The 144,179-nt window shown below is 46.6% G+C and overlaps 1 protein-coding gene and 1 long non-coding RNA gene across 3 annotated transcripts; one reads left to right on the top strand and one right to left on the bottom strand.

Moving 5' to 3' along the window:
- Positions 1-49,269: 49,269 nt before the first annotated feature.
- LOC144124656 (venom metalloproteinase antarease-like TtrivMP_A) lies at positions 49,270-127,830 on the bottom strand. Of its 2 annotated transcripts, none has more exons than XM_077657466.1 (13): positions 127,653-127,830; positions 124,191-124,363; positions 114,148-114,240; positions 113,819-113,957; positions 113,544-113,698; positions 97,769-97,840; positions 97,577-97,704; positions 97,450-97,502; positions 71,075-71,183; positions 69,948-70,115; positions 61,184-61,319; positions 50,397-50,543; positions 49,270-49,668 (listed from the first exon to the last, which is right to left on the bottom strand). In XM_077657466.1, exons 1-13 carry the CDS (start codon positions 127,741-127,743, stop codon positions 49,480-49,482), a joined length of 1,653 nt encoding a protein of 550 aa, XP_077513592.1. In that variant the 5' UTR covers positions 127,744-127,830; the 3' UTR covers positions 49,270-49,479. The 2 variants fall into 2 exon arrangements, with proteins under 2 accessions (XP_077513592.1, XP_077513593.1); XM_077657467.1 differs by having other exon boundaries at positions 49,274-49,668; positions 113,631-113,698; positions 127,653-127,798.
- On the top strand, positions 101,592-104,442 carry LOC144124657 (uncharacterized). The gene is made up of 3 exons (XR_013313248.1): positions 101,592-102,079; positions 102,830-102,923; positions 104,182-104,442. It is a non-coding gene; the product is annotated as an uncharacterized LOC144124657 (long non-coding RNA).
- Positions 127,831-144,179: the final 16,349 nt, after the last annotated feature.

The following is a 144,179-nucleotide window of genomic DNA, read 5'->3' as shown; positions in this document are numbered from 1 at the left end:
ACCTTGGCATTCTTTGCAGAGACTGCACAGAGGAAAGAAAAAAGAACCAGAAAGCGCCGTCTTATCCTGGTTTCAGTCAGTGCCGAGTGCTGTCAGATAACAAAACAAAAACTCGTGAAATAATTGAAACCCATAAAATCCATAGATTCAAAGATGAATGCGTAAGCGTTGCCTCAATAGCTCTGTCTGATAAAGAACTACGTTTCCTTAATGAGAATCGAAAAACGTGCACAGCTGGTCTTGTGCCACTGTAGACCTGTGCTCAGGAATTGTCATTATCGGCAATCTATTTTGTGTATCTGTCTTTTCATTTGAGATTGGTTGCCAGTGTATTTAAATAGTGGAAATCGCCTCAATAAAACCAGTTGTAAGTTACCGCCGTGTCTGTGCACTTGTCTCGTCCTTTGTTCCCTTCGCTGCTGAAAAACAATGTCACACAAACTTGATAAGCTCCAAGCTTCTACAGTCTTCAGCAGTGATGATGTCGACGAATACAGCATCCTTCTCTGCCTCGGAGAGCAAATCTGCGCTCACTGATGCCCGCGTGTTCTTCTAGTCTTGTGTGAGGTAGTGCGGCACAAGTCTGGCATTCAGCTTTCGTTTCCCCAAGTTCTTACGCAAAATTTGGTGGCATGTTGTCTTACAAATGTAGAGAGCATATGGTAGCATGCAGGCTCTAATGGTGATATCTTGCTGTGCGATTTCCCTGACCCAAGCGACGTCGTTTTCATTCCGTGAGGTTGAAGGGCGACGCTGCTTTGTGTCGTCTTCCACCGACATTCTCCCCGAAACGAACCCTTTGTGCCACTCGAAAACTCGCTCCCGATAATGTCTCTTAGCCGTAAGGGTCACGAACGAGCACATATGTCTTTGTGGCTGTCTCCCCAAGCTTCACACTGAATTTTATGTTTACACGTTGTTTGAGGTGGACGTCCATCTCTCCACATTCACTCGCAGTAGAATGCGCAGACGACTAGTGAAAAAGTATTTTTCTTCATGTTGTTCTATCTAGCGGCTGCCACAACAATTAACATAACTCAGGTTATCCCGAAAAGATGGCGCTACACATACGCGGCCACATTTGTTTTGTTGAAATCATTTCTAGAAAAGAAAATAAATCAGTCTTGTAATTTTACGGTCAGAGGTTGTACATCTGCGTTGCGTTCGTGCCGCTGCACTCGCATTAGAGCACTCGTGAGCTTAACAACGCGTGTTGCTGAAAGTTTCATAATTAACCGGTGCAGTAATCAGTCATGTGGTGTGCGGGGTAAGCAGCAGTGGTAGAGCTGCTCGGTCATGTAGAACAGCGACGCAGCCGTGATTACAACGAACGTGCTGGTGACGGATCTGTATTACGGCTATGCGTCGCTTTCTTGGCGGACTTCTTACTCTAATACCCTTTGCAGTGGTTGAGACGTCACACGGCGAGAATTCATTTGCTTTTCTGCAATCGACGTAAGGCCTTGATCATCGCTAATACCAGGAAGGAGATGATGACTGGTCATTAGAAATATAATATATGGGTTGATTTGCTATTGTGTGGGCAGTTTAACTTCTATGATGTTTATTTACTGCATTTGTAGGCGTCAGGCGTGTAGCGAATGGTCAGAGAGTACATATATTTAATGACAAGCTAACCTTAAGCACGACATAAACAGCTGACGGGATGCGAAAAGAATATGCAGCACAGAGAAGGGGCTCAAGACTGTGTTATAGTTGAATAAATAAATAAGGGAAGGTTCTGGGGTGCCTGTGGTGGGTGGCTGAGCGTTGAATCGTTAAAGCATGTGCGTCATATTCTCACAGAGTTCTGAACAATGCTCTATCGCTGAGCGCTTGCTTACTGACCGGACACCGCCACGCTAGCGCCAGGCAGGTTCAAGGCCTCCGCTCGACGTTATTAACTAAGCACTCTCGTTTATTAGCAGAAAACTCTACTTCCAAGAAGTGCCTACAACAATCGAAGCAGTCGTATCGGCAGCTGCACTTTCTCGCATCTGACATTCGCTGCGTTGTCCCAAGCTGTGAGTTGAAAACTCAAATACATGCATGATGTAAAATTACAGGACGAAATTACGAGGAAAAACTACATGCTGTAGCGAAAGATACCGCAAGAAGAAGAAATTTGTATCGCTTTAAATTCATTCTCTCATTCATTATTTTCTGAGGTAAATATCGCACGTATCCACCAATTGAGTCCACAGGTAAAAACAGTGAAAATAAACTAGCGTCAATAAAATATCATTAATTGTAATGCCACCCGCATGGCTATTTTGGTTTGGCAGGCTTTTCGTTGGGCGGCCCTCGCCGTTCAGTTCTTGAACGCTATACACGTGGCAGTTTTTAAACCAGGCGTCCCCCCTCAAGGCAATATCGGTGGATGACGACAGTCGAAAGGACCTTTGATAGCATTATAACCGTAAAAAACAATCACCCGGACCTTATGAAGCGCCTTGCTCAACTGCCCGACGGTTGCTTCCAAAGGAGTCCGGCCGCGCCGGCCCACCCAAGCAATCTAGCGCCCGCATTGGTGGCGCTGAATGCTCGCTCCAGCGGCACCCCTTGGCCATTGCAGGTGGGTTATAGTATCTTGGGTTGAAGTACTGAATGTACAAGCAGTCTGGCCATCTCCATCCGGTCTCCTCTATTACAAAATCTAAAGAGTTTTATCAACTGCAACATATTCGCTGCTGCTTTATTACAGCGACAGCTGTTAAGCGCCTGCTTCTGGATTTCGCGTCGTAGTAGTAGTATGTCACAGTCTCCGGCGTAACCAGTAGGTGCGTTGACATGAAAGTCACTCAGAGAGTTACCGTGCAAGCAGCAAGGTATGACGTCAGCAGACAGATGCTAAACTGGCGGGCGGCTACCGCAGGAACCAACCAGAAGCTGGTTACCGTGGAAGTTGGAGGGTATCGGGAGAGCGGAGGAATCCATAACCGGGAAATGGTTGCTGTTGAAGGAGGAGGGTATGGCCCGAACGTAAGAGGGCACAAACGATAGTTACTCTGGAAGGACAAGGCGAGTTAACATGGAAGGAAGGTTTCTGGCGAGAGCGTAGCAAGGCATAACTGGAGGGTGGTTACCACGGTAACCAACCGCAAGGTAGTTTGTGTGGAAGAACGAGGGTGCAGCGAGAGCGTTGGAAGGCGCAGCCGGCGGATGGTTCGCCCGGGAACCGTCCGGAAGGTTGTTACCGCGGAAGGGGGACTACGTGCCGAGAGTGAAGGAACGTCCACCCGGAGGATGGTTACCCTTGAGGCGGCAGCTCATAAGGAGAGCATAAGGCGGCAGCGGTCGGTGGTTGACGCAAAGTCCACCCTGAAGGTAGTTCGGTAGGAAGGAGGAGGACGGTTATTTGGTTATTTATTTATATTTTCAACATACCGCTGAAAGCCCTCCTTCGAGGTTATTACATAGTGGGGTTAGTGTAAAAACATATACAAGGAACATCATTAACTAGCAAAGAAACACTAAACAAGCTATCTAGAAAGTGGGAAAAAACTAGTAAGCAACACCGAGTAAATAAAGAAGCAAGCGATAAAATACAAAATAATACAAAATATATGTTTAAAGAAATGATTATGCATAACGTAAATGAAAAATACTGCAGTATACATATTAGGCACGAACAGAACAGGAGTTATCGTGAAAGTACAGCAACTGAAAAAAACATTAAATAATTTTGAAAATTTCAAACATTTCAAATGCCAACATTGCTGCGGATCAGAGCAACAATCGTGGAGGCGTTAGATTCAATGGCTATCTGCGCTGCTAAATTATTCCAATCTATGGTAGGGCGTGGTATGATTGACTTCACAAATGCACATGAACGACACGCGATGAGTTTAACTTTGCGCGTATGGTCGAGCCGCGAAAAGAAGGCTGTTGGTGGTTGGAAAAATTCGTGGTGAAGCGAAGGATGGTGATACGGTTTATGGAAAAGTGCTAGTCGTGATAGTTTACGGCGGTAAGACAAGTCTTCTAACTCGGCACGATTTTTTAATACAGTGACGCTGCTAGTAAGTGAGTAGTCTGAAAAAAAAAATAAAACGTTCAGCACGGTTCTGCAAGGACTCAATGTTAGCTATGCGATAGGCTGGATCAGGATCCCCAGAAGGCTGACGCATTTCGGTGTTCGGTCGAATGAGTGTGATGAACGCGAGTTTTTTCAGGTGCAGGGAAGACAGTGTGAGGTTATGTTTTAGTATGCCGAGTGAGCGGTTGGCGCATGCTAAAGTTAGATTAATGTGGTTAAGCCATGTTAGGTCTGATTTAAGGTGAACTCCGAGGTACTCGTAAGTAGTTGTAGGTTCGATATAATTTTTATTTAGCAAATGTGGGCATGCAAGAACTGCGAGTGAAACACAAAAGTTTAGTTTTATATGTAATAATTGGCATAAGCCAACATGTGCACCATGTGACAACTGCATCCTGGTCTGTTTGCAAACCTTGTTGGCCAGTGAGAGAAAAATTATTAGGGTATATTGTGCAGTCATCCGCAAAGAGCTAAACTCAAGAAGACACACCGTTAGGTAAATCCTTATTATACAATAAAAAGAGGAGGGGACGAAGAACGCTGCCCTGTGATACCCCAGAAGTGACTTAAGAATAAGTGGAATTGTAGTTGTTAATGGGGGTAGTCTGAAGTGTAACATTGAGTAAGTCCGCAATCCAAGTAGTAACAGCGGGGTGAATATTCGACTTATTTAGATCGAGCATAACCCTGAGATGAGAAACACGATTAAATTCTTTCGAGAAATTGAGAAAAATGGCATCAATTTGACAGCCAGCATCGATGGATGAATGCATCGCCTCCTCGTATGGAAGGAGGGGAGTATGGCGTGAGCGTGGGAACGCAAACCCAAATTCGGGTTATGACGTAAACGGTTAGGAAGGTGTTCACCGGGAAGGGAAAGGGTACAGCGAAGAGGTGAGGGTAAGGCGAGACGGTAGGAATGCGTACCACGGTAGCCATTCGGTACGTGGTTACCGTGGAAGGAGGGAGGAGAGTATGGCGAGAGCAGATGAATGTAGCAGGGTTTATCTGCGCCAGCTGCTGCGAAATGCGCTGCCCGAAGGGAGAATTACCTTCGGTGCTGCGCTTGTACAGTAGCCGACTGGAAAGGAGAGGTAGACGAGAAGCGACTCTGCGGAAAATTCAACATAGGGCCCTAGAACTACACAGATATGAGGGCGCTCTCATATTCAGTACCTGAACATATCGTAAAGTATAAATACCATAACAGCTGTCACAGAATCTCACCTTAGCATGTGCTAACTTTTTTTGTGCTATGGATGATTGTGTTCCTTTCCTAACTCAGGCATTCTTGCCGAAGGACCCTCAGCTCATCTATACCTAGTTTTCAGTCTCCATAGTCCATCCATAGTTTTCAGTCTTGAGCGTGAATCCTGTGTCTTCCAATCTCTTGCTGCCATTATTGTTAGCTACTTGAATGCAGCTGGACTTCTGTAGCGACCTTTTCGGGCCCGCCTGGCTGATGTACACCCGCAGCATTTTTCAGGCTTCTTGTACATGAAGGCTCTGCGTCTCAGTTTGTTTATGAGTGGACCATATTCTCATATAATCTGCGTAAATCATGAACAGCATATGTGGTATTTCTCTTAATTTTCAAGCCAATGATATTGCAGTTTCATCAAATAGTATATAGGCGAAAAAAGGCTTTTGGCGTTCCGCTATTTGAAGTGTAGCTAGCGATTTGTTCTTTATTAGGCCGAATAGATAACGCGATTTCCTTATGCAGTTTGTGTACAACTTTCGCAATCTGCAAGACAATGCACAAATCCTTTGCGTTCTCATGTATCTTCAAGGGCGAACCGATATCACATGCTTCCGGCGCGTACGTACCTATCGCGTGCGAACAAGGTGGCTGTGACGCGACACATGTATGGTGTCTTCAGCCAGTATAACCAATCCTGTTTCCGTGCCTAGGTTTTGACGCCTAGATTTTGCCGGAAACGAATTTTGTAGGGGATGGTTTCTGTGCTCAGATTTAAGCCACCATGGTGAGCGCGTGGCAACCACGTTGTAATAAAGGTTACAAATTGTGGGCAATCATGACATGGACATCAATGATTACATGTTGGTGGAAGGTAATGCAGCCTGTGCTATCAGGACGACGGCTAAGTGCTTCCAGCCTTTTGGAATTTCCCTCTTTGCCATACCTTATTTATCACAACCGAAAGGGCATTAATAGCTTCTCCTTCCAAGTTATTCAAGACTTCGTACTAATTGAGGTCGTGTCCCAGCGTTGTTTTTGGCATACTTCTATACCAGCTTACAGCTGTAATGGATCAAACAGAAAAGTTGTTGCCGTCTTGGCCACCGCGCCATTTGTCGACGGTATGTTGGGAGAGCGCTCATCATTTGGGAGGAAAAGGACTGCTGCCTGGTCTGCACAATAGGCACGCAATCCTTTGTTGTCAACTGTAAGGCAAGCAGGATGCTTTCGACGGCATCTTTAATCTGCCGCCCATTTTTCATGCGTCTGAAGCTACTTCAGAAAGCTGTGTTATCCGTTTTTGTGCCAGAACTACTGCATCAGTCAGTCAACGTCTAATGTGACAGTTGCTTTCGATGACAGCATGCCTGAGCTCTCAGTTGGTTGACTGCTTTCTTTAAATTTTCTCAGGGGGCTGAGTACCTGCATCTCCGCTTGTTTACTACGCGCCCATAGGTATGGTAGGTGGAGGTTGGTAGTTGGCTGATCCTCGTTTCCTGTTGTGCTGACGACGTTATCTTTGAAACCAGCTTGTAATGTTGACACTATTGTATCTGGGCTTAAGGCTTGGGTCCAAATATGCAGCCGAACGCCACAACGGTATTTTAAGGAGACATTTTTTCGAATGTTCTTCATATTCGCTCTAGTGAAAGCTATGTTTATAGGGGTGCGGTCACTACCCCATGCATCTAATTCTGCCTTCCATTTCGTTCCAACGGGGCGCTTCCAGCATGTCAAATCTGGAGAGCGCATTTGTGTTGCAGGCAGCGTTGCGACACCGTGTTGATTTATTAGTGCGGACTGCATGTCTTTTAAAAAAGCGTTAATCTTATCCCAATTTTGGAGTCATGGTCGTATTCCCAAGCCATGCGCGAAGCGTTTAAGTCCAGGTTTTCTGGGTTAAAGAATAGGTCTTCTGGGCTACGTTAGACGTAAGTGTTAAACCCATCCAAGATCGATTATAATGCTTCTTCTCGGGCACTAATTCGAAAAACCAATTTTCGCAGAGAGTGGACTAAGCAAGTGTCCAAACAGTAGTCACAATTGTTGCGAGGATCGAGATAATTCCGGAGCTCTCCACAACGATACTTTAATTTTTCTTCTCCTTAACCTTCGTCGCTTCTCTCGTAGCATGGTTGAGGTGTCCACCGAGAAGCGAGACAGTTGGTGTGCCCTTCTCTTCCCTCACAAGAAATTTCCGGGAAAGTGCATTACGCAAGATCTGTCGTGACAATTGCATAACCTACGCCCAATTCCCCCTTCCCCAACTGCTCCCATTATTGCTCCCTGTACCCACCTACACAGATGCTGAGCAGAATGCATTCGCTAGGGCTCTCATGGCCCTAATGCGAGTGAAGTGTCATAAACGCACCAGACATCCCCTAAGCGTACATAGGGCTACTAAACATTCCGACTGGCTCAACATTTCGCATCACCTCAGATGTCACTGGAACTCGCATTACCATCACTGTAAACGTCGAGTCGATTTCTCTCTGCGTAAATATTTTGAACCGAAAAGCTTCATTATGCGGGTCAGAGCCGAACTTCGCGTGAGCCGAACTGGGGAGTTATGCGCATGCGCGAAAACGAATGACGTCACGCGCCGCGCAGGTAGTCGCTCCTCGCCGCTGCCGCAGCCGTCGCCGCCGCCAACTCCGTGGCCTGACCTTTCGGCGCAGCCGCGCGCTTCTGCACATGTGCGTCATGTGCATGCGCAAGGAGGCTATATAATGCGCTTTCCAGAGAATAGGCGCACGCACTCGACAAGAAAGGGGAGGAGAGTGCGGCTGCTGCTACACTATGCATAAAAGCTGAGAAACTAAATTCGTCCGAGCCAGGTGTACTCGCTTGGGAGTGTGCTGCACAACAGCGAAAAAATGATAAAGCCAAAGCTAAACGTGCAGCCGAAACGCCTGAACAACGGGAAATACGCCTTGCTAAACGACGTCGGAAAGAAGCCGAAAAGCGTACCTTGGCGAGGAAACAAGAGAGTCAGAAGACGAAAATCCCAAGACTCGCCGTTACAACGACCACGTGGTACGACTTAGTGAAAGTGCGAGTGCGACTAGGGTGTTCCACTCTCGACGTCTTCCTATGTATACAATACCAGCAAAGCTACGAAGCATGACCATGACGTCAAACCTAGCATAACTGAAGCTTTTCGCTTGTATATCTAGGCTTAACCACAGCTAAGCCACTGCCTAATTTTTTGCTGCGATTTTTCATTCACTAATGTTACCAACACATCCGACGTTTTTATTGCTTGGGCATTACACTGTTACACGTAGATGGAATTGCTGAGGTTAGTTCTTAAAAACTTGCAAATAATATTTTCACACTTTGGCTATTGCATGCGACGTCACCTTTTGCTGAGAACCGGTCAGTGCTGTAAAGTATAAAGGAAAGTTATGCACTATATGACTAAAGGTAGAGCAAACTTGAAACGTGATTTTAATGTCAAATAGCTCTGAAACCAGGCCTCGTGATTACAATGTGTCGCAGTTACATAAGCTTGATCCTTTCGATATTGTGATTAGAATAATTTGTCGTCGAAGCCCTGACTACTAAGTGGCGCATGGCGAGGTCAGCTGGTGTTGCGGTAGTCGTCAGAGAAGATTGCTTAATTCGACAGTGTATGAAAGCTCGCAACCTCTGTACAGAGTGCTGTGGAGATAATCAAGATAAAAGATGAAAAGCCTGGACAGAGTGTCGATCGCGCTTGGAACACATTTATGACGCTAGCTTTTTTCGTTTCCCATTAGTCTGTCCATAGCTATGATGCGACAATGACAGCCATACAAAACAATTCTTTAAAAAAGCAATTTTGAATAGGAAAGTGTTAATCAGAAACATTTTCACTATATTTCAAGATTTCGCTACAACAATCAATATATCCGCACTTCTCCTGTCGGCAGGCTTGATTTTTTTTTGCTATGAGCGCTTCTGCTATCATAAAAAGCGTTACTCATTGGTTTTCTGCGGCAGTCTTAACTGCTGGACTCGAGCGATCGACTACATATCCAAATAATTCACCATTACTTTCAATATTTCTATCCCGGTACCTTACGGTTTTCCAATATTCAAATTTGTGTCCAAGAATGTTAAAAATATTGGTGCCTTCTGCAGCTACTGTGAATACGCCTATTTGGAAATCTTCTTCTAAGCTTATATAATTTGGCAGTTTCTTAAGAAATGAGCATAACAAAATTGCGAGGGTAGAAACTGCTGACAATACGCCGAGTCTATGCTTGATGGAGAGCGCCGATGAAACCTCCGGTTCAGACCAGCGTAAATGAAATTCCTGAGCTCAAATTTTGCCAGCCATTTTCATGTTCTTTTAATCAGCACGTCGAAAACAAGAATAACTGTCTAGCTTTCCTTGTCCATAAAGAAACGCATATTCGCTAAAAGAATTCGAGCGATGCAGAAACTGACCAACATTTCTGGCGGTGATTTACAAAAAATTAATAATTGACGTAGCGGAGGAAAAGTTATGAAGATGGATCGAATGCATAGTGTCAACGCATAATCAATTCAAAACTAGTTTTTAACGATGCGAATGATTAGCGATGCGAATGATCTCATCGCTCTGCCACACATCTGCTTGCTAGACGCTGTGACCTGAAGAAAATTTATGCGTTGCTAAAGTGAAATGCCTGAAACTGGCAGAGGCGATGTACATTACAAGACGTTGGGCAAAGAAGGAACGTTTCATTCGTGAAGCAGTCCTTGCAGAAAATAACTGAGCACTCTTCAGGAACTATTTTCAGCATATACTTGGTTTCAAAACAGACCATGTGTCCGTTTCGTCTAATGTAATGAGTTTGTTTTGAAATGAACGTGAAGATTCAACTACGTGAGTGGTGTAATCCAACCAAATGATGAAATGTTAGCGATAAATATCCAGGCTGTTTGTGTTAAGGTAAGTATGCAATCTACAATACGAAGTAGGAGTAGGTAAGTTTTGTGCACCGTTAACGGTCCGTAGATGATGACAGCTGTGCTCCTGTGGCACCTAAAGCGAAAGTTTAGGTACTTGTTCTCCGGCGGGACGATCTTGATAGCATATGTAGCCAACTATTCGATTTTAGCTTTTACAGCTTTCTTCGTACGGCACCATTTCAGCTTTGCGAACGACCTTGAATTTCACGGTTACTTTTCCAAAAGTTTGTTGAACCGCAGAAGCGTTCACCATAAGACAATAGTGCTCAAAAAGCCGCCGCGGTGGCTGAGCGGTTATGGCGCTCGGCTGCCGACCCGAAAGACGCAGGTTCGATCCCGGCCGCGGCGGTCGAATTTCGATGGAGGCGAAATTCTAGAGGCCCGTGTACTGTGCGATGTCAGTGCACGTTAAAGAACCCAAGGTGGTCGAAATTTCCGGAGCCCTTCTCTACGCCGTCTCGCATAGCCTGAATTGCTTCGGGACGTTAAACCCTCACAAACCAAACTAAACCAATAGTGCTCAAAACGACCCTATTGCCCTAAAAGCAGGTCAGAGAAAGATACCTTCTTTCTGTTGAAGCATATTAAAAGGCGTGTTTCTTACCTAGTGTGCTATTGCTGACTGTCCCCTTGATAAGCTTCGGAAGAGCCCTATCTCATGGTAACAAGATTTTTGTCGCGTACAGCGTAAAGTGGGTGGACTGCTTTCATACAGTGGCCTGTGTCAACAGCCAAATGATGTAGACACCCGATGTCATGGGGAATGTCCTGATGATTGGTGTCCGTCAGCAGGTTGGAGAGGATCTGAAGGGATGCTTTTGAGTACGTAAACATAACCCATCAGCCGGGGGTTCGGCGCAGGATATAAGAAGTAGCACATTTAATGCCGTGAAGCTCAGCTATCGTAAAGGATATCTTCCGCTGCAGCCGGTAAGAAAGGACATGGCTCGTCGAGGGCACATAAAAGCCACCGGAAAGAGTTTCTTGAGCAGTTCAACCGTCGGTGAAGATGTGGGTATTCTTCGGCTAAGTAGGCTAAAGTAGCTTGCAAAAGCTTTGCCTGTGGCATGCGGCTCTTTGCATTGACACCTAGAATAAACTTCTCCTTTAAAGGCAAAAGTGTTCAGTGATAAAGGACAGAGTTAGTAGTTTCTGAGCCTGACTAATAGTAGGCAAGGGCAGGAGCCGCACATCTTGGCCGAAGCCAGAGTTACAGTTAGTTAGGCGGACACGGTGTACGAAGCGCTTCTTTCCTTGTATGACATGGCGGAGGTGGGTACGCACAGTTTCCTGGGCGGCAGTAACATCTAGCAGGAGAAAACCTGCTTCCGCCACTGTTCCAGATGCAGAGGATCCCTTTGGCAGGCCAAGCCATGTGCGATGGCAATTGTTCACCGCACCCTCCAGAATCTTCTTGCTTCTTTGAGATAACCTTCTAAGCACCGGTAGCCAGTATCGCAAGGTTCCTTCAACATAGGTTTTCCACATAGCATAACCATTGATCGGAAGTTGCTGCCCCCAACGTGTTCTCGCTATCAGCCTGAAAACTTGCGATGCTGCACTGATCCTCTCGAGGAGTTTTTTGATCTCATGTGACCACGAGAGATTACTTTCTATCACAACACCTAGGAATCGCTGAGATCATACATTAAACTAGTGACCGTGTACTTAGGAGGAGCGGATATCAATTCATCGCTTCTCTTATAAAAGCCATGCAACATTCTTTTCTGGCCACAAACGAAGACCTCGGGGGGCCAGGCTCATTTCTTAGGGATACTCATTTCGGCTTCCGAGAAACCAAGTGATGCATTCGCAGATAATTCGCACCATAAGCTTACCTACGCAGCTGAGTAGAGCGATGGGCCGCAAGGATGTGTAGCTTGTTGGCTGCTAGTAAGGTTTCAAAGGAGGCACAATTTTCGCCAGCTTTCATTCTGTGGGAACCTTGCCAATCATTCAAGAAAAATTTTATTATTTTAGTAATAGAAAGCGGGAGTTTTGGGGTAGCTTTGTGATGGCGTCGAAGGTCACTTCATCATGACCAGGAGGCGTGCGCCTTTTTGATTCCGCAATAGCTTTGGGTAGCTCTTCAGTTGTGAAACGAAGGTCCAACGCTTGCACTGCAGCCTGTAGGATGCCTGACTGACCATCTGCGGAGAGTGTAGAAGGCCCTGACCACGCTGACAGTAATCTGCAGTATCCTTCTGAGACTTATATTAGAAACTTTCTTGCGGAGAGAGTGCAGCGAAGGGGTGAACCAGGTGTAGTGCTGTACGCATACCTCTAAAGAGCCGTCAAAGTTTGGCTACTGTTTGGCGCACATCAAGCATAGAGAAAAATTCAGGTCTTCTTTGCCCGCTGAGTTTATCCAGGTAGCGCCGATTGTGACTTGTGCCCGCTTGCAGGCGCGAAGGTGGCCTTGCCAATGTTGTTTTCTACGCAAAGCTTTCATTTCAGCTCACCGAAGAATTGCGCATAGCCTTTGAACTACCTCTTGATTTCAATGTTGCCTATCATTTATAGATGTAATTCGTGTACTTTCTCTAAAGCAATGAGCCATTGTCGGTACTATTTCCTCATCCCATGTTCCTGCAGTCATTGCTATGCTTGCAGTGTCCTTGCATGCATACGTGTCTGTATATTTCATAACGATTTTCTTTGGCGCCATACTGCGCGCGGATAGATGATATGAGGACTGCGCAATGGTCAATTCCACGTATATCCCAATCGGTGCACCAGGCAAAGTTGTGGGCAACTGAACATGTTAAAAGGTCACGTCGATGCTGCTAGCAGGCGTCCGGCCTCGCAGGTAGGTTATGCTGCCATCCTTTAGCGGCTCAATTGAATGTGTCGAGAGAAGTTCTGCAAGCTTGGCGCCTCGGCCACATGTATGTGAGCTTCCCTAAATTTCATTGTGAGCATTGACGTCTCCACAAATAGAATGCGGAGAGGGCGTCCTTCCTACCAAGTTTTCAAGCCTGAGAGCGTCAAATGGTTTGCCTGGCCCAAACCATACAACAATAAAAATGCCCACTTGTCAGCCAATAAGCGTTTCGGCGCAAACGTATTGGTTGTCTTTGTGACGCCGGACATCAGCCAAGAAGGCCGGCATATCTTTGCCAAAGCCTATTCATAATAAACGTAAGATTATAGCTTAAGGCATGGGCGTAGAAAAGAATCCGACAGGATGAACGCTGAACATGAACTGAATTTTTAATTCGACAGAGTATACATATATACATATGGGGAGGGAGATGCGTGCGCAACACCGGAAAAAAACTCAAAAATCAAGACATCATTCTAAAACATGTGGCAGACTATTTTCAAGAATTAGAACTTTTTTTGCGACAACGCCAGACAAGAACTTTGTCCAGTTGCGAAGGTCTGGCAAAAAAATAAAGACTGAAGCGGTGAAAATCTGGGAAGAAATGAATCTCATCATACTCCAGAAATCAGTCAGAGTAACTAAAGTGGAGGCTATACTCACCAGAAAGGTGTGCGGTTCAGAGCTACAGTTTCCGAAAAAGAGGCTTGGCAAGGTATGATTTCCCAGTTCTGCAGAGACACTTAGCTTTGGTTGAAATTGAAGACGGTTTTCGTGTCACAAACTGAAAAATGTCATTGATTGTGTGGCGATGCAAGGTGATGCCGTAAAAGTTAACGATGTCTTCTCAGTAGATTTTGAAGAGCTCTTTTATTTTAGTTCTCAGGCAGAGCTCATTGATGCAGCTAAAAAGGATTGAAATTTGGGGAGCGGTGAGGTTTCAGAATGCCTGCAGGGTCTCTGTATAAAATTTTGTTGCCTTGGTTAGGTTTTACCTTTCCTTCCCTCTTTTTCATTTTTAACGACAAGTTGTTTGCTCAAAAGAACAGTTTTTGCATATGTTCTTGCATAGTTCCATTACACAGTGAAATCTTTTTAGTTCAATTTGGCAAGCGTGTAGAAGCGTGCCTTCTAGAAGCAGCGTCCTTTCTTGTTTTAGATATGTTGATGACTTTATTATTTATGTAGCTGTCCGTAACGAAGGTGAAAAACCAGAGGTTGCTTAAAATGTTCTAGAAACTTTTTTCTGTTTGTTCGGTTGGAATTGCCGTTCAACGTGTGCCTCCAGTTTCTCGATATATTCCTGTAATTTGTAAAGGGAAAATTTTTTGGATGTACCGCCCGCTCACAAAAAAAGAAAATTTAGGTTTGGATTCGGCCCATTTAAAAATTAATAAACGCGGAATGGTAAAAACATGCCTTAACGGTGCTCCTGAAAGTTCGGGCCAACATAAAAAGGCGGAAAGCATACATCTACAAGTGGTGCGCAGGACCAGGCCAGGTTTCTCTTGAGAAACTGGCTGCGGTGCCAGGATGCTTGGTTAAAGAAATAAGGACATTTGGGCGCTCTTTCAAGACAGCCAAAAATGGCGGCAAAAGAGTGAGCCATACAGCCATACGTTAAGTGAACCATCTATCACATCGGCTGAAGAACATCGGAGGGAATTGCGGAGTGGATGTTTTGTTCACCGCCCCGCACAAGCTTGTACGCATGTGCAAAGCAGTAAACAAAGAGAAGAAGCTAGCCTGTTCTATTAGTCACGAATGCAAGTTTTTGGATTGCGCCGCAAACATTGTTTTCCCCACACCATTGTCCTGCGGGAAGTGCTGCGGCGGGCAGTCGGGACGACGTCTCGACGACCGATTGAGGGAGCATTGCGCATTGGTTTATTCAATAGCGGAGGGGGGGGGGGGGGGGGAGACATTCTTGCAAAACACTGCAAGCATTGCAGGTGCAACCCGGCTATGGATGGCACGTTTGTAGTAGGCATAGATGCACGAGGCTACAACGTGATATATGCAAGGCCTTCCACATTCAAAACGAAGAACAAAGGTGAAAAATGTGTCAGCAAACCGTCTCTGGCCCTCTCGCAGAAAGAAGTTCCAAACCTTGAATTCTTTTCTATGTCCACGTCTTAAGCGCTAGTCATACGTTGATTATGAATTACAATCAACTAGCCAAGAACTCTGCTTTGAAAGCCTATTAACAATCTGCTCACCTCACCTGGCCATTGTCAATGGTGAAATTGGGATCTGCGCAGTCTAAAATTTGCCTCTAGGGGCGATTCAGAGATGGCTATAACAGGGAAGTCGTACGTTCGCACAAGCTGCTGGAAATCGGAATGTTTCAAGCCTAAACTGTGAGCTTTCCACTGGAAAATGGTGCATGTGAGAAAGATGTTGTGTATGGTCAGCTGTGATGAAGCTGTTGCTGCTGAAGCCATCATAACTGATGTCTTGTGTAACACCCCTGAGGAGCGTAGGAGGCCGACACCAACGGCTCCATTGCAAGGACACTATTTACTTCCGGGAGAGCTCGTCACGAGGGGTTGGCGCGGATAATAATAGCCATGATGGCCGCAAACAGCATAGGAATCAGTAGCCATGTGATGTCTTCATCAGTGCTTCGGTTTTCCTGCTTGTCCTGTCGGGTTGCGCCGCATTAGGCTGAGAGCGAGAGTGGCCGTTTGTCGGGGCTTGTGCCGAACACTCCCATAGCGTTGAAGTAGGCGGTGTACCGGTGTGCTGCCAAGTTTTTATTTTTATTTTTTGCTGCTGTTGCTGCTGCATTTGTGTTTCCAGCCCTCTTGAATTGTTGTGATGATGCATCTTGGTTTACGTCTGGCATATTTGTGAAAACCATCTGAGTGATAGGCGATGGTTCACATCATTTGGGCGGTTTCCCTTGAACGTGCTCCATACTGCGTGCAAGTCTAGCAGCTTTCTTTTCAATGCACCCTCCGTGTGCAGTAGGGTGTGAACCATTACAGTTGGAGCACTCACGTTGTGATCACGAAGCACATTCCTTGTGCGAATGGGGTCCAGAACAGACTTTGCAGCAAATAGGGCCTGTACAAAGTCAAGATATGGCCATGCCTCTGACATTTCTAGCATTGTGTTGCGGCCCCAACATGTTGATTTACAGGGTAAACGCAGATTCCAAGTGTTACGGTTTTAGGCAGTGGTAAACCCTTTGCGAATTCCAAGGTAACTGATCTACGATGTACCTTCCTGACCTTGCCACCGTCTTCAGGAATGTGAGCGGTGAGCCTACTTGCTGAGGCGACGCCTTGGTCACGAAGGTATTCTTGTAGGCCTTCGTTCGAGTAAGTTAGTGGGACATCTTAAATTTTTCCATAAGTAGCCATGTATGTGTAAGGAACGCGGGCCTGCAGAGCTACGCCAGCCTGTTTAGTGACGGCAAGCAGGCGGTTCGCGTCGTGTAGTGTTGAAACTATAACGATGAGGATTCTATCCGTGCTGATTCAATGGCTAAGAAGTTTTTCATCATTTTGCTCACAGCGCAACAAAAACGGGACACGAGACGAAAGACTTACACAAAAAACAATTACTATCAACTGTTTTTTTTATTGAATTAGCCCATGTGTTTATCGCTGTGTCGGAACAGGATGCGCGTGTTCTTGTTTCGCTGTGAGCAAAAGGATGAATACTTACCGTCTCGCCCATATCTCTGCCTTGCTGCGAACTTTTTCTTGGGCAGACGGTACAGCCGCCGACGTTATGATATTGGGGTTCACTTTCCATAAGCTTCCTCCTTCCATGGTAGGGTTGACGTCTACAGGAACACGAGCAGCTCTGTTTTTCTTGTAGGATACAACCGTGAAGGATGCCTGGTCTATCTCCTCTGTGTTATCGCCCAAGGGCTCGCAGGTGGCTTGTTCTTCTCGCAGTCTCTTCTTTGGTGGGCCTCAGCCTGTGGTCACAGAGGCCACCAGAGCAGCGGCTGCCACTTCGTGGATCAGTGCAGCATGAAGCGCAACCGGCGGAGATGCTCAGCGTCGGAGCCGGTACGCACCGAGCGCCCAGAGGATGGCTTGACGGGCTTCTCCCGGTGAGCAGGGAACCCCAGGTCATCGCACGGCGAATACACTAATCTGAAAATATCTAAGAATACTCAGACTGAGATGAAACGATGAAAACTAAGGGCTGGGCTACGATAGCCGGTCCGAAAATTGCCGTCTTCCTGTAACAGCTAAAGGGAACATCGCTAAAAGGTGCTTTATTTATAGTGAACGTGAATTGTTAATGCCGGCGCTTAAACACGGCTGAGATGGCAAGATGAACGTGTTTAGATACCGGGAAAGTTAAGACGGGTGGCCCTTCCCTGCGTCGTTCTCTTTCCGTCCCTCGCGTTCATTTGGGAAAATTTTCACCAGAAAAGTTTCGTCAAGTCCAGTATTGCGCGTCAGACTGAGGGTGTCGATATGGAGCTAAACTGCCGTGCTTCCATGATCGGCGTGAATTAATCAATAAAACTGGAGCTTCAAGTCGACGTATTCATTAGGATCTTATTTTCTAAGAGCACAGCAAGTACTACCATCTTCCTAGTTTTATAATGGCAATAACTGGAGTGTGTTAGAGGGCAAAACCGGCTCATTTATCTCGTTTGCAAAGATGGGCACGCAGTTTCGGCGCAATCAATACCACAGCACTGTCTGCAACCTCATTTAAACAGAAAGTGAGAACCAATCGAAGTTATCCTGTGTCGAATGATTACCATCCACTAATGATAATTAATATAATGTGAGCTCAGTGCACGCCGCCGTCGTCTTCAATAAATAGAACTTGTAGCGTCCACGTACGCTGCAACGCGCTCACGTTCAGTTCGGTGCTCAGAGCAGGTGCCTTGGTAGCTGCTACGCAGTACAGCTGAAGGTGAAAAGAAAGTGGAGCGGCGAGTGCCCGGGGTGTAAGCCAGCCACGTCATTCAGACTGGCGACCTCAAAAGTATTGTCTCGAAAGGCGAGTGAGCTCTCGGTCTCCTGAAAAACGTCAGCAATAAGAAATTTGGTATGCGCAGAGACACTTTTTTATTTCTTTATAATACGCCCGTAAGGTCAATTTTAGAGTTCAAGTGCGTTCTGTACTTCGGTTCTACTACGTACAAAATTCAACCTCTGGAGCTTTTGAAGTGGCGCACTGTTAGGATTTGCCTGGGTTCGCAAAATAAGTAGCAAATTTTATCCGCTTTACTCGCTTAAAGCTTGTCACAGTGAGCACCTTGTTACGGGGACTAGAGCATATGCCTAGAGTGCCTCCTCCCTCCTTTTCCGCACCCGGGTTTGTTTCTAGATAAATATCAGCCGCGGTACAAACTGCTACATTTACTGTTTACAGAGTACCTGTTGTCTAGAATTGCAGTCTCGCTTAGGTCGGCGCAATGCCTTACCAACGTGCAGGCTGCTCCTACTCTTTGCTCTCACCACATGGTGCCGCGATATGCAAAGGACGTGACTACCAATGTGCTAAGTGGTCTCCTAGAAGAATATCTAGCCGCCGCTGTGGCTGAGTGGTTATGGCGCTCGGTTTCTGGCCCGAAAGTCGCGGGTTCGATCCCGGCCGCGGCGGTCGAATTTCGATGGAGGCGAAATTCTAGAGGCCCGTGTACTGTGCGATATCAGTGCACGTTAAAGAACCCCAGATGGTCGAAATTCCCGGAGCCCTTCACTAGGGCGTCTCTCATAGCCTGAGTCGCATTGGGACGTTAAACGTCCATAAACCAAACCAAACCAGAAGAATATATGTTCCAACATCCGAGCCGCGCAGCCTCTTTCACAGATGCCTCTCAACATACCAATAAAGCAACACTAGGTGTTTATTTTTCCGTACTAGATTGGAGATATTCTCTCCAGGTCCCAGATTATACGCCAGTTTTTGCTGATGAATTTTTCGCTATTTGTTTGGCCTTTCAAAAAGGTGCGTGCTATATTTATGATGTAATCATTCTCTCGGACTGCCTCTCTAACGCCCCACAGCGTCCGAGAGCGTGCGTCTTCAGAACCTGCTCACCGGCGAAGAGCATGAAGATTGCCGCCCCTCCCAGCTGCTCATTAGGATGGGGCAGCTCCTGGAAGAAAGCAACTTCGACTCCGACGGTGCGTTGATGAGGGAGCTTTTCCTGCAGCGCTTGCCGCAGTCCACCACCCTCGTCCTGGATGATGCAGGGTGCTTTCGCCTCGATCGCCTCGCGAAATCAGCTGATCTAGTCCACGAAGTGCATTCTCCTTCCGTCGCCGCCCTCAATTCCACACCAAAGTCATCTACAGTATTCCGGTTAGAAGCCCGGATCGACCAAGTCGCCTCTTCTCTCGACGCCCTGCGGACGTTCTCACAGGGCCAGCGCGGTTCCTCCCATCTTCCTGGATGCCATTCTTACTCGAGATGGCTACGCTCGCGCGGGTCTCCCATCTCACCCATGTGCTGGTATCATCCCACTTTCCAGCACCTTGCCAGCTGGTGCACATCCCATGCAACGGGTCGGAAAACGCGATGCAAGATCACTGACGTTTGCCATGTGTCCTCTCCTGTCAACTCAGCCGCCTTTTCTTAGTCCTGGACCGTATTTGCGGCCTGCACTTCCTGAGCATACTGCCGTCAGCGTACTGCTGTCAGCATATTGCCGTCAGCATACTGCCGTCAGCGTACTGCCGGCCAACAAGACTGACCGCACTTCTAAATTTCATTTCATTTCCTTTTATTACCTTAAATGCCCCAAAGGAGGGGTGTAACATGAGGGGTGGCAACAATTAAAAGCACAGATTGACAATAACAAGAAAGGTTTTACATTTTCAGCGAAAAGACTTGGGCAAGTGATGATTGCAACGTTGTTTGGAAGACCGTTCCAGTCTGCGGCTGCACGAGGAAAGAAGGAATTAGAAAAAGTGACGGGCAACTTTTAGGTGATGGCTGGTGCGATGAGATGAGTGCTGGGGGAAGAATATAAGGTGCGATGTGCATAGGGCTGTGGAAGAATTTGTGAAGCAAAGACAGGCTGGCAATGCGACGGCGGAGCGATAAGGATGATAATCCGGATGCTGCTTTTAAGGAGGAAACGCTGATGTCATATGAGTACGATGAATGAATCAAGCGAGCAGCGCGGTATTGAACAGATTCGAGGGTATTGGTGAGGTAAGCTTCATGAGGATTACAAATGGGCGATGCAAAGTGTAGTAAGGACCTAACGAATGGTTTGTAAGCTAATAACTTTACATGTGGGGAGCATGGTAAAGATGGCGCTAGAGGAAACCTAGCGCCTCGTTTGCTGACGATATTATCTTAGTAACATGCAAGCTCAAAGAAACATTGCTAGAAATTGTTATGCCTAGGTACTTGTATGACTGAACTAGCTGTACGGGAACTTCTGATATTTCGTAAGAGGAAATTGCAGGATTACGGCGGCGGCTGTTGGACAAAAGATTGCATTTACGTGGGTCAAGTTCCATTAGCCACTTATTACACCACTCCTGAACAGCATTGAGATCATTTTGAAGAGAAGATTGGTCAGCGGTGGTGAGAATAGCACGATAAATTACACAGTCGTCGGCGAACACGCGTATATTAGATGTTACGTTTGGAGACAGATCATTATTGTATATGAGAAACAGTAGTGGGCCAAGCACAGATCCCTGTGGAACGCACGACATTACTAAGAGTGAGTTAGAGTTCTTATTGTTAACGGAGACAGACTGCGAACGATTAGTTAAAAACTCTTCGATCCACTTCAAAATATGAGGTGAAAATTTAATTGGGAAAGTTTTATCAGCAGGCGTTTATGAGGTACTTTATCAAGGGCTTTCGCAAAATTTAAAAATACATTGTCAGTCTGTACATTACAATCAAGGTTAGCATGCATATCATGAATGAACGTAGCAAGCTGGGTCTCGCAAGAATAACCACGGCGAAACCAGTGCTGAGCCGGTTGAAAAAAGTCGTTCGAATCAAGGAATGCCATGATAAGGGTATAGATTACGGGTTCCATGATTTTGCGGGGAATACTAGTTAGAGTTGGGACGGTAATTAAGCGGCAAGTTCTTGTTACCTGATTTGTAGACTGGAACGACCTTCCCAATTTTCCAGTCTATGGGCAGTAGACCTGTGAAGAGTGACTGTGCGAATAACAAGCACAACAGAGATAAATGCATATCTTTGGTATTAATCTGTATTTTAGCGTTGATATTGTCAGTTCCTGCCGAGGATGAAAGTGTAATGTTTTCAATTCGTGACAAAATTCCTGCTGAAGAAAATGTAAGAGAAGGCATAGTATCTTGAATAACTGGGGCGTTTGGATAAAATGTCGGATCTGTTTCATTAGTAAACACGGAAGAAAAGGCTGCGTTGAACATGTTGGCGCATTCTGTTTCGCATACAGTTGCACCCGAACCATCGGTGAGAGAAATAGCGCATGTGTGCTGAGGGTTAATGACTTGCCAGAACCTACGGGGGTTAGTTTACAACATTTTAGGCAGATCGGAGTTGAAAAAGGTGCGCTTGGCTTCTTGAATACTTGATAAGTACGTTTTTTGGCTGCGTAATAATTGTTCCAAGCGTTCTGACTAGGAAGCAACTTGGCCGATCGGAAAACACGCTTCTTTTTATTTTCAAGGTGTTTGAGTGTATTTGTGATCCATGGGTTTTGAGGGTTAGTTCGTGTAATTATGTTCGGAATAAACCTGTCGACCAATCCGTCGATTTTCCTCTTAAACAAGGACCAGTTATCATGAATGGATCTTTTATGAAAGTTCGATTGAAACCCTGGCAAAAATGCGTGAAGTCCATTATTTATTGCTGTATAGTTTCCTTCATCGTATAATCGGATAGTTCTTTTAGTTGTTTCACGTAAGGTTGGCTTAATCGTGAAGCCAGCATGTACGACGTGATGATCGCTGACGCCAGGTAGATGCCTGATGGAATGAACGCATTCAGGGTTATCCGTTAATAATAGATCTAGAATATTAGCGCAGTCTTCGGTTACACGAGTCGTCTAGGATACAATTTGAATGAGGTCAAAATTAAGGCAAACGTCTAGAAATTCATTAGCATCCTTATTACCTGTAGCGGTTAGATTATTCCAGTCGATATTCGGAAAATTGAAGTCTCCGAATAGGAGAGTGCATGTGTTAGGGTGTTTAGCTTTAATTTCATTGAATGCATTATTAGGTTTTGGAGGGAAATCTGGGCTGTTAGAAGGCCTGTAGGAAACGCCGATCACAACTCATTTAGGTGAAGCGTGGCAAAAAACCCATATTATTTCTATATCTGATGAAAGGTTAATGGCTGAGCATGATAGGTCTCGAGCGGTGGCAATCAGTACCCCTCCTCCCCTTCGATCTGGGCGATCTTTGCGAAAAACACAGAAATTGGGCAAGTCGGCAAGCACTTAACTATCGGAAATCATCGCTTTCTGTCAACGTTTCTGTCAAGACTAGTATGTTACTGGCAGATGAAGTGACGATATGGGAAACAATGTCACGCTTTGAAATAAAACATCGCACGTTAGTAAAGATTGCTTACAATGAAAGGGCTTCTTGGTGCACATGTCTAGAATGATCTGTCGACAGGAGCTGGGATGGTTGCTATTTTACGTCTTTGACTGTTTCTGATGATTCATCGAATATGTAGCGTTAAGGACCAATATTTAATGTTTTGAAGCGCAGAGAGAACCTATCGGATACCGATTTGGCAAAGGCTACAAGATGTTTGCGGGCGTTACGAACAGGAAGGGAGAAGTCTTCGCCAATACTGTAGTTGGTGCCTTTCAGCTTATTGCCTAAGGAAAGGATGCTTTCTTTAGTTTTCGATGAGGTGAATTTAACGATGATTGGCCTGGTGGGATCAGTAGAGTGGCGGCCGAGGCGGTGAGCACGCTCGATCAGATTGGGTTCAATGGCAAATCCTAGTTGAGTGGAGCAAAGGCGAATGACTGTTTCTTCCGAGTCTGCATACGTTTCAGTGGGGTTAGTGTCAGGAATATTGTAAAATATGAGATTGTTATGGCGAGACCGATTTTCTGCATCGTCCATACGTGTTCCTAGTTGGTCGACCTTGCAGGTAAGTTCTGTCTTCAGGGCGTCGATTTCATAATGGAGAGTAGAAAGTGCGGCGTAGTGTGATTCTAGAGTGTCCATGCGCTTGTTTAAGTCGCTCAAGGTTGTTTCGGTAGTTTTCAGTTGGTGTTTAATGTCCTACAGATCAGAAATTAATGTAGCTTGTCCGGTAGTTACTTTCAGGAGCTCGGAAAGTATGCTGTCGTAACGGTCGGGGTCTGGGTTAGTTTCAACATCGCCTGACAATAGCAAAAAAAAACACGTGAACACTCGGCAGCAATACTAAAGCAGCACACAGGCCTCGGCAGCTGTATTAAAAAGTAGTTACTGGTTTTTTTAGCAAATAGGGAAAACTTATTACTAACTTGCATTGTGAAAAGTAGCGGATTAGTAGCCTGCCCTGATGCACAGCTTCCGAGCCCACAGAGTGGCGACGATGACAGCAGGGGCTTTATATGGCTGATAGATTTATCAGATGATGTTCTTGGTGATGGGACTGACCACTGATGGTCAAAGATAACATCCTCTGGCGAGGATGACAGTAGGCGATGGAACAGCAACGGTGATGGGACAGGCGGATGAAAAAGGCCTTTTTGAAGGAACTTCGGGGCGGTGGTCAAAACAGATGTAAAGGAGGCAGACGGTACTGCGGCGAAAAGCAGTTGCACAGCGAACGCAAACACCTGCATTATGAAAAGTAGCGGTTTAGTAGCCTGAGCCCATGTACAGCTTCCGAGCCCACAGAGCGGCGGCTGTGACAGCAGGGGCTTTATATGGCTGATAGAATTATCAGATGACGTTCTTGCTGATGGACTGACCACTGATGGTCCAAAATGACGTCCTCTGGCGACGATGATGGTAGGCGGTGGGGCAGCAACGGTGATGGGGCAGGCAGATGAAAAATGCCTTTTTCAACGAACTTCGGAGCGGTGGCCAAACAGATGTACAGGAGGCAGACCGTACAGCGGCGAAAAGCAGTTGCACAGCGAAGGCAAACACCTGCATTATGAAAAGTAGCGGTTTAGTAGCCTGAGCTCATGCAAAGCTACCGAGCCCACAGAGCGGCGGCGATGACAGCAGGGGCTTTATATGGCTGATAGAATTATCAGATGATGTTGTTGGTGATGGACTGACCACTGATGGCCCAAAATGACGTCCTCTGGCGACGATGATGGTAGGCGGTGGGGCAGCAACGGTGATGGGGCAGGCGGATGAAAAAGGCCTTTTTCAAGGAACTTCGGGGCGGCGGTCAAAACTGCTGAACAGGAGGCAGACGGTAGAGCGGCGAAAAGCAGTTGCGCAGCGAAGGCAAACACCTGCATTGTGAAAAGTAGCGGCTAGTAGCCTGCTCTGATGCACAGCTACCGAGCCCACAGGTCCTCAGTGCTGGACCTCCTCTCAGTGCGGCGAACTCTTCCTCTCACGCATAGTATACGGTCCCTCACTCTCGAGCCTGGCGCGTGGTGCGCTTTCCGATGGCTCTTCATCGCAACCGTCGCCTATCAGCCCATCCTTGGCTCCGACTTTGGGAATTCAGCATGCGCCGTCATCGCCGCATCGACAGCAAGCCGCGCCTTTGCATTGCTGACATTATGTCGGCTGTCCCTCTTACTAACATCCGCACGGCGATTCCAGTACATCCGTGCTCTTAAGTTCGGGATGCCTTTCCTGATGTCACGAGGCCCCGCTATATAAACCAGCCACCCAGGCACAGCTTAACCAACCATATTCTTACGCGTGGTCCACCCGTCGCAGCACGACCACGCTGTCTCTTCGGTGAGCGTCTGGTGATTGCTAAAGGAAATTCGAGCCCATGGTCCAGCTTGGTATAATACGCCTTTCGTCCAGCACGTGGGTCTCATTACTCTATCTGGTGCCCTAGAAAGAACCAAGAAACTGGCAGCCGTGCGGAGAGTATCGGGCGCTCAACGCTAGCACGGACCACGATAGCTATGCTCTTCCCCACATCAAAGATTTTACCACCAACGTGAAAGGATGCAAGATCTTTACCAAAGTGGACTTTGTAAAGACGCATCATGAAATCCCCGTAGAGCCTACCAGCACACCGAAGACTGCCATCACTACACCTTTCAGCCTGTTTGAATACGTGCTATGCGATTTGGGCTCGGCAACGCAGCTTAGACGTTTGAACGATTTATGCCCATGTGACACGCGCACTACCGCCTGTATTTAGCCACATTGATGACATCCTCGTCTCGAGTCGCACACCGCGAGATCACAAGCGTCACCTCCACGAGGTCTTTCATCGCTTCAACAATTCGGTCTGGTAGTCAACGCCCAAAAATGTGTCTTCGGGTCTCCCGAGCTCGAGTTTCTAAGATAGCGCATCTCGACGTTGGGAACTGATCCATTCCTTTCCGACGTCAAGGCTGTAAAATACTTCCCAGTACCCACTACCCTGCGTAAGATACGAGAGGTCCTAGGCCTCGTGAATTGATTGCTCATGGCACTTTATTCAGCACTCCAGCGATCTTCTACACCCCCTGACCGACATTCTTCGCACAACCAACAAATCCTCATCGGCGATTTCCTGGCTATCCGAGGCTCAATCTGCTTTCACGGCTGCTAAAAAAGCCGTTGCTGATTCGGTCCTTCTCATTCCCTTGAGGACTGACGTGCCCACTCACTTGTTGGTGGATGCTTTGAACGTGGCCATTGGCGCTGTCCTCCAGCATCAATTAAATTCTGAGTGCACCCACTGGGTTCCTTCTCTCGGCAGCAACAACCTGGTGAGACCCGCTACAGTGTTTTTTGGCGTGAGCTCCCTTAGCGGAAACTAATTACGTTTGTAATATACTTAGGAATATTTACAATGTATTTTAAACGTATTTTTATTCATTAATTCACTAAAATATGCCGGAATAAGTTCATGAAATTTTATAATTGGTATTCAAAACGTAATCTTAAAATTTGCTAAAAATACGTCACTTAAAGCATGCTTCGAGCACGTTTCAAATACGTGAAAAAATATGAATGCGGTTTTAGCATCTTGTCAGTATATTAAAAGTGTACTTTCGTAAATATGAAATTATTGCATTCGAAGTATACGTCGCTGAAATCATTTTTCGAGCACGTTTCACATGCGTGAAGAATTATGAATGCGGTTTTAGCATCTCGTCTATTTATAAAAAGTGTACTTCCGTAAACATGAAATAATGCATTCGAAGAATACCTCAATAAAGCATGTTTCGAGCACGTTTCAAATACCTGAAAAAATATGAATGCGGTTTCAGCATGTTGCCAATGTATTAAAATTGTTCTTTCGTAAATATGAAATTAATGCATTCGAAGTATCCGTCACTTAAAACATGCTTCGAGAACTTTACAAGCACGTGAAAAATATGAATGCGGCTTTATCATCTTGTCAATGTTTTAAAAGTGTACTTTGGTAAATATCATATTAATTCATTCGAAGTATCCGTCAATTAAAGCATGTTTTGAGCACGTTTCTAACACGTTAAAAAATATGAGTGCGGTTTTAGCATCTTGTCAATGTATTAAAAGTGTACCTCCGTAAGTATTAAATTAACTCGTCTCAAGTATACTTCAGTTCCAACAAGCGGGAAGCCGTTTTAAACAGATTTGAAGCACGCTGTTAGCTGCCGTGGAAAAATCTAGTGCTCGAAATCGCGTTTCGGGAAATGGCCTTTGCATGTTGGCAATGTATTGAAAATATACTTTTGCAAATACGACATTAATTCGTTCAAAGTACATTTGAAATCTAACGAATGAGCTGTACGCATGAACGTATTTGCAGCACACTTCAAGCTGCCGTTGAACCGTTAGTGCTCGAAATCGCGTTTCGGGAAATGAAATGTTGGCAATGCATTTAAAGTGTACTTTCGTAAATACGAAAATAATTCGTGCGTAAAATACTTCAAATCTAACAAATAGGTAGTCCGCGTCAGCATGTTTTCAGGACACTTCAACTTGCCGCGGAACAACCTAGTGCACGAAATAACGTTTCCGGGAACAGTGAAAACTCTCCCTTTTCGTCCATTCGTTTATGTTAACTTCTAGAAAGGCAATCACCACTTATTTAAATTAAGCGTGGACAGCGTGATAGCATTGTAGCGGCAAGGGCGGCATGAGCGCCTCCGGGCCCGAGCCTTCCAGCGAAAACGACCCGGACTGGCAAGGCCAACCGGCTCCCATAGACGCTCATGTATTTGTTGGTTGACAGTTCGACTCCTGACCGATACCTGACGCAAGTTACGACTAACAGTTCTGTTCTAGATAGACCGTAGATTTGAACGCGACCCCTCGGAAGCTAGTGCGACACAAATTGGGGGCCCACAGTCTGCGCAAAAATCACCTGACCGGGCAAGATAATGCGTCTCCTCTCAAGGGGTATTCGGGTTGTCGGAGCACTTCCTGTTTGCTGACGTCACTTTCCGCGTGCAATGTACTGCGTGGCGACATCCGTTCAGGTCCTGTCACGTGACTTTGCAGTGGCATAGACTTCTTGATGACAACGCGTTTTCTCTCGGATTATCTGTCTCCTGATGTTTATAACCAGTTCTGTCATTACTTCTGCAGTTAACAACATTGATCAGTACTATACGACTAGGACACCTTTTGTAAGCAGAGCAGAAGTGAATATATTTTTAATGTAATAATTGCATATTTTAGTGCATTTTTAATGTAATTTATGTATTTAATGCATATTTTATCATATATTTAATGAATTTATTGCATTTTTATTATATTTAATTTATCATAAATATACTAAGCAGACACAAAATGTATTTTTGATGCATTCCTAAGAATGTTCAAAATATTACTCCTAGCATACTTAGAAAGCATTCATATTGCAATTGAAGCATATGGACAAAAATGCAAAATAAATACGAAATAATAAATGTGTTCGAAATGAATTTTGAGCACAGCCTTTCTTCGCTAAGGGCTGCTTGCCATCTACTTCACCATTCAGCACTTCCGACATTTCTTGAAGGGTTAGCAAGTTGACGCTCTGGTGGATCATAAGCCTTTGCCATATGTATTCCGCATGAACTCGAAGTAAGTCGCCCGAGAACTCTGGCACCCGGTCTGTATATCGGAGCTCACAACGGATACCCGCCACATCAATGGCACCGACAACGAGACAGCTGACGCTGTTTCACGCATCATCTTAGTTTTCACTTTTCCCTCAGCTGCAATCCCTGCATGGCAGCATCTGAGCCAAGCAGCGCCTCGAGAACGTTACCCAGTGGTATGTCTGGCCAAGTATTAAAACTGATGTTCGCCATCAGTGCGTGCTTGCTTCGCTTGCCAGACAGCCAAAGTTACACGACACACCCTTACTCCCAGCCAGTCGTTCCTGGCACTTCGCTGTCGATTTGACCACATATATATTGCCTTGGTTGGACCGCTTCGTCCCTCACACGCGTGCCGGTGCATTCTGACAATGATTTACCGCTTCACCCGTTGTCCCGACACCGTGTCCATTCCGGACATCACTAAGGAAACTGTCAATAATAATAATAATAATAATAATAATAATAATAATAATAATAATAATAATAATAATAATAATAATAATAATAATAATAATAATTCCTTTTTGGGAAAGGAAATGGCGCAGTACCTGTCATATATCGTTGGACACCTGAACTGTGCCGTATGGGAGGGGATAAAGGAGAGAGTTAAAGAAAAAAGGAAGAAAGAGGTGCCGTAGTGGAGGGCTCCGGAATAATTTTGACCACCTGGGGATCTGTAACGTGCACTGACATCGCACCGCACACGGGCGCCTTAGCGTTTTGCCTCCATAAAAACGCAGCCGCCGCAGTCGGGTTCCAACCCGGGAACTCCGGATCAGTAGCCAAGCGCACTAACCACTGAGCCACCGCGACGGGTAAGGAAACTGTTGCCAAAGCGGGTTTCAGCATGGGTGTCCCACCTCGGCTGTCCTAGCATTGTTACAACGGATCGCGGCCTCCAATTTGGCTGAACATTCTTCACTTCTCTGAACCACCTGCTTGGCACTAAGCACTGCTGTACCGCAGCACACCATCCCTGTGCCAACGACATGGTTGAGCGGCTCCATCAGCAACTCAAGGCTGTCTTCACTGCGCTCCTGGACCTACAGCACTAGGCCTATTTGGTGCTCCTTGGCATATTCGCCGTTCTACGTCGCGACCTTGGCTGTTCAGCAGCCGAACTCGTTTTCAGTGCACCCCGGCGGCTTTCCCGAGACTTGTTCGTTCCATCAGCTCTCTTGCCATCGCCTGTGCAGTACCTCCAACGCTTGCAGGAGAGCATTCGACATCTGCGCCCGGCCCCGCTGGTGTCTTCGACACATGTTTTACTCCGCCGAGACGCTGCAAAGTTTCCTCTTACATCACCCGTATCTCGTCCTCCACCAGACGCCCAAGTACGCGACTATCGTCCTGAACGGTCGCTAGGAGGTGGTCTCGTCGGACCGCATCAAACCGGCCTACATCGAGACGCCCGTCATGGAGCTCCCCTCACAAGTTTTCGGCAGATCCGCCCATCCTTTCATAGCCAAGACAATGTCATCTATCCCTCGTCGGCATGTCCATTTCGCCGTTCCGTCTATAGACAGGGAACCGGTAGCGCCCACAAGCATCGCAAAGCGGAGACGCTCAGTTCGCCACACCAAGCTTTTGCCTTGGTACAAGCTACGCAGTTCGGCAAAAGATGAAAATAAAGTGGAGTGGTGCGTGCCCAAGGCGCAAGCTCGGCACGTGCAGTTCAGTCTTTGAAGCCTCTAGTTTGCACATCTACTTTTGGAGCTCTCCTGCAAACCTGCGATTTCCCTAACAAACTTTTATGTGGAAGTGAACCTAAAGATCTAAAAATAATAATATTGGTCTTACCGGCTATTTCTGCATAAAAGTGCAGCTACATCGACATTTTTTCCCGCTGATACCTTACCGTAGGCTACATGGCTATTCACTTCCATATGGTTATCACGGATTCCTCAGCGTTCCTAACATTACGAGTTTAAATTGAGTGGAGAGGGGGGGGCGAAATGTTCAATTGATATGTAAATTCCTCTGCAGTCACTGCGTCTTTTGCTGACGAACAAACGTAAACATATGAATAAAGACTGGTAAAAACGATTTTTCCTAAGGGCAGAAGTATGATAGAATGGTCCTCAGTATCCTTTTAACACAAAGACTTCTGTTATTCCACAGTGTTGGACCGGTGTTGGTTTGAACTAATTTTCTCTAACCGCTTCCATAATGCAATGCTGAAACTTCAACACCTTCGCCTAAGCATCAACTTCGACACCACAAAAGCTTTCGCAGCGCCTGAGTGCGTTCGACCAGTTTCTTAACTGAAGAATATTAAATGTTTTCTTACGCACGGCTAAAAAACTTCTGAAATGATGTAGGTACGACTGCCGAGCAGCACTCGAGAATACACGGCCTAAAGTTCCCAATACAGATACTGCTAAGCCAAATCGTATATGTGTGAGGTGCACAAAAGATCCTCGGAGGATTTGTAAACGCAGTCGGAAAGCTGCGTCGGAAAGCGGAGCGCTGCGCGTGCCAGCCCAGCGATGCGCGTGTGCGCGTTCGAAGAGCGTGTGTGAGGCGACGGCGACAAAGAGCGTGGCAAGCACGAGGAGCGGAGAGCTGACGTGTCAGAAAACCGAGGTGTAAAGGAAGACAACGCTGCGGAGATCGGGTCATTCAATCGAGGAGGTGGCAGCTGTCGGACTTTGGGCCCGTGCTGCCTTAAATCTCCCTTGCATCACCGACGCAAGCCTCCGGCTTTGGGTACAAGCGTGGAGGTGGCGGCCGATAGATTGAGGATCCATGCTGCCTAGTGAAACCCTTGGATATCCTGCTTTAAGCCTCTGGCGTTTCTGGCCGCCGCCGACGAGATCTGGCTATGATTCTTCTGCTGCTGCCAAGTTCGGGCTGTTGACGGGAGACCACCGGCATCTCCCTGTGCTCCTGTCCGCTCCTACTACCACCGGGCTACCTTCCGCCGTTTCCTTCGACGCAAGACTAGCGTCACGTCACACTACATCCAGCCGCGTCCGCCCTGCCAGCAAGGCATCCCCGCTTCACATGGGAAACACAGTACCTGGTCAACTCTTTTCTTTATTTTGTAGTGTTGTACGTGTGTTGAGTGTGTGTTTTTCTTGCTTTCGTTTCCGTTTCTTAATGTCCCCTTTCCTTTATATTATATGTGCGGCTTCGTTTTGTTTTGTTTGATCCCTTTGTTCTCTTGTCCGAACCTGAACGCGATAGCGTTCCCCTTCGAAAAGTCTGGGAGCGCTTCCGATTCGCGAAAATTGGCGTCCGCGCGACAGGACGAAGCCGTTTTGTTCCTTTCCTGGTGATTCGAAAAAAGAAATGATGGCAACACTAAAGGATTTGGTCGAGTTGCGTGAACTACGCCGAGCTGCGCACGTGCGTGGCTGCCGAGCAAGAGAGGGAACGTGCAGCACGTGCTGCCAAACGTGAGCATGCCAAGGCGCAAGCAGAGGAAGAAGAGCGCGGACTGCAGCTCCAATTAAGGCTCGCAGAAGCTGGTGAGGGTACTCGAGAACCTGCAGCAGGGCCCTCAGCAGCAGTTAGCCCACACAAATTGATCCCGCCTTTCGACGATAGCAGGAACGACTTCGATGCATACCTGAAGCGTTTTGAGCGTATCGAAGAAGAGCACAGCTGGCCCAAAGAAAAATGGGCTACAGCACTGAATATGCCTTTGACTGGGGAGGCTCTCCATGTGTTCGGTCGACTGTGCCCAACAGAATAAATGGATTATGATAAGGCAAAACTAGCCTTTTTCAACATTTCCGGTTTACAGCACAAGGTTATCGCAAAAGGATTCGTGAGTATAAGCCGCTTGATAAAGAAACAGACAAGCAATACGCAGCACGCTTGCTCTGCCTTTTTGATCGATGGGCCGAGATGTCAGGAACGGCCACAACGTACAATGATTTACGTGAGTTGGTGGTGCCCGAACAGTTCATGAGGAACAATCATAGTCTTCTGGCGAGTTTCCTTCGAGAAAGAGACCGCAAGACGCTGGACTAAACGGCTGAGGCAGCAGACAACTTTCTAGAGGCCCAGCGGCAAAGAAACTTGTCTTAGTTCAAAGAATCATTAGAGGTGGGAATCCTGAGAGAGAAGGATGTTCCATCAATTATGCAGTTAGGAATGTGCCTCATTTGTAACCGACCTGGACATAAGGCCGCCGACTCTCGGTCTAAGCCAAAACAGCTTTATTTTGTTTATTGTCAAAAAACAGGGCGTGGTGCAAGTTCCTGCTTTTAAGGAAGCACGAAAGCCAGAAGCAATCGTCCTGTTGTATTTAGCCAGAGAGTGTTGCGCCTGAAACTGCCTCCACAACCGCAGATAGGCTTGAACCAGCTGAGGATGAGCTGGTGGTCGGACTTGTCTGCAAAAAGCCTGCAGACGCTCAACACATGCGTGTCCTAGAGGGAGACCTCCGAGGGCTTCCCGTATATGTTTTACGGGACACGGGGAGGTATACAGTGGTGGTGCGGAGAGCCCTAGTTCTTCACTCAGCTCTTACTGGTTCGAGATCTACGGTGTTCCTTGTTGATGGCAGTAGTCTGGAAGTTCCCGAGGCGGAAGTCTATATCGCTTCCCCGTATTTTACAGGCACGGCCCTGGTAAAGTGCTTGAAGACATCATTGTACGATGTCATAATTGGAAATATACCAGATGCCCGTGAGCCGTCAAATTCAGGTATTATTTTGAAGAAATTGGAGTGTGTTGCTAAATGATGTCCTGACATAGTCAATGACGAGGTTGCCAGTGAAAATGGTGAGGTCGAGGGTCCAAAAGTGGTGTTGGCTGGAAAGGAAGGGAAAATACTGCTTAAAACGTTGGTCCCATGAGGTTCACCAACAAAATGCTAGAAAGAGAGCATAGAGACGATGAGTCACAGAAGGCGTGTTGGGCGAAAGTAAGAAAGGTGTTCCATGGCCAGCACGGCACTTCGTACTCGTACTCTGTTGAGAATGGTTTACAGTACCGCCTCTGTCATCTCGCTTCCGGCAGAGAGGTTCCACAGGTAGTACTTCGAAACTCTTGTAGATGACAGGTGCTAAGCCTTGCCCACGATAATCCGTTCGCGGGGCATAAGGGCAATAAGAAGGCTACAAATCAAATTCTGGAAGAATTGTACTGACCGGGAGTGCAGGAGGAGATTAAGAGGTGTGTCAGGTCGTGCGACACTTGCCGAAGGACGTGCCAGAAAGGCAAAGTAGGGAGGGCTCCGTTGGGACGCATGCCTCTTATCGACACTCTATTTGATCGGGTGCTGTCGATATGGTCGGTCCGCTGTCGCCCACATCGGTGAAAGGGAATATAAATATTCTCACTTTCGTCGATTTCGCCGCGCGGTATCCCGACGCCGTTGCTCTGCCAAAGATAAATTCAGCGACTGTGGGAGATGGTCCGGTGGAGATGTTTTCACGAATAGGTTTTCCGAGCGAGATCCTTTGCTACCAGGGCTCCTGTTTCACTTCCAAAATGATAAGAGAGCTCAATTATCTCTTGGCGCTGAAACATCGCAGCACGGCTCCTTACCACCCAATGTGCAATGGGTTGGTACAGAAATTTAACAGCGCACTCAAGCAGATGCTGCACAAGTTCAGTCAGGAGCAGCGCAAAATAGGGGATAGTTATATCGCTCAGCTTCTCGTCGCATACAGATAACTGCCGTAGGCGTGTCTGGGGTTTTCTCCATTTGAGTTAATATTTAGACGTCACGTGCGAGGACGGCTCGCAGTTCTCAGAGAGCTCTGGACCACTGCAGAGCTGGGAGAAGACACGAAGACGACATATGGTTACGTTCCCGATCTAAGAAAACGTCTCGAGCAAACTGTGAGTGCGGCACATCAAAATTTGTTGCGTGTCCAGCGGTCTCAAAAGAAATACTATGACAGGAGCAGCAAGAAGCGGCATTTAAGGGTTGGAGACCGTGCCCTCATTGTTTTGCCGAACAGCCACAATAAACTGGTAATGCAATGGGAAGGTCCATTTATGGTTTGTGGATTATTGGATCGACTTGGCCACTTTAAAGGGACACTGAGGAGAAATTGAAGTTGGCTTGTATCGATAGAATAGTAGCTCCTGATCACAAAAACACCACTCTTACTGAAAACAAAGCTCTTGTAATGTAGAAAATAGCGAGAACCAAAATACAGGTGTCGCCGCCACAGGCCAATCTCGCAAGTATAAGCGTGATGAGTTCCTAGGACAAGAGGCGCCACCTTGGAGGAATTTTCCTTACTTCATCTCTGAGGCTGCCAAAAGAAGGTTGCGCACCGCACCGCTAGCAGTCAGAAATCACGGAGTCTGCGTTTACGTCACGTATCACGTCACTCCGTTCTGAGACGTCCTAAGAGTTGCCGTGGCGTCATAAGAGTTCCCTGAGTTTGAATCAGAGCGGCGGGAAAAACTTTTTCATCTTCGAATCCAAATTGCTTTGAAATAAATGCATCTTTCGCGCCCGGACAAGCGGCAACAAAGCCATGAAATGCCGAACTATCAGATTTTGCTAACAAAAAAAAAATCATAGAGTTCTCCTCAGTGTCCCTTTAAAGAAGCTATTCCACATCAATATGCTGGAAAGATACGAAGGGCGTGCGTACCAAGAGACCGCGCAGGCGTTATCTTTCGTTGTAATCGAAGAAGGTGACTCACAAGAACAACTGCCTACCCTTAGCGCGGACCACAGTAAAGGAATTGAAGACGCGTGCAGATGTCCACCAAGGTCGATGGCGACAAACAGAAAGCGATTCGGAGCTTAGTTGACACGTGTGGAGACATATTTTCCGAGATTCCCGGGAAGACTAATCTATTGGAGTGTCAACTCAGGCTCTCGAATTGTGAAGTCGTGACAACACCGCAGTACCAGGTGCCTTTTGCCATGAAGCACGTCGTTGAATATGAGATACACGAGATGATCACACTAGGGGTCATTTAAAATTCGAGATCTCTATATAATTCCCTCCTCGTTCTGACTAAAAAGAAAGACAACACCTATCGGACTTGCATGGACTTTCGGCGCATCAATGTTGTTCTTTTGTCTGATGCGGAGCTCATTCCAAGAACAGACGTAATATTTACCGAGGTTGGAACGAAGGTGTACTTTTCGAAATTTGACCTTGCAGAAGGCTACTGGCAAGTACCCTTGGAGGAAGCCTCCAGATCGAAAGCAGCGTTCTCTACCCAATCCGGTCACTATCAGTTTATTTATATGTCCTTCTGCATTAAGAAAGCATCGGCTATCTTTACGCGCCTGATGCGCATTCTTTTACAAGGTATGAGAATGTCGTTCATTACATCGACGATGTTCTCGTAGTGACCTCTACCTGGGAAGAACATCTTAGGACTTTATTTATTTATTTATTTATTTATTTAGTCCTCAAATGCTCCTTCGACATGGGTTTTACATGAGGGCTGGGCGGCTTCACACACGATTTCAAGGGTGGGTGGCTTCACGAAAAAAAATTTGCAATGGCTGTCCTGAAATTTGTCGCACTGGAGTGGTGAACCGCTTCTTAAGGCAGGTCATTCAAGTTTTTCGCTGTTTGTCGAAAAAACGAGTGAAGGTGCGATGATGCGGACGCGTTTGGTGGGTATACAGACATGGAATGACTGGTCCGGGATGCATGGCGGTGAGCGGGAGGTATAACGCTGTTATCAATTGGAAAATGATAGAACTTATGGTAGAGAACGAGCCTGGCTATTTTACGTCGAGTTTCTAGATTGCGAAGATTAGCATTAGATTTTAGAGCTTTGACATTAGTATAGGAAGTAAAGTCATTAAAGAAACCAAGGTGCCCGATTTCGGGTAGATTTAATGGAGTTAGAAAGATTTGTTTAATGAAGGTCAAAAACTGAGCATGCATATTCTAGCTCGGGCTTTATAATGGTTTTTTAAGCAAGGGTTTTTACGGAAGCGGAGCAGAATTTAAGATTTCGTCTTAGAAAGCCGAGAGTGTGGTTAGCTTTGTTAGAAATTTTCGCTATGTGATGGGACCATGAAAGATTCTGTGTTAAAATAAGACCTAGATATTTATAAGATGTCACAGAGGATATTGCTGTGCTACCAAAAACATCCGTGGGCCTTACGTGAGAACTGCGGCGGTGAAAAGTAATTAATGACGTTTTTCTGACATTAAAAGACATTAAAGAAGTTTTACACCATTTTTCTACTGTTTGTAAGTCGCGTTGAAGAATGAGGGCATCTGAACAATAGTTAATCGGTCGGTATATAACACAGCCATCAGCAAACAGACGGATGTTAGAAGATATATCGTTAGGAAGGTCATTGATGTAGATTAAGAAGAACAGTGGGCCGAGAACGGAGCCCTGAGGTACACCAGAAATCACAGGAGAGAGCGGAGACGAATGGTTATTGGCGAAAACGAACTGATGACGGCCGATTAAAAAACTACGTAATCAGTTATATATTAGAGGATGAAGATTTAGGCGTGAAAGTTTCAAGAAGAGTCGATTATGAGGAACCTCGTCAACAGTTTTCTCGAAGTATAAAAACAGTCAGTCTAGAGGTATGCTGAAGTCTAGGCGGTAGCTGATGTCATTGATGAAAATTCCAAGTTGTGTATCGCAAGATAAATTCTTAAGGTAGCCATGCTGACAGGAATGGAAAAATTTACATATAAGAAAAATCAGGATTTGGCTAAAAATGATATGCTCCATCAACTTAGAACAAACGCTAGTAATGGCAATTGGCCGGTAGTCAAGACATGATGATGATGATCCTTTTTTTAGGAACTGGAATGACCTTACCTGTTATCCAATCCAGCGGCACCACTCCAGAAGAGACTGTTGAAAAATGTACGACAGGATGACTGGTAATTATATTGGTGTTTTTGAGTACTTTGGCGTTGATGTCAACTCCAGCAGATGAGGTTAGCTTCAGTGATTCGATTAATTTGCAAATGCTGTGAGGTTCAAAAGTGATGTCTGGCATGCGAGAATTTTAAAGGTTAGGAAAACAAGAGAGATTGCATCGGGTTCTTTGGTGAAAACTGAAAAAAAAAAACGCAGAGTTTAGAGTGGTCTTAGGTCTTGCCGGACACTATCGCAATTTCATCCCTCCAGTTCTCCAGAACTCCAGAACTCCAGTTCTCAGTAAGCACTTTGTGCCTTGCAGGGATGCTTCCTAGGTCACCGTAGGCGCCGCTCTCCTGCAGGAGCATGATGGAGTCCTTCACCCGGTATCATATGCGAGTCGACAGTTGTTACCTCGCGAATCTCGCTACTCAACGATTTTACGCGAGTGTTTGGCGATAGTCTTGGCTGTTTAGAAATTCCACATATTTTTGTACAGGACGTCCTTCATCATTCATAGTTACCACCAACCTTTGCAATATTTGACAAAGGCAAAGCACTTGAACAGCAGGGTACTGCGTTAGAGCTTAACATTACATGATTACACCTTTCGCGTAGAGTACATCAAGGGCTCCGAAAACGCAGGCACCAATTGCATGATTCGTTTGTAAATTACCCGAGGGTGATGCCCAATGTACAGTGCTACTATCCCGTGTGTTCGCGATGGTTACCTGTGCAAATGTAGTGTAGGAGTGTCTAAGGGTTGTTTTGTTAATTTTCTTCGTTTTCCAGTTATCGGCAGTTCAGTGTGTAAAGTTTAACCTTTTTTGGTACAGACGTGTGCAAAGTGTGTGTAGAATCATTTGTAAGGTTTCAATATTTTCTCTTGTGCTAGACGTATAATGTGTGGAGGGTGCGTCACTACGTACCTCCATGTGTAACGGTGCAAAGTTCCTTCGATGCCTTCAACGGCGTCTAACTTCTCCGTTTACCACGTGAAATTAGTGTTGTGTGCACCACCACCAGTTTTTTCTATGTGGGAAAAAATTTTCGATGGGGGGGAGGCATATGTGAGGTCCAGAAAAGATCCTCGGAGAATTTGTGAACGCGGTGCGTCGGACAGTGGAGCGCTGCGCGTGCAGGCCCAGCGTTGTGCGTGTGCCGTGCGAAGAGTATGTGCGACGCGACGGCGACAAAGAGCGTGGCGAGCACGAGGAGCGGAGAGCTGACATGTCAGAAAACCGAGGTGTAAAGGAAGACAACGCAGTGGAGATCGGGTCATTCAAGCGAGGAGGAGGCAGCCCTCGGACTTTGGGTCCGTGCTGCAGCGGAACTCGCTTGGATCACCGACGCAAGCATCTTGCGTTGGTTGCAAGCGTGGAGGTAGCGGCCGATAGATTGAGGGTCCATGCTGCCTAAATACACCCTTGGATAGCCTGCTTTAAGCCTCTGGCGTTTCTGGCCGCCGCCGACGAGATCTGGCTATGATTCTTCTGCTGCTGCCAAGTTCGGGCTGTTGACGGGAGACCACCGGCATCTCCCTGTGTTCCTGTCCGCTCCTACTACCACCGGGCTACCTTCCGCCGTTTCCTTCGACGCAAGACTAGCGTCACGTCGCACTACATCCAGCCGCGTCCACCCTGCCAGCAAGGCATCCCCGCTTCGCATGGGAAACTCAGTACCTGGTCAACTCTTTTCTTTATTTTGTAGTGTTGTACGTGTGTTGAGTGTGTGTTTTTCTTGCTTTCGTTTCCGTTTCATATTGTCCCTTTTCCTTTATATTATATGTACGGCTTCGTTTTGTTTTGTTTGATCCCTTTGTTCTCTTGTCCGAACCTGAACCTCTGGCGTTTTTGGCCGCCGCCGACGGGATCTGGCTACGATTCTCCTGCTGCTACCAAGTTCATCGGGCTGTCGACGGGAGACCACCGGCGTCTCCCTGTGTTCCTCTCCACTCCTACTGCCACCGGGCTCCCTTCCGCCGCTTCCTTCGACGCAAGACCACCGGCGAGTCGCACTACATCCACCCGCGTCCTCCTTGTCAGCAAGGCATCCTCGCTTCGCCTGGGACGCTCAGTACTTGGTGAACTCTTTCCTTTATTTTGTAGTGTACGCATATTGAGTGTGTGTTTTTCCTTTTTTTTGTTTTCGTTTCTTATTGGCCTTTTTCCTTTAAATTATAAATACGGCTTCGCTTTGTTTTCTTTGATCTCTTGTTCGAACCAGCTCGCGATAGCGTTCCCCTTCGGAAAGTCGGCGACGCGCTACCTACCAATTACTGACAATATGACATTAATTCCGTGCTCAAGGCCACACTGTTAAAAATAAAACACCTTTAAAGGAGTTTTCAGGAGTCTATAAATCGCACCCTTGCACCCGGCCCAGAAGGGAGTCTTGTGTTTTCATACACCTTTCACGCGGGGTGTTTCGCGAAAGAACCAGCCCGAAAAAGACAAGTGACCTAAAGGTGTACCCACCGCGGTGGCTCAGTGGTTAGGGCGCTCGGCTACTGATCCGGAGATCCCGCGTTCGAACCCGACCACAGCGGCTGCGTTTTTATGGAGGAAAAACGCTAAGGCGCCCGTGTGCTGTGCGATGACAGTGCACGTTAAACATCCCCACGTGGTCGAAATTATTCCGGACGCCTCTACTACGGCACCTCTTCCATTCTTCTTTCACTCCCTCTTTTATCCCTTCCCTTACGGTGCGGTTCAGGTGTCCGCTGATATATGAGACAGATACTGAACCATTTCCTTTCCCCAAAAACCAATTATTATTATTATCGCCTAAAGGTGTTGGGGCGACTCACAGGCAATTACCGCCGAGCCATCGGCGCTTTAGCGCTTCTTACACCCGTGCACCCTTCAGAAAAAATGCATGCAATGGGTTCATAACTTGTTCTCACTTTTATTGTTTTTCTTACGCGTTCTTTTAAATTTACCATTACAATGCTTACATAATGTAATATACCTGCATTACTGAAGCTCTTCATAGCAGTAGACAGGCTGTGGGTGAACGAAAAACATTAATAGACACGCAAATCACAATACTGTAGAAATTTGGAAAATGTTTATTATCAGAACAATGACATCCACAAAGCACAAAAAGCTCTGCCAATGAATTCTTTACTGCCATCCAAGGAACGACTGCAACATGCCTGCTTTATTGGTGTTATGGTGCTGCAAAAATAAGATTAAATTGCTGTTACTTCTACATCCTAATTTTTTTCGGAGGAAACGATCAAAAATTCGTGCCTGTACATCATTAAAAACCAGTTCAGAAAGGTTTGGACTGTGATACTAACTACCAGAAATAGCTTGTATGCAAACATAAGGTAGCTTATGCTGAACATCTATAATCTTGAGAGTACGGCAGTTGTAGAGTGAACCACAGTGGTGAGCCTGCTGAGTAGTCATCCTCCCTCGACGAACAGGTTCTCAGCCACCTCGGGATTTCCCTTACAGAATGGCATGCATGTTGCGAGTCTGCATTTTACACAAAAACAGTAAAACATGTCGCATCAATTTACATTGCTAAATGATCCTTATAAAATGCCAACATACTCTCATGAATGATGTGTGATATTATGCATGCTAAAGCTAACAGAGAGAATAAATTCTGCCCACACAGCGAGCAAGCGCCAGCTGTTATTCTCTAAACCACTCAAGGGAGGTCATTGTGGTTTCACAGAAAATAGTTCTAAACGGCATTATAAAAACAATGTTTGAGCTAGAAAGCTACCTGTTAGGAAACGGAGTGAAGGTGGTCAGGCCATGCAAATAATTTTGCATGAATTGCTACAATCTAGTGCAAACCACTGGCCTTGCTGGAGAGTGAACGGACTATAAAAGGCCCAAAACACCAAGAAAACAGACGAAAATATAGCACACATAAAAAAACTTTACAATCACACTAACGACAACTTAGGTGCAACATTGACTGGGACAGAAGAAAATATAGTATCTGTGTGAAAGACAGCGATGCAACCTCTTCTATGACAGTGATACACTTCAACGCTACACAGAGCATGTATTCATTATTATACCAAGTATGTGACATCTTGAAAGGCAGGCAACGACGCCAAGTTAACATATCTTTCATGTGTGCAGCAAGTAAACTCAAAAGCCATTAAGAAAAAATTGCACGAGGTCACTAAACTACTTCACAGAAAGCAACCAGGCCATTTGGTGCATGAATCTTGGCAAAACCGCGCAGGGTAACAGGACACCAAGATGACACATATACAGCACTGTAAACAAGTGAGGAATTTATTACTTTGCTCGCAATAAATACAGCAAGCATCGTCCAAAATATCGAGAACGAATATCATGGAATCATCATTTTGCGATACCTGTCGTGATTATTTACCCATATACTATCATAGATTATATCCGTGACTAAGTTATATATCCAGTCAATTTCTGTTTTCATTAACATTAGCAATAATGTGCTTACGCAGGTTGAGGAATTCGTATATATGATGCACACCTCATAAATCTCACGCATGAGCTATCGATCATATTTCCTCAGAACTTCACAACGTTCGAAGCGCGGAGTGCATTCACTGTACCACGCGTATCATGCTTGTTTGCTGCCATATTTTGTCTGTGTTGCCGAAATGCTCCATTAGACGAATGTTCACACGCCGGCCTTTTTTCCCAACATATGATGCTCTGCATGACAAAGGGATTTTGTAAACCAAGTCACTGTCGCATGCTGTAAATTTGTCTCTATGCTCCTTTTTACACCGGGCTGTCTTTGAAGCACCTTTTCTGGGTGCGTAGCATACTAAGTTCACAGCAGCCTCCCGACCGCTTTTTTTAGCGCGTGGCTGATACCGTATACCGTCCACATATGGCATGACAGCAAACTACCATTCTTCTTTCTGAAGCCACGTTGGAGTAGATCGGCAAATTTCTTTCATTACCTTGAAGCCAAGGCTTAGATAAGGTCATCTGGAAAACTAGCTTCACATAACCGAGTCAGTAGGGCCTCGACACTTTCCTGTTGATGTTCGATACACGATTTGTTTAGGGCATTTTTCATTTCGTCCGTAGCCATAGCATTTTTTTTTTCGACTGTGCAAGAGAACACAAGCGCATATGGGCCTCTCCAATGTACAGTCATACGTCGAGAAACTGAAATTACCTCCACTGGCACTTCCTTGGTCAGCTCAAAATTGGCAAGAACTTCGGAGGTCTTAAAGATGTCAGCAATCTCCTCGTGTTGCCCTTGGTTAGCTTGTGGATTACTAGGATGTCGTACACAAATCGGAATGTCGTTATCATATTCGTGGCACAAAAAGCTTCAATCAGTTGGCAATCCTGACAGGCAGGTCAGCAGAAGGCCACTCAGAATTGGTGCAAGGCAGGAACCGGTGCATACTCCTTGCCACTGAACCTACAGATCATCATTAAAGTTTACATAGGTAGAACGCAACTAGATGGTTAACAATTCCAGGAATCCATCCGCATGAACTCCGCATCGGTTCTGAAATGATATTGCTCACATGGAATCGATGCCTTTCTTACCATCTCAAACAAGGCGGTATGTGGCAGCATGTAAGTCCTTGATTACAATAGAGTAGACACTTCTGGGCAGCTGTTCGAGATGAATGCAGATATTTCAGGCTTCTTTGCCAGGGAAAGGTCTTCAATTGTGAGCAAGGAGAGCAGTTCTTGCAGATACCGCCCTAAGGGTTGCTGCCACGATTCTTGTTCAGAAACTATTACACCAAAAGGCCAGTTATCCTTGCGTGTTTCTGCCGTAAATTTAAGAAGGCATAGGCCCTCACCCTTTTTCACATCAAGCCCAAGTTTGGCCAAGTTGTTGGCTTCACACGAGTTTTTGGGCTTCGTACTTCAATGTTTGGCAGTTGACCTTCTTTTGCAGCTTGCAGAATTTCTTTGCAATAGCTTCATTTGTTTTCGCAGGAAATAGCTGAAATTAGTATGCAGCACGCCCAGCAAAGGTGCTTCAAAGCCAGCCCCATGTAAGGCGAAGCACAGACAAATTCACAGTATGCGATGCGACAGTGGCTTAGTGCACAAGATCCCACTGTCATGAGGAGCGTCATATGTTGGGAAATAACGGTGTGTCAACATATATCTAATGGAACATGTCGGCAACACAGGCGGGACATGGCAGCATGGTAGCAAGACATTTGTCCGACTATGAGTGCATTCCACAATTTCGAGAATATAAAATTCTGAGGAAATATAATCAATAGCTCACCCGTGAGATATACCAGACGCACATCATACATAAGAATTGTTCAACCTGCGTAAGCACATCATCAGTAATGTTAAAAAATGAAATTGACAATCTGGATAAATAATCACAAAAGACGTGATAAAATAACCGTTCTATTACATTCCTCCTCTGCGTTCTGGATGATGCTTCCTTTATTTATTTTGAGCAAAGCAATAAATTCATCAGTTGTTAGCCAGCGTAGTATCTGTGTCCTGCCTGTGTCCTCTTACCGAGCATAATGTTGCGCCAATACTAAGATACTGTCAGACATTCTTAAAAGATAAAGTCTAGATCTGGAAAACAACCAGAAAGGGTTCCAAGCAGATGTTTGCTTTTTGCGCCCGCTCTTGAAGAAATACATACAAATAAATGTGTGCATTTGGAGATGCCAAATGCCAGCTGCGGCATCACAATGTCCACAACAAACAAGTCAGGCAAATTTTTTTGCTCCAGGAATTCTGGTTCCCTTTCTTTAAAGCATACATATGTCATTGGGTCATTTCATGCCAACTGATGCAGACTAAGTACTGAACCATCTTCGATTTCTTTAAAAAAATAATGCCTTATTGCATTACGATGACCAACAATAGCCCAGCCTCTTTTTGTCCGAATAATTTTATTTGTATTGTGGCCGCCATCTCACGTTTCTCAATGGTAGCCGAACCTAGCCTTGCAAAAAATTTGTAAAAAACATTCTCACTCATGGCTATGAAACTTTTTTTTTATATAAATGAAAAGTATTGCACTTCTATATGCAGTAAATTGAACTAATTTTGTTGTAAAGAAAACATGGAAGACGATACAAAAGATGAAATGGTAAATCAAAATTTATGTTCTCACAGCAGTTATTCCAACTAATTTTCTGAGCTGTCCACAAGGCGATAAAAATGTTTCAGAGAGCAAAAAGCATAAGGCATGTGAGCAAAGGAATTCTAAAATTGATAAACTTTGCTTTTTGAGACATTCAGCAGTCTATTCCATAATGAGGTGATCCTAATTAATTTATGAAAGATAGAAAGTTTAAAGTTTAACAATTCTTTTGAATGGCATTTAATTCTAGAAGTTTAATCGGCGCATTTCTGTTTTAAGTGAGAAAACAATTTTACAAGCTGAGTCCCTGCTTTCAACATCCGACATTTCTCCGTGCCTTCTCACTGCAGCACATTTTGCTTTCCGCGATTGCAAATATACACAAAACCAGCACTCTACTGCCCGAATACAATAGCTTGCCGGGCTTCAATGCCGCCAGGTTGGGCAATACAGAAACCTGCTGAAAGGTGCATTTACAAAAAGTAAAAATGAAGTGGCCGGATGGCATAACTGCCATTCTTCCTCAACACAAACAGTACTGAGGCGGGAAGCACATTTTGTGGTCTGACAAATCAGAGTTAACAACCTCTGCTACTATGAAAACGATTTTAATTTTCCACTGGAATGGACTTTTTCACCACGTCACATGCTAAGAGTGCTCGTGACTGCGCTGGATGAACTGTGAGGCCCTTGGCAGCAATAGAAAGTATTCACAAGAAGTACAATAGTAAAATCCTGACCCTCTATGAGCAGTTTACATGGGAGAACAAAACGATCAAGTGTGTTCTAGCTCTCTGGGTGCTCCAACAAATGTTTGAAGAAAACAAAGGTGAACTCATTAGGCTGTTTACAAGAGCACTACCATTAAGAGGAATACTCAAAATTCACCATATCGAGCCTTTATCTCTCCCTCAATTTTGCATGCAGGACTTACATCATGCTCGAGTTGAAAGTGACAAAATGTGAATGAACATGGTAGCGGACCTTTCAAAACCAAAATATGAGAAGCCCCCACCTGAAGCACCGTGCACCGAGCAATGCTGGGGTTGAACGCAGGGACAAAAATTCCAAATTTATTTTCTCGCTTAAAACAAAAATTGTTCGAATTAAAGTTTCAGAAATAAATCTCAATGCCATTAGAAAACAAATGAAGACCACGCAACCTTGCAACAGATGGCTGAATGTGCCTAAAAAAGAATTTTTTTGCTGACATTCCAAACATTTTTTTTCGTCTCTCAAACATTTTTATCAGTTTCTTTGTCTTTTGTTGTTGTTGTGTTCAGTTTTATGGCACATAAGGAACTGAGGCCATCATGCGCCAAGCAGAAGGTACAGGAAAATTTTTTGTTCACTATTATAGAAATGCAAAAATCATCCACACACTTAGCACTTATTCGTTTAATGCAGAGTTTCAGAAAACTATGTTCAAAAACACACAAATAACCCTGCGCTGTCTACAAACTAGCTGGGATGTACAATGAAATGAGGGCATGGTTAGGCTATGTATCCTGTTTCATGATGCCGCTTGATGAAAAAAAAGAAGGAATAGTGGCCCAAAAAAGAACCAAACATACAACATAAAAAAGCTTGCTGAAAAACTTAAACGCACCTTTGCTACTATACTGGTCATGAATATTTTCCAGTGGCAACAAAGTGAAAGCTGTGGGCTCCCATGTGGATGTGGATGTTTTCCCCTGCAATACATTTAATACCATCACGATTGCAGACAGCCAAAATTTACTAATTAGGTCACTCAGGACACACAATGAACTTTTGAGAACTTAAAATAGCAAGCTAAATATACCTAGCTTGACAGCGCATGATTCCTTAACTGGGAGCCGTTCTAAAAACAATTAAAAACAAATTTAGATGGCAGCGTCAACAAATCGAAAAGCGGCGTGATGCACAAAACGACCGGCAGCCAGCGCCTCTGCAGCAGACAAAACTGAAAGTTTATCTCAGACATCACGCTTACGCAATGCATTTTGCGCAGAGATACGGTACAGTCTCTCTGCACAGCTGCAAAAATTGCTACGCACGAATAAACCGTAGGGCAAGGCAATTGACGAAATAGCGTTAAACGGCTTTAAATTTGACAGAACACACATACTTGAGCTCTTAAGCAGCATGCGGCAGTACTCTGAAGCTATCGCTTCGTCAAAACAAAAACAGCTGTGTGCACAATGATTCTCGACGAACTCTGTTCAGCGCTGCTTCTCTTCCTAAGATACAAAGAAAGAGCGGCCGGTCGCACTGCAGATCTCGGAACTTAGGTACTTAGAAACGGCAAGCCCCGAGACCACTCTTCCATAACATATCCTTTGTAAAAAGGGAACCAGCATGGATGAAGAATTAGGATTGCTTACCATTCGAGGCAGGTGCGTGGTAGTGCTGCGCTGCTCAACGTCTCCACATCACGGCAACGCTCGTCTTTTTCACTAACGCCGACTACACGACAACGATGGCTACATTGCAAATACAATCTGGCGCATGAACACGCGCACATATTAACTTTGTCCGTGCTTTCGGAGTTCAAATCTTTAAAATGTCAGCGAGCGCCGCCCTTTCTGCCAATCTAGAACAAAGAAACACATTCGGCAGACCGGCGGCTTCTCTCCTGATACGTCATATACGGTACTCGTACAACAGTGAACGTACCTATGCACTTTCCCAGTTATATATCCACACTAAAAACGCAACAGGACGCATTACGGTACCTCGAAAAACGCGGTTGGAAACGTATTCTCGCCAAGCGCCGAAGCGCGCACAACACGACACCACGACGCCATGACGAACAGGCTGAAAAAAAAAAAACAGTCAACAAAGGCTCGACGGTACCACTGCCCGTCTACCGGCAGAAATTCAGTTTCGCTTTCAGTTTTCACTTACAATGTGCACGGGAGCTGGTATGCGTTCGCAGCATCGAAGCAAGATACACAGCGAATGCTAAGAGCTGCCAGTTATGGAAAATAAGAGGTGAATAAACATGATATATTTCCTCGGATTAGGAAGTTACCATGAATTGGTCCCCTTGCCATTTTTTTTTTTACTTTCACTCCAGCGGCTGCATTTCGATGCTAGCAAAAGGTATATAAAAAATTCTAGCCTATATTGTCGTCGAAGAAGGGGGGAGCATGAAATGTATGGCAGGCAAAGCATAGCACATTCTAGGACGGCCCCCTCCTGAACAGATATCCCGGAATGCTCCAGAAGAAGTTGGGTCGTTGCCTTCGGGTGGGGTTCCTTCACTAGTTCGACGTATTCGGTGGCAGTGCTGTTGACACGGGACAGGTGTAGTGCGGTGGTACGGCAGCGTTCGTGCGAACACGCGTAACATGGATCTGTGGCATGCACTCAATGACGGTGTTAGGAACTCTTTCATGGATGCGTCACGTCTGCTTGCTGTTTACCGCAAGCCGGTGCGCACGCGCCGTCTCAGCCTACAGTCTGCACGCGCGTCGTCCTGGCTCTGCGGCTTTCGAGCGAAGAGAGCACTCGGAAGAAGCGCTGCGCATGTAACCCGAACAACCTGCGAAGGCCCGCACAGGGTCAGTGGCAGGGCATTCGTGGTGAGGCGGTTCAGAGAGGCGGGGGAGGGACTGAAGGGTGCCGTGGTATATGTTGTATAGGCATAATGCCCTAGGTCGGCCGCATTACTCTTCATAAAATTAAATGAATCAACAAAACGCAGCGGTGATTGAGAGCAACACATACCGAAGAGAGGGCAGAATGCGGACTGCAAGGTCCGACCGAAACCACCGAAACGCTCGGCAGATGTTTCTGCGGTCCAGTAGACCTTAGGCTCCCCTTGGTGCCCTCACGGCCCGCACAGCGCGTCTCCACTCTCAGAGCGCCGGTTCCGAATTCAGCGGGCGGACGGAAATGTTCGCTTCAGGTTCTAGCAGCTCTAGCTCATGTTCTCTGCCGGTGCGCTGCGGCGCATAGACGATGTTCGCGAGTTTGCCCAGAACAGGAGATTAATCATTGAATGCCTAAAACGCTCGTGTGTTGTGCAATGCAAGTGCGCGTTAAAGGACCCCGGATTGCCGAAAATAGTTATGGATCTTTCCACTACAGCGTCTCCGATAGCCCAGGTTTAGCTTTCGGACTTAAAACGCCGCATACCACAGCATTTACTTTTTATGCGGTGCAAAGGCACCTCCTGCTACTCGTTCAGTCTTAGGGAACAACGTACGTGGAGCCCAAATAAAATTTTTGTTTTCCCCACTTTGCACATGGAGTTTCTCAAGCTCTTCTGGGGACCTAACTAACTTCAGGTCTCCCCAGTGTACTTTCTCTCAGTTGACACAGTGGTTGCTTCATGAAATAGCTAATTCTGGTCCTGTTTCTTGTGCATGATTTGGTGTGGAAAGCAGAATGATTTGGTGCAGACAGCACTCCGACTGAAACATATTGCCGAAAGATGTCAACGTAATGATTTCTCTATTCACTACGATGTAGTCGTAACTGCTTTGCCTTGATTTGGATTCAGTACAGGAGCACGTTATTATCAAAACAACCAATGAGCCCCGGCATTCACGGCATAGGTATTATTCCAGCAATTTTATTGTCATTTGTAATAAATTCAATCACTCACGTTTATGTAGGCTGCAGTTAAACCAAATTTTTCTTGCCGCTGCATGTATGCTCTCGGCTGCGAATGATTTAATCCATGCCTAAAAGTGCAATCCTAATGGCGCATACTATCGGCACCATTAGCGCAAAATTGTACTCCTCTCATAATTAGTTAAGTTTGATCGCCATGTGCAATGATGCCTTACCAATCGTGTCGATGCGTTAGTAAAACATGGATAAAATGCCGAACATGCATGTTGCAGCTTCACATGTGCATGTGATGTTGTCACAGGAACTACACTAACATATTTTGTTCCGTAAAGCAGATAGGCTAGGGCTATATTTTCTGTATTTTTAATTTTTTTTCCTCATTTAGTCGGACATGCAGCCCTGAGGTGAAGCCAGCTTTACATTTCTGAAAGGAGCAACCTTGCACCTCGACGGCACTACCAGCAGTGTTAGGGCCACATGCACCCGTTCATGCAAACTTCCAAAATTCTTGGGTGCAGGATGAGAGCATGTGTATCGAAAACTCCTAATTTTTCCTGGGTAAGGATGTGCATGGATTTATATTCAATTTAGAGGTGTGAAATTTTTTGTAGGGCATTCTAGAGGAAGTATTACGTCGAATGTTTGTTTATCTCGTTTTATTTATTTCAGTTAAGACAAAGACTGAGCAAAAGCGAGACACAAGACAAAGATTGCAAGAGATGCGCAAAGACCTTCTAACGTTTTCTGTTTTGTTTTTAAATCTCGTTTTCTGCTAACTCGTGCACTTCACTGTACTAGATGCCACGGTTCACTTCTCTGTTTTACGGTTAAGCAAATGTAGAGAGAGTGCCCTCTTCAGTGTAATCTCGCGAAGTATATATACAAATGGCTTAATGCATCGTCAGTGCCTTGGTGATCGCCAGTGACTTGTACCACTATTTATACAATCCTTGAAACCCCATCCATGCGGGGTTTTTGACGACTGGTGCTTTAGGGCAGTCACAATGACATTTTTCTGTAGTGGCAGCCGTTGTTGTTGTAGGTCGCTGTGTCGATGGCTTATGCGGCCTCGTTGCAACTGAGCCATCAACAGGCCTATTCTGGCAGATACCTCGGATGCAGACCTGGCAACGAGATGCGAGCGTCAGTGTTCACTTACAGAGAAAAACAGTGACCTTACCTACTGCTTAGTCAAGGGCGCTACTGCAAGATTTTACCTTCACCTCCTATAATGGTAATATTAAAAATGCATAACTGATTATAATTGCCATCGTGGCCATGTAATCAATGCTAAATTGAAATTGACTACTTATAACATCAACCTGAAGTAGGAACTGATTATTCTTACTGTCGTATACATGTCATCAGGTTTAAGTTAAGTTATATGCAAAAATAAGCTTCTGATGCTTAGATAATGGTACAGGTAGCAAATTTTTAGGCTAATATATTTCTAATTTTTCAAACGTTCCTAAAGTCAACGCTACCTAACTAAAATAAAATCAGTATTGGAGCATTGCAACAATATGTTCAGCTGGCGAAGTACGTATTTAAAAGAACTGTAGGTCTTCATCAAGCAGGTATAAGGACGATTTTAGCAAACCTTAAACATTAAATGCGTCAGCACAATTTCCTTATCATGTAATGTTTGATCCAATATTTTTAAGAGCATCGTGATGTGGTCCTCGTGCGCTTGATATGTTTTATTTTTTCAATCGAAATTGACTGTTCTCTAGCCTTTACGACTAGAATGGCACATGAGCAGTACATTACTAAAAAGTCACCGCGCGAATAAGAAATAAGAGCTGCATAAATCTTTCTTCCGTAGTATAATAATACGTAGCTTCCTCTTTACCTTGCCTTCGCCACAGTACATGTAATCCAAGGCGTTATGCAGCTGGTAGTAATAAACGGAGTAGTGATATAAAACGCCGTTATAGTAATATGGCTGGTACACTGGATACTGGCATTTCAGCTTGCATTGTTGAAGAGTAGGTGACTTCTGCAAAACAAAAACACAGACGCTTTTTGCCGAATATGTAGTGAACGCGAATTATGCTTCTCACAGCCATTACGGTATAAATGTGTGTCCCACCAATTACTAAGAGTGCAACATGGACCATTTTTTTATTGCAGTTGCGAGTGCACTGCCTAACTAGCACGTATTTTCTTTTTTGCTTCTGTTTTGCTAATACATACTCGTACTTATCTGTTATTCATGCGTAAGCTCCTTTTGTCCGTAAATTCCCGAGACTGCCTCTATTAAAAAATGCGCTTAACATTGAAGCCATTTGTGCAGCATTCCTTTTAAATAGTCTCCATTGCAGTCTATACACAGCTTTAAACGGCTCTTGAGGTCTTGGAAACAGTTAGAAAACGCATCTTTTGGCAGGGCTGTCAGCTCTTTTGTCGTGGCCTCTTGAATGGGGTCCACGCTCTCTATCTAGCGACCTTTTATGGCTCTGTTCACAAGAGGAAACAGGAAACAATAGCATGGGGAGAGGTCAGGCGAGTATGGCAGGTGGGGAAGCACAGCAATGCTCTGCTTGGCGAGAAATTTTGTCACGCTGAGAGCAGTGTGTGGCCTTGCGTTATCGTGCAGAAGGCTCCATTGTCCAGATGCCCATAAGTCAGGGCGACAGCGTCGAAGTGCATCACGCATGTGTACGCGCATATAAAACTTCTGATTCACCATCTGCCCTCGTGGGACGAACGCGTGGTGTATGACACCTCTGCTATTGAAAAAAACTATCAGCATTGTCTTTTTTTGGTCTTCTGTCGCCGCACCTCTCTCGACGCCGGAGAGCTTGTGGACCGCCATTCGGCTCTCTGCCTCTTTGTTTGAGGATCGTATTGAAAACACCGTGTTTCTTCTGCAGCAATGTTGCTATCGACGAATGCCGCATCCTTCGCTGCCTCGGCGACAAAATCAGCGCTCACTGATGCCCGTGTGTCCTTCTTGTCCTGTGTTAGGTAAGGCGGCACAAGTCTGGCATTCAGCTTTCGTTTCCCCAAGTTATCACGCAAAATTTGGTGGCATGTTGTCTTCCTAATGTCGAGAGCATATTTACCTCATCCGAACAACGTTGTTTTAATTCCGCGAGGTTGAAGGGCGCCCCTGCCTTGTGTCGTCTTCCACCGACGTTCTCCTTGAAACGAAGATCTTGTTCAACATGAAACCTTGCGCCCGCGATAACGCCTCGTTTTCATAATCGTCATGAAGGAGCTCATACGTCTGTTTAGCTGTCTTGCTAAGCTTCACACAGAATTTTATGTTTACACGCTGTTCGAGGTGGACGTCCATCTCTTCATACTCACTCACAGCAGAATGCGCAGACGACTAGTGACAACTTATTTTCTACATGTAGGGCCATGTAATGGCTGCCACAGTAATTAACATGAAATGCACAGATTAGCCGGAAAAGATGGCGCTACACATACGCATCATTATTTGTTTTGGGGAATCGTTTCTAGCGAATAAAAGAAATCAGACTCGAAACTGTACGGACAAAGGTTGTATTAATTGTACCTATGCCATATTGCATACGTAATTACGTCTAATACGCTCGTGCATATATAGTGCTTGTTTATATAAAGAAAGTGTAAGAATGTAACGTAGTACACTTGCGAAGACAGGGGACACTTCCAATCCCCCTCAAGGGCTTCAGTGGGTTAACGCCCAAATATGCAGAATTGACCATTCTCTACTTAACAGTCATAGATCGCGGCGAGTCCTCGAACCACTACCCGCGCAGTGGCACCTGGTTAAGCGATGGGCCACTGCAGTGGGAACTAGGTCTTTTCAGCACAGCCAAAGTCAGAGATTGTGCGATCCATGTCGCTCTTCCCGAGGAATCTTTCCAGACCAAAACAAGACACGCACACTCGGGGTTTGTGAATCTAGAGTAGTGCTTTGGCACTAATATTTAGTTTAAACAAGCTTTGTGCATAATCTATTTGAAAGCCTTGCAAACAATCATTCCTTGACGTTTACTGAGTGTTTCGCCTCACCGGCAGGATAAAAATTGCCAGTTTCGGAAGGAAAGCACTGCGTCGCATCGCAAACACGCTACATGCAAGGCGCCAGAGCCGAAACCTCACCGCCGAATAGGAACTCGGCTTGCGTACTGCTGCCGGGGGCTAGTGCGCCGCTGCTTTTCTGCGCTGAACGCGGCGAAGTGACAGCTGTTCTTTCAATATTGCCGCCAATGCTCACTTCATTTCTTTAAAACGCCACATTCGCCCAATCTCGATCACGGCTGCGTTAACGAATTAAGAGCTCCTGTTGTAGACCGCAAGCCCATATGCATGCGGCATTTTTTTCATATTTCGTACGCTTTCTTTTCAACGTAGAAATAAAAGTCATTAACAGCACACGTAAAAGTAAAACATATTGAATAAGAGGTTTCTTGCCAAGCTCTGCATTTTGGCGGCGCAATTTTCGCCAGAACCGAAGCACATAAACAGTAATTTTTAAAAAAATTTTTTTGGGTGTTTCTTTAAACAAAGTGCAAACATACTAAGAGTAACTACATGCAATTTAACAACATGGTAGAAGGCACCTGCACCTATCTAGCCTCAGTTTATTTCTCTTCTTTGATTAAGCATAGCTGGAACACCTGCGTGTCGGGTATTTCAAATTGTTTGATACAGATTTTTCTTCTAAAAGGCGCGAAACACACGTGGATACAGGCTCTGCAGGCAGATTCCCTAGAAAAGTGGACGTTACAATCTTGATGGAGTGCAAATTAAAAACGATTATCTCCCTCCGGTTAACTGAAAAAAAAAAGCTGGGCAAATTGGTTCAACTTTAACATGCTCTAACAATGCGAAAGACGGCAGACCAAGAAAATGGTAAGGCAACATAGCGTTCGTTTGAATTTCCGCTACGTGGTCCTGCCTCTTTATTGGTTTGTCGCCTTTCGCTCTGTTAGTGCATGGCCCCTTTCTTATCTTTTGTTAAGAGGGAAATATTCGTCGTCAGAAAGCTAGACCAGCTAGCTTCTCAAGTAAGCCCTCTTTTGAAAATTTCTTAACTGGCAGGGTAGTTGACAAAATTGAACTTAAAATTAATGCTTTCAAACACTCGGTAAGCTCGCTTCTGCAGCCTGAATTGCCGTCGCTGCACGTAGCGTCATGCCAGAAACAATGTCAGAATTTTCAGTTCTACATTTAAAACATATGAGATGCATAAGTCTTTAGAAAATAAGCAATTGAGTGGTGGCATTTGTTCAATGTGTAGTGGTGGAATGCGAAGCTAAACAGTTTTCAGAAGTGTTTGTTTCACTGTCGATATCTCAGAACACAAATCTTTCCCGACTTTTAAAAATCGAGTTCACCTTCGATGTGCACGGCCTTCAATCTTGCAATAGTTTTACAGGAAGTTCTCCACAAACATTTGTGCAGCGCAGAGAGGTACTATACGACCTAGTGCTTCGCGAAAGCTCGTGCACACCCTTTCAGCGTCGTCGTCTTCAAGAGCACCGATAGTCACTTCGTTGTCAGCGGGTATGGTAACGCTATCCCCGCGGAGATGTCAACCTCCTGGTGAATACAAGGCAGACGAGGTGCAATGGGAACGGTATGGCTTAAGGCAGGCGACTTGCACTATTTCGAAGGAGGTGTAGAGGTCCAGGTCTTGGGGTGGAGTGATGCAATCTCGTAGATCACGTCGTTCGTTTGGCGTAAAACACGGGAAGGGCGCGCGTAACGAAGCAGACCATTTTTGCACAAGCTTACACGACTGGATGGGAGCCAGAGAAGGACGAAGAAGCCGAGAGGATAGTGCAGATCTCGGTGGGTATTGTCGTAGTATCGTTTTTGGGACCCTTGAGAGGCAACACTCAATGACGCGCGAACTGGTGGGCGGTGTCGGCTCGGAATATGGCATCACGAGCATAAGTAGTGACGAAGTCGCCGGCGCCGGAGAGTAAAGTATAGGTCTCGTTAAAACAGAAAATAGAAGGGCGGGTACCCAGCTGTATCATGCATAAAAGAGTTCTAAGCGAATGTCACAAATGATAGTTTAAGGTCCCAATCGCGATTATCATTAGAAACATACATAAAAAGATTGTCAGTGAGCGTGTGATTGGGACATTCCGTAAGACCATTCGTCTGAGCGTGATAAGCCATGCTGAATTGGTGTCCAACTGAGCACGAACGAAGGATTTCGTTATACCACTCTGGAGAGGAACCACCTGTTACAATCTGTGAGCAGTTGTAGGAGGCACCATGGTACAGTAAGAGATCGTCCAGAAGAAGTCAGCCACGTCACTAGCGCAGCTGGTGGGGAAGGCGCGCGTGATAGATGACCGTGTGGCACAGTCGGTGGAGACGGCGATGCATTTGCTCCCCAAGCTGAACACCGGAAAGGGCTCAAGCAAGTCAAGGTGAACACGCGAAAATGACTAAGCTGCGATGGCAATTGTCTGCAAGTGTCCGGGAGGCAGAACCGAGGGCTTCTCTCGGCGTTGACAGTGCTCGCACCCGGCCACATAGTGTTGGTCGGAGCGGTAGAGGCGAAACCAAAAAAAAAAAACGCCGACGAACGCGGGCGTTCGTCGGCTGGTCACCAAGATCACCAGCCGTCGGAGCATCATGCAATTGTATGAGGATTGCGGAACGCAGGTGTTGAGGGACGACAAACAAGAGCTCAGTGCCAAACAAGTAAAGGCAGAATTTCTGTGCGAGTGAAAGCGGAATGTGCAATTTCGTGACCATTTAGAGGAAAGCAAATGATTGAAGCATAATTATCATCATCACCCTGAGTACGCCCACTGCAGGACAAATGCCTCTGTCATGTCTTTCTAATTAACTCTGTCCTTTGCCAGCGGCACCCACGGTATGCCCGCACGCAAACTTGTTGGTCTCATCCTCCCAACTAAATTTCTGCCGCCCTCTGCTCCGCTTGCCTTCTCTTGGAATCCACTCCGTTACCCTTAAGGACCAGCGGTTATCTTGCCTTCGCGTTACATGCACTGCCCAAGCCCATTTCGTCCTTTTGATTTAGACTAGGATGTCATTAACCAGCTTTTGATCCCTCACCCACTCTGCCCACTTCCGGTCTCTTAACGTTACACCTGTCATTTTTCTTTCCATGGCTCGCTGCGTTGTCCTTAACTTAAGCTGAGCCCTTTTCGTTAGCCTCCACGTTTCTGCCCTGTAGGTGAGTACCGGTGAGATACAGCTGTTGTACACTTTTATCCTAAAGGATATTGGTAAACTGCCGTTCATGATCTGAGAGAGCGTGCCATATGTGCTCCATCTCATTTTATCCTTCTAGTTATTTCCCTCTCAAGATCCGTATCAGCTGTTACTCATCATCATAATCATCAGTATTAGCGGTAAACGGTCACAGTAAGTCTGGGATGAATGTGCAATGCCTGCCCCCCCCCTTGAAATCTTTAGCTTTGCCTTAAAGAATCTCTGAAATCTTTCCTTCGCATTACAATCCATGCTCATGCCCATGTCGTTTTATTGATAATAGAGATTTTTATATCTTTTGGTCATAACTGAGCATATAACGCAGTGAAATTTGGTTATTGCTTATTTCTTTTCTCAAATAAAGAATAAATTTAGCGACAAATTCTTTCTATCGCTTGAACCACGCCGTAACAGAAGGAATAAAGGAGTTTTCGATGGAGGTGAACCGTTAACGCGCCCGTGTGCTGTGCGATGTCATTGCACGATAAAGATCCCAAGGTAGTCGAAATTATTCCGAAGCCCTCCACTGCGGCACCTCTTTCTTCCTTTCTTCTTTCACTCCCTCCTATATCCCTTTCCTTACGGCGCGGTTCAGGTGCGCACTCCGAAGTCAAAGATATGGCACACAAAGGCACACGTCAGGGAGGTTTTATTTCTCCCCTGCTTTCAACATTGCTATGCTGAGACTATCGCGTGCACCACATGCACTTCCAAATGTAGCCTTTACCATATACGCGGATGATATAACTATATGGGCCACAAAGGGCTGCCTGGGCAAAAAAAAAAGCCGCCCTAAAATCAGCAGCCAGAATCGTCGAGGACTTCGCCTAACAAAGCGGCCTCATCTGTGCCCCAGAGAAGTCGGAGGTCATACGAGTACATGGCCCGAGATACGACCCTCCAGGTCCCATCAACCTCCCGATCGAGAGTCAAGCCATCAGAGAAGTTAATCTGATCCACATTCTTAATCTTTGGATACAGAGCAACCTCCGGGTTACCCGCACCATCCAGACTCTAAAAACCACAGCAAACCAGATAGCTCGCATGATCAGCGGCATTACCAAGCATCCCCACGGAATGTGAGAAGAAGCTGTTCGGCTGGTGCAAGCACTGGTACTTAGCCGAATCACATACGGACTACCCTTTCACACGCTAACAAAGGGAGAGGAGCAGCAAGTTGCACCATCATAAGGGGTGGACAAGACGACCCTTAAACTTCCTAAAAAACACATCAACGGAGCGTCTAACAATACTAGGAATCTTGAACACTGTTGCGGAACTAACAGAAGCTATCCGAGCATCTCGAATAGTAAGACTTCAGACCACCCATGCTGGACGAGCTACCCTATGCCGAGCAGGTACAGTTTCGACACATCCGCGCACTAGATGCTCAATCCTCGCTAGAAAAACAGCACAGAAAATGCATCAGTCTGGTCCCGTTGCCGAAACATATGCGTAAAGACGTTCACACAGGCACACGACGAGCGCTAGTAGCCTACTTACACCGACACCTAGCCAATTCCCCAAACGTGGTTGATGTTGACGCCGCAGCGTACCCGGACCATGACAAGTACGCAGTGACCGCAGTATACCACCGCTTCTCCACTCGATTCACTGCTTCTGTAAAAGCCGAAACACCAGCGGCCGCGGAGACCACCGCCGGGGCCATTGCCATTAGGCATTACGAGTCCCAAGGCCAAAGCGCTCCTGTGATTACAGACTCGCAACACGCGTGTCGAAACTTCCTTAGAGGCCGAGTTCCAGAGCACGTCAGTCGGCTCATGGGCACTACACCCCTCACCAAGCACCACCAGATCACCTGGACCCCAGGCCACGAGTGACGGGAGGGAAATGAGAGGGCACATGCTCTATCTCGAAGCATCATCAACCGGTTGGGGCCACATCCCACCCATCAAAACCGTGCCCCCTTTTACCCCTCTACCTTCTAGTTATAACGAAGGCCTCGAGTTTCAGCGTCTTCAAAGAAGACAACTCCCTCGACCTCATTGGAAATTAGACACCCCAGATGCCGTCTCTTGGCGACAGTTACAGACGAACACATTTCCAAACCTCCATAGACTATATCTCACGCACCCAACATTATACTCCGACACCTGTCCATGGTGCCAGGCCTGCCCTACCCTCTTCCACATATCGTGGGGATGTGAGGCAAAACCAAACAATCTAAAGACGGAAAACATGTCTTTTGAGCGGTGGGAGGCGCTGCTGACCAGCGATAACCTGGAGGACCATCGTTTCCTCAGTTAAGAGGTTCGAAAGGCAGCTCAAGTCAGTGAAGCCCTGGAATGAGGGCCCCACCCATAAGCTCGCCCAAATTCCCTTCACTTTAATTAAGTTTTCCTCTTCCTACTCCTCTGAAGGGTTTGAAAGATACTGCGCCGTTTCCTTTCCCCAAAAACCAATTTTCAATTTCCAGGTCTGGAAAAAGTTAGGAAACAAAATATATTGAAGAAATGACGACGACTACTGGATGCACTTAGTGGTAAATAGAAATGTCCTCTCCAAGAATAAATAATTTTTTGCAGCATATTTCAAGTCTTTCAATAAGTTTAACAAAAAACTGGAATGTGAATGGCAAGGAGCCTCTTTAGAGATGCAGTATCGCTGCGCAAGTGGTATTGCGCGACAGGTTTATGGGCCTATGTATATTCATGTAGTGTACAATATATGAAGAGATAACGAATAATATGAAGAACAATTTTTTTATTCGCCAACCAAAGTTTTGTGGTTATGAACTGTCTTGTAGCTTGCGCATTATTTCCCCCACCCGAGATTGACATCACAATAAGCATTATATTATTTAGTCGGTAAATGCTTCTACAGCACGTGTTAATTGTTTCCTTTATTATAACTGATAACTTTAGATCAAAACCTCTGCATATGGAAAATAAACATAATCTAGTCAATTTTACGGCAATTTAGAAGGAAAAAAAGTTGAAAGAATGAAGAAAATAAATGAGCTCACTGGACAGTAGTTATAGATATCCTGTAAAAAAAATTTATGCATCTCCTCGTAATGCATTTCCGGCTATTGCCAAACAAAGTTAGCAAAAACAGCAGTGTGGGGAAGCGCGGGACTCCACCTGTTTGTCATGAAGAGTTTTTCTTCTTTCAATATATTTTATGGACAAAAATAATAGCAGATCTCTTTTTTATTTGTCATGCGATTACAATTAAAACTAAAGAAATCAAGGTGGCCAACCAGCTACACATTGCCTGATTTACTTTGAAAATTAAGTCTTAAGCTTGTCACTACAGCCGGATACAACTGAGGTATACATTGAAGCTAATCCTAGATTCTGGACTGCTGAGCAGTATTCCTCTCTGACACAATTAAGCAGTCGTTAGAGCTTTCCTTGTTTCCTAAGCAAGAAGGAACTAACGAGACGAAATTATAAGCTTGACGATTCCGGTGCCCTTGGCTTGTATGATATAATGAAACCTTCCAAAGTTTACCTTATTCCCTGTAGGGATTGACCAGCGGATTGATACAAGACGGCACGGACCGCAACCCTCTGTTACCGAGTGCTCTTTATTCAAGACGTATCGTAATTTAGGTAACAACCGACCTTATCTACTTTAGTACTCGGCTGCTTATTTAACAACCATATTTAATGCCACTGCTAGCCTTCCAGCTTGCAATCTAAAGATCACAAAATGAACAGCGCGAAATCATGACAATGAAGATGCCATGACGATGTTAAGCTCTGTCATGTAAAACCAACTACCCTCCCGTAAAACATTTGTGAACCTCACATAACATGTAAAGGGTATGCTGGAGACAGCCAAGTAATGACGAATATATATATATATAATGTAACGTGAAGATGTGCACACCAAAAGGGAAAAATATGTTTACAGGGAAACAGCTTACAGCCACGCAGCCGAACAACCGGGCACGCGAAGCCCAGCCGCAGAAACGCACTTCGTCCTCTTCGCGTTCCAAGCCCGAGCGCACCAAGCACGAGCGTTCCAAGCACAAGCACAACCGTAGCATAACTCCCGGCGGCAAAAGCACCGTCCCGGTGCTAAGTGGATGATGTAGCAGGCGTGTGGTACGGTTTGAGACGGACTACATGAACGACGTCAGTCAAAGGGCTAGTGGACGACGTCGGAGCATGAAGAGGTGTAATCTCGTAGGTCACGTCGGTCACCTGACGGAGAACTCGATAAGGGCCACTGTACTGACGTAGAACTTTCTCAGAGAGACCTACACGGCGAGAAGGAGACCAAAGGAGGACGAGTGCGCCCGGCGGATAGTGTACTGGGCGATGCCGGCGGTCGTAAACTGACTTCTGGTAGGTCTGAGATGCGGTGAGCCGGTCTCGGGCGATTTCACGGGCCATAGTTGCTCGGGAGATGGCGTCACGTGCATACTCTGAGGTCGAGTCAGTAGAACTCGGTAGTAATGTATCCAATGGCAGCGCAGGATGCCGACCAAACAGAAGGTAGAAAGGAGAATAGCCGGTGGTATCATGCCGCGACGAATTATAAGCAAATGTTACATAAGGCAAGGCAACGTCCCAATCGCGGTGGTCGGGCGAGACATACATGGATAGCATATCGGTCAGAGTCCTGTTGAGGCGCTCGGTAAGCCCGTTCGTCTGGGGATGGTAAGCTGTAGTGAGCTTATGCTGCGTGCCACAGGACCGGAGGATATCGTCAACTACTCGGGACAAAAAGTAGCGGCCGCGGTCCGTCAGCAATTGGTGTGGAGTGCCGTGGTGAAGGATTACGTTCTGCAATATATATATATATATATATATATATATATATATATATATATATATATATATATATATATATATATATATATATATATATATATATATATATATATATATATATATATATATATATAAGGTCAAAATACCCTGAGAAGCGAACCACAGAACTGAGATTATTGTAGCCGGCACCATTAGAGCCGGACAAGACGGTTCCTCACAATGAACCTAATATGGACAGTTTTGTTTAAGCAGATGCCTGCCGCTGACGGTGTTACAGTCCCTAGCTGTTCTTTAGATGGTCGGGAATCAAACGATGCGTTTGCCTAATATAAGCAACGGGGAACCGACGCCACACTAAGGGAACGCCATGTTTTTTCACATCTGCACTTTGTCTACCTCTTCTGTGCTCCCTTCGTCAAATGTGTAAAGTTGCATACGGTGGAAACGCGACGAGCAGAATAATTTTGAACGCTGCTACAGAGATTTGCAACTTTTTACGACCACCAACTTTTTGGTGTTCTTCGTGGAAACCGAACTTCCTAACACAGATTTCTTCAAGGATTCATTTCTATCTTCTGAAATGACAAGAATGAGGATAAGGTGTCAGCCGATATATGAGACAGATACTGCGCCATTTCCTTTCCCCAAGAACTAATTTTCAATTTTCAATACATTTTGAAACATAACGTACCAGGTCAGCAGTGACGTTGGACTGGTTTGGAACTACTTGTTTGCAGTAATCATCAGGCGAAACTTCCGTTCCAGGATACCTACCATCTTCTTTTTTTCCTTCATGGGTAACATCCCAGCAAGCCTTTCCTCGCATACTGTGTTGAACAAAAAAAAACGTACATCAGGCGAAAGCATTACTAGTCCCATTACGAGAAAAGCCGGCGGTGTGTGTGCACTCGCAGATGGCACATACAATCCCTGCGATGGCAAGTAAAAATGGCGACGTCATCAAGCGGCCGTACGACGCACACAGCAAGCCGAGAACCGCCACTTCAGGTTGTCTTTTACATATCGTTAGTCTATATAAAGTCGCCACTGGCATACTTTTATATATGGCGCCAGTTTTTCCGACATTTGTACCATAATTGTGACACAACCGTTTGCAATACAGCGTTACAGGCGTCTCATACGATTCCTGCTTCCAGATAGCTTGCAAGTGGTAGTCAAGTTGGGGCCTAGCTTCCAACAGGGGTTCGAACCATCGACATATGCAGCTTGAACTGTATGCCTTCCAGACTACCTCTTCCCTTAGAGCGCGGTTGATGTGTCCACCGGGATGCGAGACAGTTACTGCGCCATTTCCTTTCCTCAAGAACCAGTTTTACTATCAAAATTGCTCTGAAACCGTTCATAGTACGGCGTTCCGGGTTTTGTCAAACAGCCGTGTGTGTGTGCGTGGGTGACTGTGCACCCAGGAACCGCAGTCCCACATGTAGGCACTCCTAAGTGTCTGTGCTGAATTTTTTCAAGCGTAGTATTAAGCTTTGCTAGGAGCGTTACTACCGCTCTATCTCAGCGAAGTGTTTGGCAACTGGATAGCGCCTAATGGATTTCACTGGCTTCAAAATAATTACCTAGGCACTTCAGTCTGCTTACGTGGAGGAATGCGAAAGCATGAAGCTTCCTAGAACGCGGGGTTTTTCCACGACGCCAGTACACGATATATTTATTTTTATTTTTTATTTGATTTTCTATTTTTATTTCTAATTGATTTATTTTGTTTTTTCTTACTTTTCACGTTCACATGCTATGTCGACGTCCGTGGCTCTTTTGACAGCCAGTTGCTATGTCGACGTCTGTGGTTATTGTGTCGTCGAACTCTAATCAATCAATTATAATTCATCAGCCAATTTTTTCACAGAGCAAGATCTCATCACGCACTATCTAACCCAACCAAACTTTTACACATAAATATTAGTTGAACGGCAAATCGTACGGAGAAGCTATATCGACGTTTGTGGTGTCGAAGCGCAATTTTCGTGTATAATAAGTATCTAATTGTACCACTTCCACCAATTTTTTCCACGGCGAGATCTCATCAGGCATTATATAATAAAACCAAAATTCTGCATATTACTCTTTACAGAACGGCGTAATCGGCCGGAGAAAGTTTTGCTGACACAAAAATCTGGACATAGCCACCGAATGCTTTACACAATAAAATTTCATCAGGAAGTTGGAGTATGCACACGCAAACGATATCTGAACAAGCATTCCTAGTTGGCTCGGCTCTAACCACGTGCCGCGCAGCGGTGAACACTAAAAATAATCTCGAGAATCTTGAATACTAGATACATCCTGCACCCACCGCGGTGGCTAAGTGGTTAAAGTACTCTTCTACTGAACCGGAGTACCCGCTTGTCGACTGAGCCGGAGCACCCGGGTTCGGACACGTGGCGTTCGGAGGCAGAGTGAGCGATTGCGCTTCAAGTGCTCTCCACAAACTTTGTCCTTTACGACCGGATTAACTCATCCCAGCCGTCTGAAACTAGTGTAATCAGTCTTCGCTTCTCGTCAGGAATCTGCCGATACCAACCTTTCCCGATTTGAACCACCGCATCAAGAGGTAAGTCCATAATTTTTCCTCACCACGCTGTGCTAGGAGGGTAAGCCACGCGGCGCAGCAGCCGCCGACACCGAACGCCTCTAGAGAGACAGCATCACGCTCAGAGCAGCGGCGTGTGGGCCCCTCGACTGCGGCATGGAGCCCATTCTAGTGGACGGAGAAGACATATCTCCCTCGGAACTTATCTCGACCAACGGCTGGCAATCAGCGCACGAAAAGCCAAGCTCCAATAGCAAATTCGCTCAATCATTACTCCGAATCTGCCTCAAGACCCGGCCGGGAGCTGCCCCGGCCGCCGCAACTACCTTCCCTACGCCACCCCAAGATACCCATCGACGACCATAAGATCATCCTCCTTCCCCGTGGCGGCCTCAAACTTCGGACCGTGAACGGCGTTGTGCTTCGCAATGTCATTCTGCAAGCAGCCCGCCTCAGACCACAAGAGGCCAATCCTGGCAGTCATCATTAACACCCTCCATCATCTCATCCTCATCAACACTCCCAACCCGCCGCAGCGCCGACTCCGCTACCTCGCCATCAAGTCCTTACAAATCAAAGGCACCACCTACGACATATACTCTTACCAAGCAACACCAGAGGTCTGCGCCCGCGGCGTGGTCCACGGGGTCCCTCTCGACCGCTCATATGACGACATCACGCGCAGAACACTCCCGTCCTCGACTTCAGACGCATGGGCTCAACAGAGTCCATTATCGTTCTCTTCGAACAATACTGGGCGCCCAAGCACATCTACTACTCCTCCGTACTCTATAGGTGCTACCTCTTCAAAAAGAGATCGAGCACTGCCGTAACAGTGGCGCACTCGGCCACCGCGCGGATTTTTTCCCGGCTCCCAAGCAGCGCCGCTGTCCCAGCTGCGACCAAGTCGAACCCCCTGAGAGCCACTCCTTCATGCCACAATGCAAAGTCTGCGGCAAAGCACTCCTGACGGCTGACAGAGCGTGCAAGGCGCGCTTGCGCACACCATACCTCGTCAAAAACAGGTACTGTGATGCCAAGCGAGCCGCAGAGGCAAACGCTAGCCCGGCTTCCACCAGCCAGGCTCCACCCCAACACCGCAGCCACTCCACGACCCGGAAGCCCCAAGCCTCGCGGCTCACATCGATGTCCTTTCCGGTGCTGCAGCCCGCCGCACCAAAACAGCCGTCCACCCCTAACAAGCCCAATGTCCGGTCCCCCTCCTGGATAGATCCAGGCCACCACCACATCCAGTCCCACCGAGACCACCTCCCCAGCTACCCAGACGTTGCACCAGTGATGTGAGCTAGGCTGACGTAGTTTCCCGAGACTCCGCCAACCCCCTCTATGAAGAGCTGTTGCGTGTCCGCGCACAGCTCGCCTCCCTCCAAAAAACACACCTCCGCCTCCAAGCACAGCTGCATGCCTACCAGCAAGCTCAAACCCCTACACCGGCGCCAGCGCCCGCTCCTACCCCGCCCCCCCTTCTACCGCCACCTCTCCCTACTCGCGAACCGCCGACCAAGAAGCGGGCTGACCACACCAACTTCGGCCGAGGAAACCCCAACCCTGCCTCCCAAATTCAAACAACTCGTGGAGGCCAGAATTCAGGCCGCGGTGCAGACGGCCATTCATGCGTTCACTAATCCATTCGCAAACCTTACTACCCGTCTAGACAAATCTGCCCTCCAAACTGACGAGAGATTTAAGGAGCAAGAGGCTCGCCACGCGACAGCCTGAGCCGCCTCGCGGCCTAAAAAGAAGGCCCAACTCCACACCATCTCCAGCTCCTCCGCGCAAAACGACAGCTCCAGTGATGGCAAGACCAGACATTAGCCTCACCATCTGGCAGGACAACTGTCGAGGCATTGGTTCCAAGCGGGGACTGCTTCGCCCGTTCCTAGCTCGGGCAGATGGCCCCGACGCGCTTGCGCTGCAAGAGCCTTCAAATCCCCTCACCCTACACAGCTACGTGCCCATCGTCCCCATTGCTCCTACACCCCCTTGGGTTGCAAGAATCGTATGCCGGGTGCTCACTGCTATCTGCCACCACTCTAGGCGTAGACCTAAGAAAAGCATTCGACAGCGTTACCCACGCAGCCATCCCAGAAGGCCTCCATGCCCTAGCCTTAGGCCCGCGCATGTACAATTACGTCCGCTATTTTCTCTACAAACGCACAGCCACGCACGCCTTAAGTGATCACCGGCTGCCCGGTGTCTCACTGGAAGCACGGCGAACTTCTCAGGGTGCTGTGATGTGTCCTATACTCTTAAAATTGCCCTTCAACTCCCCCACCAACACGCATGAGTACCCAACATACATTTCAGCCTCTATGCTGGCGACGCCACTGTCTGGATAATCGAGGCAGTGATTCCGGCATGGAAAGCTGCGTATAGACGGCCTTCAACACCATCGATCCAAACGCTCGCAGCCTAGCTTGCTCTCCTTCCAAATCAGAACTCTTCCTCTACCGCCCCAGGCCGCACGATCCCGCCAACCCTCCCATTTCACACACTCTAGAGAACCACCCCCTTCCCCTGGTCTCCGAGATTCGCATCCTCGGCCTCGTCCTTCATGCCCACGGCACGCATAGCAAAGCCATTTAAGCTCTCCAGACTCAAACCAAGCAAGCCATGCGTCTCATCCGACTAGTGGCGAACCGGCGTGCGGATTTGCGAGAGCGGAACACTCTCCGCTTCACCCAAGCCTACATACCAGCCACACGGCGTATTCGTTCCCCTACATCCCGCTAAAGCAGAAGGAGCGGGACCGCATCAACGCGCTCCTGAGGAGCTGCACGAAGGTAGCCCTCCGCCTACCCGGCAGCATCTCTACCGCTCGGCTCCTCAACCACGGTACCCACAACCGGTTTGAGGAACTGACAGAAGCCACCCTAACAGCACAGCTAACTCGCCTGTCGGGTACCGCGACAGGTCGTACTCTACTCTGTTAGCTAGGCATCACCCCGATCACCTATCCTACCGAGGGGGTTCCCCTACCTCCAGACCTACGCTCCCATCTCAACACCCTTCCCACCCCTAAGAACATGCACCCCGAGCACGACGTAGAAAGCAGGGCAGCCCGCGCGAAAGCCCTCCTCCACACGCTGTACGGTGACAGTTTCGAGGTAGCCTAGGTCGACGTGGCAGCGTACTAGTCGGGCTCCCGCATGGTCCTCGCCGTGGCTAACAACCAGGCCCGATTAACCGCATCAGGCTCTACTAGCACAGACTCATCCGAAGTTGCAAAGGAAGCGGCCATTGCGCTCGCTCTCATCTCCACCTCTGTTACCAAAATTCTGTGCGGCTGAAAATCCGCCCTATACAATTTCGCCAATTACCTGACATCCCGCACCGCGGCTCAGCATCTAAACTTCTAGCACCCCACCCGCCCCGTAACCCCTATCTGGACCACCGCACACGCATCCCTCCCGGGTGTCGAGGAGGTCCACTCCCTTGCCCGAGGTCTCACATTCCGGGCCGGAGTTGGACTTCCTGCGCCGTACCAGAAGTGTCTGCTTACGTTCAGAGATATTCTCATCAGCTACCGAGGTAACCGACGCCTTTGTGCACCGCCGGCTCTCTGCTCAACCTTAATCGAGGCCTTTCACTGGCGCCGACTCCAGACCCGTACTTCTCCCTATCTAATTTTTCTTCATGCCCGCTACTCCGATCAATTCCTTTCCTCCTGTGAGCTCTCAGGGAAACCGGGAGACATTTTCACGTCCTCGTCACAAGTCCTATCTTGCAACACCCTCCATCCCCAAACACGGTGGAGTCACACTGCGAGACTTTCCTCGCCACCTCAACTGCTGCTGACTAGCGTCGGATAATTACCGCTGCCCTGAAGCGGATAGCCTTCCAAGGACTGTCCTTTGCTCTGTAAGGGCAGCCTCCTAAGGGTTGCCTCATGCCATGTAAGGGGTTTGCCCCCCTCTGTACTGCTCGGCAATAATTGTTTTTCACCACCACCACCCGGACTCGAACCCTACCGCGGCGGCTGTGTTTCGATGGAGGCGAAATGCATAAGGCGGCCGCGTGCTATGCGATGTCAGTGCTTATTAGAGATCTCCGGGTGGTCGAAATTATTCCGGAGCTCTTCACTACGCCACCACTTTCTTCTTTCACTCCCTGCTTTATCCCTTCCCTTACGGCGCAGTCCGGGTATCAACCTAGACATGTCAGTGCGCCATTTTCTTTCCCCCAAATCTCCGCCGCGGTGGCTCAGTGCTTATGGCACTGCGCTATTTACCCGAAAGACGCAGCTGCGATCCCGGCCATGGCGACCGAATTTCGATAGAGGCGGGTGCTAGGCGGGCCGCGGGTGGTTGTACGTAATACTGAAGAAAGGGTGGCTGGTCGACCTCTGAAATTTATTTTGACCTTATATGTTCTTCCTGATGACTGAACAGAACCCATGAGCAAATGCCTTTTTACGAAAAATGTTTTCGAAGCACGCTAATTTATAAATGATGGAGAACTGAAATTTCGCGCTTAAGTGCTCTGACGTTTTGACACATTTTGATTAAGAATTACATAAATTATATAAAAATTATGTATCTGAAAACTCTTTGAGTAAATTTATACGTGTTTTATTTGTGCTCCTTTATTTTATCGGTATGCAAGCTATAAATGTTTTAATCAAAGTTGTCAAAATCCGCAAAAAGAGCGTTTTTGTACTTAGGTATGAAGTCGTTATAATAAAAACGGCTTGTAGCAGAGTGGCAGTAATTGCTCGTTATCATATGTGCACACCGATCTATCAAACTGCCGCAGTTCATATTCATGCTTTTTCAATACAGAGATACGATAGCGCTAAATTCAAGTAAACACAAAACAATGAAAACTTCTGACAATTAATAAAACATTTTTATGCTTTTCAAAACTTTTTGCACATGTTCTCCTTTATATCAAATTTGGGAATCATATAAAGCATGAAGCTCCCTTGGCGCCAAAACGGAGATCAAAGAGCCGAACCTAAACCAACATTGGAGGAGCATTTAGTGCAACCGTTCCTGGTGCCTGCTTGCTGCGTTGCCGCCGGAGCATCGCATGCGTCATCAAGAGCGCCTAGGTGGTCTTGTGGTGGTAAAAGGGAGCGCCCGGCGCTAAGGAGCACAAGTTCGGCCTCGCAGCCCGAGAGGCTCACGCGCAGTACTGGAAACGCTTGACGATCAAGGAAGGCGACAGCGCCGTGGGAATTTCTGTTATTAGGTAATGTTCACTCCGGCGACACAGGTCCCATGGCGCCATTCATCAGCATGCCTAATAGCGAGCTCTGGTCGCGCGGGTCGCCATAAAAAAGATGCAGCAAAATATCCCAGCACGCTGTCGCTCTCGAAGGAAAGATTAGGAAAGTAACGCGGCTGATGTGGGACGCTCTCCAATACTCGAGTGTGGCTCTCAGTATCTGTGAGCCTTTCAAGAATACGCTACGCCTTTCCTTCAGTTTATTTCAAGCTTACGTCTGCTCTCGATGGCGAAATAGAGGGTTAATTTTTCAACGTAGCCTCCGCTTTTTTTGCTTCGTGCCATTTTCCAGCCCGTCAAACAATGCGGCGGCCACTTACTTGAGCACGGACAGTGGGCACGGTTGCGGCGTCCAAACACGTTTGGTTAGATTTATGAGGGTTTCAACGTCTCAAACGTCTCATACTATGCGGGACGCCGCAGTGAAGGGCTCCAGAAATTTCGACCACCTAGGGTTCTTTAACGTGCACTGACACCACACAGTGCACGGACCTCTAGAATTTCGCCTGAAATTTTACCATCGCTCCCGGGATTGAACCCGCCGTCTTTCTGGTCATCAGCCGAGCGCAATAATCACTGCGCCACCACCGCGGAGGCTCAAAACACGTTTGGGAGTGCAGAAATGTAGTAGAGCACGAGCGCTGTCACGTTTCTTTTTTACATTTCGCAGGCTCTCCTTAAATGCCTAAAAAATGACACGTAGGACGTATAGTCTTCGCAAAATATATAGAGCACAAGAAAGTTTGCTTCCAAGCCGTGTAGCTGGGCTATTTAACACACTTGAAAGTCCTAAACATGGGAGGGTTGTGCAATTAAGGTCCTCCCGCCTTCCTGAGATTAGGGCCCCTAAGTTTGGAAGAGGAGACGCTTTGCAGTGCTCAGAAGCAGACGAATTGGGCTGTAGACTTTTGACAAAGACTGTACGTTTCCATTAAAAAATCAATTGGTTGTTTCGTAACCCCGTCTACAACTTAACGAAACGCCCGTGGCCTTAAATGATATGTTCGACTTCTTCATAATTAATCTTAGCTATGTAACTGGCGAAATTAGTAAATAGAGCACAGGGGAGCGTACAACGACAGGGCAGAAAATGCTCTCAGTTTCTCACAGCTCCGTTGCGCTGCTTTTTTTTTTTTTGGGGGGGGGGGGGGGGGGCTACGTTACGTGAAACACTCCGTATATGAGAAATGCGGCTTTGTCTAATTTGCTAGAACTCCTTAAAATCACCTTTCTAGCCATTTCTAGTATCGAAACTGAGTCCCAGTCAAACGTCAGTTTTTGCCAGACACTGCCAATCACCGCTAACTAGCGCCAGACACAGCCACTCAATACAGACAAAACTGCTCCTGCATATATCATTCCACCTGAGCTTCTGCCAGAGAGGGCTCTTTTCTCTACTTAGTTCAGTCAGAGATATAAATGGCTACTTGCTTCCGGCATTTCATTCCGCACCTTAGTTCAGTTTTCTAAAATTTCAACTAACGCACAGATTCACGCTTGTTCTGCATGCGCACTGCTTCTATATTTGTTATTTAATGCTGCACTGGTTATTTTTGTTGAAACCACTCATTTCGATGTCTTTAGTCTCCCGAGCATTTTCTCATACTCTTCAAAGTTTTATTGACGTTTGTTAGCTGAAAGAACTCACACGACTACAAACTGCATTTGTGCAAGGCTGCAGGGAGAGAAGCGATGGCGATTAGGCCCGTTGTCGATGTAGCTCATGATGAAACCGCTCTCCCAAAGGCAACTTAGAGAGCCTGGGTGTCCTGGCATTGAAGGCAGCGGCGGGCTTTGATCGTGGGCAGAGCCGAGCCTTGAAAATAAATGAAAAAATAGCTGTCCAACATGTTTGTTTACTACGCTCTGTAAGCGACATTACTGGCACCATTAGCAACGTAACATTCGTCAATACTTGAGCACGAGAGCAACACAAGTAGACCTTTTAACGTGTGTTGAATCTACTGACCAGCATGTTTTGGACCACGTGTTATTATCGTTAATCGTTTTTTATTTCCACCTGTTTGTGAGTTTTTTTGCGCAATGATACAGCCTATACACTGGCCAGTCAGTTTTCTTAAAACTGGAATGCACTTAAATGGGTATTTAATTTACGATATGACCCAAGCACGTTGTTACACTAATTGTTATCTTATATCGCCGAGTTGGAACTGTTCCCACTGTGATTTTTCGGAGTTGCCTAAAAGAAACCTAAACAGTTGTGCTAAAATCTGACAGCCAGAACTATGATGAGAGGAACCTGGCTTCAATTTTCGCTTCGATATGAACTGGCTCTCAGATTTAAAAAAAAAATATTTGAATTGCGGTCAATTACATAGCTTCATACACCCTGGCTAAATTTCTAGAAAGCAACTTGATGAGCTGAAATAATAAGCGCCAGAATTGGCAGGCATTGTGCGTATAAAACATCAATTCCGCTAAGGAAAAGATAGGGAGGGGCCTGTTTTCTAAAATGGGAGCACCTAGACTGATAATGATGATCATGGCCTAGGGTCGCCTCCAAAAAACTGTCGAATTTCTTAAGGTTCGAGTTTGTAACGATAATCAAAAAATGAGAACAGCATTCATTACTTGAAGATTGGCCTCCATACACGGCAATGATTTTTGTTTGCTGAAGTAATAATGAAATACAATGTTCGAGAAGTAAACAAAAACGATGGCTCTTCTACTGACACGGCGTTTTGAACTCATATCTGCAAGTAGTGTTTAGCTCGCTTTTACTCCACGCTATGTATTCCCAAGAAAAATTCTTACACGTGCGCGATTTCGTGAGACATGGTGTAAATTCCGGTGTAGAATCCAGGCGCATCTTCTCCAAGACCCACATAGTAGTCGGTGCAGAGGCCAGCTTGGTAACCGATACCTGAAGAAAAGTAACCATATCAGAACCGGGGCACTGGTTCAGTCACGAGTGTCAGAAATAAAATAACAGAAGGCACTTAAGACTATTTACGCGTTTTGAATGTACAAGCGTTTTTTTTTATTTAGTTCTAATTTTTTTTCTTTCCAAAGACACGCCTACTTATACCGTACAGTCGTAAGGCAACGCATATACTACGTTCACCTTAGTGCTCTAAGAAGCAACGCTGTTTAGTCAGTGTCAGGAAAGTAATCATCAACTGACGAGGAGACGGAATTTGCTCTCAATCCGTTTTAGCTTGACTATAAGATTACTGTCAGCCACTAGAAAAGCCTCTCAGGGAGATGTTTGCTTTAGCTCAATACACATTCGGTATTTGCGATCTCTTGTATAGCATATATCGTGAAGGCCGCCTTATATGCTGCTACCTTGCCATTTCAGCTGAAGAGTGCCAGGAAATTTGTGTGTATGCGCCTTTTTATCAAGGAGAAAGGCGGGTTTTCTTTATGCCATTGGATAACGTTCTGCGGACGGATCGCAGTCATATTGCTTGTTGATTTCAGTTGTGTGTGCAGTAATGAGGACAGATCAGTACTACATGTGCTTATTGACTCCGGTTCCGCTATCTTAACTGATTTTCTCTGTGAACACAAACCTGCTAAAATTGGGCGACAAAAACGCGACAGTGTTTGTTTCGCACAATGAAAATCTTCCTAAAACGGTCGGCATGACTGGATCTACGTTTCTGCTGGTCTGCCATTTAATGTGCGTGGCTAGTGTGTATGGCCGATTTTCCTTAGCGATCGTTGCATGGTGTCTGCTCAGATAGGAAGGCACAGCCGCCGTATTCTCCAGCCTCGATGGGAGTTCTGGAAGCTGAATAATTGTCTCCTGAAAAAAGAAATATATGATCGCGCTGTCCCTTCTTGTTTAAAAGATACGTAGGCCCGTGGTGATCTTTCAGCTTTTCAGAAGTAGGATCCATTCAAGCAGTAGGCCAAAAATTGCAATTGAAGCGTCAGTATGAATCACATTTCTGAAGCGTCATCACCTACGTGAGCTTGGACGTACCTTAAGTGACCGTCATGAGCTAGAACGGATTAATCTGGGGACTTATGTGGATGAGATAAACAATTTTCTTGAACAGTTGCAACCGTTCATCACAGAAAAATATCAGGGGGCCTTAATTAGATCTCCGACACGTAGGCCCCTCCAAGATAACCATCTCAATTGTGTGAAAACATGAAAAAAAAGAAACTGTAACCTTTACGGAGCTGACAGCAATGTGTGCACATCCAAATTTAGAATGTCGTCTGATGCGATTTTCTTCAACTATATATAATAAAAAGAAAGGTAAAAAATTCAGTGAGTTGCGATTTCGCTATCCACTCATTTCGGAAAGCCAGTGACACTAGGGTGACACTAATGGTTTTCGCGGACTAGGGTAGGGCTTTGCCCGCTGTGAGCAAAAGAGGAAGTGATCGAAGCCTAAAGTGAAAATGTTTTGCAGGCAGTGTACTAACTCGATACACGGCACTTGACTTGTTGGGCGCCGAGGATGTCGGAAAAATCGCCAGATATTTATAGAAGCCTCAGCACGACAATGACCACAGATATGCTTGTGGCTGCCAGCATTCTACTTTATTAATTATCCACAACTTACAATGGAATTATAACAATCGGCGTTAGCCCTGTCGTTACTTATTCATTTTCACTTCAAATCTAGTGCGGACGTTGTACATTTCAGAGTTGTGCTAAGCATTTCTTTTTCAAAATACTGAGGGTCATAAATTCTTCCTCAGTTTACATTTGTCAAAAGAGCGTTGTGTTTAAAGGAACACTGAAATAAATTTTAGGCGGTCTAATTGTGCACCGGAAGTAAAGATGGAGCTCTTAAGTCGACCGAAACTGCATTGTTTTTTCCACGAAGCCAGCGCTAAGCACTTTTGCCCCCCATTTTTTCCTTGAACTGGCGCACCTGTCGGCGGCGCCCCGAACTACTGCTCCTTGGAAAATGTGACGTCACTCGTCTCCTTGCCTCCGTGCTCAGCCGGCCCGGCCGCTTCTGGGTCACGGCGTGCGCTTGCTGGAGTTGCCAGGGCGCTACGCGCGACATAAGGGTCGCGCTGCAAGTGCCGCTGCTTGTGTCCGCAGTCCTTCGAGCTCGAATTTGGTCCACGCGGCTGCCAGACCAGCGAACGGTGGGGATGCTAAACTATTAGTTGGTTTATTGGAGTTTAAAGTCTCAAACCGACTCATGGTATGAGGCACGGCGTAGTCAAGGGCCACCTTCGGTTTTGCCAAAGTATTATTCCACTAAAGTTTCTCGTGGTAGTACGGCGAGGGAAGGGACACGCCATGTCGTGCCTTCCCAATAGATTCTAAGCTCTGAAAAATGGATCCGTATGGCGCAGCTAGCTTTCGCGAAAAACCTTCTAGGTTCAAACTTTTATCGCGGCAATTTAATCGACAGCGACATAAACCTTTCGCTGTTGCGAATCCTCATACGCTACTGATTTAAGAGTGCCTCACACCTGACGCTTTGCCGTATCTAATGACAAGTATACTCGTGAGGGAGACATTCTAGAACACCTGGAGCCAGGCAGGTGAAGCGCTTGTTGTCCTTGATATAGCGGTAATGGCGGTCGATAAGCGATAGCGCAAGTGATACATTGTCATCTTCGAGATCAGCTGTGCACCACCTCGCAATACTAGGTGCTAATATTCTCTAGAAAGCGCGAAACCGAAAGCTTGACAGTTGCGTTTTAGCGAAAAGGGGACCTTCAGTGCACGATAATTACAGGTAACTTATACAAACGCAGTTTACCGCAGAAATTGTGCAGTCTGTAGCGCATGTTAGTGTGCATAATTGCAGATAATATGCTAAAAACGCGTGGCAGCTTTTGTTACAGGCGTATTTTCGTTGCCAAGAGACAGTTCGGAAATATTTTGCTGGTTCCAGCAGGCCGTAGCGAGACGTGTGACGTTGCACAGACCTCCAGACCGGGCGGGCGGCAAGTAGAGCGCGTGCACAAAATCTACAAAATAACGCCATCCACACAAAAATACATGAATTAAATCTCCAAGTTCAGATAAGTCCACCTTCCGAATCCAATCTCTGCGATTTGTCATAAATTCGCAATTCAATGAAGTATCCTATATGTTACGTCCACACGCTCTTCATATACTTGTCATGCTACTCAGACAAGAGACCTTTGGCTTAGTAGACACTTTGATGGCCGAACCAGGCCACATTCCATTCTTTGGCCGCATTACACTGGGCATGTCCAGTGGGCATGTCAGCAGCAGACACGGCAACATGCTAAGCAATCCCTTTTGCTTTGCACTTCAGGTCTTTCTCGGAGCCCTGCTAGCGCCGCGTGAGTGGTATCAAGCGACACGTGCGAACCATGTTCAAGGATTCAATGCCGTATCAGCAGTACCGCTTTCCGACGGAGTCATCACTGAACCAGACCAACCTTGGCTATCAGCTTCCACACCTTTGACGACATCGGGGACGTCATGTCACGTGGCTCATCCATCGACTATAAATCCACCACCGGAGCTTTTCTTCGCCAGTGGGCATGTCAGCAGCAGACACGGCAACATGCTAAGCAATCCCTTTTGCTTTGCACTTCAGGTTGGTAATCTCAAATATGAACATTGTTATCGAAGTGACGATCGTTTTTTAGTGCTGCTGCCCTGCCCACTGAGCGTTGAGTGCTTTCTGTCTTGTGTTATTACATTATCGAAAGATCTGTTGTCTTGTGGCGATATTGAAGCAAATCCTGGTCCAACTGAAAAAGAGATGCTATCGGAGTTACTAGCAGGCCAGGGTAAGATTACTTCAACAATGGAGGGCCTACAGGCATCACAAAACAAGATAGAAGACAAGCTTTCCTCTTTAACTGAGCGGATTGACGGTATTGAGAGACAGTTATCCGGCCTAAATGTCTTAGCCACGAAGGTGAAAGATATGGAATCTACCATATCAGAACTTCAGGGGCAGCTTACTTTAGTTAGAAACCAGATGGATGACTTAGAAAACAGAGGTAGAAGAAATAACCTTATCATTTACGGTATAGAGGAGGACAGCATTGAGTCTAACCATGAACTGGAAGAGAAAGTAACAAACGGCGTTTTTCAGGAAAAGCTGGGTTTAACGGTAAGTGGCGTCGAAAGATGCCATAGAATGGGTAAAAAGGAAGCAAGCAAGGTGCGACCTGTCATTTTAAAACTGCTCGATTTCCGTGAAAAAATGTCCATATTGCAATCATGTCACAAGCTCAAAGACTCCGGCATATCAATAGCTGAGGATTATTCAAAACGAGTTCGAGAAATACGTAAACAGTTATGGAAAAGCTGTAAAGAAGTGAGGGACGAAGGAGCCAAAGCAAAGTTATTATTCGATAAACTAAGCGTTGATAACGTCCTATTTGGTTGGGACGAAGCGAAAGGTTCTCGCTTCAGGCTTAGAAAGAAATCAAACTGACTTCTCACCAATAAACCTCGGACCCTGAAAATATTAAATGTTAATTGTAGGAGTGTTCTAAACAAGACTGCTGAGTTGGAGGCTCTTCTGCTTTTGCACGATCCAGAAATTGCGGTTTTGACTGAGACTTGGCTTAACGACACAGTATTTGACAGTGATTTTGTACCCACTGGCTACAGTTCGTACAGAAAAGACCGTGATGGTAGAGGTGGAGGCGTTAGCATACTCTTTAAGTCAACCTTGCGAATTTTCCCAATGTCTGATATACCCAATGTAGAGTCTATTTTTTGTAAAGCATACTATGAAAATGTTAGATATGTTATTGCAGCAATGTATAGGCTCCCTAGTTCTACCGTTTCCGTTCTAGACGATCTCAAACAATATTTGTACACGAATGTCAAACTTGGTGATCGTATTATATTGTCAGGTGATTTTAATTTACCTAATATAGACTGGTCGACGTTCTCACTTGAAAAACATGACGCTTTAGGTGAAGCAATGTTGGACATTTCTTTTTCCTTTGATTTATTGCAAATTGTGGAACAAAGCACAACTACTCAGGGCAGTTCTCAGTCAGTCCTTGACCTATTTTTTGTCAGCGGATCAATAGGCGCAGATACAAATTACGAAATAGTACCTGGAATTTCAGACCACGAAGCTGTCCTACTCACCATTGCTGATGCCGTCTTGGATAGCAAGCCTAAATATCCATCTTACCCAAACTTTTCTCGAGCCGATGATGTATCAATCATTGACATACTTTCGCTTAACTTCGATGCCTTTTCAGATAGCACAGATGATGTGCATTCGCTTTGGTGCAGGTGTAAAAAATTAGTAAAAGAGTGCATTGACCGTTTTGTCCCGCTGATAACTAAAAAGAAAAACGGCAGGAACCCCTGGATCTCTCGTGAGACGTTACGACTCCAAAGGCAATTGAAGCGTCTTAAGAAAAGATTGAAAATCCATGCTGCACAGGCGGTCAAAAACAAGATTGACGAAATTTCCTCCCGCCTTAAAAATAAAGTATATGCCGATGAACAACGCTACTATGGTGAATCACTGCCCAGTTTCATAACTACAGCTCCAGAAAAGTTTTGGTGTTCTATTTCTCCGACTTCCAAGGAATGTGATGTGTTTCATGTTGATGGTAAAGATGGGTGCGATGGCAAGGAAATAGCAAATGCATTTAATAAACATGTTAAGTCCGTCTTTACTAAAGATAATGGCGTAATGCCGTCTTTCGAATTACCTACGTCACCTATACCCGATGTTAAAATAAGTGAAACAGGAATACTAAACATGCTTTTAAATCTGGACATTAAAAAGTCTTGCGGTCCGGACAACATTCCAAACACATTTTTAAAGCTGTATGCAGAATGGACCTCAAAATACCTGCACGTTCTGTTCACGAGATCATTGTGCGAGGGACAAGTGCCGAGCGACTGGAGGACTGCCACAGTGAAGCCACTACATAAGGCAGGAAAAAAACAGTGCATTCAAAATTACCGCCCAATTTCTTTAACATCTACGGTATGTAAACTTTTGGAACACATAATTCATAATCATATCTCAGAGTTCTTGGAGAAATATAATATACTTACGAAGCATCAACATGGTTTCCGAAAAGGCTACTCTACAAATACCCAATTGGTTCTAACAGTGCATGACTTTGCTAAAGCAATTAACAATGAGAAACAAATAGACGCTGTTTTTATGGATTTTTCAAAGGCTTTCGACAAGGTGTCTCATAAAAAGTTACTTCACAAATTAGGCGAAATACTGAAAAATTCTCAACTAATTAATTGGCTTGCGGCTTATCTTGAGAACAGAGAACAATTTGTTGTTTTTAATGACCACCATTCAGAACGACTTTCAGTTGGCTCTGGCGTCCCGCAGGGCTCGGTGCTTGGGCCTCTTTTGTTTCTTTTGTTTATTAATGATGTACTGCATGGTATTCCCGTTAAGGTTAAACTTTATGCTACGACTGTGTATTGTACTCGGAAATAGAGGATGCCGCTGACCAGGAACTGCTGAACAATGCCTTAGGACAAGTTGTTGCCTGGTGCAAAGCTTGGCAAATGTCAATTAATTTTCAAAAAACTGTTTTTATGACCATTACACGCAAGAAGCACAAACATAAATATCCATATGCTACTAACGACATATTTCTCTCCGAAGTAACACACTACAAGTACCTAGGACTCTGGATCACTAATGATCTTACTTGGACTAAGCACCTTGAATATGTAGTAGCTAATGCTAACCGCAAATTATTCTTCTTGAGGAGGGCTTTGAGACTTTCCACCCCTTCTGTCCGTCTGCTCGCATACAAAAGTGTAATTCTGCCGATACTAGACTATGCATGTGTAATTTGGGACCCTTTCACCAAGACTAACATCACCAAGATGGAAATGGTGCAAAGAAAAGCAGTTCGCTTCATATATAATAGCTTTGGACGTACATCAGTTACCGAACTACTAATGAAAGCAAACCTGCCACCATTAACGCAAAGAAACCGTGTATCACGACTAAAATTCCTCTTTCAACTTATTAACGGTCATTATAAAACCGACCTCACGGGAATAATTAGTTTTTCATCTGGGTATTCTACAAGGCAGAGACACAGTCGCACAATAACCGCCTTTAGCACCCATAATAACTGTTTTAAGTATTCCTTCTTTCCCCGAACAGTAACTGAATGGAATCTACTAACCAATGATCAAATTTCAAAATCATCACTATCGGCATTTATTTCAGGTATTGTTTAGAAATGTGTTGTCTTTAACTGTTTATACGCTCCATGGATCTAATTTGTATTATATGCTTTATCTGTGTTATTGTTTTCATTATGTATTTATTGTATCCCACCCTGCTAAAATCCCCAGAGGGGATTCCAGTATTGATAGATAAATAAATAAATAAATAAATAAATAAATAAATAAATAAATAAATAAATAAATAAATAAATAAAAACATTCACGCATTCCATTCCATTCCATTCAGCGGGCGCTTAAATGTCGAACTGCATAAAAGCGACGTCTGAACTCCTACACAGAAAGACACAAACGAACACGAACACGCACACACACACGCAAGCATGCTCGCGCGTCTGTGTGCATCGCCGGATTACGGTTGACACGTTGTCCAGAGTTCGACGAAAAGTCGTCTGGCGAGTAAATGATGCCATTATGAAAAACGGAATGGCCGTTCCGTTTTTCGTTGTCTTATGCAAACAAGGGACCCGTATTGGCCCCGAAACGACATTTGTTTCACCCTCTTGTTCTTCCTTTTGTTGGCGAGTGTTAGGTTTTTTATAAAGGCCTTATTGTTGACAGTGGGCAGCATTATCGAGGAGAGAAAAATTTTAGCAATTTCTCCGTTCCGAACCAATGAGGCCTCTTTTCGCAGTACAATTGCGAAATCAGTGGAAGCAAGCGGGCTCATAAGGAGGCTTCTTCCTTCTCATTGGTCACGTGGTAAAGGTGGTTCTGCTAAACTCTTGACGACGACCCGAGCAACCTATGTTTCCTTATATCTGAATATACCAAAGCTTACAAGATTTTGTTCCCAATGTTAGTTCAGATGTTCGTTAACGGAGCGCCACTGAAGCCGGTCCGGTGGTCGTGAATTTCTCAGTTTTTACACAGCACTGCGTATAGAGCTCCTTCATACAACGAGATTGTAGCGACAGGCGCGGCTGCCAGTGGCGAAGTGCTAAAAGGACTAAATGTCCCCAGCGAGCGCTGAAGGGAACGATCAGGACCTGGGCCTTGGCCGGACGCTGCCGTCGCCACACCGCTGCTGTCCCCTCTCCGGCAGCCCTCAATAATTGTGGCTGCGGTCGTCTTCCTCGTGTTGCGAAAGGGTAGCGCGTCCCGGACTCTTTGAAGCAGATCGCTATCGCGTGCAGGTTCGAACAAGACAAGAGAACAAAGAGATCAAACAAAACAAAACTGAGCCGTATTTATAATTTAAAGGAAAAGAACCGATACGAAATGAAAACAAGCAACACATTCTCAACACGCGTACAAGACTACAGAAATAAAGGAAATAGTTCACCAGGTGCTGAGCGTCCCAGGTGAAGCGGGGATGCCTTTCAGACAGGATGGAGCGCGGGTGGTTGTAGTGCGATGCGTCGCTAGCGTTGCGTCGAAGAAAGTGCGGAAGGCAGCCAGTTGGTGGTATGAGCAGAGAATAACACGGGGAGACGCCGGTGGTCTCCCGTCAGCAGCCCGAAAAACTGGGCAGCAGCAGGAGAATCGTAGCCAGATCCAGTCGACGGCGTCCCGCCACGGTGGCTCCCGCCACGGTGGCTCAGTGGTTAGGGCGCTCGGCTACTGATCCGGAGTTCCCGGATTCGAACCCGACCGCGGCGGCTGCGTTTTTATGGAGGCAAAACGCTAAGACGCCCGTGTGCTGTGCGATGTCAGTGCACGTAAAAGATCCCCAGGTGGTCGAAATTATTCCGGAGCCCTCCACTACGGCACCTCTTTCTTCCTTCTTTCATTCCCTCCTTTATCCCTTCCCTTACGGCGCGGTTCAGGTGTCCAACGATATATGAGACAGATACAGCGCCATTTCTTTTCCTCAAAAACCAATTATTATTATTATTAATGCAGGCTATGCAAGGGTGCCTTTAGGCAGCACGGACCTTCAATTCATCGCTTGCCACCTCCAAGCTTGAAAGGGACGCAGGAGGCTTACGTCGGTGATCCAAGGGAGGCCACGGCAGCACGGACCCAACGTCCGACGGCTGCCACCTCCTCGCTAGAATGACACGATCTCCGCTGCGCTGTCTTTCTTCACACCTCGGTTTTCTGACATGTCAGCTCGCCGCTCCTCGTGCTCGCTCGCCACGCCTTTGTCGCCGTCGCCTTGCACGCACCATTCGCACGTGCACACGCGCAACGCTGGGCTGGCACGCGCAGCGCTCCGACATCCGACGCACCACCGTAGGACCAGCGCGTTCGAAAATGCTCCGACGACTTCGTGAGCACATCACATAAGCCCCCCTTTAAAAGAACCTTTTTCACATAAAAAAAACTGCCGTTGGTGAACACAACGCTTACGTTCATGTGGTAAACAGACAATTTAAACGTTGCCGAAATCACCGAAGGCACTTTACACTGTGACACATCGAGGCACATGGAAACGCGTAGAGGAAAAATATGGTCAAACATCATACGTCTAGAAAAAGGGAAAATAAAAACCATACAATACATCCAACACAAACTTTAAACACCTCTGTACAGGAAAACGAAAGAAAAAGAAAAACAACCCACAAACACTACCCCATGCATTTGCACAGGCTACCAGTCCAAACAGACCTGATAATAGCACTGTACATAGGACATAGCCCTCCGGTAATTTACAAATCACTCATGCAATCGGCGCCTACGTTTTCGAAGCCCTTCATGTACTCTACACGATAGGTATACTCTTGTAATGTGGCTCCAACGCAGTTCCCTGCTGTTCAAGTGCTTATCATTTGTCAAATATTGCAAGGGTTGGTGGTAACTCTGAATGAAGGACGTCCCGCACAAAAATGTGTGGAATTTCTAAACAGCCCAGACTATCGCCAGACACTCGCGTTCAATCGCTGAATAGCGAGATTCGCGAGGTAGCAACTGTCGACTCGCATATGATACTGGGTGAAGGACTCCATCATGCTCCTGCAGGAGAACGGCGCCTACGCTGACCTCGGAAGCATCCGTGCAAGGCACAAAGTGCTTACTGAGAATTGGAGTTCTTAATACGGGCCTGGAAGTTCACGCGTTCTTGAGCTCGTCAAAAACGGCTTGCCGCTTTGGTGTCCAAGAGACAAGGTTGCGCCCATTTTTGCGTGTCAACTCCACGAACGGTTGGACTATGTCGGCGTAGCCAGGGATGAAATCGCGATATTGTCCGGCAAGACCTAAGAAGTAACGCGCTTGCTTTTTCGTCTTTGGAAGCGGTACCCGTTGACAAGCTTTTCCACCATCGTTTTCAACGGTCAGATAGTCTTTTCTCCAAGCTGGTGTCCGAGAAAAGAGATGTTAATGGCTCCTATTTCACTTTTCTGTGGCTTGATCGTGAAGCCAGGCTCGCGCACCTTGCTAAATACCCGGTATAAAGTCCAAAAATGTTCTTCTCAGGTAGAAGTCTCGACGAGATCATCGTCGTTGTAATGAACGACATTGTCTATGCCTTGTAATAGAATGGGCATCAGGCGGGTAAAGATAGTCTATGCTGTCTTAATGCGGAAAGGCATATAGACGAACTGATGAAGATCGAATTTGGTCGAGAACGCTGTTTTCGGTCTCGAAGCTTCCTCCAAAGGTACTTGCCAGTAGCCTTTAGCAAGGCCAAATTTGAAAAGTACACCTTGGTTCGAACCTTGGTGAGTATTACATCTGTTCTTGGAATGGGCTCTACATCCAACACAATAACATCCTTGATACGTCGAAAGTCGATGTAAGTCCGATAGGTGTTGTCTTTCTTTTTAATCAGAACCAGAGAGAAATTGTATGGAGATTTCGAACGCTCAATGACCCCTAATTTCATCATCTCGTCTGCCTCCTTTTCGACCACGTCCTTCATGGCAAAAGGCAATGGGTAATGCGAGGTATTCAAAACTTCAGAAGTCGAGAGCATGAGTTGACATTCCACTAGATTAGTTTTCCCGGGAATCTCGTAAAAGGTGCCGGCATACGTGTCAAGTAAACTCTGAATCTCCTGCTATTTGTCGTCATCGAGCTTGGTGGAGATCAGCACGGCTTTGATTCCTTTACCGGGGTCCGTGCTATTGGTTGGAAGTTGTTCTTTTGAGCCACCTTGTTCGATTACGACGAAAGACGGCGCCTGCACTGTCTCTTGGGACGCACGCTTTTCGTACCGTTTGAGAATATTAATGTGGAACAGCTTCTTAGTGTGGCCCAAGTCGATCCAATAATCCTCGTCGTTCTTTTTGCCAGAAACCACGAATGGACCTCACTGCATCAGGAGTTCATTGAGGCTACTCAGCAAAAGAATGAGGGCGCGATCTCCAACCCTTACCTGCCGCTTCTTGCTGTTCCAATCGTAATATTTCTTCTGGGAATGTTCGGCATGCAACTAATTTTGATGTGCTGCTTTCACAGTTTGCTAGAGACGTTTTCTTAGATCGGGAACGTAACCATATGTTGTCTTTGCGTCTTCTCCCAGCTCTTCCCTTGTCCAGAATTCTCTGAGAACTGCGAGTGGTCCTCGCACGTTACGTCCAAATATCAACTCAAATGGAGAAAACCCAAGACTTGCCTGCGACACCTCTCTGTATGCAAACAGAAGCGGAGCGATATATAACGATTTCATGTTTTGGGCTGCTCCTGACTGAGCTTCCGCAGCATCTGCTTGAATGTGCCATTAAATTTCTCTACCATCCCATTACACTTTAGAAGGTAAGGGGTCGTGCTGAGATGTTTCACTGCCAAGAGATCACTGAGCTTTCTCATCATTTCGGAAGTGAAACAGGAGCCCTGGTCGCTAAGGATCTCTCTCGGAAAACCTATTCGCAAAAACATCTTCACCAAACCCTCTGCCTCGGTCGCTGAATCTATCTTTGGCAGAGCCACGGCGTCGGGATACCGCGTTGCGAAATCGACGAGAGTGAGAATTTATCTATTCCCATTTACCTATGTTGGCGACAGCGGACCGACAATATCTACAGTGACCCGATCAAATCGAGTGTCGATAAGAAGCATGCGTCCCAACGGAGCTTTCCTACTTTGCCCTTCGCGTACGTCCTTTGACAGTTGTCGCATGACGTGATATACCTCTTAATCTCCTCCTGCACTCCCGGCCAGTAGAATTCTTCCAGAACTCGACCCGTAGTCTTCTTAATGCCCTATTACGCCGCCAACGGGCTATCATGGGCAAGCCTTTACACCTGTGATAGGCAAGACTTAGGAAGTACTACCTGTCGAAGCTCCATGCCAGAGGCAAGATGAGAGAGGCGGTACAGCAAAACCTTTTCACCAGAATACGAGTGCGAAGTGCCGTGCCTGCAATAGAACACCTTCCCTACTTTCACCCAGTATACCTCCAATGACTCATCGTCTCTTTGCTCTGCTTCTAACATTCCCTTGGTGAAAATCATGGGACCAACGTTTAAAGCAGTACTTTCCCTCCTTCGTCCGGAAACTTTCTTTCGAGCCAGCACCACATTTGGGCCCTCGCTCTCACCATTTTCGCTGGCCCCCTCGTCACTGACTATGTCAGGACATAATTTAGCAACACCCTTTGATTTCTTGCAATTAATATCTTGACTTGGCGCCTCACCGGCCTCTGGAATATTTCCACTTATGACATCGTACAGTTGTGTCTCCATGCACTTTACGAGGGCCGTGCCAGCGGTATACGGGGAAGCGACATAGGCTTCTGCCTCGGGAACTTCCAGACTACTACCACCAACAAAGCACACCGTAGATCTCGAGTCGGTGAGAGCTGAGCCAGGAACTAGGGCTCTCCGCTCCACCACTGTAGTCTCCCCGTGTCCCGTAAAACACGTACGGGTAGGTCTCGCAGCTCGCCCTTTAGTTCAGGCACGTGTTAGGCGTCTGATGGCTTTTTGCGGACACGTCCGACCGCCGCCTCACCCTCAGCAGTTTCATGCCTATCTGTAGTTGTGGAGGCAGTTTCAGGCGCAACACTTTCTGGCTAAACACAACCGGACGATTGCTTTCGGTTTTCGCGCTTCCTTAAGCAGGAACTTACATCACGCCCTGTTTCTTGACAATGAACACAATAAAGTTGCTTTGGCTTAGAGCGACAGTCGGCAGCCTTATGTCCCGGTCGGTTACAAATGAGGCACCTTCCTGACGGTCTACTCGATGGTACATCCTTCTCTCTCGGAATGCCCACCTTGAATGATTCTTTGAATGAAGACAAATTTCTTGGCCGCTGGGCCTCTAGAAAGTTGTCTGCTGCCTCAGCCATTTTTTCCAGCGTCTTGCACTCTGTTTCCCGAAGAACAATCGCCAGACGACTGTGACAGTTCCTCATGAGCTGTTTGGCCACCACCAACTCAAGAAATAATTGTACGTTGTGGCCGTTTGCAGCATCTTGACCCATCGATCGAAAAGACTGAGCAAGCGTGCTGCCTATTGCTCGCCTGTTTCTTTATCAATTGTGTTACTTCCACGAAACGTTTCGCGATAAACTTCTGCTGTAAACCGAAACTGTTGGAGCAGGGATAGTTTTGCCTTATCATAATTCATTGAGTCTGTGGGAGACAATCAACCGAACACATGGAGAGCCTCCCCAGTCAGACATACTCAGTGCTGTAGCCCATTTTTTCTTGGGCCAGCTGCGCTCTTCAGCGATACGCTCAAAACGTTTGAGGTAAGCGTGCAAATGATCCTTGCTATCGTCGAAAAGTGGGATCAATTAGTGTGGGCTAACCGCTGCTGAGGGCCCCGATGCGGGTTCACGATTACCCCCCCCCCCCCCCAACTTCTGCGAGCCTTATTAAGAGCTTCAATCTACGCTCTTCAGCTTCTGCTAGCGACTTTGCATGCTCGCATACGGCTTCTCCTAACAACTTTGCATGGTCGCGTTCGGCTTGTGCTTTACGCTCTTCATTCTCTGCTAGCGCATTTTCCTGCTCGCGTTGAGCCTGACGTTCGGCTGCACGTGCTGCGCGTTCCTTCTCTTGCTCGGCAGCCACCCACCTGCGCAGCTCGGAGTCTCTCAACCACATGCGTTCACCCAACTCGACCAAATCCTTTAGTGCCGCCATGGTTTCTTTTTACAGCCCACGAAAGAAAAAAAACCACGTCTTCGTCCTTTCGCGGACGCCAATTGTCGCGAATCGGTAGCGCGTCCCCGACTTTCCAAAGGGGAATGCTATCGCGTGCAGGTTCGAACAAGACAAGACAACAAAGAGATCAAACAAATCAAAACGAAGCCGTATTTATAATTTAAAGTAAAAGAACCGATACCAAACGAAGACAAGGAAGACATTCTCAACACGCGTACAACACTGCAAAAATAAAGGAACGAGTTCACCAGGTGCTGAGCATCCCAGGTTAAGGGGGGGGGGGGGGATGCTTGCAGACGGAATGGAACGCGGGTGGTTGTAGTGCGATGTGTCACTTACGTTGCGTCGGAGAAAGCGGCGCAAGGCAGCCAGGTGGTGGTATGAGCGGAAAAGAACACGGGGAGACGCCGCCGGTTGTCTCCCGTCAAGAGCTGAAGAACTAGGCAGCAGCAGGAGAATCGTAGCCAGATCTCATTGACGGCGGCCCGAAACGCCAGAGGCTTAAAGCAGGCTATCAAAGGGTGCCTTAAAGAAGTACGGACCTTCCACCCATCGCCTGCCACCTCCAAGCTTCAAAGAGACGCAGGAGGCTTACGTCGGTGATCCAAGGGAGGCCACGGCAGCACGGACCCAACATCCGAAGGCTGCCACCTCCACACTTGAATGTCTCGATCTCCACTGCGCTGTCTGCCTTCACAGCTCGCTTTTCTGACACGTCAGCTCGCACACACCCTTCGCACGCGCACACGCGCAACACTAGACTGGCACGCGCAGCGCTCCACTGTCCGACGCACCACTGTCGACGCACTGCGTTCACAAATCCTTCGAGGATCTTTTGAGCAGCCCACACCTGAGCAACCTGCACATTGCGGTGACCCTTCAAGCCGCACCTTCTCCCTCAGCTGCGTTCCTGGATGGCGGGCTCGCAGGACCCAGCCTTCGACCCGACATGGTTCGTTCAGTTCGAGGCTGCGCTATAGCTGAACGGCATCACCATCCAGCCGTTCAAAGACAGTCCTGTGTGATATCCACCTTCCCGACCTGCTGCGCCGACTCGCTTGGCTTGCCTTTGGCTGCCGGCCATACGACGAGCTGCGCGCGGCTGTCTTGGCGTACCTCAGCGCCTGCTGCGTTCCGCTGCCGCTCTACGATTATGCAGACCCGCTTTCGCCACCACCAGCAGCTGGCCCAGCACCAGCCTCGCTTTGGCCCAGGCAGCCATGGTCAGAACTCTGCCCGCCTCGACAGTCACAGGCCGCCTCCCCGCCACTCCTGCCCAGCATTTCCGGTCCGGCCGTCTCTCTCCACGATGCACCAGGTAGGCTCAACACGAGCTTGACCGCACGTCCTGCTCCCTCGAGTGCCATCTGCGCTTCTTTTGACCTGCCTCCTTGCGTTTATTTTTGTAAGCCCGTGACCACGTCTGCCATGTCCAAACCACACTCCCCTACACTGTCGTTGTCGCCAGCGTCTCCTGACGACAAGGCTCGCTATGCAGCAGCGTGCGTCTCGTGGTTTTCGGCACCCACTTCTGCCTCTCACAACAGCCTTCAGCTCAACAGGCAGCGGCAGTGATGTCGAAGCTGCGGCCAGCTGATGCTAAAGAGGTCTGGACAAAACCCAAGCCTGTTTCTTCAAACCCCCAGCCAATCCAAAGGCGCGCAATGCACAAAACTTCACACGATGCAGGTTACGAAGGCCAGCCCTTCGACAGCATTACCAAGCATAGCGATTGTCAACCGCTTTAATTTGCCGGAAAAGGAAACTGACCCATTGTCAGCGCCTGTCATCAATCCAAACAAAGGCACTCATGTGGGCCCTTCTTGGCCCGCGCTGGTGTTAGAATCATCAAAGGATACTCGCACCACTGGCTCGGCCTACACCAAACGTTAGTTCGACGGGGCCCACCATCCACAGCCTCTCGTTCCCAGCAGATTCAGGTTCCACTGACGCTGCTGTTTCATCACCCTCTATCTAGCAGGATGCCTTCAGCAATAGCCCGCGTACAGCTGTGCCGTTCTTTAGACCGGACACCACTTGTCTCCTTTCAGAATCAAAGAGGAGTGCGACGGCTAGGTACTGGGCCCTACCAGACACTCGACACATACGCCTTAAACGGCTAGATCCGGCGATGACTTTTTCTGTTCCTCGCGGGATACCACGCCCTATTGCATGCGTATTCCATAAATTAAGTTTAAACGTCGCCTTCACGCGCAAATACTTGCACTTAATAGGGCAAGCGGACTCCCCCGGACTGTACAAAATGGCATGCAAGAGACTAAAGAATATGTCTTAGTGGTGTGTCCAGAATATACACGTGAAAACTTATGCTTGCATCTGTTTTGAGATCTACGGAAACAAGGCCCCTCTCAGAGGACTAAATCCTCGGCGCTTGGCCAGATAGTTTGAAAACTGTACAGACAACGCGAGCGCTCTCACGCTTTTTAAGCGACACGGACCTTGCCTCGCGTTTGTGATGTTAGAAAGTGTGCATTTTTAATGCCTTTTTTCATCTGCCTCCTCCCATTATCATCAACCCCCATCGTGACCCTCTTTTTTCTCCTCTTCCCGTTCTCCAGTGCACAGTAGCAGGCCAGATATCTTTCAGGCCAACCTCTCTGCCTTTCAAGTCAATAAAACCTCTCTCTCTCTCCAAGCTGACCAGACCCGTGGCCGTGGCCCCGGTTGCTGCCACTGTGCGGTGGCCGCCTCTGATTGCCGCTACCTGGCCAGCACCCCCTTCATGACCTGCTCTGCTCCAGTGGCAATGCCACTGCTCGTGCGTCCGCCCGTAGCGTCCAAGGCAATCATTCAGCCGCACACATTCCTCCGCAGCCGTTCCCCAGCCTGGCTCTTCGCTGCGCCTCCCGCAGCCACCTGCCTTGGTACCGGTCATCTTGGCCTGGCATCAGTTGGGCTAATCTTGCGACCCCCATCACAACTAGCTCCCTCTCCTGCACCTGAACCGCCGGCACTGGGTCCACTTCGTGGGCTGACCTATCTACCTTACCTGTCACTCGGCATCCCTCGCCGCCCCGCGAAACCTCGGCCGCAATGTCACAGCCAGTGTCTCCCATCTGAGCCTGACAACGGACGGCCTGCACGACTCTAGACGCATACCGACTGCTCGACAAGGGGGGGGGGGGGGGAGAGCTTAGTAGCGACCCGCGCGGCTGGCAGTGACGAAATGAAAAGTGGCCCCAGCACGCGCTAAACAGAACGCTCGAGACCTGGGCCTTGGCACGATGCTGTAGCCGCCGCTCCGCTGCTGTCTCCTCTCTGGCAGCCCTCAATAAATGTGGCCGCGGTCGCCTTCCTGGCAGTAGCGAATTTGCAAAAAGGACGAAGTATCCCCAGCAAACTCTGGAGAGAAAACTCGGGACCTGGCATTGGCGGGATGCTGTCTCCTCTCCGGCATCCCTTAGTAAATGTGACCACGGTCACATTCCTGGCAGTGGCGCAATTCCAAAAAGAACGAAGTGTCCCTTCTTGCGCTGGAGAGAACGCTCGGGACCTGGGCCTTGGTCGGATGCTGCCGCCGACGCTCCGCGGCTGTCTCCTCCCCGGCAGCCCTAAATAAATATTGCCGCGGTCGCCTTCCTGGCAGTGGCGAATTTCCAAAAAGGACAAAGTGTCTCCACACGCGCTGGAGAGAACGCTCGCGACCTGGGCCTTGGCCGGATGCTGCCGCCGCCGCTCCGCTGCTGTCTCCTCTCCGGCAGCCCTAAATAAATATGGCCGCGTCGCCCTCCTGGCAGTGGCGAATTACCGAAAACGACGAAGTGTCCCCAGCCAACTCTAGAGAGAACGCTCCGGGCCTGGGCCTTCCCGGGATGCTGTCGCCTCTCCGGCAGCCCTCAGTAAATGTGACCGCCGTCGCCTTCCTGTCAGTGGTGAAATGGGAAAAAAAGACTAAGTGTCCCCACACGCGCTTGACAGAACGCTCGAGACATGGCCTTTGAAAGGATGCTGCAGCCGCCGCTCCGTTTCTGTCTCCTCTTCGGCATCCCTCAATAAATGTGGCCGCAGTTGCCTTCCTGAGCAACCTCCTCAAGATATTGTTAAGGGGTTAGTTCAGCAGCAGGAACGATGGGCCGTACACAGAAGAAACACCAGAAATAAGCACTAGAACTACCTGCATCCTCCTTGTCGTCGTCTGCTGTTCAGCGACAGACCAATTTCCTCTTCGCTTCGCACCTGTGTGCCGTAACACTACCCCCAGCCACCGCCCCGCTGGAATAGGCACAGTCCCGAGGCATCCTAGGGGGTTGGGTGTGAGTGGTAGGGTTTAATACGGGCGACGTGCCAAACTGTGTGGAGGGAGCCACGGAAGGAGAGTGGCGGTACAGCGGCGTGAGTTCGTAGGTAATATCGCTCAGTTGCCTCAAGACCCGCTAAGGACCGACGCATCGAGGGAGGAGCTTCTCACACAGTCCCACATGGCGTGAAGGGAGCCAGTGGAGGACCAGGGAGCCGGGAGGGTAGTGCACGTCACGATGATGAAGGTCGTAACAAAATTTTTGAGCGGTCTGAGAAGCGAAGGTATGATCCCTAGCAATTTGGCGGGCGCCGTCAGCACGGGCAATGGCCTCACAAGCATAACTGCTAGTAGAAGGGTCAGAAGGCAGTAACCTCTCAAAGGGTAGCAACGGGTCGCGGCCAAAGAGCAGGTAGAAGGGGGAGTATCCGTGTATATCATGGCGTGGGGAATTGTAGGCGAACGTCACGAAGGGTAAACTGACGTCCCAGTCAGGATGGTGTTCGGAGACATACATGGACAGCATGTCCGTCAGGGTGCAGTTAAGGCGCTCAGTAAGGCCGTTTGTTTGGGGATGGTGGGCGATCGTCAACTTGTGACGGGTGGAGCAGGAGTAGAGAAGGTCGTGGACCACTCTAAAAAGAAAGCAGAGGCCTCGATATGCAAGCAGATGACGAGGACCGCCATGAAGCAGGACGACGTCATGAAGAAAGTCGGCGACATCGTAGGCACAGCTGGTCGGGATAGCACGCGTGATAGCGTGCCGGGTAGTCTAATCGGTGGCAACGGCAATCCATTTGTTCCCGGAAGTTGATGTGGGAAAAGGCCCGAGCAGATCGAGACCAACACGGAAAAATGGGTCAGTCGGAATTTCGATGGGCTGAAGCGGGCCACTAGGCGGGAGCGGGGGCATTTTCCGGCGCTCATATTGATCGTAGGCAGCAACGTAACCGCGGACAGAGCGGTAAAGGCCAGGCCAGAAGAACCGCCGGCGCACGCTGTCGTACGTGCGGGACACGCCGAGGTGCCCTGCCGTAGGAGCGTCATGAAGCTGGCCAAGGACTGTGGAGCGGAGATGCGTCCGGACGACGAGCAAGAGGTCGGCGCCATCAGGGTGCATAATGCGACGGTACAGAATATCGTGATGCAGCACGTACAGGCTCAGATCAGGATCGGCAGTGCCGCTTCGGAGACGGTCGATTACAGGGCGCAGAGATGGATAACGGCGCTGCTCGTCGCTGATGTGTAAAAAGTTCGAGATAGAGAAAACACAATCGTCGGTATCATGGTTGTGAAATCAGGATGATCTACAGGGTGGCGGGACAAACAGTCAGCGTCTTGGTGCAACTGTCCGGACTTGTAGACAGCAGTAAGTGCGTATTCCTCAAGCGCAAAGCCGAGCGACCCAGCCGTCCTGTGGGGTCTTTAAGAGAAGAGAGCCAACACAAGGCATGGTGGTCCGTAACTATGCGAAGTGCCGCCCAAACAACTAAAGGTGGAATTTCCTTAATGCCCAAACAAGTGCAAGGCACTCCCGCTCAGTGATGAAATAGTTGCGTTCAGAGGGAGATAGCAGGCGGCTGGCGTAGGCAATGACACGATAGTGGTCGTGCTGCCGCTGTGCAAAGCTGGCCCCAATACCATGGCCATTGGCATCGGTGCGAAGTTCAGTATTTGCAGAGGGGTTGAAATGGGCCAGCAGAGGTGGAGCAGTGAGGGCGGCAACAAGTGCGGTGAAGGCGCGAGCTTCGTTAAGGCCTCAGGAGAAACGCATATCTTTCTTCAGGAGGGTGGTAAGGGGACGGGCCGTGTTGACTAAGTTCGGGATAAACCGGCGGAAATACGAGGACAGTCCGAGGAAACTGCGCACATCGCTTGAGCAGCGGGGGGTGGGGAACTCGCGGACGGCACTAATTTTGTCAGGGTCGGGCTTGACACCGGAACCATCGACCAATTGGCTGAAAACATTAGTTTGGCACTGGCCGAAGCTGCACTTCTTGGAATTGAGTTGGAGACCGGCGAGGCGGATGACGGCAAGGATATTAGAAAGGCGGTGTAGGTGGCTTTTGAAAGTCGGGGAGAAAACGACAACGCCATCTAGGTTGCACAAGCACGTCGTCCATTTCACGCCACACAGGAGCGAGTCCATCATAAGCTCGGGGGTACAAGGCGCGTTGCAGGGGCCGAAAGTCATGACTGAATCGGTATAGGCCATTGGGGTTGGCAAAGGCTGTCTTCTAACGATCCTGTTCGTCAACAGATTTTTGCCAGTTGCCTGAACGAAGATCGATAGAAACAAATAGCTGGCGCCGTGCAAGCAGTCGAGGGCGTCATCAATTCTCGGAAGAGGATAGACGTCTTCCTTTGTTATTTGATTAAGATGGCCATAGTCTACACAGAAGCGCCAACTGCCATCTTTATTTTTGACTAGCACCACAGGAGACGCCCACGGACTGCTAGAATACTCGATAATGTTCGCCAGCATCTTGTCCACCTCCATCTGGATGACAAGGCGCTCAGGAAGGGAGACGTGATAGGGCCTTCCGTGTATGGGGCTGGCATCGCCCGTATGCATGTGATGGGTCACGACAGTAGTTTGGCCGAGAGGACGATTACCAAAATCGAAGACGTCACTGTAGGAAACTAAAACGGTGGAGAGCGCGTGGGCGTGGTCAGGTGGCAAATCCGCCGCGATCATTGCAGAAATAAGGTCCGGACGTGAAACGGCCGAGCGGGGATTAGGGAGACCAGACTGAGGTCCAGATGCGAGAGCAGAAAGTGTGCATTCGGCCAAAGGAAACAGTTCAGAAAGCCAGACGTTCAGAATCGGAAGGTAGGTGCGGGTACCGATAACGGTCAGGACGGTGTGTGGAAGGATAACGTTTCGCTGAAGGACAACGTCCTTGATTGGGTAAGTGATGTAGGCACCATCAGGAACGGGGTGAACCGGGGACATTGGAACATAGACTGCAGCATCACGCGGCAGGCGAGTAAATTCAGCGGCACGTAAGCGGGGCGGCCTGGAATCGGCGCTTTCAGAGCAGAGCGGCAGGTTCAAACAAAGAAGGCCAGTGGAGCAATCAATTAGCGCCGCGTGGGTCGTTAAAAAGTCGATGCCTAGGATCACATCGTGGGGGCAGTGGTTGAGCACAGTGAATAGGACGGCTGTAGTACGACCGGCAATGCAAACACGTGCAGTGCACAATCCAACGACGGCAGCAGCACTGCCGTTGGCGACATGAACGGCTGAGGAAACGGCGGGTGTCACAACCTTCTTCAGATGTCAGCGAAAGGAGGACCTCAGGACCAAAATTTGAGCGCCAGTGTCAATCAGAGCAGTAGCTGGTGCACCGTCCACGCAGATATCGAGAAGATTGCAGCGAGGAGCGGGGGTCCGGAGAGGCTTTCCGGGCCGGGTCTTTAATGCAGCGTCACCTCCGGGAGGTGCATTGCTTAGTTTTCTGAATGAAAGCCAGATAAGGGCGGAGTGGCCGGGCATTGAAGTTGTGGCGAACGGGAGCGACGGATCTGAGGTGAAGGCGAGCGGCTGTACCTGCGCAGGGTCGGAGTGTCGTTGGCGTGCGAGAACTCAGGACGGGAAGACATCTGGCGTGGGCCGTAGTCGGTACGACGATCATAGAGCTAGGTCCGTAGTCCATACGACGATCGTAATTATCGCTACGGCGAGGTGGGAAAAACCAACGGCTGCGGCAGAGGCGGAATATGTGGCCGACACGTGAGCGGTTGCAGAAGATAGGCCCGTCGTCTGAGGCTCGTCAGCCCGCAGGATTCCGGTAGCGGTAACGCGGCGGAATGGCCGGAGTCGGTGAAGCAGCAGCAATCAACGGGGCGATGGTTGGTGTACAGGGCGACACAGAGGACAGGCTAGAATTGTGACCCACGTGCGCGAACTCCTGGCGAACAACGGCCTGGATCAGAGCAATCGTAGCGTCAGGCGGCTGATGGGCGAAGGTTACGGGAGTCATAACCTCCAGTTCTCTCCGTACAATTCGGGTTAAATTGGCTGGATGGGACGGCTCTTGCAGTGTTGGCAGGTCTTCGCAGGAAAATGTCACCGCTGTGTTCGGAAGGCGGTCGAAACGGGGAGAAATGCGGCGGTTTTTGGCGTGCTCAAACTGCCGGCATACCTGGAGGACAGAGTCGACCGTTGCGCCGTCTTTGCAGAGTAGCAGGTTAAAAGCGTCGTCAGCGATCACCTTGAGTATGTGGCCGACCTTCTCGGTCTGTGACATGGCGAAGTCGACCTTTCGGCAAAGAGCGAGGACGTCCTGGATGTAAGAGATTTAAGACTCGGTCGATGACTGCGCTCGAGAAGCAAGATCTCTTTTAGCGCCGAGCTGGCGTCCAATTGGCTCGCGAAATAAGTCGCGGAGCTTCTGCTTTCAGGTGTCCCAGGAGGCAAGTTCTTCCTCATGCGCCTCGAACCAGACGCGCGCCGTGACCGCCAAGTAGAAGATCACGTTAGCAAGCATGAGGGTCGCGTCTCAGTGGTTGTGCTTATTCACACTTTCATACATGGCTAGCCAATCTTCAACACCGACTTCATCGGTGCCACAAAAGGTGCCCGGGTCGCGAGGTTTTGCCATGAAAACGGTCGGGGCTGGGGTTTACGCTGTGGCCGGAGGTGGGCTGGACGACATAGCGATGAATTCAATGTGACGACCACTGCCGATGTCCAGGGCGTGGAGTAGTACCCAACACAACCTCCACCAAATGTTACGGGGTTAGTTCAGCAGCAGTAATGATGGGCCGTGCACAAAAGAAACACCAGAAACCAGCACTAGTACTAGCTGCAGCGTCCTTGTCTGTCGTCTACTGTCCAGCGACAGACCAACTTCCTCTTCGCTTCGCGCCTGTGTACCGCAACAATAACACAAAATCGTTACGATCGTAAGTTCCGCAAAATCGACAAAGGCGGCTAGTTGGTCGTACTTGTTGAACGTATCGGGTGCGCTGTACTTGGTCAGCAAGACGAACATGTTGTCGAAACTTGCGCATTTTATTTCTTTTGGCTCTGTTTTGTCCACCTATTCCTTTTAGTGCCTAAGCGTCATGTGATTGATAGATTAAAGATGAACAGATCTCTGGAGGTGTGTCAAGAGTGCGCACTAAATTCCTTTTTTACATTATCGTTAAACGCAACAAAATGACGATTTATATTTTTACTATTGATGTAAATCATCCGGCGACCATGGACAGAACTTCCAATCAACTGTACACGCCAGAATTCTCGCTCAGAGGTTTAAAGGAACAATTTGCTTAACCCTCTGAGGGATCTGTATAGCAAGATTTCTGTCCGGAACATATTTACAAGTTACAAAACACTCACAACTTTGAATAGATGCAATTCGTCCTAGAAGCGCCGGTTAACGATCCAATACTTCTAGTTTTCTCAGTTTCATGGTTTTAACGAAAGAATCTTCGACGGAAGTCCGTCTGGTTGGGTTCTTGAGATAGTTGATTGGTCCCGAAACGTTGTGTAAAGTTAAAAATATTGGTTGGCTCAGTTTTCTCACAACTATCAATTTCATGGTGTCTCGAGCAACTGTTTTTTTTTAATTTTCTCTTGTGGTTTCTATCGAAAGTGTGTCATCAGCAGGGGATTAAGTTGCCAGCTATCTTTTTTCGGGATTCTCAACGTATATCGCACGAATAATGCGTCTAGAGCACAGAAAAACGGGCGGGTACATAGCAATGTAAACCGGAGCTCGAATTCTAAATTTGCCTCAGGCATTATCAATTATGAAAGAGCGAACCTTCTGCATTGGCCTGGTATTTAAAGTCGGTTCTGCCCTGGCAATCAATGCCGATGCATCAGTGTCTACAACGCCGGAAACACGCGATGTGAGGACTGTACATTGCAGTTGTGGCTGGACGTGTCCGCAAGGCAGCGGTACCCTAAAGAGAATATTATAATTTGGTCAAGGCTCAGCATATCCAACTTGCATCCGCGGAATGCGGTTAAATATCAGAATGTGTGTGGAACGGCGTTCAGGATACACACATGGCCACTACTCCGCTTAAACTTTTTGAGCTTTGTTGGTAACTATGCGGAACCAGTGCAATGAAATATGAATGTGACTCTGGCACGACGCATGATCTGCGGAGTTTACAATGAAGCTAAATATATTTTTGTAGGGAAAAAGATCAACTAGCTAACAGTTACTGTTAAACCTCAGGCCCGCAAGTTCATGTCTTCGCTGATCAGTGTGCAATAAACCTCCATATTAAAATGAATGGGATCAGCGAGGAAAAGAATTTTTTTTTGCGTGCGCAGGTCACGAGAGGCCACAGCTTTCCGCATTACGTAAGTGGACGGACTAGAACCATCATTGATCTCTCGTTGTCAATAGTGAGTCTGCAGGGCGTTGCGCCCAGCATCGAAGCACGAGCGATTGCAGTGTTTTACCCGCCTGGCAATTTAGAGGAAATTAAGGCTGCAGAGCGGTTTACTCCTTCCGTGCGGCCCCTCTAATAACTAGCAGACATTTTTTTTTTATTTTCGCGACGCAGTGAACTGCAGTGACAAATGTATTGGTATCCCATACTCCACTGGAGTGCAAAACACTTCGTTTGCCTGCATCACATGAAAATTTATATCACTTTTTACTTTTATTTACAAAATTATTTACTTATTTATATGTTCCAGAAACAGAAGAGAGTCAAAAATTAGAAGTTCGTCGCATCGAACGACTGGATAAGCCTTTTCGCCGTAGCCCAGAGCGTCTTCTCGCACTCAGCTCTGTCTTTAAAACCCCTAAGGTTCCACCCCTCCATCGGGCGCTGGCCAATCCAACACGAGGAAAATTCCTCCAAGATTGGAAACAATTTTAAGTAGCACAGCATTGTAGCAGGAGGAGTCACTCGTTGCAGAGTCAACCCTCGGGAATGGGCGAAGAGAAATCGAAAGCCCGCTGCTAATTCCTGCAGTGCAGCAATACTTATGCAAGTGGCCCCTCTCCCCGAAAACACATGTGGTCCTTGCGGCGCCGCGGGTCTCAGCTGCGGCGAGCTCTACATGGTAGAGCCGGCCCCTGAAGGAAACGGGTAATTACTTGACGGCTCTGTTTCTTTATTTCCCCAAAGGGCGACCTTGGTTCCGTCCGTCGTGGGTCGCTGCCTCCAGGCGTTCTTCTCCGGGAATGTCATCCTCACTCAGAGAAGCGTGAGAATATCCCACAGGCTCCTTATCAGCGCGGAACCCTTCTTTGGGGACGTCGGCTGGTCAAACGGAGTGTCTCAAGCTGAGTCATAACACGACTTACATAATGATTTTGACATCGAGCTGCCTCGACAGTAAATGCGCCCTTTCCTGCCGGTCAACCGTCAGTATAACTAGTACGAGTTAAATAACAAATTTTACTGAGATTACTTGAATGGCGTAGTTCTCAGTGTCCCTCAAAGTGGCGCGATAAGTGCTTTGCTACACGGCTAACACAAAAATGCCCGTTTTTTGTTATATTTTGGCAAGGACGGTACAGCTGGTTCAGAACAGCGCCTGCTCATCCAAAAAACTTCGAGCTTCCAACGGCCGCTTCAAGAAAATTCGTTCCCTTCCGTAATATACAGCGGAGAGACTCCAATTAACTGCCCGCCGCACGTGCTAAACAGAACTGTGGTGTGAAATTAATATGCGAGATGTTTCGTTCATGCTGCTCAAGCCACAGAACAACACGATGTGCATGTACCGTTGTGCCATTTTTTTCACAGCTTGCCCTCTTACCTAAGTTATTTGTGTTGGCCTTTCCGTCCGCACCGGTGCTGTACAGCTCTCGTCTGCGGAAAGCGAGGCAATACATTTTAGACGCTCTGTACACATTGCAAAACTGGTGCAAAAATTCTTGACTTACCCCGTTACCAAGTACACGACATCCGGGTTTCCGTATGTATGCCTATAATACACGGCTTGCTGCCTGAAGTTTTCCAGCGCCGTAGTGTCATGCATATAGTTTCCAGATACTGATATATATTGGTCAAACTGAAAACACAAGGCAAGTTTAAGGTTCGGTGTCGCATTCAATTAGAAGTAAATATGCCCTTACAGGACTCCGCTCAACTCCAGTAAACAGGAGCTTTATCTTGGGATCCCTGGTCTCATTGTACCGCATGTTGACCTGAAAATTCACAGCAGAAGTTCAGATCTACGAAACACACTCGTGTAACTGCACAGGTAAGTAATACAATTATCTACATTATCATTCCAATTACTCGTACTTATACTGCAGAACAAGCACCTCTCCTGCTTACATCCAATTAAGAATACCGAGCGCCACCTTGAACAGCTGAGTACCTGCAAACATCCCAACCACATTCACCCTGCTTGCTCACTGTTACCGTGTGTGATGTGTGCCTTTATCAAAAATCCACACTTTCACTGCAAGCGGTCATCGGTGCAAAAAAATCACTTAGAATGCCAAAAAATCACCAACAGTTATCCTGATGGCTTAATCATCGGCCTGAGTATGCCCACTGCAGGACAGAGTCCTCTTCCATATTTTCCCAATTAACCCTGTCCTGTGCCAGCTGCGGCCACCCTATCCCAAAAACTTTCAAATCTCATCCACCCATTTAACTTCCTGCCGCCCCTGCCAAGCATCCCTTCCCTTGGAATTTAGTCTGTAACTCCCTGCCTTCGCATTACATGCCCTGCTCAAGCCCATTTGTTCCTCTTGATTTTGACTAGGATGTCATTGACCCGCGTTTGTTTCCTCACCCACTCTGCCTTCTTTAGGTCTCTTAAAGTAGCACCTATCATTTTTCTTTCCATAGCTCGCTGCGTTGTCCTTAAATTAAGCTGAACCCTTTCCGTTAGCCTCCACGTTTCTGCCGCATAGGTGAGTACAGGTAAGACACACCTGCCGTATACTTTTCTCTTGGGGGATAGCGGTAAACTGCCATTCATGATCTCAGAAACTTGTCATGTGTGCCTTCTTCAGCCCCCTCCTACTCTTCTCTTCTCTTTGGTTCCGCTCCGTTGTCCTTAAGGACCAGCGGTTATATTGCCTTCGCATCACATTCCCTGCCCAACCATAATTCTTCCTCTTGATTTCGACTAGGATGTTGTTACCCCGCGTTTGTTCAATCACTCACTCTGCCGGCTCGTGATCCGGATACGCGGTCACTACCTGCCCTAAGTAGACGTATGCCCTTACACTTCCAGCACCTCGCTACCAATTGCAAATCGCTGTTTTGTTCCTTCCGAGACTGTTGAGCATTGCTGTAGTTTTCTGCATATTAATTTTTAAACCCTTATTACTGCCTCACCTGCCTACCTTATACATAATGCTTTGGAGTTCATCTCCTTAGCAGCGTAGCTGGCGATGTCGTTAGCGAATTGGAGATTATGAAGGTATTTTCCATTCACTATTATCCCCAACTGTTCCCTGGCTTAACACAGCTTATTCCGGGGAAAGCTGCTTGCGGCAGGGATGTAATCATGTTGTCAACATCCCTAATTCAACATTCACTGCAGTGTTCGTGATCACCAGCAAGGAAGAAATGGTGGGAACACTGTTTAATACATTATTGGGTGGCTACCAGTAAGATACATTTCGCGCGCTGTGCTGAGCTGCTTCTGCTACAGAATGAAAAAAGAAAATAAAGCGGACGGGCCTGTCGACAGGCTCCAACTAGTCCACTATCACTGCTGATTGCAAACAGAGCAGAGATGGAAGATATATGGAAAAATCAAAAGAAAAGACGAGCATCGGAGCAGTCGCAAACATTGAAGTTAGTGTCTCTTCATGCAGATGCCTGGTATTCACCGTCGCTTCACAGACGCTGTACTGAAGGGTGCCATAAAGCAGCCTTACACGATTACAAGAACAGCAGTCCAGGGGAATGTGAACTCTTGATGATATATACGCACTTGTTAAATCTGTAGACAAGCTTTTTAGCTGGGTGATAAGACCATAATTGATATCTGTTAGCTTTTTGCCGACCAGAGAATGTGGTTCCGTTCCATTAATATGGTTCATCTACACTCAATAGTATATGCATTTCGTTCTATGCCTCAATTTTCCGATGTGCCACTGTGGTACCAGCAAGTGCGTAAAGTGAAGTGTTTTGCATTTACTTACATTTATTGCATGATTGCAATTAACAACTATGTTTTCATTCCTCTTCTTGCTACTCTACAGGGTCGTACCGACCGGCGCCTCCTCTATTTTTACAATGCCTGCCGAATGCGGCCGATCCGACCGTCCATCACCATCTCCAATCCTCCTTTCCTGCTCTCCCCCGTCGGCTAGCCTTCGCGAATGCTCTACGCCTGTGAGGGAGGGTGCCATCTGAGTGGCACTGGCCTGACGACGGAAAGCGGACGAAGGCATTTTTTGAAACGTTCTCTCTTTCTTCGGGAGGCGGTGCCCTGCATTCCTCATAGTAATGAGGTTGCCTGTCAGGCATTGACGCGTCATAGAGCGCGCCGTTCGTGGCGCTGCTCACCGTGGAGCCGCTGCAGGCGCTGGTTTTAAAAGGAGCCACAGAGAGTGCGGTGCAGCGGCGTTGGCATTGTAACGAACGGCTGTGGCGACTTGATCGAATCATGTTTGTCTTTTAGCTACAACGCTGAAACATTCCGGGAGAGGTACTGCAGCTGCTTGGTAGAAACATGAAATCAGAAGGTAAATGCAGTTAGCAATACGTTTCACTCTATTAATGATGCTTATTAAGGAAAATGGGAGAATGAAATAAAGAAGTAATGATATATCTTCCCGAGAAGGCATTTTTCGAAACTGCTAAGTAGCAGTACCTTTAAAGTCGTAGCTCCACTTTTTGCAGGCTAAGCTGTCATCGTTAAGACAACTAGATAAAGATTTTTCTCTATGCGTCGCAGACTGCAGCTACGATTGTTTTAAGCAGCGAAAAGACCTCCAGTCGCAAATGCACGGCGCAGCAGCTGATGCCGAAGCATTTCGGACGTTCTAGCTTGTCTTGACTGCAACTAGGCGCTAATAAAACGATACAAAACTAAAAAAAAGAGCTTGAAGAAAAGTAGGCAGATAAAATCGAAATCAAGTAGGCTTGACCACGTCTTCAGGCGCAGTCACCGTAAAGGCCGAACCACCGGGCAGCGTTTCTTCGGCGCAGCATCAGCATTTTTTCTACCGTCGTTGTCGCTTCAGGCCGCATGAGATGGCGATCAAACACACAAGAGCGTACGAACTGGTTGTCCAGACGGGCGTTAGGTGTGTTTTGTTTTGTTCACTGTTGTTATGTTCCGCTCGCGCCCGAGATGGTTTGTCCTCCTCTAGCGTGCAAATGTGGTTGCGCTACAATGCACACTTCTTATGTCTGTAAATGAGTGTCAATAAAAGCAAATACACGAATTCTAGAAATGTAAATTACGATAAACAGAGATTTGTAGTGTATATAGCAGCAGACACATGTAAAGTATTTTTTTACGCTATTGCTGTAAAGAGTTGTAAATATATATGTAAATAAGTGCACGTGAACGTCTCCTTCTTTTCTACAAACGAGCTTAAAATTTCCAACACTTCGCACAAAATTGAAAGCAGCAGCCGTGCTTTCCATAATTAACTGGTTCCATTTTAGAGCTGCGGCGAGGACATCTCGTCTGCGTTGCGGGCCACACCTTTTATCCGCGCAAAACAATTTTCGTTAATCATGGTGGCACGAAACAAACAAACGTAACCACTTACAACGATCTATTCGCCTGGTAAGGAACAGCATCCTCAAGTGATAGGTGGAGCGAACGACTGAGCCTGCCTCTGCAAACGGCAAGCAAAACTGCTGCTCGAGCCGATGCTCGTTGGAAAAAGCGCTGCGCCACGGATGGATCGAGAGCTAGGCAAGAAGGGGTGCGAACCAGGAATTTGACAAACGCGTGGTGTAGGTCTCAAGTATAGGAGTAGGACAGACAACACCAGCACCGCGCGACCATTGGCAAGCATGACGCAAGCAGTCCAACCTAGGGAGCCTACATGTCGCGCCCCCTCCCGGCTTAGGGTGGTGACTTCCTCTGACACAGCACATGCCGCCTCCCGCTAAGACCCATGTTGCCAGCGCGTGTGTTGTCATGGTTACGGGAAGACGCCGCGCCATCTTGTTCCCCGCCGTGCATAGGCGCGCATTAGCTGCTGCAGCAGTTGCGTCTTCATCGCCGTTCATCGTTGAGTGGGACAGTCATATGTTGTCGGTTGTTGTACTAAGTGCGCCAGGAAGCTTACGCAGCAGCAATGCCAGGGTGTTGCGTTCCGCAGTGCTCGAACCACTGCAGGAAGGGCACACGGATGTTTCGTTTCCCGGCTGACTGCAACCGAAGAAAACGTTGGCTGGCACAAGTAAAGCGAGACTGCTGGGAACCCACTGCTGCTTCTCGCATATGTTCTGTGAGTACCGTACCTTTTTCTCTTTTGTTACCTGCTCGCTTGCCATGTTTGGTGTACTGTGCTTCACGTTTACGATAATTAAACCACGGCCGCCTCGAACGGCGTGCGCGGCGTGGGTTTGATAACAGGCTACGCATTGCGGGCGTGGGTGCAATCTTCTCGTTAGTTTTTAGATGCGCTGGCGGCGTGTCTCGAGCACCAAGGGCGAGAAGCAACGGTTCGCATTCGCCCTCGCTGACTGTAATTCTCACGCGAGTGCACTCACGATATATTGGCGCCCGCTTCCTTGTTTGCGCTGTAATACATGCGCCAAGACTCATGTCAGAGAACATGACTGAGGTAGTGAAAATAAATTTCTACATCTCTCTGACATTGTACGCGTTCACTGTTTCGTGAGCGCTGTGGTCGGAGGAACTTATTTTCAGTCAGGTCTGGTTATCTAGGCACCGTTCTGCTGTACGACGCTATTCGGTAGAAAAATATTGGAAACCCAAGATCAGACTAAAAGAACACATTTTGTATTTGCCCGGTTACTGGAATGCATATGAAGCCTTTAGGAAGCCCTTATCCAGTTTTTTTAGCTTGGCACTATAGCCTGGTAAGACTGCATGTGAAAACATTATAGCAGGTAGAAACAGCTCTGTAGTTGTAACGCTAGTCATGTTCCTGTTTGCAGCATTTGTCACAGTTATGTGCAGGTATGAATATACTTCTTGATGCTTATGAAGTACTTGCTGCCATTCATTTCAGGCACATTTTGAAGAAACAAGTTTCGAGCAAAACAGACAGGATGGCTTAAAGAAGCTAAGGCCAGATGCGGTTCCCACACTTTTTACTTATCGAGGTAAGCTTCTAATTTTGATTCATCTCTTAAATACAACTCTGCCTCATTCATATGAAATGTTTGCAAAGAAATTTGTCTACACGTATACGGTAGTGCTGTGGTTGCTTTGTGCAAGCTCAAAAATGTGCGCTCATCTGCTTTTAGAAGGCTGCAAAGAAAGGTTCATCACCATCAGCATTTCAAGGTCCATAGCAGGACGAAGCCTATCCTACTGACTTCCCTTTAACCGGTTCCTGTGCCATCTGTGCCCACATTATCCACACAAACTTCTTGGTCTATTGATATGGCTTTTATATCCAAGCATTCCTACAGCGCATGTTTGCATCAGCATCTAGATCCCTAGCTAGAAATTTGTTGGGATCCATGCAATTCATTTCTTGTAAAACTAAATTGCGGGCATAAAAAAATATGTATATCGCACGTTATTGTAGGATCATGCATTCGAACAGCACCTTCAAACACAAAATCACCTTAAGCCGTGTTTTAACGGCTTCTGCATTACCTCTGGCTCATTTTTCACTGTAGATTGAAAAAAAAAATGAATGAATGACAATTGAAATCTTCCGTGTAAGCCATAAAGGTATAAAGTATGGCACTAAACAAACCTTTTGCCACATAACTCTCTGCCTACCCCTACTGTATTTGCTTTTCTTGAACACCCACAGTTTCTCTAAGTGACTACTGTTTATCTTCTCTACACATTACATGCACTCATATATATGATACTAAGATCCAAAACGTAACACACAGATATAGCCTTGTATTCAAAGAGCACAAGGCCACCTATAGTGTGTTTATACTTTGTATAGCATCGTTTTTTCTTTATAATTCACCCGACGCTTGCGAGAAAGGGGGCGTCTAGAATCAAACAAATATCCTGTAGCAGACTGCATTCTGTGCTGTCTCATTTGTTCTATGTCACCTGGCACAGAAGCTAAAATGGCAAAATTCAGGACGATTAGTAATTCTAGTTGCATCAATGGTACCTCAGCTGCTAACACAACCTGCTGTTGAGCACAATTTTGCACGACTGAATCATTGCCAGTCGTAGCATGCTTTCCGACGCTGTTAAATATGCACTGGTGGTAAGAAATCTAAAGCCCCCCAGTACAGCTTTGGGATCTTAAAACCCAACTGATATTACTACTCCTGAAGTTTATTTGGAAGTTTCAGGCAGGTACTAGGTTGCTCTTCTGTAAATGCAGAATTTCTGCAGTTCTTGAGTGTAGTGCTACCCTATTGAATGAATTTATTTCAGCCATTCCGAAACACCGGAAGCCTCCGAAGAAGCGGTCTTGCTTTCGTCCGGCCACGCCAACGCAAAGCCCAGTACTTGACCCCACTGGAAATGAACCATGTGGTAGTGCTGCTCTAGAGCCTGTCTTCGCATCAACAGCCGAACAAACACAAGACTCGGCTGTGAGTGACAGCATGAGTTCCCAGGACACTGTCAGTCCACTACAATGTGCTCAGGTACCAGGGTATGATCTACCTTTAACAACCACCTTGCTGCCGCCCAAAGCTGTCGACACTATCTATGCAGACAGCGTTGCCCATTCCTTTCTGAGAACAGATAAAGCCAGTGGGGAAGATTCCACTGATGCAAGTCGACTTCCTCTGCCCGCAGCTTCACCCATGGAGGCCGAATCCTTAAGCGCTGAAAGGTCACAGCATAGTAATGACCGATCAAGTAAAGAAATACCTCAAGCTGCATTCACACTTGGTTCAAGTACGGCTTCAACTGACTTGTCTCTTCAAAGACAGAATGCTGAGCTGAGAAAGAGAAATAAGGACTTGACCCAAAAGTACAGAAACCTACGGAGGCTTCACGAGCAAACAAAGAGAAAACTGCGCAGTCTTGTACAGAAGTCACAGTCGCCACAACGAAAAATGATAACCTTGGAACAATTACCGTTCCTCAAACACGACCAGAGAAGGGCTTTGACGGTGAAAACTACGAAGGGCCTTAAGTGGTCTGAGAAGACTATTCGAGAGGCCCTTCAAATAAAGCACGCATGTGGAACAGCAGGCTATGAATTATTAAGATCATTATCATATACACTGCCATGCAATAGGACATTAATACGAAGGCTTCAAAATATTAAATATTTGCCTGGAGTTCTTCATGAAGTTTTTAATGTCCTAAAATCCAAAGTAGCCACAATGCAAGACATAGAAAAAGACTGTGTGCTCTTCATGGATGAGATGGAAATCTCCCAAGGATTTGACCACGATCGCTCGCTTGATTGCTTTTTTGGAAGCACTACATTGCCGGAGTCCGCTACAGATGTTGCCAACCATGCTCTTGTGTTCATGGTTGGTGGCGTGAACACGAGATGGAAACAGGTTATCGCCTATCACTTCACTGGAAGGTCGATAGATGGCTCTATTTTGAAGGACATTGTGTTCCACTTGATTGAGCGTTGTTTTCAAATCTCGCTTAGAGTGCTTGTTGTCACAAGTGACATGGGAGCTGCCAACCGTGCAGTTTGGCGCCTGCTTGGCTTGTCCAACCACAGAAACTCACAGACTGTCTGCTGTATTCCGCACCCGCACCTCCGTGGCAGGCAACTATTCTTTATGGCTGACCCCGCCCACGTCTTGAAGAACATCCGTGCCCAACTACTCCGAGTGGGAGAATTCACTCTGGGTGAAGAAACTGTTGAGGAACAAAGTCTTCCTTCTGGCACTGTCAAGGTGGAGCATGTTGAAGCAGTGTTGAAGTACGACTGTCAAAGTGAGCTGAAGATTGCAAATAGGCTGTCGGAAATCCACATCAGCAGTGGACATTTCACTACCATGAAAGTGAACATTGCTGTGCAATTGTTCCGTGAGGCTCCTGCTGCTATCCGATATTTAATCGAACAAAAAATTTTGCCCCCCGAAGCAGAGGCTACAGCGTGGTTCTTTAACCTCGTGAGCAGGTGGTACACCCTCATGTCGGCCAGACATCCGGTTGTTGCTCTGAGCGATATAGATCCTTCAAAGCATAAAGAGGCCACTGCGCTTTTGGAACTGACGTGCAGCACTTTCCATCAAATGAAAATGGGAGCAACGGCACATTGGAAGCCTTCACAAGCTGGCCTTCTGACATCGACCACTGTTGCTCTCAGCCTGTCGCAAGACCTCTTGGACAACCAAAGCTACAAGTATGTGCTTCTTGGCCGGCTCGTACAAGATTGTCTCGAAAACATATTCTCTGTGTTGAGACTCAAGAAGCCGGTCCCTAGTGCATACGACGTTAAGTGTGCACTGAAGCTGATTTGTGTTGGACAGTTCATGCACACACCTACAAATTCTAGCTACGAGGTTGATGACAGCTTGCATCTAGCTGAGCTCCTTGACCCAACTATCCAGAGACATGAAGGACAAAACCAAGAGCCTGAAGAGCTAGAAAACCTGTTTGTGTGTGCTCTCACAGAAGCAGAATGTGACATTCTTGCTTATCTAGGAGGATTCCTGGTCTAGTCTGTCATGAAGTCCATTGGTAACTGTAGTGACTGCAAAAATGCCCTTGTTGGAGATGCTACAAATCAGTATAGCAATCTTATTAAGCTTAAAGAGTACGTGAAAAATTCTGAGAACCTCATTTATCCAACGCAAGCAGTGATTAATGTCCTTATAGAATGTGAGGAGCAGTTTAAGACTTTTTCAGATATGAAGGAAATCATGGTGCTCAAAACCCCATTTGCTAGCATTCTGAATGCCCTGTGCAAGGCTGTCAAGTTGAACTTAGGTTGCTGTGAAACACATCATGCTCAGACAGGGAAGGTCCTCCTGACAAAATATGTGAGGACAAGACTGAGGGTCCATCTACGACAGCAGCATGCACAGAGGGTGGATGGAATGTCTAGCAAAACATGTGCCGCAACAAACCTGGTCTGAACTCTGAGAAGGATGGTAACATCATATGCTTAGATGCTTGCAGTCAGCTAGTTAATGATTTGGCCTTGCTTTCGTTGTTTTTCTAGTTTGACACAACTCAAGAAAATAAGGGAGATGTCCTCAAAGAATTCTATCCAGCCAATGGCGCCAACCGATTTTCATGACACCATGTTTAATGCTGGGAAGTTGCATCGCTGGGAGTGGCAGATGAACGGCAGTTAACCGTGGCTTAATCGGATTGACCGCGTTGTCATGAAAATCGGTCACCGCTATTGGCTGGAGGGAAACGGTCGGGGGGCATCTGCCACTACTTCCTTGGGTTGTACCCGAATATAGCACTCTGACACTTTCATAGTGTATGTCGTGTGTACTTTGCTCGCCTGTAAATTGTTCACGTCTTTCAGCATATTTTTATGTCACCTCTCTGTAGCAAGCTGTTGCTTGCAAATTGTGTGCACTAACCAATGAAGCTGCTTTACTTCAGTCAGCATTTGGAAATAGCAAACTGATTTACAGTGCGTGCCACTAGTGTGTTCATCAAAGGTGAAGTTTTTAGGAGCAAGTGTTGGAACTAGATGCAAATGTGTAAACCACTGTTTCAAGTCTTTTGTGAAGTGCGTAACAGTCTTATTTTTGTGGCTGGAGCATCACTACCATGCCTTGCATTATTTAGGGGCTGTAAAACATACGCTCCCACAGAGTTGCCGTGGTGTTTCTCATTATCATTTGGGTTGTTTGCATTACTAGTCCTGCTAATTTAGCCCATTTATTGTGTCCTCTGTACTGCACTCATGCAATTTGTTCATGGCTATCAGTATATTTTGTTTTATGTAGAAGTGTTCATTGAGCAACGAAGCTGCTTTACTTCGGTCAATGTTTAAAAATAATAAGCCTGTTTGCAATTACACCATTAGTGTGCGCACCAGATATGTTTTACAGGAGTGACTGATATGTGTACAAAAATTTCACTGGTTTCACAGATGCTGATAATGGAAGAATGTAATTTCATATGCACTTTTGCTGGCTGCGGATGCTTATATATTCTGTCAGTTTGCTTGAGAAAGAATATGAGCACCTCCCCTTTAATTGACAGTTGCCAGAAGTGTGTCGGCAATAAAAAAAGCTTCTTGAATGTTTACACGAAGGCGTCTGAAAATGTCATTTGGTTTCTTGATTTTAGGTTTTCTCACTTGTCCCATTGTTTGTATTGCTCCTCTTTCTCTGATTCCATTCCAGCAAGTCTCATGTTACACTCTGAACATTTGAGCCTCCTACTGAACACCCTGTGTAAGTTAGTTTCTCAGCACACGTGGAAAAATGGTAGGCAATGTGAAATGAAGCACTGCTTTAATGTTAACTCAATGGCAATCTGTACAAAACTAAGACGCTTACAACACTCGATCTTAATTTGTTAACATCAGCCTCAAGATTCCCTAAATTTTTTTAAGTATGTTTCTACCTTTTGCTGAAGCTACAGTGTGCTAGTATGGGGTTGCATAGCTCATTGCGTAGAGCATGTGTAATTGCTCACAGAAGAGCAAAATGCAGAAACTAATGGTACATTGCACACGCAAATGCCATTGTGATGTCGGTAATAGAACTACTGGGGCACTTAAGTCTCTTCCCGTGCTGTGAATGCATAAGCATTAGGTGCTACGGTTTTGCTTCTGTTGCGTGGTTTTATTTTGAACCTACATAGACCAGCGTTAGCTCGGTTTACCGTTCCATTTTCGATTCTACTCATCGAGACCTTTCAACGATATATGACGATGCTATAGCATTAGGTTCAATTTTAAATCAAATAACTAATTAATGGTCATTAAGATCTGCGATTACTTTGGTGGAATTATACTCGACATAAGCTATCCAACGATATATAGCTTGATGATGGAGCATAACGATTGATTTTTAATCACGGTTATCTAATTAATGGTCGGTAAGACAAGATTAGTTCAGTGCAATTGTACTCAACATAAGCTATCCAGCGACTTAGTGATGTAGCGTAAATTTCAATTACATTACAATTAACTAATTACCGGTAATTAATTGAGAACTACAATTAGTCCGGTGCAATTATACTCGACATAAGCTATCCAACGATAGAACACTTGCGGCGATTATGCCCGACATAAGCTACACAGCCACTACGGCCACTGTACAGGCCGCGCATGAACCAAGTAATTGATAAGCATTAAAAAGTGGGCCTGCGTAATCTTTTGATTACCGTCATAACATTAAATTCTGAACGCCCAACACCTAAGCTCGGTTAGTGCTCATCGTGAGGAGGAACCCTTTTTACGTAATTGATAAGCGCTGCCTTTTGGCGTGATGACGCGCGCAGAGAGACCCGTTCGGAGTGTAATGCACCGTCGCTGAGAACTGCTCTATGTCGTCGGAACAGCGTCATCTGTTGGTACTAACTTCGAAAGAAACGACGATAAACTAGAATATAAACTAATGTTGTAGATCGCCCCAGCGACCACGCCACTGAAAGCCGGGGATGCTCTCTTCAAGGGGAACAACATGGCTGCCCGTCATGTTTAGCGGCCGTTTTCGGCAACACTGGGAGAGATGTCACCACCCTAAGCCAGGCGGCATGTATGTAGGCTCCCTAGTCCAACCATCTGGGTAGCGCCGCATCGCGGCAACTAACTGAAGTGGGGCGTACCGGCGGCTCCCAATGCGAATTGGGCGATGCGGCTGGCATTGCAAAAATAGAGGAGGAGCTGTACCGACAGATCTACTCCGCAGCCCGATGAGCGACCGGCTCCTAGTTGGAGAGGAGGAAAGCCGCGTTGGTACAGCTGGCCGCTGCTAGGAGCGCTAGCATCGACTGCAGCGCCGACAAGCTTCGCCGACAGGAGAGCGGGAACTGATAAAGGATATGAGGGTGCGCAGCGAAGCCTCTCCGCAGCGCGAACAAGTAGCTCGCGGCAGCGGGCCCGCGCTTTGCTTAGGAGAGGGGAAAGCTGAAGCCGGTCGACGGCCTTCAGTCTCGTTTTCGTGAGGTCTCCATGAGGAAACGTTGCCGGGATACCTCCTCTGTAGCTATTGCCCTGCGTTTGCACTGTGATGTAGAGATCGGCCCGCCGTTGTTTAGCGCTTGGTTCGCATCGTGTTCAGCACAGGCTACCGAACATACGGCTTTGCAGTGACGACGGATTCTTCATTGTGAAGCTGACGAGAGTCTATGTCTAATCTACAATCCGTGAAGTGTTCTGTGAACACGATCTAACTGTAGACCGGAAGACAGAAGGCTTACTATGAATGTAAGCGTAGAAACCTTGAAACGAGCCTGTTAGACGCCATAACGGGCCTGTCCCTCCAGCGGTCTCGTGCGCTACTGCCAGTCAGGTATCCCTGGTTAACGCGGTAAGCCGGTAAGCTTGCGTGTACTTATTTTTGGCCGTTTACACAACTTGAAAATCCAGTAACTAAAATACACGTGCAAAAGGTGGAAAGAGTGTAACGCATAGAATAACATTCAAAAAACATTGCGCACAATAACACAGGACGGGAGGGAAAAACGCGCACACACACACGAGCGCAAACTTCCAACGGTATTTTCAGAAACTATACACCACCTTAAGAAGCAGAAAGGGCACAAGCGTACAAATTCCAGGGCATCACGTGTGGGCAAAAGAGCACGCACATAGGTACAGTAAAAATTGCATCAAGGATAGGCACAAGCATAATTATATCGGAACTTATCGGAACAGAACAACAAAAGCGACCTGTCTATTGCGGAGAAAAGCAAGTTCTTTTTTGAGAAGTTGCGGCTCGAGCCTGTCTTAGGATTGCCTCAAATGCTAACACTATACTAACCGGAATAAGGAGAAGAAACAGCAGTGCCGTCCTCTCCTCTGTTCTACAGTTGTTATCGGGTGAGTTTCCGATAGGCTGGCCCGGGAAATTGTAGAGGCCCTTAAAAGTAGTACTACGGAAGGCTGCATGAGTAAGGCTTCGGTGGCACTTCTCAAAAAAGAACTTGGTTTTCTCCACAATAAATAGCCCGTTTTTGTTGTTCTGTTCCGATAAGTTCTGATATGATACTGCTTGTGCCCAGCCCTGATGAAATTTTTACTGTACCTATGTGTGCGCTCATTTTCCCACACGCGATGCTCTGGAATTTGTACGCTTGCGCCCTTTCTGCTTCTTAAGGCGGCGTATCGTTTCTGAAAATACAGTTGCAAGTTTGCGCTCGTGTGTGTGTGCGTGTTTCTGCCTCCCGTCGTGTGTTATTCTGCGCAGTTTTTTTTTAAAATATGTCGCTACACCAACTGGCCGAACATTCTACCCTATGAAGATTAAAATAAAGTAGGAGGAGGTTAGATTAAGTGTGAATTACATTATATTAGGTTTCAGTAGACTGTATTGAGTTGCAAAGCCTGTTATACGTAGTGGCACAGGCAGGAGCTTATTGGTTTACGTTTTTTTTATGGCAGCTCCACCATACTTTTTGTATTGAGTTGCATCACTGTAGATTATGGTGTATGACGGCCGCATTCTGGCGGATTGCGGTGCATAAAGAGTAGATTGCATTGAATTAGGTTTATTTGTTTGGACTACTTTTCAATAAGAACGGACATCGTGGGATTAAGTTCTAGTAGGAAGGTTATCGGTCAATAATGGTGGATTACATTCAATTTGTTTGGGAATTAAGAATAAATAAATGTTTTTTGCCTTCACAGCACGTAAGTAGTCTTAAGTCGCCCTGAAAACAAGGATTTTAGATTTAGCCTACAAAAGGTGCATGCAGTAATTTGAAAAATGGCCTAGAACCCGCTAATGTGTGGGAAATTCCTGCTAGCACCTTGAAACCTTGCTCTTGCAAAGTGTAACCTGTCATTTATTCAGTGTCCGAATTTCTTATTTTCGTGTGCGAATGATTTCTGTGATCGGTTGGCTCGCCGCGTGTATACAACCTCTATAAATATAATGTATAAGGCAATGTTAGCGCCCCCATTCTTAGCGTCCGCCAGACCTACTTGGCCTGGAAATCGTGAGACTAGAGCAAAGTGAAAGAAATTTAAAGCGCGGGGTTCTGCCGAGACACCGATAACCGACGAGGGTTCTAAGCGATCACGCTGTACACGTCAATTCATCGTTGCTGCCAAGTGGGTGCTTTTAATTCTCGTAACAAGAGTGCATGAAGTTTCATTTAGTGACTGCCTTATTTGCTTTTCACTCTGTATGGATAAGACCAAACATTGAACTGCAAGCATGCATTCCTACGCAGGGGTAATCCAGGTGTAGCGCGGAATAGACCGCAAATTTTTCAATAATGGTCTACTGCCAAACTGAGCAGTAGCTGCATAGTCTGTAATTTTTTGTATTGCCAAAGTTTATTATTTCGTAAGCCGGCCTCCTTTCATGCCTTTGCTTGTAGCTGACAACATTCTTAAGATTATTTCTTAAAGTTCGAACACTCTCGTTAATTTTTTTACATGCTTACGGCGGTAGCAGTCTTAGCCTATCTTTCATCCTTTTGCGTAGTGGTCGACGGAATGCTTCTCGCTGTAAGCTCTCCTACTCTCCTACTTCGCTCTCCAGGACTGGAATAACGTATAGGAGAGCAAAGCGGAGGTGAAAGAAGAGAGGAAGGCTGATTCGGAAGGCAGTTAATTGTGGTTGAAGGGGAAAGCTCCACAATGTTGACAAAACCGGCCTTGGCGATGAGGTTCATCCATCTTGTTTCGGGAAGGCCGTGCATGCGGTCGATCGCCGCGTGGTGCTCGGAACTCTACATGTTTGTTGGAGAGCAGAGCCGCAACCGTGCAGCGCGTCCAGTACAGGACAAGCACTCTCAGAACAGTTCCTGCGAACGCATCAGACGCCACTATACTCTTTTCCTTTTTCCACTCCCTCCTTCTGCTTCATTAATGCCGCCATTTAAGTGTCCACCGTGACGTAAGACAGGTGCTGCATCCTTCCACTCCAGAAAATCAATATTTCCCTAAGTCATTGCGCACAGATTTCTCCTGACGCAAAGAAATCGCTGTAAGCCTGCCCTAATATTGTCACGTAGTGGTGACGGCAGTCGAAGCAGCGATGAAGACGGACAAAAGGTCTTCTAAAAGAAAACTTTATCGGGCTGACTTGCACCCAAAATGGACTGAATCACTCGACGGCGGCGGCGAAGCGACAAGCGTGCTCGGCAGTTGTCGAACAGAATGCCCGCCGCTGTCGGCCGTGCTCAATTTGAAGCTGATAGCGAACTTTCGAGATAGAGAGTGCAATGTTAATAGAACATTCCGGAACAACGTATAATCTGCTCTGCCTGGCTGCGATCAATCGAGATAAATCTAGTCGCGTATGGCATCGCAAACAAAGCGATGAAGTTGTTTGGCGGCAGATTTGAAAAACGAACAAACACTGCAAATATTCGCGCCTATATCAACCCAATGATCGCACACTCATGCGCGGTGTAATTGTAGCTTTAAGCATTCGTAAAAAAACTTTCACCAATAACTTGTCATACCCTTCTGGTAAGTGGCTCCGGCTTTTATACCAGTAGAGAATTACGCCAGCAGCAGCATTCCGACGTGAGCCTCCAGTATATGGCTCGTTCCTTACGCCGTTGCGTCTATGATATCTCGTGCAAGAAAGCATCATAGCTTCCCTTCTTTCGGCATGTCATTGGTGCATCCAGATGTACAGAGCAGGTGCATGCAAGCTTGCTGAAGGGAAGTATTCCAAGTTCATTGGTCGCAGAAAAAAACCAACAGTACTCACGGAATTCATAGTTATGCAAAGGTAGACTATAAGAGCCGAGTTGTTACTGAAGCGTCCATTATGTGCACCATCGGATACGACAAATACCTCAATTTGCACCACATCGGGAATGCCGGTCTGCAGTCCCTCGCTTCTTTCTGTGGCTTTGAGGGAACCTTCATAGAAAAAATCAAATGGTAAACTTAGCGAAGGGAGTGGGTTGATTTAAATCACACACGTCTTATAATAGCAAGCACATCGATCTTGTTTACTGTGATGAAAGCACGTTCTTTTACCTATTTCCTTTGGCAACATAACGGTGTCGAATAGGCCGTTTTCCTCTACTTCGAATATCATATGCGCCGTAAAGCCATCATTGCTTCTTTCCATTTCTGGCATTGGATGAATTCTCAAATTTGGTCCCACAACGCCCTCCTGCACGGGATAGCAAGTTACTTTGAAAGGTGCACAAGTTCTCATCATAGTTTTTTTGTCATTTCCCAAAAGATTCAATCGGCTGCAAAATGCATTCTACTACAATCGCAGGCCAAAACGTTTGGTCCCTAACAGCCTAACTAATGATTGCATTCAAAGGGAACGAAAATGCGTTGAACGCTACACTCACAACTTCCATTCCTCTCTCTTTGCGGGTAACGTGGACAGTAGCCCAATGGTTTTCATCTTCGAGCAGATGCTGTTCAATGTCCTGCCCTTCGTACTGAAAAAAAGAGAGAAATTTATTTCTTACCATTACAAAAATGAGCCTTGAGTTTCTGCATGCATTCCTTGTGACACTTTAGAGAGTCATCAGGAAGTCAGACATTCACGTCTTTGGACAAAAAGTATGGTGGGGCAGCCAAAAAATAATGTAAACCAATAGGCCCCTGCCTGTGCCACTAAGTATAACATGCTTAACCCAATCGTAATATAAATGAAAAGGCCCGAATGCAATGTGCTTTTGCCACCCGTAGGTGGGAAAATGAAAAAAAATGAGGGGGGGGGGGGGTAATGCTACTAAGCGACCCACAGCCGGGGGAGCGGGCCCGGGGAGACTCCCCTGATCTCCCCTGGGACGTAGCGGAGGGGGTGGGACGTAGGTTATGGGAATGGGAATGAGGGAAGGGTTATGGGTAATGGGATGGGACGGCGGACAGCGAGACACTGACCCTCATTTTATCATTGCTCGAGTCCTGTCTGGCCAGGACAGGGAGGGTGTCGATGTTGACCAATGGTGTGGCTCCACTCACGGGATGCCCGACCACCCACCGAACCGACGCAATAGCTCCGACTGGGAGACAGGAAATCCTAACCCGGAACAGCTGCCTCGGGCTCCTCCACGACATTAGGGGTCCGGTTCGGACTTGCGAATCGCTGCCCAGCTACTAACCGTCAAGTGCTTTTCGCGGTTTGTCAGACTCCGCATGTATGGTGGATCCAGCCAATGGAAATTAGCCTCCCGGGGACCCACCTGTGCTTCCAACCAACCAACCATGCACTTATTTCCTCCCCTAGCTTGCTCCACACCTACTGAGGAGGGAGTGTTCAGGGCCGGGCTGACCGGGCCACAAGCCAAGAACCTGGCCGAGGATGAGATGACCCGGGCCTACTCCATCGCTACTCCACAACATCGACGGTTTTCGCATCGGTCGTACTAAGGTCCCCTGTACCTCGGCGTCCCGCGCTCTAGCCTCACGGCCCCGCGGTCAGCCATCCCTGGCTGCTTCCCCGAGGACATCGCTCCCGAGGAGCCCTTCTGCTGAAAACCCCCGCGCGGATCTGGCCTCTCCGTGACCAGAAACCGACGCGCCAGCCGGTAGCCGCGCACGCCCCCGCGTGCAGAGGCTTTTTGAGTTTCGTATGCTTTTCGAGCCAAATTCTGTAAGTCCAACCTGATTGTGAAACCAGGCCTGCCTCCGCACAGGCATCGGACCTCACGTGCGCGACTGGCCAACACAGTCGCTTGGTAGTCGCTGCCACTCCCATGCGGTTTTGAATCCCCAGAGGACGGGCCCTGGCCAACCCATCCCCACCGCTGGCGTTGCACCGGAACAAAGCCTAGTAGCCGAGACTACACCCGGCCCGTATCTGGTGGCAGGGGGGGGGGGGGGAGGGGGGGGGGCACGAGCAGGCTGCACAGTCGGATTTCCCCCACACGTCTTTTGACAATAAAAATCAGCAGATACTCTGTTGCAAAGATACGAGAGTCTTCCTTGTGTCATTGGCGGTCAGCCACTCTCGTGAGTTTTCGCGCCGATAACCCCATGAAGATAAAATTTGCTATTTATGCTGATGACACCACTTTGTTCTGTTCCTCCACTGACATTAACCAATTAGCCGATTCAGCGAACTTAGTATTGACTGCTCTGAAGGAATGGTCATCCTCAATCTCCTTGACAGTATATAAGGAAAAACAAAGGCGATAATATTTCATGCTAAGGGCAAGTTGGTACAGAATGCACCGTTTATCTTTTTCAGTGGTGCACAAATTAAATATGTTGAATCATTCACATCACTTGGCGTAGACTTTACCCCGTCAATGTCATGGGATGCTCACATAAACAAGGTCTGCATCAAGCTCTCTAAATTCATAGGTATCGTCTCTCGCCATAAATATATCGTACCTACAAAGACAAAACTTGACCTTTACTATGCATTTTTTTTCATACTTAGGGAACTGCTATTTGGAATGGGGAAATACTACAGTGTCCAATTTGCAAAAGCTTTTTCTTCAACAGAAGAAAATGCTACGAGTCATTACAAATTCCTGCTATGCCGCCCCAACTCGCCCTATTCGAATAAAATACAAAGTGATTCCAGTTCCTAGGTTGTTTGAGTACAGGTTTGCCTGTTTTTATAAAAAACAGACTGCAAGAGATGACCCCTTTTTGTCCCGTATTGTGCAGCTGGTACCACACAACACGCCGTATACCACTAGAAACGCTGAAATGTTTTCGGTACCCAGATGTAGAACAAACTATGGTTTTGCTATGCTGAATATATATACTACCAAGATATTTGAACTCTTCTCTTTATAACAATATAAACACAATGTCTTTTCGTGCAATTCGTGAAACTTTTATTGATTAGGTTGTATTAGTACTGAAATACATATGTCGACCGTTTTTTCTTTCCTTGTCATTGTTTAATATATCTAACCCCCTAACTGCATTATAGCACAATCTGGTTTGTTTGAGATGTGAATTGTTATTTGTATGCCGCAAGAACTGCCGCTGCTGTCATCGTCGACTTTTTCGGGTGACGAAGCCCGTCAAGCGGTTATTGTGAACCGCTTTTATTTCGTCACCCACGCTTTCTGTAATGGCAAAAAGCGAAATAAACAAAGTGAAAGTGAAAGTGAAAGTAATATACAAAACATTCAGACATTATTTCACATGAACCACTCACATGTCATTACATATCAAGAACTCTTAGGTTTTTTCATGCATTTCTTGGTGGTACTGGACCAAGCGCGGAAGGCATTGCGAGGGGAGAGAGAGGGATGGGTTGTATCCTTTCTGACACTGCGGGTAGTCGGAGGTGCGGCATTGGCCAGTGAAGGTTTTCTGAGAAAACACACAATCATTGTTTGTGGACTGCTCTTTGTACACGCAAAGTTCTTTTTTTGTTCTTTATTTTCCAGATAATTGGTCCTTACTTCTGAACTTTATCCGGCATGGTGAACAAAGCGCATTGTTGCGTTCATAAGAGTGGCTAACAAAGGTGTTACCGGCAAGAGTGCAAGCAAGAACCTCGGTTTTTACTGCAAAGTGCTAAAATATAGACTCCAGGGCACTAAGGCACATCAACGAATACGTAAATAAGGCTTGCTCAATCGCAGGTTCAAATGGCGAGCGTTAGCGCGCGCTCTCTGCTAGCACTTGTATAATTCCCAACAGTGCAAAAAGGAAAGCAAGAAAAAAAATCCTAGTTACAATCACGGGTTATACCAATGCGCCGGATAAAAAAGAAAATAGACTGTAGCGCCTATTTATAATTACTTCTTATTCTGTTTACCCCTTTTCCACAGTCTCTCGATCTTCACCCACAATTTTTGAAATCTTTAGTTCGATGTGAAAGATGTGTGTTGCTGCCATGCTCGCAGGTTGTGATGCTACTAATGCGCATTATTACAGTAATTATTTTCTCGCAACGCAGTCTATTAAACGGTGTAAGAATACGCCGTGGTCTATACCAAGGATTAGGAGTGATAACAGAGTAAAGCGACAGCCAGTGTTCTCAGACTTCTAATTTTCCTATAACTTATGGTCTCTGAGGGCTTAACGTCCCAAAGCTACTTCGGCTATGAGGGAAAGGCTCCGGAAATTTCAACCACCCCCATTCTTTAATATGCACTGACATCGCGCAGTACACGGACCTCTAGAATTTCACCTCCATCAAAGTTCAACCGCCGCGGCCGGGATCGAGCCCACGTCTTTCGGGTCAGTAGCCGAGCGCCATAGCCACTACGCCAATGCGCCGGCCTTATTCTCCTAAAGGCTTGATGTGGCCAATGCGTTGCACGTCAAGGCAGGGAATATGCTGTGCGCCCAACAGGCCTGAAAGGACCTTCTGAACGACGTTGTTTTTCCGTGCGCGCATATAGCTGCTGCTGCTACATTTACACGCAATGGAAAGAACAGGGAACAACTGCAGCCACGCATATGCCAAAAAAGTGTACTGGTCACCGAGCGGTGGTGCGGTGCAGTGGTTAGCACAGTGGGTTAGGGTTCGAAGGTGGATCTTTCGAAAAATTTTTTGTTTCCTTTTTCCTTTTTGTTTTTGCTGTACATATTTTCGCTACTATTTTGCAGTTCTCATCCCAATATTTGCATCAGGATATGCAAAGGGCAGTAAGACATCAGGGAGTCAAGTACCAGTCATCAGAAAAGCATTCATTAGAAACACACAAGAACCATGGTGGCCAAATTGTTTTTGAAAGCCATTAGGAACGCATCACGAAAAGGCACCAGGAACTCATGAGAAAGGCTTATGTGCCTAATGTCAGGAGTCATTAGAGCCGTCTGCTCAAAATCGTAAATTTGGTCACAGCCCTGATCAAACATTTTTGCTGTTGCTATCATATCCAACGTAAACGTGGGTAAATAAACAAGAGCAAGGTTGTAATAGCTCACTAGAAATGAATGAACTCAGCTCATGATAACATGTACCCTTACGCTAAGGTTTCAGTCACGAGCAATATTACAGTTAAGCATTAGTCTTTTATTAATAGTGCCCTTTCCTGACCACGCCTCTCGGGTGTTTTGGTTGCGGTAGCTTATGAACTCGTCCTGCATATCATCATCAGCCTAGCACCCCCACTGCAGGCCAAAAGTCTCTCCCATGACTTTCCAATTAATCCTGTCCTTTGCGAGCTGCAGCCACCGTATCCACACAAACTTCTTATTATGATCTGCCCACCTAACTATCTGCCTCCCCCTGCTACGCTTGCGTTCTCATGGAATCCACTCCGTTACCCTTAAGGACCAGCGGTTATCTTGCCTTGGCATTAAATTCCCTGCCCAAGCCATTTATTCCTCTTGATTTTGACTAGGATGTCATTAACCTGTGTTTGTTCCCTCACCCACTCTGCCCGCTTCTGGTCTCTTAAAGTTACACTTATCGCTTGTCTTTCCATAGCTCGCTGCGTTGTCCTTGGCTTAAGCTGAACCCTTTTCGTTAGCCTCCACGTTTCTGCACCGTAGGTGAGTACCGGTAAGTTACAGCTGTCGTGTATTTTTCTCTTCAGGGATAGTGGTAAACTTTCATCCATGATCTCAGAGAACCTTTCATATATGCTCCACTCTATTCGTATTATTCTAGTTATTTCCCTCTCATGATTCGGATCAGCTGCCACCACCTGCCCTAAGGAGACGTATTCCCTTGTCACTTCAAGTACACTGCTGTTCTCTTGCGAGACTGTTGAACATTACTTCGGTTTTATGCAGGTGGATTTTAAGACCTACAGTTGTGGTCTGCCTTTCTGACTTGTAGCGTGCAGCGTTGTGCCGGGCTACGAAAGAAGACGACATAACCCAGCACGCTCGGCGGGCGCGCTAAGATCTCAATTCGACGGCTACGCGATCGGATCATGGCGCCGTGCTTTCTCGGCTTGCCAGCTTCTGTGGTCCCTTCTGGCTGAACGAGTCCTCTAAGTAAATTTGTGGACTCTAGACACTTTTGGCTTGTGTCTGGGATGCCTTCCACAGACTCATTGATCAGGCTACATTTGTAGCTGATCTCCCGAGTGACTTAGCAAGGCTTATGTCCTGTATAGACCTCTATATGAGCATTTTCTGTTTTTGGCTAATAGCAGATGCCGGTCAACACCGAATAGGGAACCCTGCAGCTAAAAGCATGTAGTTGTGCACGTAAGCAAGTGAAAAATATGCGTGTCCCAGCTTGAACGGACACAGATTCTTAGCCTATCACAAGGGTAGCCTAAGGTAGCCTATGACATAAAGGACTTTGGCAGTGAATGCTTAGTCACCTCCTCTTTATCTCTGTTTGCGGCTGGTATTGTTTTCCTAAAGCGGCTAACTGTTGAGCAAATGAGAAAAACGCAAAGAAAACATATATGTACTACGCCTGTGCTTGCCTGTGCATGCGTTCTCCCATGTTTTCTCAGTAATAAGCCGTTGGTATGCATCTTTCCCATCTTTTCAGGCAACATTTTGCCTCCTATAAGGTGCGACATCGGGCCAATAAAATTTCTCGTCGGTCAGCAATTGTGTCTCTATATAGTCTTTCTTTTGGTTTCCGCCTGTTCGCGCTAAAATTTTGTTATTAGATCAGTCTGCGCCGTTGGCGATTGGGAATATTTTAATGTGCGAGGCATATCACAGACAACTGCAATTTCTCGAAGAAAATAAGTAGCAAACGCTTTGTCTGAGGACAGTAAGTATGCCTAAATCAGTCAGCAAAACTCAACGGCCACAGCTCTGCTTTGTACTTAAATCAGGTATCAGGTTATAGGGAAACACCTTGAATAGAAAACTGCGATCTCTAAAAGAAATTGCGTTTCATCACCCCTATATACTGCTTGTACATTAATAACAAAAATGTTTCTGCAGTTAAGAAGGCACCGATGGGCCCTTCGTTAAATAATAATGCTTCGGATTAGTGCATCATGGTAGTGCAGGCGTCCAAATGTTTCGGGATTACTTTTAATTCGATATCTTAATGTAACTCTGTAGGGAACATTTTGCTCTATTGGCCTGTTCACGCAGATTTTCCTTGGTTTTGTTAATCATGGTAATGAACAGAAGGTCATCGTTTCGGCATGCAAGATAATTCAAGGATTTGTGTTCTCGTTTTACGGAAACAAAGCGTTGTTCACAACACTTGCTGTTCCAAACTTTCAAACCATTTTGCGCAAAATGCAACCAATGAATCAACGCCATCAATGACCCTACGGTTTCAGAACGATTCGAATGAATTGCATAAATAAGCACACTATAACCACGGGTTATACACCACATGAAGCTCAGAAATGTAATATGAAAACTAGAGTGGATTTAAGGTCGAATACGCAAAACTAATAATTATTGATTCATGCATTTGTAGGTTTAAAACATCGCTCATTAGTTTACAGGGAGGCTACACTTAAGCTTACTGCTGAAAAAAGTGCAGAAGCTCATTTCTATGCCCAGGAAATTCTCAAATGGTGGTTCTATTATCGATAACTAGATAACACTATTCAAAACTATTTATTAAATCCTGTCAAAACTAATCTGCTTGATGCATATCTAGATGGCTTCCGGGTAGATGTTCATACATATTTAATTACTTCCGAATAACAGTTTCCGAATGAACCAGGGCACATCTATGAGTTGTACTTAAACTAACCTGCAAACCGACGTATAAAAGGGGCCTTCGTATGCGGACACTGTAGAACAAATGACCGCGCGGGCCACAAAGCCCCTTGTTTTTGGTGAACATATTGGGAACAGCCATTTTCGTTTTGTTAAAGTAAGCTGTAGAACTGCTGACGAACGCTACTTCAAGTGGTCATCTACTGTAAGTGTTATTTTTATGATTGTGACGGTGTGCAATTGCTCACATTAGGCTCAAAGGCAACAGTAGGCCGGGATATCCCCGGAGGCAGTGCTTTTTTATAGAAGCGAAGAGATCTCTGTTACATGCATGTATAATAGTTCTCACCTCACAAATGCAGCTATATCTGCAACCACTGGATTCTGAAAGGTAGCCTTTTGATGTGATCGGGCGGGTCCATCATCGTGGCTTTCAATATAGAAGTGCATTCAACATCTGCATTAGGTGTATTCGGCCTCCGTCAAATCTGCGGTTTTCTGTCCGAGCGCAACGGCGACCACAGGCCAAGTTTGGCGGAGAGTGAAGAGGAAATAATAAAAAAAGAACGCAGAAAATTGGAGGAGACACATAAACTGTGCCCTGTGGATATGAAGCGATACTGATATGTGTTAATTCGCATATATTCAGAAAGTCATTCTCTTGTTTACATTCACAGATCCCTGGGAGTACTCATACCACACCTATCGCAGTGGTGCAGCGGTGAAGCGATGCGCCACTACCCTGCGATAGCAGGTACTCCCAACGATGGGCCTTGTGATCGCCAGGTAGCTCTTCCCGGGCGACCAATCATTAATTTAACTGCCACCTGCCATGGTTGGCAGTTTGATCACTACCCGGTGGGCAGGTTTTAATGATGCCAGAAGGTGACGCGACCTAGGTGGCCCACCGGCCTTATTTTTTTCTTTCCGCGGACCAGCTGCAAGAGCAATGCCGGTGATTTTTCGCTGCCAACACCGACAACGGCGACGCCGGATATTCTGCGTAACAGGGCCCTGAACGCTGTCGCGTTAAAAGTACTGATAATGCAAAATAAATTGAAAGCAGTCAATTGTAGTCATATAGATTTGTCTCATCCGGATTTTAGTACACATAGAACTTTGCTTTGTATGCAATAGAGACGTTGTTTGGCACCGTTCGTCATGGTCGCCAAAATATAAATATTTGTGTTAATAGAGCAGTCTCATTTATCCTTGTTCATTTGTTAACCATCTGCGTTAGGTGAACAGAATCAAAAACTGAAGTTCCCCGTTTTTAATGGGGAAACTCGTGCCGATAGGACGAAGTGTTTTTTAACATCTAATAGGCTGCATGCACTTTTTACGGTTCAGATTCTAGGCGCATTCGTGGATTCTAAACACTATTCTAGCACTGCTGCAACAGCTCCTTAACAAAACTTTCTATCATTACATGCCATGTAGAATTATATTTAACTCGTCTATATTTAACTGCCCAGTATATGGTTTTACTAACCATAAAGACCGCGAATGATATTTCCGAATCTTCAATAATTACCGTTTAGCAAACGCCGCGGCAGACGCATTTCGATGGAGGCGAAATGCTAGGTGTCCGTGTAATGCGCTATGTAAGTGCACGTTAAAGAATCCCAGGTGGTCTAAATTTTTCGGAGTTCCCCACTACGGCGTCCCTCATAGCCTGACTCACTTTGGGACGTTAAACCCTGTTTACAAAACGAAAGTGAGTCGTTTCCAGACTTGCATCGCTCCTATGCAGGAATCGGTCAGGTAAAAAATTTTATGGCACCTGATTTTAATGCGGAATTACTTTGAATCGTCCCCCAGAAATACGTCGTCATTAAGAACTGGCTTATTCTGCGTGAGAGGCATGCGATCCTATTGTTGACTATCTTTATACAGAATCCGTGGAAAATTAGCGTTTCGCTAATATTTCCTTAAACAATTATATGTTACCATTATATTGCTTTCCTTCTCCTTCTTAGAACCCCTGTCAAGTTTCACTTTTTCTTCATGTGCGCATAAATCTTCAAAAGTACAGATCGCGGCCTTTGAGATTTAGTCATAACATGCTCAGAATTCACTGCACTGTACTGAAAGAAATATCTAGCTATACCTCGGGTATTTGTTTTTCACCTTTTGATGTTTATTTTGAATACCCATACCAAAGTCCCTCTCTCTTATCATTTGATAAAACTGCTAGGCTTTATCTTTATTTGCTTTTATGGTGTTTTCTACTGCATTGAGCCTATTAAAAAGTACTTTTAAATACGCTAGGATTCGTAGTCCCCAATCATATTGCTCTTTCATGATGGCCTTCAGGCTCTCAATTCCTGAAGATTGTCGTCCCTGTTTACTTATCTCTACGTCCCCGGACAGCACAACAAGAGGGGAGCTCTAAAAAACATTACCGTTATGCAATACACCACGACAACTGAGTGACCTTTTTTGTAACCAAAATACGAGTAGCAAATAACCTCCTCGAGAGCAGCCGCTGAGATTAGGCCTCAGTGCTGCATTTTGCTGTCGTGCCCATTACACTATCGTTGTATCTACAACTTTTCTTGCTTATAAAATATTTGCGTTCGTGCTTCAGGAGGCGGAAGGGTAATTGGAAATTTGTGTCGGTAGCCATTGAACTGGATGCCCAGTTTGTACAGAGTTAGAAACTGTAGGAGCTAAGATCGGCAAAATGAACTTAGTGCCCCTTCGTCTCTACTGTTCCAGAATTTTTAATGTCCTAGATTCGTTTTACGAAGTCTTGCTGTTCAGCTAGTAGGTAAAAACGATACCGGGGATTGATTTTAGAGGCTTCCAGACAGCACAGATGAAAAAGCATGGATACGGCGTACGCCAAACTTACAAAATGCGTCACTACTTTTTCGCCGTCATGCTCAAGCACCCGGAGTTGCCTTGCCGCCACGGATGCCTTTCGAAGGTACAACGTGAGATTATCGTGTAGATGCATCACCATCCTTGCTTCCTGTGAGCGTTCTTCAAGAATACGGGGATACACGAGCATAGGCTCCCATGCTACTGCAAAATAGGTTTGATCAGTTTGTCTTCCTTTTTGTCGGAAACTCGACACCGCCATTTGTTCCTGTTTCAAATTTTTAAAGACAAGGAAGTGCTATACAACTCTGCTGTTTACTGGAACTTTTTTGTGTAGATAATATCTAGAAGTATCTGTGACCGTAGCTGTTCTGTATTCATTGTTCACTGGAAGTTCTCATACAAATGTACACTGTAATTTTGCTGGAAGCATGTCGATTTTACACTCAGCCCACAATGCATTCGAATATTTTGGTATTCTACTGTCACAAATGTACACAGATTGCATGGTTTCACTTGCCAAAATGCATTATGATGAACTGGGCATAAATATAAAATAAGGTGATAAATGTATTTTAACATTTAGATCGCAATTATAACGCTTTGAATATTGTTCTAACACCAGTTATAACTGCGACAGAAAAAGGAGAAACCTGTAAAATTCTCGAAAACATAACATTAAATGAGGTCTCCTTTGGCGCAATGCATTTTTAAGCTGAGATTTAGAAGCTTTCAGGGACATATTGGGATTCAGATCTTTAGCGATGTTATTGACACTCAATATTCCTAGCTCTATTTGTTCGCAACCATCAGTAGGGAGTGCTGAAACCTCAAGATTTAATTCATTTTGTGCAGTCAATATGAACCTTCATATTAGCTGCATAGCTGTGCAGTGCCGCGACAGCAGCCATAGTTGCTCCTCCGCTTCGCATTTATTTAATGATTCCCGTTACCACCGTCGCCATTAAAACACTCGTTCGTTGCGCATAGTGTATGGTAAACATCATTTTATTATTCTTGCTCCCCGACTAAAACCTTCCCCTCTTTTGTAATGCGTTGACCAGTTCTCCGCGCCCCTACGTGTCTCTACCATACGATCGATCCATATTTAATGCCCTCCATTCTTTCGCCCATGCTGGAATTCCAGCAACCTTGCGACTCGTCCCATCCCGTTACACCGGGCTTCCCGTCAGCATAGACGTCCACCGTTGATCGCGCGCGTGCCTCAGCTGTCACCGCTTCAAAACGCATCGCCGCACAGCGAGTCCTCATGGCACATTTCTGTCCCTGGACGCCTGCTTCATCTACCTGCACATTGATATTGTCGGCTCCCTCCTCCCTGCGGGATCCTCCGCTAGATTTTAACCTGCATTGACCGGTTAACCAGACGGCTTGACGCGATGCTCTTTGGGATGTAACAGCAGAGTTGATTGCAAGAGGGCGCATCATTCCCTACATAAGCTGCTACGGTGTGCCTTTATCCATTACGACTGAGCGTGGTCGTCAATTCCACTTAACCTTATTCACTAACTTGTATCGTCTCCTCGGCGTCAGTCACACCAAGACGACCGCTCATCAGCCGGTATCCAAAGGCGTCATCGAACGTTTTCACTGTCAAGCGAAAGATTCACTGCTGGCGTTGGTTTGCCCTTCACCATAGATTGAGCGCGTTCCTTTCGTTCTGGCCGCCGCGGTGGCTGAGTGGTTATGGCGCTCGGCTGCCGGCCCGAAAGACGCGGGTTCGATCCCGGCCGCGGCGGTCTAATTTCGATGGAGGCGAAATTCTAGAGGCCATGTACTGTGCAATGTGAGTGCATGTTAAAGAACCCCAGGTGGTCGAAATTCCCGGAGCCCTTCACTACGGCGTCCCTCAGAGCCCGAGTCCCTTTGGGACGTTAAACCCCCCTAAACCAAACCAAACCTTTCGTTCTGCTCGGCATCCCCGATGCACTTCGCAGTGACTCTTCCGTCTGAGCAGCAGAGCTAACGATTTCTACCACTTTTCGCGTCCCTGGGAAATTCTTTGAGTCCTCGCCAACCATGCTTGCCGACGTTTCCAACTACGCCTGTCATCTACACAACGCTGTGCGCACTCGTTCTCCCACCTCAATGAGAGTATTCTCGTCCTGTATATGTCAACACCGACATTCAGCGCTGCACGCTCGTCTTTGTTCGCCACGAAGAAGTGCCCCACCACTGCGACCGCCATACGATGGCTCGTTCAAAGGGCTCAACCGTGCTCCCATGTCCTAAGTACGAATTCCTTAGCGGAGTTCTTCGCGAAAACACAGGCAGTCATACCAAGCTGCCTGTTGCAACTGAACACACAGCCTTTCAATCCCAAACCCGTTATCTCTCTACGCTCAACATCCCTAGATTCCTTCCTGCTGAGCTGGATTTCTGTTCCTTTTTTCCTGTTGTCACCTTTGCATGTCAACCTTAATCAACTTTAGCAGCCATCGTGCATAGACAAGATTCTCCCTAATGCCATTCCCACCTCACACCCTCCTCCCTCTTACAGGGCCTTCCTCCTCGTAGAGATGATCCTGTTTAAACCTCGGTAATGATGAACGCTTTGCCCAGACGAAGACACGTCCATTTGTCGAAACGTTGCCAAGCATCCTGAAATTTTTCCTCCCTTGTTCACTTCGTGATTGACAACAGCCATCTGACCAACCTATCTACCATGGACAAATGAACGACCGGTAGTATACAATACTTGTTGACCATCTAAAACCTTCCCACTTTGTCTCCGATGGCATCACCACCTGGGCTGGTCCATCCCCTCCCCACCATGCGAGTCCCATTTGCTGCGTACGGTTCGCGCCGAGACCATCCGCTCCTCGCCGTTCATCCCTCACTCACGGCTTCATCGCTAGAGGGGGGGGGGGTGACCTGTAGCGTGCGTTAACGGTCCGGCAGAGGAAGACAACACGCGCACACGCGCGCCAAACGCCCGCAGATAAGATTCTGCGGCTGCACGACTGAATGCCGGCGGTGCGCTATCCTGCTCCCGCCTGGCTGAACGGTCCTCTCAAATGTATTTACGGAGACCTGACGAGCACTTTTTTCACGGATTGTTATCCCCATTTAATTAGCCCTATCCTTCACAAACCACGAACCCCACTTGTCCCATGAAATTCCTAAATTTCAGGTTCCCCACTTAGCCTCCGCAAAGGTATGTCCCTGTTCCGTTCCCATTGAATCTACTGTTACCCTCACACACCTCGGACATAAAAATAGGAGCAGACTCAGTATTTTTCATTATCAGCCGCGACTTCTTCCAACTTCTCAAAACCTTAGCTCTACGAAATGGGGCATAGCGCTCCATGTGGAGGAGATTCATTGCATTTTGAGGCTTCACGCCAAAGGAGAACTGTTAAAAAATTACAATAGGAACTGATTGTTAGCCAGAGTTCGCCGTAGTCATTACAGTCAGCCACTAGATAGTCAACATTAAACTGGAGCTGGGCTAATGAAGCAGGTTCCTTACCGCCAGCTGGAATAAAGGCCATCACAACGAGGGCTGAGAGCATTGCTGGAACAGTCATTCCTCTCAAGTTCTTCGCGAACTCAGAGTACATAAACCAAATCCAGAATTTTACTTCTCGTCACTTTGGAGAAACGGTACCGGCAGCGCTCTTTTTGTATCGTATGTGCTTAAAGTGACCTATAAAACCGGTAATCATCCAGAGGCCTTTCCTATGCGTTTATATTTTCGTTTTTAATCCCCAACATTGCAACAACACCTACAGAGGGGTTTGCTGTTAGCATGAACTTTCATCTCTATATATCGCCTCTTTTTAGCTGTGATTTCAGTTGTTCAAGACAAACGGCTCTGGAGACCTTTAGAAAGGACACATTGCTTGCCACCGACGATTTATCGCCGACACCTCAAAAAGTCACCTGTCTAAGGAAAGTGATTCATTGCTTCCACAAAGGACCCGGACTTGCCTTTTAATGCATACGGAAATAAGTTGCGGTTGGCTTAGTTTGTTTGGATCAAATGGGAAGTTCACGCTGACCCACCGCTCCTTACGATTTCAATATACATATCATGCCTCAATACCACATGCAGTGCTGTTTCTCGGCAGGTCTTTTGAAAGCTTCTCTAACCTTTCTGCAAGTCAGCCGCTGTCTTTTGTTGTGGACTAGAGAGCCAAATTTTTGCGCACTGCACGAAAGCAACGAAGTTATTCTACCGCTGAAACATTAAAACCCACAAGGTTCTACATACTGGTAAACAGTATGGGTGGTTCGTTAGAGCCGAAGTATAATGTCTTTGGCAATTTGCAGCTCAGTGTGGAAAAAAGCAAACGTAAAAGGAATGAGAGGCTGTGCATACTATTTTCTAATTGATTTCAGATGGATTTGCAGGCATTCAAGGTAAACAGGGCTTGAAATGATGTGAGCATTTGTAACATTAATGTAAATTTATTGCTGCACTATCGGGATTTCAATTGCGAATTAGACAATTTTCTTCCCATAAAATTCATTCATAGCGTGATAAAATGTCAAGGTACTACCATTACACCGATGGGGATTCATCTCATAGAAGGCATGGCATCTTATTCACGAATTTTTGTTTGGTTTTGTACAACAGCTAAAGTTCGAACTGGGTGATCTCTCTTTGACAGCCAATGTGATATCGCAGCTGTGACTAGGATTTTAGTGAGTGATCGACAGGTTGATCATCTTTTAGTGAAGTCATGCACGCGTCTGCATAGGAACAGTGGTTTGGATATTTTTATATAATGCTTTGTGCAAAGATGTCGCAAATTAACTTAGGCATTCGTATCTATTTCCTGAAGCTTGAGGCCAACCGAAGTGAAGGAACATACGCTACGATAGTAAGAAAAAGCAATCCCGCCAAGATTGAGGAACAAAAATGTTCCCTCCACTAAATCAAAATCAATTCAGACGAGAGTTGAAGGACCCATCATAGCAATCATAGCAGAAATACGACTGCAGAACTTACAGTACCAACTAAATCCATTTCGGTGTGCAGTAAGGATGTAAAAAAATAGAACTTAGTGCATAACGCCATAGAAAAACCGCCCAAGAAAAGCATTGATGATGGCTTAAAACAGGCGTTTCCAGAAAAATAACGCAGATTTCGCCAATAAATTCAATAAGCACTTTATAGAATCTGTTTCCTTCTTGCGTAAACAGGGAACTTCAATAGGGAAGTTCCTGCTGCTCCTTCGAGCATTCAATCAGGTTACATACCTACTGTTGCTGAGGTAGATTTTTTTAATGTATTCGAAACAATGTCAATTACGAAATCGCCAGAATAGAATGGTGTTAGAATAAGGGGCCTCATAGTGCATTTTGACAGTTAAAACCGTATTACTTTTTAATGTCAACGAAACTTACATAACCGGCTAAATTCAGGTATATGAAAATAAGCTCAATAAGACCATTGACAAAAAGGCTCTAAAAGAGCTTTTAATCTTCACAGGCCAATTGCGATCTTGTCCTCCGTCGCTTGCATCGCAGAGAAAATTGTACATGCCAGCATGACGACCTTTTGTTATAAGTATCATCTTATAAATGTCACGCAGTCTGGTATCCGCAGAGGAAGAAGTATTATGACCTTACTAGAGAATTTTTATGACTTAGTCTGTAAAGAAATGGACAAAAATAACATTGATTTTATGGATTTGCACAACGCTTTTGAAACTATTAAACGTAATTTATTATTAGGCAGACTCGATCATTTTGGTTTCAGAGGTCGGTACATGTCGCTTTTAAAACATTTCAGTACTATTAACCTCAACTATTAGGCAGACTCAGTTATTCAGATTTCAGAGGCCCGTACGTTTCTTTAAGAGCTATTTTACTGATCAAGTACAATGTTTTCGAATCGATGATATCACATAGCTCAATCTTAAAGTTTGAACAGGTGTTTCTCGAAGCGGAGTTCTAGGATTCTCGTTATTTCTGATGTACCTCAGTGATATTACTGATCTTCCGTTACACTCACAGCTTTTTTTTTCATTAGGGTGATACTGCTCTGTTACACAAGGGAACATTTTAAGAAGCAGGAGGAAGAAATGCAGGGAGGTTAACCGGAAGAATAACCGGTTTGCGACCGTGCACGGTGGGAAAGGGGAGCGGACAAAAAGATGAAGGAGAAAAGAGAGTAGCAGGAAATAGAAGTCATTCTGCAATATCACAGCGTTCGGTAAAGTCACAGCCTATCGTCAGGGCCAGAAGTTCTCAAAAAGTGGAGCAGCGCCTTGGGGCCTTTACCGCCGACGGTCACCGCAGCCACTGGCCGAGAATCTTCATTTCCGTCCGTGGGCGTGTATCTAGGCGCTTCAGTTCACGGCACAGATACTGTCTTTCGGCGCTGTAGGCAGGGCATTCACAAAGAATGGGGGCTACTGTATCGTAAAACCCGCAGATGGCACTTGCAGGGCTATCAGCCATACCGATTAACAAACAGTAATGCTTGGTGAAACCTGCACCAAGCCACAGACGACACAGCAAAGTTGCTTCATGTCATAGTAAGCCGGATGGAAGCTGGAGCTCCAGATCTGGGCCCAAGAATTTCAAATGCGAATTCGAAAATTGGCCTCAATTCCACGCAGTAAGCGTGATGTCCCGCTCCAGTAGTCTAAGCCTACCCGCCGAGTCGACTCTCGAGATGGGGATGGACACACAATCGCCTTTATGGTGAGCAGTTCGCTCGTCTTCGTCCGCGTGCTGGTTGCCTTCGATGAAGCTGTGTCCTGGCAGCCATTCGTAAACAATACCGTGCCCATTATTGATGGCGGGGTGGTGGGGCTCTCGGATTTCCGCGACCAGTTGTTCGTGGGGCCCATGACGAAGAGCAGATTGTAAGGCTTGGAAGGCTGCCATTGAATCAGTGAAAACAGACCATTGCTGGGTGTTTCTTCACTGATATCTTCAATAGCGACACGAACAGTAGTAACTTCTGCACCATAAGATGAATTCCGCAGTTATGTTTTCACTTTCTAATTGATGGTCTTAACTATGGGGTGGCCACGGAGCGCGAGGGACTGGAGGGGTTCACTGAGCCATCGGTGTATACGTGCAGTCGGTGCCCTTGCTTCTCATGGAAATATTCTAGAGTGGTCTATTTTAATGCTGTCGACGATAACTAAGCCTTCCTTTTAATGTCCGGAATGGAAAAAAACACATAGAGGTTGGTGCAGACTCCATAATAGAGAAGACGGTCTACAGGCTGGTGTAAATTGGTTGGTAGATGGTCGTGGGGCGAATCAATAATTTTCGCAAATACGCGGCCGGATAGCCGGAAGGCTGGAAAGATGGTGTGAGCGAATCCGAGAGAGGTGACGAATATGCGCTCTCAAGGGTTCCATTGTTGCATAAGCAGTCACTGAGTTTTCCTTGGGTATGAGTACTGTTGCTGCTGTATACGCACATTTTGGCAGTCCTAGGCACGTCCGGAGAGCTTGTGCTTGAATACCTTGTGCACACCGTATGTTCGTTTTACTCAAGTTTCCTAGTGCAGGGATACTGTACAGAAGGAATCCAATGATTAATGCGGTGTACAGCTGGACCATCGACTGCATTGGTGCCCACCACGACTTCACTTCGTGAAAGGAGAGAACGTGAACGATCGATGTCTGTCGCCTTTTCATGTACGAGACATGTGGGCTTCATGTTAGATTACGATCGATGATTACTTCAAGGAAGCGTTGGCTTCTTTCGTAGGATATTGTTGTGCCATCAATGCATACGGGGTAATGGGACAGGCTCTTGCGTGTAAAGGCAGCAAAGAAACATTTTTCAGTAGAAATCTGCAGGTCCTGCAGGCGGAGGTCGGCCGTAAGATTGCTTGCCGCATTTTCAAGCCTTGTTCAAACTTGTGGTCGCGTAACTCCTGATGCCCAGATGCAAATATTGTCCGCCTAGACTGAGAGTTGCGCCGACATTGGCAGTACATCGATAAGGCCGAAAATCGCAATATTAAAGAGCGTTGAGCTAATCACTCCGCCCTGTGGGACCCCATGGGAAGTGAAATGTGAAGCTGTTCTTCCATCCTCAGCCTGCATAAATAGTAATCTGTTGATAGATAAGTGCGTGTCCAGCAAAACTTGCGACCACCAAGTTCTGCAGATTGCATGAGTCCAAAATAACTTGATGAGTGACGTTACCATACGCACCTTTAACATCCAAAAACAACGCCGCGATCAAGCGTTTCCGATGCTTCTGATGTTGAACTCATGGTACTAGGTGAATAACTCAGTAAATATACGAACGTCCAACGAAACCAGGAGATTACATCTGGGTATATTTGGTAGCACTCCCAATGCCACTCAATTCACATAAGTACCATCCTTTCCATGACTTTGCCTACGCGACTAGCCAATGCAATTTGACGGTACAATGCTAGGTCAAGCGAAGATTTTCCGCGTTTAAGGACTGGAACCAGACGACTTGATTTCCACGCGTCCGGAACTCTACCCGCACACCATGATAATTCGAAGTGGTCTAAAAGAGCGCGTCGAGCCTCCTCACCAAGGTTTGCAAGCTCACAGTGTGCTAATACATCGGGCCCCGGCAATGAACACCGTCTGCAACCAGCCATGGCGGCGTCTAGTTCTTCCGTGGAGAAAAAAGGGTCCATTCGCGAATCCCTAGATCTAGGAACTTCGTAGCGATTCAGAGTTGTGGATGGGCACTTGGGGCCTGCTATTCTTGAGCAAAAGTCTTCGCCAATCTCCGCTTCGCTACGTAATTGGTGAAGTGCGAGAGACTTGAATGGTTGGAGCTGCTGAGGTGTTCGTATACCAGGCCCCACACTCCAGATACGTGAGAGAGGGTTTCGAGGATCCAGCGATTCAAAGAATGCCTTCCAAAGGTCAGCCTGCAAGATTTGAATTCTGCGCTGTATTTTTTTCTGCGTGCGTCTTGCATCGCTCAATTAGAGCAGCGGCTTTGTGCGTCTGTATCCTCTCTGCTCTTCGTCGAAGTGGTCGAAGGCACTGCAGCTCCACATCGAAGTCTGTGAACTTTGTCATTGGAGTGAAGAAGTACGTCGTATTTTTCATAGCCTCCTTGATGCGCTCTTCAATGCCTATTGTAATGTCTTCTCTGCACGCATCGTCCATAAGAGGTTTAAACACAGACCGGCCTATGCGTTGCACACTTTTGGCAGATATACATCCAGCAAGACCAGGAGCAGTATGTGTGGATGCGGTCACTTCCATGAAATTCTGCATCGGCAAACCACCGGACACGTCTCGCAGGGCACTTAGACAAAAACGCCAAGTCCATACAGCTGCTGTAGAACAGCCCGCGAGTGGTTCGCCAGGTGTCGTCGCTACGAGGAAAACACAAGTGCATTTAGTTAGGTGTAACAGCTTCAAAATCGCCAAATTATCTGAACAACAGGGCCTAGTTATCGCTTATACCTCTACGTGTGAACTAGAGTGTGTGAAATAAAAGCGAACCGCTACCATTTGAGCGAGCTATCCCGCCGAAGAATGTAGCGCCGACATGTATTTATTTCGAAGCGGGCGAGCTGGGCGCCGCCTTCTTGTCAACGCGTCCCGTAACGTGCCTTTAGCGCGCGCACGCAACGACACAATACGTGTATACGTACGCAAGCGGCCCAGCGGTACGGAACGTTCTGCGCATGCGCAATCGCGACCAGCAACGCTCCTGCGCACGTAAGCCCGTTCTGTACGGCCAACTAAAAGTGTCTGGTATCTAGTATATTGTGCAGGCCGTCACTATGTCGCCGTGTCTCGCGGCGCTCGATTTCGGATACATAAGTCAGGGAACGCAACTGATCAATGTTCTTTTCTGTGCCGTCGACGTGACGATGAAGCACTGCTGGGTCTGCTGGGCGGCAGGGCGTTCACGTGGTTGTAACCATGAAAACGACGCTACCAGCCTTGGCAAGAACGAGTTATAGCGATTAACCAACCATCATCATCATCATCAGCCTTACTACGCCCACTGCAGGGCAAAGTCATCTCCCATGTCTCTCCAATTAACCCTATCCTTTGCCAGCTGCACCCACCCTATGTCTACAAACCTCCTTATCTCATCCGCCCACCTAACCTTCTGCCGCCCCTTGCCGCGCTTGCGTTCTCTTGGAATCCACTCCGTTACCCTTAAGGACCAGCGGTTATCTTGCCTTCGCATTAAATGCCCTTCCCAAGCCCATTTCTTTTTCTTTATTTTGACTAGAATTTCATTAACCCACATTTGTTTCCTCACCCACTCTGCCCACTTCCGGTCTCTTAACGTTACACCTATCATTTTTCTTTCTACGCCTCGCTGCGTTGTCCTTAACTTAAGCTGAACCCTTTTCGTTAGCCTCTACGTTTCTGCCCCGTGGGTGAGCACCGGTAAGACACAGCTATTGCACACTGTTCTCATGTTGTGCAACCATGGTGTGCTATGTTGTGCAAACTTCCGCGACGTGCTCAGATAGGCTATCTTGATTGCTCCCGCCCAGTGTGGTCACTGGGAGAGTGAAATGCGAATGGGAAGCCCCCCGAAAACCGAGTTGAGGGCAGCATTTTGTTTTGCTGTATTTTGAACTTTCTTAATTGAATAACTCCCGTTTCTATGCATCGATTCCTTTAATTCTTTTGGAGTCAGCATCTATCTGACATAAAGAATTCATCTAAAGTGTAACCGGCATTCGTTCAAGCAGTGTTTCGCAGTCCCTTTTTGTATGGCGGCGCTAACAATTGCAGTCCTCAACCTTGCATGTATACAACGCTCTTTTTTACCCATAAACGTTCGGTTACAAATATGGGCTTGTGTTCTCGCCTTTTCTTCAATTAATGTCCTAATTCTGCTCTTCAGTAGTGAGAATAAGTGTACAGCGAACTCCTTGTCACTCGCGTGGCTTCTCCCAGAGACCTCCTGTTTTACACCTCCTGTGCCGTACCGCCAAAATACAGTGCGTGCTGATGTTTCGGCGGTCTACTCTGCCATATTCTCCTGCCTTGAGGATCCATAACCCTTGCTGTCGTTGACACCTGTTCGTTACTGGTAGGCCTGACAATAAAAATTATTAATGACTATCCGCTCTTGCACAGCACACTTATCCAATATAAATGCGATGGCGTTAAGGAGGCCGTGTCGCACATTAGCCGGCGTCGACGTCGACATCGTTGGCCATGAGCCAAAAATAATGAAAAAAATGCCAAGAGAAGCAACACATGCGGCAGGTGGGCCAGATGCCACCTAGTGTTCGGTTAAAAGAATGTCTTACCGTATCTAGAATGTTCGACTAACGGTTAGTTGAGAGCAGCTCTTTAAACGTTTCCTCCGCTGTATTTGCAGAGAATACCATTTATCATGTAGAGGGAGAGCGTTTTTCCAGCCAAATTTTTTTATCCATGTAACTGCGTAAATGTTCGCCCAAAAAGGCGGACTCATTTCGCCAGTAGCAAACGCCTCATACTTTCTTTATGAAATGGAAAGCTCGAAATCGCTCTTGGCCTTTGCAGTGGCCACCTCGTGTTCATAATGTCAGGAAGCAGCGACTTCTGCGCCTGTTTTCAGATCTAATTCCGGTGCTTATTAAGTGCTGCCCGCACTCTATGCGTAAGTAAAAAGCTTACTACCCACGTTCTGTGATGGTCGAGATTGAGGCCACGTCATGGCTTTCCTTCGGTGTACAATGCTTGCCATTCATTGTAATTTTGACGCCGGCAACAGGATATTTATCCAATGCAGTGAATTCAATATAAGGCTAACACAATGATAAGTTCGAATACAAATATTTTCTCTTTCACAAAGCCGAAAAGAACTGTGCAGATGAGATTGCTTTGCCGTGCCACACCAACCAGCACCAGAAGTTCGAATATTCATGAAACCTAGCGAAGCATTCGCTTCTTATTAGAGCTTGCATTTTGAGTGTAACTTTCTAACATCTACTTCAAATGTCGTCAGTTGCAGAGAAGTTGAAATATTTCTGACCCAATTAACATTTTCCTCTCCATGTTCAGAGATCCTCGCGAAACCTCTCCTGCACGCCAGATGTACTCTGCATGAAGGGCACCAGCTAAATGACAGGCGAGATAGAAAGCGCCTTGTTAGTGGTTTCGCTCATCTTAGGTAAACTTTTTACTGCTGCTTGTACTATCCTCAGAAGTGCAAAACTATACCTTAAGGTAAACTTTAAACTGCTACGTGTACTATCCTCACAAGTACACAACTGTAGTTTGTGTTAATTGTGATGGGTTATTCGGCATCGTGGGTTCGTCTATAATTTCTCACTGCTTACGCTGTTAATGATCACAAAGACACTGCGACGCTGATATGTTTAATACGCACTATGTTAAGGCACATTCAATTATTCCGGGTGCGCTACACTCTTACGGTCACTATTGTGGATAATGAAGCCTTTCCTAAAGGAAGTAAGCAACACGTGTTGACACCAAAGCTTAGTCTTTTTCCTACACACCAGCTACTTTGAATAGCCAAACTTTAATCGGTGTTGCTTTAGGAAACAAACGATAATTGCGCTTCATAATGAAACACACATCTGCTAACATTAAGCAATGATTTTGCTGAAGATATAGTACTGTTGAATACGTTGCCAAGAGTATGCGCAGCTCAAGCCATATTGGTGGGTTGCTGTACTCTGGCACTAAAGTTAAATTTTGTTGCGCTAAAATGAAGAGGAACTTTGTATCCGAACCTATCGGCAATACGTGATATTGGTACTGAGTCGTCGCTTATTGGCTTGTCGTGGGCAAGAGCGCGGGCGTTTATTGAAAACAAAGCACATTACACTTGAAGGTTAAACTGCTTTTCGTGCAGACACCCAGATAAGAATCGGTCATGTGCGTATCATTTTCTGCGTGTCAATATTTCGACCACCCATGTATTGGCACCACATAAAGTTCGAGATAGCGACTCGTCAACCTGTGCCGTTCAACGAAGTCCAGGCCACTTTGGTGCTTACTAAACAATGATCTGACACACCTTCCACATCTTAGTGTTCTGGCCGCGCGTCTAGCTCAAAATAAAAAACGAAACCGAGAAGTGCTGTTCTTTAGTCGTGCCTGATCAATTACTGCCTCCGTAAGAAAAACCTAGAAAACGATATAACTCGAATAAAAAACCGATAGATTATGTACTCTGCACATACCCTGCTTTTCAGAACCGAAAGGCAGTCATTTCTCACAACTGGCTTAGATAGAAAATCCTCGCACTGTGGTGCTTGCAATCGTCGCCTCTGCAGGCATGCCAGACACCGGGTAGTTCCTTGAGCACGCTATGCCTGTACGATAGGCTGCCTTTGCCGCTCTCGGAGTCCTTATTCTCTTACTTCGCGCTCATTTAAATCTGATGAGTTTTCTCGTCCCCTATTATACCTCCTCTTGCGTTCACCTCAGTGCAGAGTAATTAATAAGTACTTTTTCATCTTCATACCTCCCACGCCTTTCGTTCTTTCATTTCCCTTTAATCGTTAGTGCCGAGCGTTTGTTCAAGCCCAAACCGCATGATTATCATTTAATCTAGTTTACATGGCTATATTAAAAGCTCCCTCGAGTATTGAAGTGTTGTTTTGAATTTACGTGCAGCCGATACTCACCCAATGCGGTGGCTCAGTGCCCATGGTGTTTATCGTGTCCCAGCCAAAGCGGCCGTATTCCATCGGAGGCGAATGCAAAAACGCTGTTGTTCCGTGATGTTGGCGAAGGCAAAAATAACCTCAGTGGTCAAAATTAATGCGACACCCGTCCACCATAGTGCACAGCAGCTTCACGACGGTAAACAGTACGAACCATGCCATGCCTTATACTAACGTAATGAATTGTCTCCACAACCGCTCCATTATCTACTAGACAGCGATAACCAGAGCTTATTACAGCTCTCCCCACTTTGACTGCGATAAAAGTTGTCTTGAAAAGGTGCAGCCTACTTTCGAACACAAAAAAGCCGTGGTCATGAAATGGGGCATTCTGGGACCGGGATCTGCGCAAACTCCACCGACATTTCCGGATGACGTTCGCTTGAATACAACTTTTTCGAAAAAGATCTTTGTGTTCATCATGAAATATATATTATTTTAACCCTCACAGCTAGCGACTACTGACAAAAGTGACCAGCTCTGCCATGACTGGTTAGCTTGCAACGATTATAGTGATCGCTCCCCATGCACAATGTACTTCATAGCGCGGAGTATCGAGTCGCCTGTATCACGGTGAGCTCTCTCCAAAATAGCACTTTCTAATTTCCTTCAAAATCATTTTTGTTTGGTCGTTTTTTGTCCGTTCGTGGTGTGGTCTTCTTTTAATCACCATACATGTGATGTGGACAAAACAGCTGCACTTAAAGTTCTGTACATTTCGTGCAGTACAGTGCTAGGCATCGCTGCATGCTTGAAAAAGTGGTTTCGGGGTACACAGCTCAATAGAGCCGGAAATAATGAGGCAATTGTATTCCGCTCACTTCCTGCTGCAAAATGAGTTGGAGTTCAGTCTTAAAGAGACGACTTTGTACAAATACAGCAAACTGAGCATCAGCGCGTAAACTCCTGTCTCCTGTCACTGAATTATCATGTGACAAAAGACTGATCACTATATTATTGCCTTAGTGTAATAGCGGAGTCAGGTGGAAAGCAGTATCGTCAGAGTTCATCGCATTCGCTTTGATCGAGGTTGACAAGCAGTAAAAGTGGTAATATGGGAAGGATATAAACATTGTAACTGCTTGTTATCGCCTCCGGTGAGCTGATTGCAATAACATGCTTGTTCTGGCTGCAGGAAAGTGATTTCGGATTATCGAAAAGTGCTGCAAGAATATGAGAACTTCACTCACGATGTCGCTTCACTTTACTGCGGTGTCGACTTAATGAATCAGACAGTGATTGCGAACAAGCGCCTAGTGGTCATGGCGGATTAGGATCAAACTAGATCAAAGAAAGCATTGCCGGGCGTCATGGATGACAGGCGACAAGGTTGTGAACAGCGAGGCCGTTTCTTGCAGTTGAACGGAACGCAGTGCGTCAGGTATGTCTGTGATGTCACACAATCATCAGAGATCTAGTATAATCAGCCAACCCCGCAATAATGAGACATTTAAAGCCTGAACCCGCACCACATCAGTGCATTTGGCTTCATCTAACTGTCATCATGAATGAATGAATCCATCCAGCAAAATGCGGTAGTTTTTACATACGCGTACGTAAAAATAATGAATTTGGAAGAAGCTGTAAGAAACCAGTTGTTGGGAAGTGGGCAAGGAAGGTTTCCCTAATCTCCCCTGGAAAAGATCGTAGGAATCGGATGTTGGGAGAGGGAATTTATATGTCGAAGAGCGGCTATGGGAACCGGGTAGGGAATGGGGACGCGGAGATTTTGGTAAGTTATTCTGAGAGAGCCGATCTCCTGCTCACGCTTCCGTAGAGAGAGAACACCCGCTTCTACTAAATAAACGGCCTTCATCCTGCAAGCATATTCCCAACACCACTGAACCCTTCTCAGGAACTTCGACCGATGGACATAGGCAGCTCTGACAGGAGCCATGTTCAACGATCCCCTTCACCAAACCAAGTTCCCATACCCCGACCTCCCTCGGTTACTCCAGCTCAGTACCCTCGCACAGCACAACGGTTGTTTCTGCGTTTACACCGAACGCTCACACGATGATGGGTATCCTTCAGCAGCGCTCCAGTCCATTGAAACTGTAAGGCATCTGTAACATATTAGTTGAAGTGGGCCACCTCCTCATATCTGTTCTTTCTTCCTCGCCTACACATCACAAACTAAGGGTTACCCCACGACCCCATTTCCTTGCACCTTTAGGAACGAGGGAGCGCTGGGAACGTCTGTCGATGGCGTACATGCTTGTCTCATATTCCACTTTATTTTCCATACTCGCTGACCTTCTTCAAAGCACACGCCCTCTCCAGTAGCTGATATACTTTTTCTATTACGAAACTTCTGAGGAAAAAGCCGAACCGCGGAACTCTCCTTCGCGATCCGGGCGCGCTCCTTCTTGACTATCGCTAGGACGAGCGTGACAACTTTTGAGCTCATATACCAAGTGTTTCAGGGAAGGGGATCACTAATTGTGAAAAATAGGGTTTTTGAGGTAGCGGGACATTTTGATGGCAAAACAATTCCAGTGTTTGCGGACATCGAAAAACAGGCGAATCATCTTATCTAGCAAATTGATCAACTAAATTCTAGTAGTTGACTTGCTAAGTATTAGAGATAGTTACCTCATTGCAATTAAAGGTCTGTAGTCACCTGTGAGTAATACCCATGTCATTTTTAGAATTTTGAAAAAGCAATTAGCACAGCCGCTGTGGTTCGACAAAATTTGGCCACATCGTGCCAAAAATTGTGGGTGCGCTTTGCCGATCTAAATTGCTGCAAGGCGAAAGCCTTTGGCCTTGCCGACTGCGATTCTAGCTTCGCAGGTTCCCATACCAGTGGCACTAACAAAGGCTTGCCACACCTTGCCACACTTCAGCTCTAGACGACGTTGTTGGCGCTTGCGGTCTGCTTATCTAGCCTTCGTCTCTTCCTCTCTGGCTTCTCTGCTGGTGGCGCGCGGGTGGCGACACCATTGCGTGCGCCGTCCCCATGACGACCTCGGGTGTGACGTCACCCTCTCCTGTCGCTATATCGACATCCGCGTTATATCGACGCATTTGGTTGTTGTCTTTGTTTTTTGTTATAATCGGCTATATAATTAACTAATCGCTTTACAATCATCAACCTCGACGGGGGGGGGGGGGGGGGGTTACATTTTGTCGCCGCTATCTGATGCTACCATTAGTTTTCTGCTATCCTGAACAGTTCCCTCGTTATTCGTGGAAGACAGCGTTACATCGGACACGCGACTATGAGCCATTAAAGGAGTTCGCCTTAATACATGCGCTTTCGAAATGTATGTTGGCAGTGCAACCCCTCCAGTACACCTAACTAGCCAAAATAAGCAAAGTTGGTCGAGCTACAGCGCCGAGGGTAATGACTTTATTCCAAATTATAAAAATTTATATGGCTATTACTAACGGGCGGCTACAAGTCTCTCATTTCAGTCAGCTGCCTATTAGCAATAGTTGAAAATTTGACTGTTAGCATTTAGTTAATCACTTCACTAGTTAACATGAGTCGCCTGTTTTCCGACGTCGGCCAGAACTGGTATCAATATGGCGCAAAAAACTTCTCTTAAACTCAAATACCCGAATTTTGTTAACATAAGTGGTCATCTTCCCCCAAACCCCTGAAATTTGCTTCCAGTTCTACGGTGGTTTCCTACGTACATTTCGCCAAAATCTGTTCAACTTCACCGATCGCCGCCGCCTTAGAGTTGGCACGGCTCACTAACACTAACAGTTCAGGCAACAGCTGTGCGCTACTGATAATCTTCGCTCGGAAGCAATTTCATGGTGCACGGCATTTTGAAGACTCGCCCCTCGTGGACAAGAGAACTGGTATTCTGTTACATAATTATTTCAAGCAAGATTGAGGCTTGGTTCAGTTTATTGTTCACGGAGTTCAGCGTCAAACATACTCAGGCTATGAGGGACGCCGTAGTTGAAGACTCCAGAAATTTGAACCACCTGATGTTCTTTCACGTGCACTCACATCACACATCACACGGGCTTGTAATATTTCGCCTCCATCTAGGTGGAACCGGCGCGGCCGGAATCAAACCCGCGTCCTTCGATCGTATCAGCAGTCGAGCAACCACCTAGCCACCGCGGCGGCTCTAGAAATGATATGTAGCTTCACTTCAGCTCTCGTCGGGCATTCGCAACGTAGTGGCACTGCAATATAAAGTACTTATAGTGATGTTTCGCGGCAAATCGGCAAGGTTTTACGGGATCTGACAAAAGAGCCTATTTTTTTTTACCGAAGCGCCGCTCGTTTCTGTGGTGCGTTTTTTTTCTTAGAAGGCCACTGTTTTCTGACAGATTTACGAAAAAGTGAATGGCGGCTCCTGAGAGCATCAAATATTTTCACTTGGCGATAGAGTTATGCGTCGGCGAAACTAAGATAGTTACAAGACAGTCTCTTCTAATAGCCATGTAACGAAGCGCCTGCCTTCACTGGACGGTACTTATTTAGAACCTTTGCTCAGGCATATCGCTTTATTCCTCCCAATTAAAAGGACAGCATTCCATTTACGTTCAGTGAAATCAGCGACAGATCTAGTTTGCATAAGCTGCGGGTCAAAAGTGATATACATCTCCGCGGCATTCCGCAAGCGAATAATATAAATATCCTCCACCTCCTTCCGGCTGTAGAGAGAATGCAGTGGCAGTAGCACTCTTAACCGAAGGAGGCGTTTCACTCTTTAGGCGATTTGGAGGAGTAGAATGCTGCTATAGACTGTACTGTACCCGGTATAATCTATCAGGTAGAGTACCAGTTCTTAGAGTAACATAGTTGAGGGTTCGACCGAAACCCGTCCGGCGAGGCAAACACGGGCCACTTGATTGACTGGGATTACGTGCGCATACTTGAAAAAAAAAATACCTTTATCTATTTGCCTGTTAAAAGAATCCCTTATTTTCTGACTACTAATCACGACCCTTCTTTGCATATTCCTGATTCTAAAGACGCCAACTTTTTTCCCCCAGCCGCACACTCCCAAGAGCCATGGAGCTCCTCGGAGGCAGAAACGAATATGTGCGGCTAGCTGGTACACCCCTCGTACGAACACAGAGATAGCCCGACATGCTTATTATGCGGTAGCGTGGAAAGCTCAGCGTTCCATTAAGCCGGCGGTGACAGTCTCCCATCGTCCAGAAATGTCCTGATTAGCTGGTGGGCCGTAACATCATCATTGACGTCGCCAGAGCGCAGAAATTTTATTGGCTGGAGGGTCGTGACGTAACCATCTGAAACTGACGTCATTTGTTCAAAGTTTGCCACTAGACTGAAGCGAAGCAATTGGCCAGACCAGGTTCGTCTGTGTGAAGCATCCACCAACCAGTCGGAGCAGCCGCAGGATACGTACCGGAAGACCCTTGGAAAAGCACTGCACCGGGAGGGCAATCTTGGTCTCAAAGGCTCCACCAGTCACTTCGGAGGAAAGTGTTAGCAGCTTGGAATGCTCTTCGCAACGCCAGCAAATAATGAAATCAGCTGCCCCTGTGGTTGTTTTGTAGGGTTCTGAGCTCTTGGCGCCTATAGAAAATCGGACTCACACGAAACTCAGCCTGGACACCTGCAGACCTGCCGTCGCATCTGGTTCCGGGTTCTGTGGGCGCAACTCGCTCACAAAATTAGGGGACACCTCTTAGACGACTCCTCCGAGGTTTGCAGCCGAAGACGGCCTCTACCGCTGGCGTTGCTACTGGATGCGGAATACACGGAATCGCTAGTAATCAAAGGTTCGACCCGCCGCGGTGGCTCAGTGGTTAGGGCGCTCGGCTACTGATCCGGAGTTCCCGGGCTCGAACCCGACCGCGGTGGCTGCGCCTTTATAGAGGCAACACGCTAAGGCGCCCGTGAGCTGCGCGATGTCAGTGCACGTTAAAGATCCCCAGGTGATCGAAATTATTCCGGAGACCTCCACTACGGCACCTCCTTCTTCCTTTCTTCTTTCACTCCCTCCTTTATCCCTTCCCTAATGGCACGGTTCAGGTGTTTAACGATACATGAGACAGATACTGCGCCATTTCTTTTCCCCCAAAACCAATAATTATTATTATCAAACGTTCGAGAGAAGACCGTCTGCTCAGGGGGAAGCATTGTTAACATGAATATTGAGTTACTGACCAAGTCAAAAAACAATAATGATGTTTCGGGTCCTATACCGCGCCCCTTTAGACCCGAAACATTTCTGTATTTTTTTACTTGGTCAGTGGCCCGATCGGAATGGGTAGTGCATGCGAATGTTTCAAAATATTCTAAATTAAAACAATTATTCTTGTAATTGATTGTCAATGAATCATACATTTCGTTTTCAAAATTTTTCGAAACAAATCAAATGCGATGTCAAGGTTTCGACTAACAGACACAAAAATAGAATGGGGCGCGTCATGGTTTACTTTGCCTGCTGTTTCGGAAACAGCGAACAC

This window comes from Amblyomma americanum, chromosome 3 (assembly GCF_052857255.1).
Source record: "Amblyomma americanum isolate KBUSLIRL-KWMA chromosome 3, ASM5285725v1, whole genome shotgun sequence".
In the NCBI taxonomy this organism is placed as follows: Eukaryota; Metazoa; Arthropoda; class Arachnida; order Ixodida; family Ixodidae; genus Amblyomma; species Amblyomma americanum.
Note: the sequence above shows the minus strand (reverse complement) of the source record. Positions and strands in the feature narration are given on the sequence as shown.

Coding starts and splice junctions, on each gene's coding strand:
- LOC144124656 (XM_077657466.1), bottom strand. CDS start 127,743: ATGTACTCTGAGTTCGCGAAGAACTTGAGAGGAATGACTGTTCCAGCA. Junction 114,241..124,190: donor AAAAAGTAGTGACGCATTTT/GTAAGTTTGGCG, acceptor TCTTTTTTTCAG/TACGAAGGGCAGGACATTGA. Junction 113,958..114,147: donor AAGAGAGAGGAATGGAAGTT/GTGAGTGTAGCG, acceptor TATCCCGTGCAG/GAGGGCGTTGTGGGACCAAA.